The 124,892-nt window shown below is 42.4% G+C and overlaps 3 protein-coding genes and 1 pseudogene across 4 annotated transcripts; 1 reads left to right on the top strand and 3 right to left on the bottom strand.

Moving 5' to 3' along the window:
- Positions 1 to 15,588: 15,588 nt before the first annotated feature.
- On the bottom strand, positions 15,589 to 76,953 carry LOC111980231 (connector enhancer of kinase suppressor of ras 2-like). The gene is made up of 22 exons (XM_024010917.2): positions 76,507 to 76,953; positions 63,808 to 63,971; positions 58,408 to 58,610; positions 46,153 to 46,240; positions 45,142 to 45,183; positions 44,872 to 44,991; positions 41,266 to 41,325; positions 41,013 to 41,081; positions 40,683 to 40,829; positions 38,889 to 39,022; positions 38,412 to 38,617; positions 37,785 to 37,874; positions 33,390 to 33,571; positions 33,191 to 33,239; positions 32,860 to 33,038; positions 32,620 to 32,693; positions 32,156 to 32,227; positions 31,836 to 31,903; positions 31,582 to 31,685; positions 30,907 to 31,396; positions 16,708 to 16,907; positions 15,589 to 16,601 (listed from the first exon to the last, which is right to left on the bottom strand). Exons 1-22 carry the CDS (start codon positions 76,568 to 76,570, stop codon positions 16,554 to 16,556), a joined length of 2,853 nt encoding a protein of 950 aa, XP_023866685.1. The 5' UTR covers positions 76,571 to 76,953; the 3' UTR covers positions 15,589 to 16,553.
- Positions 76,954 to 96,981: 20,028 nt separating this feature from the next.
- LOC111981696 (NLR family CARD domain-containing protein 3-like) lies at positions 96,982 to 100,454 on the top strand (annotated as a pseudogene).
- Positions 100,455 to 100,633: 179 nt separating this feature from the next.
- LOC111980949 (interleukin-1 receptor type 2) lies at positions 100,634 to 102,400 on the bottom strand. Of its 2 annotated transcripts, XM_024012025.2 has the most exons (5): positions 102,286 to 102,400; positions 102,094 to 102,138; positions 101,949 to 102,014; positions 101,624 to 101,747; positions 100,634 to 101,455 (listed from the first exon to the last, which is right to left on the bottom strand). In XM_024012025.2, exons 1-5 carry the CDS (start codon positions 102,308 to 102,310, stop codon positions 101,251 to 101,253), a joined length of 465 nt encoding a protein of 154 aa, XP_023867793.1. In that variant the 5' UTR covers positions 102,311 to 102,400; the 3' UTR covers positions 100,634 to 101,250. The 2 variants fall into 2 exon arrangements, with proteins under 2 accessions (XP_023867793.1, XP_023867794.1); XM_024012026.2 differs by lacking the exon at positions 102,094 to 102,138 and having other exon boundaries at positions 102,286 to 102,397.
- An 858-nt stretch (positions 102,401 to 103,258) lies between these two features.
- LOC111980948 (E3 ubiquitin ligase RNF121) lies at positions 103,259 to 110,945 on the bottom strand. Its single transcript, XM_024012024.2, has 9 exons — positions 110,825 to 110,945; positions 109,879 to 109,916; positions 107,840 to 107,981; positions 107,406 to 107,560; positions 105,750 to 105,857; positions 105,435 to 105,555; positions 105,188 to 105,321; positions 104,483 to 104,584; positions 103,259 to 103,718 (listed from the first exon to the last, which is right to left on the bottom strand). The coding sequence occupies exons 1-9, from the start codon at positions 110,900 to 110,902 to the stop codon at positions 103,598 to 103,600; spliced, it is 999 nt and encodes a 332-aa protein (XP_023867792.1). The 5' UTR covers positions 110,903 to 110,945; the 3' UTR covers positions 103,259 to 103,597.
- Positions 110,946 to 124,892: the final 13,947 nt, after the last annotated feature.

Here is a 124,892-nt window from a genome sequence, read left to right on the forward strand (position 1 = left end):
AGTTAGCAACAGCTGCTACAATCGCAGGTTAGGAAGGACAGTCCGAGTATCCCGTCTACTACACACCAACGTTACTCCAACGTATCCAGTGACTACCAGGGACATTCTCCAAAGGACAGAGGACTCGGGTTGGCGATACGGTCTTCCATCTACCACCAACCTACTGAAGCGCAGCTCAGAGTAAATATTTTTGCATTTTCCTTTTCAAATGGGCGGTAATTTAGAATGCATAAGATACTGTATTTACGATAGCACGCTCGCCTATTGTCCAGTCTCCGCTCTTTCACTAAGACTCAGCCCTTCCCTTTGTGTAACAAGCTGTCATATCTATTCCGCCCGCTAGGGACGTTTTTCTGTATGACGTAATTTGTGATCAAGTTATGATTTAATTGTATATGTGTGATTCTGTGTGATTAGTTAGGTATTTAGTAAATAAATAATTAAACCAATTTTGTATTGCTGATTCAACTTGTTAGCCAGGATTCTTGCAGATAATCAAGGATTTACAACTTTCAGATGAGACTGAATAAACTGACGATTAATGTGACTGCTATGGATGTAAAAGCCGCCCGCTGCCAGAGCCGCCCGCCAGTCAGGAGCTGCCAGAGCCGCCGCTAGTCAGGAGCTGCCAGAGCCGCCGCCAGTCATGAGCCGCCCTCCAGTCATAGCGCCTGCCAGTCATGAGCCGCCTCCAGTCCGGAGCCGCCCCTCAGTCCGGAGCCGCCCCTCAGTCCTGAGTCGCCCCTCAGTCCGGAGTCCCTCAGTCCGGAGTCGCCCCTCAGTCCGGAGTCCGCCCCTCAGTCCGGAGCCGCCCCTCAGTCGGAGTCCGCCCTCAGTACGGAGCCGCCCTCAGTACGGAGCCGCCCCTCAGTCCGGAGCCGCCCTCAGTCCGGGCTGCCCCTCCGTCCAGTGGCGCCCTCTACGATGGTCTTCAGTCCGGGACTCGCTGCAAGGGTCCTCGTTCCTGGAGGCACCTAAGCGGGTATTGACTAGGGTGGAGTGGGGTCCACGTCCCGCACCCGAGCCACCGCCGTAGGAAGGCCCACCCGGACCCTCCCCTTCTGTGTCAGGTTTTGCGGCCGGAGTCCGCACCTTTGGGGGGGGGGGGGGGTACTGTCACCGCTGGCCTTAGTTATCTTTGTTTTCTTTATTATTTTAGTTAGGTCAGGGTGTGACATGGGGATGTTTGTGTGTTTTTGCTCTTCTAGGGTGTTTGTATTGTCTAGGGGGTGTTTGTAGATTATATCATGGGGTTGTGTTCATTGTAGGTGTTTATGTAAGTCTATGGTTGCCTAAATTGGTTCTCAATTAGAGACAGCTGTCTATCGTTGTCTCTGATTGGGAGCCATATTTAGGCAGCCATAGTCATTAGGTAGGTTGTGGGTGATTGTCTATGTGTAAGTTGCCAGTGTCTGCACTTATTTGTTTTGTATAGCTTCACGTTCGTCGGGTTATTGTTGTGTCTAGTTTGTATAGTGTTCGTTTTGTCTTCTTCTAATAAAGAGAAGAATGTATTTATATCACGCTGCGCCTTGGTCCTCTCTTTCACGTAACGACGAGCGTGACAAAGCCAATCACACCACATYCCAAATGTCATTATTGACAGAAAATACATTGAAATGTTGCATCTCGTTGTGTTGTTGTCTTTCGGTGGCTAGCTAGCTAGTTAACTAACATTATCACCCCTTTCCTAAATGTGCCATGAATGGAGATAGGGATTTGGACTTGCTTTTACTCAGTGGTGTAAAGAACTTATGTACAAATACTTGAAAGTGCCACTTAAGTAGATTTTTTGTGTACTTTCCTTGAATATTTATATTTTTAACTATTTTTACTTCACTAAATTCCGAAATATAAATATGTACTTTTTATTCCATACATTTTCCCTGACACACAAAAGTACTTACATTTTGAATGGTTAGCAGGACAGAAAAACTGTCTAATTCATACACTTATCAAGAGAACATCCCTGGTCATCCCTACTGCCTCTGGTCTGGTGAACTCACTAAACACATGCTTTGTTTGAAAATGAGTTTTGGACATGCCCCTAGCTATCAGTAAATTTAAAAAACAAGAAAATGGTGCCTCCTGGTTTGCTTTATATAAGGAATTTGAAAGGATTTATACTTTTACTTTTGATACTTAGGTATATTTTAGCAATGACATTGACTTTCGATACTTAAGTATGTTTAAAACCAAATACTTTTAGACTTTTACTCAAGCAGTATTTTACTAGGTGACTTTCACTTTTACTTAAGTCATTTTCTATTCAGGTATCTTTACTTTTACTCAAGTATGACAATTGGGTACTTTTTCCACCACTGGTTTTACTTAATTCTCCGTACTGGCCAATGATTATAACGGTTTTCTTTGCGACTTGCGGTGTCGTGGAAATATTTGGTCAATCATATTTCACAAATAACGGAGCATGTGAGTTCAAATAGACGTTATATTACTTCATAATAAAAACTCGAGCTGGAATCATGAAAACAACTCCCTTTCAGTATTGGCACAAACTACTTATACATTTGTCCTCCTTACTTCATACTCATAGTAACTTCTCTTAATGGCTTATCACCTCTGTCATATAGCCACAGTTATCATATTGCCTTCATATTAGGACATGCGACCTGTAGAGACACAGAAATAGTTTCAAGCATGTAGGACCATAGCAGCAGACCTTGGCACTCTACAGGAATAACCAATAGATGTTATCCTGCTGACTCCTGAAAGGGAGACCCAAAAGGTGTAACCATAGTTGGCCATAACAGTTACAAGAATAACCACATGCATGTCTAATGGTGTCCAATGACCTAGAGCACATAGAGTGCACCCGTTTTGCTGGCTCCTTCTGAAATAAATAATTGCCACATATGCATTGAAAAATTCACAATAGCGGTAACTCTCTGTGGTTCTAAATCAGTAATTGTTTAGCAGTCRGAAAATATCGGAAACATTACCCTGCTTGACCATGCTGTAGGTCATGTAACTGTTTGTTACATGCAATATGTTTTGTAGACTTCACCGGACAGATGTCTCTCTCCGGTTTTGTAATGAAACAAATGTGTGGTTGAATTTATTCTGCCACTGTGTCTTCTTATTGTCTCGGGTTTAGGCCTATATACTGTATCACGGTGTCAAGGCATATGAGCGAACAGGTTGTACATCAAACAACGCAACACATAGATTGTAATATGGCTTTTTTTCTGGATTGGCTTCCCCAGTGATTTTACCCACGCACCGCTACTGATTGGATGTGACATGGTTAGACATCCTCTTTTGTTTAACATACCGTTAAGTAAGTTGATTTGTGTGTTCAGTGTGTTATTCATGCAATCTGTGTAAGTTGATGTATGTAATGACAAGTGTAATAACTATGCATTGTGGAGCAGACTTATAAACCTCATATGTTAAAGTTTATTGGAATSCAAACTGGATTCAAGACCAGCAGGTTAAGAATATGGTTTTGCATTGAGCTAGGTACACTATTGTTAGGAATTTTGTTAATAATAACTAAAACAATTTCTAGATTTAGATAAAACTATAACTAATTGAACTCTGCACGCCTAGTGAAAAGAGATGTGTGCTGTGGGTTATAAAGTAAGCAGAAAGGGTCGTTAAACTATGGTTGACCTGACCCAACTTAGCCCTGAGATGTTTAGATAAGGCAGTGAGTAACTTTTTAGGTCTTCCATTATCTTGAGTTGTAATAAATTATAGTGAGCCTTCAGGAGAATAGATTATATTGTGTGTCATGTGTGTGCGCTGGGAAGTTGGAATGAACTTTTGAACCTGTTTTATAAAGGTCAGGAGGAGGAGATTTATTCTGTAACCTATGACGTCATATCTTGTATATAAACTGTTGTTTATGGTCAAATGGGAGCGTAAATCCGAGAATAAATACTATTATATAATTTTAATAAGACTGTATCCTGTCTATTTTATGTTAATAAGTGTCTTACAAATTCTTATAAATAGACAGATTGATTTTAATTAATYAGTACATTAGAGGAATTATTTAATTCCCACAACAACTACATTACCAAACGTATGTGGATACCTGCTTGTCGAACATCTCATTCCAAAATCATGGGCATTAATATGGAGTTGGTCCCCCTTTACTGTTATAACAGCCTCCACTCTTTTGGGAAGGCGTTCCACAAGATGTTGCTTTGCTGCAGGGATTTGCTTCCATTTAGCCACAATAGCATTAGTGAGGTTGGTTACTGATGTTGGACAATTAACCCTGGCACGCAGTCAGCATTCCAATTCATCCCAAAGGTGTTCGATGGGGTTGAGGTCAGGGCTCTGTGCAGGCCAGTCAAGTTCTTCTTCACCGATCTCAACAAACCGTTTCTGTATGGATCTCGCTTTGTGCACTGCCATGCTGAAACAGGAAAAGACCTTCCACAAACTGTTMCCACAAAGTTGGAAGCACAGAATCGTCTAGAATGTTCTGTGAGCTTGTGTGGCCTACCACTTCGAATTGTTGTTCCTCCTAGATGTTTCCACTTCACAATAACAGCACTTAAAGGAGCTCTAACAGGGCAGAAATTTGACGAACTGACTTGTTGGAAAGGTGGCATCCTATGACGCTGCCACTTTGAACGTCACTGAGCTCTTCAGTAAGGCCATTCTACTGCCAATGTTTGTCTATGGAGATTGCATGTATGTGTTCTCAATTTTATACACCTGTCAGCAACGGGTGTGGGTGAAATAGCCGAATCCACTAATTTGAAGGGGTGTCCACATACTTTTGTATTGTGTCGATAAGAGTGAGTGTATAATGAGTTGGGGTTGATCTTCATCCCAGATCATGAGATGATCTCCTGTTGATGTTCGTTAGATTTGATCTGTGGTGTCCCATCAGGCTGCTGCTGCTACTACCTCATTCATCAACCTCCTTATAGGCTGACAGCCATGTTGAAGCTTCTCCCTTCTCTTGTCTTTAAATGGATATTATAGAGAATGTTCGGTGCTTTTCAAAAGCGTATCCACATAAGAGTTTACAGGTAAGAGGTATTTATTATGGCTCACTGCTGATATAAAGAAACATCCAACATTGAGGGAGAAACTTTTAGAGGAAATGTTTTATTTATCTTCTACAGTCTGGGACAAGAATTCACCCTGGCATTTTATCAACACCAGCCCACATTCCTGCACGTGCCACAAACTCACTATGCACATTAGTACCTGTCATATTTGTTCCCCTGAATCAACACCTACCCTAAGGGCTCTATTCAATCCATAAAGCTGAAGCATTACAGATTCCGCAATAGAAATTCGAAGGTAATTTACGATTCAGCCGATATATGCAGAGTTTACCGTGAATGTAGTCTCCACTAAAGTAGGAACATTGCCTTTAAATTTCAATGACGTTGTAAATCTGAACTTTCGCAATACAGATTGAATAGAGCCCTAAGTGTTAATTACTATTACAGGGCTCCAGACTAACATTTTCTCCTGGTGTCACTGATGCGACTAGCTTTTACAGTTAGTGGCATCAGCCCATGATTTGGTCAGACCCAAATCATGAATAATCATCATGAACATTAATCTTAAATCATTCATAGTGCTTTATTAAGTGTAATAAATGGACTACTGAGGTATTCAAGAAATACGTTGTTTCATCTAACACGTCAAAGCAGGAATGCACAACTGAAGATATTTTGTGCAATTTAATCACTTGATTGTCATGACATTTGGGTTGACAGTTAGACTATAGTTGCTTTATTTTACTTTCAAAATAGGACTCCAGAGTTTCCAGATTGTTTTTGTTGAATAGCAATTCATTACTTACCTCTTTATGTGCACTAACTAATATCATAGGCTAATTAATTTAGGTTCAACACCTGAGGAAGTGGAAACCCAAAACACATTAACTAGATCGCTAACTATAAATATACTACCCACTGCTAGTAGCCATGTATTCATCCAAKAGTCAATTTAATGTCCTAAACTTTGCATTTGTTGACTTCTACCCATGAGACCTATAGGCCTTCGCAAGGGCGGATATGCCTTTCGTGCACGCCGCTTCATATCTCAAAGCCTTAACAAATATCTTGGTTGTAAAATAGTTGCTATTTATCTGAATATTGAGAGTTGAGAAATATAAATTATATCTACAGAAAGCTGAGGCCCTCCTCTATTCGACAGGGACAAGGGGATGAAGCTTCATTTTGAGATGTTATACGATAAGAACAKATTTTTCTCACAAGCGCATGGCTCGCTCATTGCAGCAGCAGGCCCCAGCAAAACAGGCACTGGGACAGGGCACACACTTTCATTACAAGAATCATGAGGTTAATGCACTGTTGGACCAAATCCTGGTTTTATCCACTCATGAGGTGAGGTGACAATTTAGAATGTGATCTTTCTACTTTTATAGGCACCCTTTCCGTTTTTTTACGATCCATGATCATGGCTGTCTAACTGATGATAGAGTCAGAAGAGCAGGTCTCTTTGCTGATGCCACGTTTTACTTAGAATGTGAGTTTGCATGACCTCAGCTCAGAAAACCGGGCCAGCCGTTTTCCACTGATCAGCCAAAGGCTCATTATAGATCAGTATAACAGAGAAATTGCAAAAAAAAAAGAAAGTAAAAAAATTACAAATTAACAGGCCCATGGGCCGCTGGCCACGTCACCTTTTAAAATGTTCTTTTACACCAAACAAAAAAATGGTCCGGCCCATCTGGCATTTGCAAGAATTGCCTGATGGCCAATCCGTCCTTGTCCCCTCATCAGGGATAGAGCACCAAAGAAAATATTTGAAATCGAGGAATCATCATTAAGGGAGTTCTGGAGATGGACAAGCCTTTGTTTATTATTATTGAATAAAAAAGTAAATTAGCCACAATACGGCAAACATGTGCAACTTCCATATATTTCAAATGGCATGGTATTCTGTTTAAGTTATACAAAGCATGCTCAAACATTGAACAGTTTATAAATACAGTTATTTACCTTTTAGCAGAGATCACTTCAAAAACAAACACTTTCTCCTGTCGCTTTTACTTAAAATGTAAAATATTTCTTTGAAACACAATGTGGACGATGGGTTCACACCAGCAGTTTCCAGATCACACYCACACACACCTCGGAATACAAAACCATTTACAAACATTTGGATAGATAGCATGCATACAAAAATAGACACGTGTTTCTGATCAATGCTTCACAATTTACAGTACTGGTTTATTATTGCCAGTCCTCTTCTCTGTGCACCAGTTTCTGTTTATTATAAGAGAGAAATTCCACCCTGCAGCCATAATCTATGTTCACCCAGTCCTGGAGTGTTAATACTTTCAGAATCTCTGAGGCACAACACTGAAGTTGAAAGATAATCACCTTACATTTTGTGCTGACATACCAGTTGCGCGATATCCAGTTTATGAAAGAAATATATACGCTTAACATACTGTACACTCTCATAACACACAGACATACAGTACATACTCATTTACCATTCACACATGCATAACATAAACATTGTAGACATCAAAAATACAATTGCTTATTATAGTTAATTTAGGATCAAGATTAATTGTAGTGATACTGTGCACAACCCTGGCATAGTCTTCAGAACAGACAGTACTGTACAGAAGCAGAAGGTTCTAACATGGTCATGCAGGTGAGCAGTGAGTTAAAGGGCGCCCCACTAATGCAGTCTTTCAGATGGGTGGAAATATCCAATATCATCAAACCAGAAAAGGCTGTGAATGTCATGGTTGCCTTCTAGAAAAAATAAATCAAACAATACATTCCTCCACAGACAATGTTCTGAYAGRGAGTGGGAGAGTGAGTGAGTGAGTCAATGAGATGGGGTGGACAGAAACCCAGAGTGAGATGTATGTGTGTTGAAGAGCTACTGAAATAGGTGGGGGGAGATGGGCGTAAAGACACATAACGTGACATTTTCCTCACACAAAACAATGAACTGTGCAAAAAAATACCATCAAACTCAAGCCAGGATTCAATCAGATCAGCGCTAACCCCGGTAGTGACAAACGCATAGCTAAATATTGCTTTTGACAGCTCCAACGCAGTTACACCTTCCACCACCTAAACGAAAGCAATATTAAAACCTCTTTGGGCTAGGGGGCAGTATTTTGACGTCTGGATGAAAAGCGTGCCCAAAGTAAGCTGCCTGTTACTCAGGCCCAGAAGCTAGGGTATACATATAATTGGTAGATTTGGATAGAAAGTTTCTAAAACTAAAGTTTCTAAAACTGTTATAATAATGTCTGTGAGTATAACAGAACTGATATGGCAGGCAAAAACACGAGGACAAACGACCCCCCCAAAAAATTCAGCCTACCACTGTTTACAATGGCTGTCATTTTTAATATGAGACGAAAACCTCCCAGATTGCAGTTCCTAGGGCTTCCACTAGATGTCAACCGTCTTTAGAAAGAGTTTCAGGCTTGTTTTTGAAAAAATGAGCTCCCATTTTGCCTGTAGTGTTTTTATGCGCGTGGATTAATTCTTTGTTGTTCATCTCCGGTAAAGACAATAACGATTCTCCYTCTTAAATTTGATCGTTTATTTACGTATTAGGGTACCTGAGGTTTGATTATAAACGTTGTTTGACTTGTTTGGAGAAGTTTATTGGTAACGTTTGGGATTCATTTTGTATGCATTTTGAAGGAGGGAAACCGGTGGATTATTGAATGAAGCAAGTTTTTGGGGATATAAAGAAGGACTTTATTGAACAAAAMGACCATTTGTGATGTAACTGGGACCTTTTGGAGTGCCAACAGAAGAAGATCTTCAAAGGTAAGGTATTTATCRTATCGCTATTTCTGACTTTCGCACCTGCCTGGTTGAAAAATGTTTTTAATACATTGTGTTCTGGGCGCTGTCCTCAGATAATCGCATGGTGTGCTTTTGCCGTAAAGCCTTTTTGAAATCTGACACAGCAGCTGGATTAACAAGAAGTTAACCTTTATTTTGATGTATGACACTTGTATTTTCATGAAAGTTAAATATTACTATTTCTGTAATTTGAATTTTGCGCTCTGCAATTTCACCGGATGTTGTCGAGGTGGGTCGCTAGCGGAAKGCCTGCGCCAGAAAGGTTAAGCTATGCATTTGTCGGTTACCGCGGGTTAACGCTGATCTGATTGAATCCTGGCCTCACTATATTCTCCAGTGCAATTTATGCTGTAACTTTCCTTTAACCTTTTCACACTTGAGTTCCAAATATCTCCAACTSTCGCCCCTGCGTGAGTTTTTTCATGAGCGTGATGTCAGAATGCTCTCACTATTCCAAAATGTGATTGTTACACAACAGGACAGTTACCCGCGCTGCCCTCAAACCAAGACACGCTGCCTGCTAATTATCAATAGGCTATGTTTCAACTTGTCAATTTCAAATTATTTTCTAACAAGTTTTATTTTCTAACAAAAGTTTGGATTGAGGTGTGTTCCGCCTCCTCGTTAATTTGCATAAGAAGTAGCCCATTTCACTCTTGCTGACAATTTATGTTTGAGACTTTACTGAGCAGACAAACTTCTCTCTTCAACTTGAGCCCAAGGCATTGTGCATCTCTCGTCAGAACAGGCCTTGCACAAACGTTTTCCCCCAGCACATTTTCTGGCTGGGGCCCACATTGCCTTCATGGTTCTTTGTCTTACAAATTGGACTTTGGACATGTGTATATTCCTATCAAAGTAAGTGGTTTATTTTCTGTATATCGTGTTATTTATTTTTTATTTAACCTTTATTTAACAAGGCAAGTCAGTTAAACCTGTTAGTGTGTAGGGGGTGCTATTTTCACTTTGGGAAGAAATCGTGCCCAATTTAAACGGCCTCGTACTCTATTCTAGATCGTACAATTTGCATATTATTATTACTATTGGATAGAAAACACTCTCAAGTTTCTAAAACCGTTTGAATTATATCTGTGAGTAAAACAGAACTCATTTTGCAAGCAAAGTCTTCCTGTCCAGGAAGTGAAAAATCTGAAATCGAGGCTCTGTTCCAGAGCCTTTCCAATTCCTTTGCTTGAAATCTATGGATATACATGCACTTCATAACGCCTTCCACTAGATGTCAAACAGGCAGTGGGGAGGTGGAATGGGGTGTCAAGCTTGATCTGAGGTCGAACAAGAGCTCTTGGAATGACGTGACCCTCAATTTCTTTGTCCAGCAAGGCGCGGGAAGGAACCCTGGATTGCCTTCTGAAAAGCCTTTCGGTAATGATGGCTAATATCTCCGGCTTTGATTTTATTGTATACATGTGATAATATCATCGTAAAGTATAGGTTTTTTCAATATAGTTTTTATCAGATTATTGAACGTTTATCGGAAGTTTTGGCATTTTCCGTTCTCTGCGTTTGGTGAAGATGGACAACTTCGCGCCACTTTGGCTAGCTTTGGTTGCTAATTCGACAGGAGAAGAGGACATTCTAAAACCAAACAACGATTTAATTTCTGGACAAAGGACTCCTTGTACAAGATTCTGATGGAAGCTCAGCAAAAGTAGGAACCATTTATGAATGGTTATTTCGTATTTCTGTGGAAAATGTTTAGTACTATTTTCCCGCCCTCATTGCAAGGCGCTGTCTCGCTATAACGTAAGCTGTATGTCGTACTAAGTTATTTTTAGAATTCTAAAACGGCGATTGCATTAAGAACCTAGTGTAATCTTTCATTTGCTGTCAAACATGTATTTTTTTAGTAAAGTTTTATGATGAGTTATTTGATTAGATTAGGTGAGTGTCAGAAATATAATCCGGATAATTTTGTGCAGTTTTGGCTACGTATTCCACATTGTAAAACCCACGATTTGTACCGTCTAGCCGAAATATGCACATTTTCGAACAAAACATATATGTATTGTGTAACATGATGTTATAGGATGTCATCTGATGAAGTTTGTCAAGGTTAGTGAATCATTTTATTATCTTTTGCTGTTTTTTTGCGATCGGTACCTTTCCGCGTGAATGAATGGGGTTGTGTGGTTGGCTATTGTGGTACGCTAATATAATGCTATATTGTGTTGTTTTCGCTGTAAAACACTTAAAAATCTGAAATATTGGCTGGATTCACAAGATGTTTATCTTTCATTTGCTGTACACCATGTTAGTTTTTCATAAATGTTTTATGATGAGTATATTTAGGTATTTCCAACGTTGCTGCTCTGTAGTTGTATTCTTGCTGCTTCGGTGGCTATTTGTGATTGTAGCCTGCAATGTAAAACTATGAATTTATACCTGAAATATGCAACATTTTTCGAACAAAAGCATAGATTTTATTGTATAACAATGTTATAAGACTGTCATTTGATGAAGTTGTTTTCTTGGTTAGTGACCTAAGTTTTTATTATAATATTTTATTATTTTTTTATTATTTTTTTTTATTTTTTTATTTTTTTTCAAATTTTTTATTTAAGGAATGAATTCTTTTTTTTGTTTTATGTATAAAAATTTTGATTAATGATTTTTTTTTTTAATTTATTTTTTTGGTTTATTAATTTATATTTTATAATAATTATTTTATTTTTTGAGTTGTTTTTTTAATATTAAAATTTGATATAATTATTTTAAACATAAAGATTTTTATACATTAATAGTTTATTGTTTTTATATGTTAAGTTTCTAATATTTTTTCTTTTTTATTTTTTTTCTTTTTATAGGGTTTATTTATAATAATATTTTTTTATTTATTTATTTATTTTTTTTTTATGTGAATTTTTTTGTTATTTTAAGAGTTATGTTTGTTGAGTTTTAAAATTTTTTATTTTTATTTTATTATTTATGATTATTATTTTAAATATTTAATTACAGTATTCAAAGTGTTTATTAATTTTGTAGGTATTTATCATGTTTTATAAATATTAATATTATTATGATTTTTTTTTATGTATTATTTTTATATATTTTCAATTTTAATTTATTTAATTTGTTTATTTAATGTTTTGAGTTTATGTATTTTTTGGTTTTAAATTTAATTTTTATTTTAGTAATAAATTTTTTATTTTTTTTGAAATTTTAATAGTTGAATTAGATTATATTTTTTCTATTATTTTCTATATTTGTTAATATTTTTTTTTAATTTTACATTTATTTTTTTTTTTTTTTATAAATTATAATATAGCTTTATAATATTTTTATTTGTATTTATTTTTTGTTTTTTAAATTTTGGAATATTCCTTTGTTCGTATTGTTTTAATTTTAAGTTATTAAGTTAATAATAATTTTTTCTTTAACTGTTTAAAGAGATAATAAGGTTCTTATGATTTTATATTTTTAATTTTTTTTTTTTAATTTATTTTATGTAATTTTTTTTTATTTTTGATTATATGGACTTATATTTTGTGTTGTTTATTTTGGAGTTATATTTTTTGTTTATTGTGTTATTATTTTTGGTTGTTTTTTTTATTTATTAATTCGGTGGTGATAATGTAGTAATAATATTTATTTGATATTTTTTTCTTTTATCTTATAACTTATCCTATCTCTATTTGGGGGTTTGTGCAAGCTACATGTGCTGTGAAAGAAAAATGGTTGTGGCTTTTCTTTGATAATTTGGTGGTTGGAGCTAAACTCATAATATATTCGTGGTGTTTTTCGCGTCTGTAAACAATTTTTATTAAAAGAATCGGACATGTTTGGCTGGATTCACAGATGTTTATCTTTTCATTTGCTGTATTGGACTTGTTAATGTGTGAAAGTTTAAATATTTCTAAAAAATATTTTTTGAATTTCGCGCTGCAATGCACTTTTCAAAGATGGAATGTGGGGGGGTTCCCCCGCTAGGCGGAACCCCGGGGCTAGAAAGGTTAAGAACAAATTCTTATTTACAATGACAGCCTACCAAAAGGCAAAAGGACTACTGCGGGGACGGGGGCTGGGATTAAAAATAAATTAAAATGTAATAAAAATATAGGACAAAACACACATCACGATCCAGATATTTGTWTGGATCATAATGTATTTACTCTTTTATTAACATGTTTTCAAGGTCTGGTGACAAATAATGCATTCCGATTCTTGCATAGATTGTAATGGACACATTTGATGCGTGTAAAATACTGATTATGATGTGCTAATGCTAAGCTATTTGCCGGCTATGTGTGGCGCCATGTTTGTGAACATTTTGTTTTTCACGTTAGCGTCTGTCAGACCAAAGATGTTATCACAACTCGACTGACTTATGATGCTTTCAAGACAACTGTGAACTCTGAAAAATACGAGGTAAAATCATGACATCAATGATCTTTGGGTCAGAAAGTTGGAGCTCTTTCTAGAGGCCCGAGTTCCCGAGTTGGAATTCCGAATTGGATGACCGTTCAAAACTTTTTCCTGAGTTCCCAGTTGTCTTGAATGCGGCATCAGATTGTAACTTTGGTACCTCAGGGTTACSAGCTCCGATCCCTCTTTCCAGGGGGTTTACTTTTATTTAGCGTAWAACCTTCTTGTGTTTGCCCCCCATTTATTGATAAATCCCCCATCATAGTAGTATTTCCTGCATCATATCCCCACAAGATACCTTCCCCCATTTCTACCCTCAATGGATTTGAAAACCCCCCACAAATGAAKGAAACCCCCCCACAAACCCCCCTAAAATGGTTTCATCCCTGTTTAGGTTTTGGACTATGGTTAGGCTAGGCAGTAGGCTTGTATTAATGTGATGATCTGTGAGGTAAAAACCTTTATTTGCTTTGTGATTTGTCAAAAACGGTTAACGACTTGTCAAGTCATGTGCTCCAGTTCTTGTATACACTGTAACAAGTACATCAACAATTTGTAATATGCTGAAAAGTGGCTAAKCTAAGTTAAAACTTCTTATGGCTGGGTGGCAGTATTGAGTAGCTTGGATGAAAAGGTGCCCAGAGTAAACTGCCTGCTACTCAGGCTCAGAGGCTAAGATATGCATATTGTTAGTAGATTTGGATAGAAAACACTCTGAAGTTTCTAAAACTGTTTGAATGATGTCTGTGAGTATAACGGAACTCATATGGCAGGCAAAAACCTGAGAAAAAATCCAACCAGGAAGTGGGAAATCTGAGGTTTGTAGGTTTGCCTATCCAATATACAGTGGGATATTGGTCATTTTGCACTTCATACGGCTTCCAATAGATGTCAACAGTCTTTAGAACCTTGTTTGATGCTTCTACTGTGAAGAATGAGGGAAGGAGAGCTCTTTGAGTCAGGTGTCTGGCACGAGCTGAACATGCGCGGTCACGTGAGAGCGACCTGCTTTCCATCGCATTTCTGAAGACAAAGGAATTCTCCGGTTGAAACATTATTGAAGATRTATGTTAAAAACATCCTAAAGATTGATTCTATACATCGTTTGACATGTTTCTACGAACTGTAATGGAATTGTTTGACTTTTCGTCTGTCCTGCGTGTCATGAAAGTGGATTACTGGACTGAACGCGCGAAACAAAATGAAGGTATTTGGACATAAATGATGGACTATATTGAACAAAACAAACATTTATTGTGGAACTGGGATTCCTGGGAGTGCATTCTGATGAAGATCGTCAAAGGTAAGTGAATATTTATAATGCTATTTCTGACTTCTGTTGACTCCAAAAAATGGTGGATATCTTTATGGCTTATTTGGGCTCTAAGCGCTGTACTCAGATTATAGCATGGTGTGCTTTTTCCGTAAAGTTTTTTGAAATCTGACACAGCGGTTGCATTAAGAACAAGTGTATCTTTAATTCGTTATGTAAAACATGTATCTTTCATCAAAGTTTATGATGAGTATTTCTGTTATTTGATGTGGCTCTCTGCAATTTCTCAGGATATTTTGGAGGCATTTCTGAACATGGCGCAATGTAAACTGAGGTTTTTGGATATAAATATGAACTTTACCAAACAAAACATACATGTATTGTGTAACATGAAGTCCTATGAGTGTCATCTGATGAAGATCATCAAAGGTTAGTGATTAATTTTATCTATATTTCTGCTTTTTGTGACTCACTCTTTGGCTGGAAAAATGGCTGTTGTGTTTTCTGTGACTTGGCTCTGACCTAACATAGTCGTTTGTGGTGTTTGGCCGAAAAGCTATTTGAAATCGGACACTGTGGTGGATTAATTTATTTTGGCTGCAGGGGCGTATTGAGTAGCTTGGATGAAAGGTGCACAGAGGTGCACAGAGGTGCCCGAGTAAACGGCTGCTCTCCTCAGTCATAGTTGCTAATATTTTTGCATATTTTTTTAGTATTGTATAGAAAACAACTGAAGTTTCTAAAACTGTTTGAATTATGTCTGTGAGTATAACAGAACTCATTTGGCAGGCAAAAACCTGAGAAGTTCCACTTCCTGTTTGGATTTTTTCTGAGGTGGGCAGATTTTCAACCAAGCTCTCATTGAAAATCACAGCGAGATATTGATGAGTTTTCACTTCCTACAGCTTCCACTAGATGTCAACAGTCAATATAACTTGTACTGATCTTAATGTGAAGGGGGGCCGAAGGAGACAAGGAATTAAGTCACACTGCGAGGCTGACCATGCTTTGACCACGCGCGTTCACGTTGATAGGGCAGCTCCGTTCCATCGCTCAACTGAAGTCAATCTAATTCTCCGGTTGGAACGTTATTCAAGATGTATGTTAATGATTTTTCAGGCAATAAGCGCAGCAATCTTTGATTTTGTTTATTTGCGTTTTATAGTGAATAGCATTCTGGGATTAGAGAGTTTTCGCTTGTCAAACGTAAACCAATATGGCTGCCATCATAAAGAGTTGAGCTGCTGTTAGCATAGCTGACATGCATTTCTTTTCTAAACAACATTACGTTAGTCTCGTGTTCACCAGAGATYTGGTACATTGTKAACTAGTCTAGCTGTTAGGTCGCWAACTTCAGTTTTATTTTTTGTCAGCGCAAGCTGTTATTTAGACTGGTTTATGGAATGAGTTTGGCTGTGYATGTGTTCTGTGTTCCGTGGATGTGTTCCGTGTGATGAAGTTTGCATTTATCTTTTACAATCAAATATAAAATTGAGGAATAAAGTTTAAGACCTTTATTTTCTATTAGTACAACAKAAATATTTAGATGCTGTTCAGACAACAATTGTGTTTAGACGCGTTTGTTGCATCATACGTTACTAGTGTTCCAATCACGTATTTGAGATTGCACGCTGCAGGGACCACTCAACAATGATCACAAAAATATGTGATTGTACGCGTCAAAGGATTAACAATGTCAATGAGAAGAAGACTATTATTGAACCAGAGTTTAAGTAAATAGTGTGAACATGCATTGCACGCATTTTATGATGCAAACTTGGATAATTAGTCATCCCATCTATTTAATATGTTATGGTTATTTTGCTCACTGAACAAACTATTTTGCATGAGGTAAGGTCATTAGAAGCAGATGTGGGCATGCAGAGAGAGTGAGATTGAGTGAGTGTGTGAGAGAGAGAGAAAGAGAGAGAGAAAGAGAGGAGGGGTGTAACACTGGTTGTTATGGTTGTCTTCCAGGGATGAGGGGATGTCTGGGGTAGGGCAGTAAGGMCACGTCCCTTGGCAGTATGTATGGGGTGACTGTAATGGCGCTGCTGTGTCCATGGTCTGTTCCACATAGGCTATCCTAAAAAACCCAACGATGGTTCAGAGTCCTGAAGAGGGACATTCTGTCGGGAGGAGAGAAGAGTACGATTTAAGAGGTAATACACTGTATACACTACAKACACAGTYCACACACTGTACATACACTATATTCTATAGGTCCTGTCATACCTTCAGAGCACTCTGTAGGATGCGGAGACGGTGCAGCTTTTCACTGAGCAGTGGGTCATTGACGCGGCGGACGAAGGAGCGTTTGTACTCCAGACGGGAGGAGGGCCGGTGATCGCCTATGGAGGACAGGTTGGCCCTCTCCAYGGCCCGGTACAGGTCCCCCAAAGAGTCAGCCTGAGGACGTCCCTCTCGCTCACAGCCTGAGGACAAGCAAATTCACCATACGTGTCATTCATCTGCTGTTTTATTTTGCACCACATAAACAACAACAACAACAACATARATGTGAATCTAGATCTCAGCACAGCATTGCACTTCCTCAAGGGCAGGCAACATACACACAGTAGGCTGCTACTGTGGAATTTCCCATGCTATCCTTTACATACAGTGCATTCGGAAAGTATTCAGACCCCTTCACTTTTTCCACATTTTGATACGTTACAGGTTTATTCTAAAATTGATTAAATTGTTTTTTCCCCTCATCAAAATACACACAATACCCTGTAATTACAAAGCAAAAACAGTTTTTTTGAAATGTTTGCAAATTTATTACAAATAAAAAACTGAAATATCACATTTACACAAGTATTCAGAACCTTTACTCAGTACTTTGTTGAAGAACCTTTGGCAGCGATTACAGCTTCAAATCTTCTTGGGTTTGATGCTACAAGCTTGACACACCTGTATTTGGGGAGTTTCTCCCATTCTCTGCAGACACTCACAGGCTCTGTAAGGTTGGATGGGGATCGTCGCTGCACAATTTTCATTATTTTCAGGTCTCTCCAGAGATGTTAAATCGGGTTCAAGTCCGGGCTCTGGCTGGCCCACTCATGGACATTCTGAGACTTGTTCCGAAGCCACTGCGTTGTCTTGGCTGTGTACTAAGGCTCACTGTCCTGTTGGAAGGCGAAACTTCGCCCCAGTCTGAAGTCCTAAGTGCTCTGGAGCAGGTTTTCATCAAGGATCTCTCTGTACTTTGCTCCGTTCATCTTTCCCTCGATCTTGACTAGTATCCTATTCCCTGCCGCTGAAGGACTTCCCGACAGCATGATGCTGCCACCACCATGCTTCACCGTAGGGATTGTATTGGRCAGGTGCTGTCATGTGCRTTTTACATTTCCTCATCTCCCACCCCTTCTAATACAACTAGCCCCGATGCTCCTCCATCTTTTTTCCCTACTCCACGACAAAGTTTCTCCCTGCAGGCAGTCACTGAGTCCGAGGTGCTAAAGGAGCTCCTTAACCTCTCTTGGGTAGGGGGGCAGTATTTTGATGTCCGGATGAAAAGCGTGCCCAAAGTAAACTGCCTGTTACTCAGGCCCAGAAGCTAGCATATGCATATCATTGGTAGATGTGGATAGAAAACACTCTAAAGTTTCTAAAACTGTTAAAATAATGTCTGTGAGTATAACAGAACTGATATGGCAGGCGAAAACCCGAGGACAAACCCCCCCCCCCAAAGAAAATCAGCCTACAACTGTTTACAATGGCTGTCATTTTTAATGAGGCGAAAACCTCCCATATTGCAGTTACTAGGGCTTCCACTAGATGTCAACAGTCTTTAGAAAGAGTTTCAGGCTGGTTTTTGGAAAAAATTGGCCAGAAATTGTAGTTTTTCTAGGTGGCTCCCATTTTGGCTGTAGTGTTTCCAAGCGCGTTCCAAGCGRGTGGAAGAGAGCGCGTTCTTTGGTATTTTTCTCCGGGAAAAGACAATAACGATTCTCCGTCTTAAATTTTAGCGTTTATTTGCGTATTAGGGTACCTAAGGTTTGATTATAAACGTTGTTTGACTTGTTTGGAAAAGTTTATAAGTAACGTTTGGGTTTAATTTTGTATGCATTTTGATGGAGGGAAACAGGGTGGATTGTTGACTGAAGCGCGCCAGCAAAACTGAGTTTTTATGGATATAAAGAAGGACATTATCGAACAGAAGGACCATTTGTGATGTAACTGAGACCMTTTGGAGTGCCAACAGAAGAAGATCATCAAAGGCATGGCATTTTTTATATCGCTATTATTCGGCATTTTATATCGGCATTTTATTTCGGACTTTCGTGTCGCACCTGCCTTGTTGAAATATGTTTTTCATGTGTTTGTATGCGAGGCGCTGTCCTCAGATAATCGCATGGTTTGCTTTCGCCGTAAAGCCTTTTTGAAATCTGACACTGCGGCTGGATTAACAAGAAGTTAAGCTTTATTTTGATGTATTACACTTGTGATCTTATGAAAGCTAAATATTTATAATACTGTAGTTTGAATTTCGCGCTGAGCAATTTTACCGGATGTTGGCCAGGTGGGACGCTACCATCCCACCTGCCCATAAGAAGTTAAACTTGACCCCCGAAAAACATCTGGGTCAGATGGTTTAGACCCTTTCTTCTTTAAGGTTGCTGGCCCTATAATCGCCAAGCCTATCTCTGACCTTTTTAACCTGTCTCTTCTCTCTGGGGAGGTTCCCATTGCTTGGAAGGCAGCCACGGTTCGTCCTTTATTTAAAGGGGAGATCAAGCTGATCCTAATTGTTACAGGCCTATTTCTATTTTGCCCTGTTTATCAAAAGTGTTGGAAACACTTGTCAATAATCAACTGACTGGCTTTCTTGATGTCTATATTATTCTCTCTGGTATGCAATCTGGTTTCCGCTCAGGTTATGGATGTGTCACCGCAATGTTAAAGTCCTCAATGATGTCACCATTGCCCTTGATTCTAAGTAATGTTGTGCTGTTATTTTTATCGACTTGGCCAAAGCTTTTGATACGGTAGACCAGGTATTCCCAAACCCCCAGGGYTACGAGCAATGCCATCGGGGGTACGCCAAATAAAAATTTGATTCACATAAAAAGTGATTATTATTATTTATAAAAATAAATAAAAATCTTCACATTTTCAAACAGTACATTTATATTTTCCAATGAGGCTATTCTTTTGGGTGAGGTTTTTTTCTCACCTGAGTAGCCTCGTTTCACTGCCAAAAATAAAATGAAACCATCTAGTGTTCAGCGAAATAACATAATGTCAAATACAGGTAGCCTAGTCTAATAATTAACATTAACCGTTACTCTCTCGCGGGAAACCTTCACTCTTGCGCAGACATTTAGAATAGAAACATGACAATTTGAAAAAGAAACCATGGGAGTTTTTTGAGCGAGAATAAAGATGACTTTTGAGTAGTAAGACATGTATAAAAGCAACAGATACCATTTATAAGAAGGCTAGAAGTGTCTTATATGGTGAGCTACCGAGTGGCTAGGACAGGCAAGACCCATACTATTGTGGAGGATTTAATTCTTCCTGCTGCCGCAGATATGGCTGGGACAATTCTGGAGGAAAAGGTCAAAAACTATACAGACAATGCCTTCATCAAACAACACTGTTTCACGACGCATCAGTGACATGGGAGGAGATGTTTTGGAACAATTACTGCTTCGCATACAAGCCAGTGAATTATATGCATTACAGCTGGATGAGTCAACAGACGTGGCAGGCCTGGCACAGCTTCTGGTATATGTCCGTTACGTTTATGGGGGGTCAATTAAGGAAGACATCCTCTTCTGCATACCACTAGAAACCAGGACAACATGAGAGGATATTTTTAAAGAACTGGACAGCTTTGTGACATCAATTGGACTTTGGTGGTCAAGATGTGTTGGTATCTGTACAGATGGCGCAAAAGCCATGACAGGGAGACATAGTGGAGTGGTAACACGCGTGCAAGCAGTTGCTCTCGACACCGCTTAGGTACACTGCAGCATCAACCGAGAGGCTCTTGCTGCCAAGGGAATGCCTGACAGCTTGAAAGATGTTTTGGACACGATAGTGAAAATGGTTAACTTTGTTAATGCAAGGCCCCTAAAAACTCTCGTGTATTTTCTGCATTATGCAATGATATGGGCAGCGACCATAACGCTTTTACAACATACAGAAGTGTGCTGGTTATCAAGGGGCAAAGTATTGACACGTTTTTTTAAAWTGAGAGACGAGCTTAAAGTTCTCTTTACTGACCCTAATATTCACTTGTCTGACCGCTTGCATGATGACGAGTTTCTCACACGACTGGCCTATCTGGGTGATGTTTTTTCTCGCCTGAATGATCTGAATCTAGGATTACAGGGACTCTCCGAAACTATATTCTGTCACAATACAGAGGCGGATGCAAGATGCAAGCAACGATGGTTTAATGAAACAATTTACAGCATCAACAGGACAGACAGAATATACTCAGACGGAATCCAACCCAGGGCCTAGGCGCATCCTCTGATGAATAGCGTGCTGAGAAATCCAAGGGAGTGTGTCCGGCTGGGTAGGAAGGAGCACAGCAGAATAATCCAACACAAGGGCGGCGAGAGAATGAGCACTGACACACGACACAACCTCAGGGAAGAAACAACGATCTGACAACAAAACACAGGTTACAGAAACATATAAAGGGGAAGATAATTAATTCCAGCTGGCGCAGACACATCAGGCCAAGATTGGGAACCACGCCCACACAAACACGAGAGAAGAGAGAGGAGAGAGAGCGAAGAGAGAAGAAAAGAGAGAGTGAGGCAGTGGATTCATGACCGTGACAATACCCCCCCCCCTAGGAACGCCTCTTGGCGTTCCAGGCAAATTACCTGTCGATTGAATCATCGATAAGGGAGTGATCCAGAATGTCCCTAGCGGGTACCCAACTTCTTCTCCTCCGGACCGTAACCCTCCCAGTCTACCAGGTACTGGAATCCGCGTCCCCTCCTTCTCGAGTTCAAAAATCCGATTGACAGAAAAGGTGGTCTCCCCATCAACAAGTCGTGGCGGGGGGAACCGGACCGGCGGGTTAATGCGTGCCTGAAACACCGGTTTTATCTTGGACACATGGAAGGTAGGATGAATTCTCCTATACGCCGGAGGAAGCTTGAGCCGGACCGCCACCGGACTAATGATCCTGGTGACCTTGAACGGCCCGATAAATTTGGGGGCAAGCTTGTTAGAAACGGATCGGAGTGGAATGTTCTTCGTGGAAAGCCACACTCTTTGTCCAACACGTATACCGGAGCGTTTCGACCGGTGGCGATCGGCCTTAGCCTTGGTGCGCGCCCCACCCGGAGGAGAGTCTCTACGGGCTCTGCTCCATGCGTGACGGCACCTCTGGATGAAAGCGTGAGCGGAGGGAACAGTGACCTCGGACTCTGTACTGGGAAAGATAGGTGGCTGGTAACCTAAACTACACTCAAACGGAGAGAGACCCGTGGCTGCCACTGGCAACGAATTGTGAGCGTACTCAACCATAGAGATTGTTGGACTCCAGGAAGAGGGGTTCTTAAGAAACCAAACATCGCAACACTCTCTCCAAATCTTGGTTGGCCCCTCTCCGTTTGACCGTTGCTCTGGGGATGAAACCCTGAAGAAAGACTGACACTCGCTCCCAGTAACCTACAAAACTCCTGCCAAAACTTGGACACAAATTGGGGCCCCCGGTCAGAAACTACGTCCATCGGCAGGCCATGTAAGCGAAAGACATGATCCACGGCCGTTACCGCTGTTTCCTTGGCAGATGGTAATTTAGGCAAGGGAATAAAATGAGCCGCCTTCGAGAAACCGGTCCACCACGGTCAAAAACAACCGTCCTGCCCTGGGAGGGCGGGAGACCGGTAACAAAATCTAGCGCGATGTGGGACCAGGGTCTCGAAGGGACCGACAGCGGTTGGAGTAACCCATCTGGGGGTCGATTAGAACTCTTCCCAGTGGCACAAACCGAGCAAGCCAAGACAAAACTGTGAATGTCACGAGCCATCAGCGCCACCAAAAGCGTTGCTTCACTAAAAAGCTAGTACGGCTGACTCCTGGATGACACGCTACGTTGGAGCAATGCCCCCACCGAATAACATCGGACCGACACCCCTCCGGCACAACAACCGATTAGGCGGAACACGGGCGGAGGCGTTACCCCTTCTAAGGCCGTTCTGACCCTCGATTCAACCACCCATATAAGTGTGGAGACCACTAGGGTCCTGGGTAGGATGCACTCGGGAGTGGATGGGCGTTCGGAATGGTCAAAAATGCGAGAAAGGGAATCGGGTTTGACGTTCTTGGAACCCGGGCGATACGAGAGAGAGAAGTCAAAACGTCCGAAAAAGAGTGCCCACCGCGCCTGCCTGGAGTTGAGTCTCTTGGCTGTTCTGATATATTCCAAATTCTTGTGATGGGTCCAAAACTATAAAAGGTACCCCGCGAACCCTCTAACCAATGGCGCCACTCCTCCAATGCTAACTTTACTGCCAACAACTCTGTTGCCAATGTCGTAGTTGCGTTCCGCAGGTGATAACCGATGGAAAGGAACGCGCAAGGGTGCATCTTGTTGTCAGAAGCGGCACGTTGGGAAGTACGCACCTACCCCCACCTCTGAAGCGTCCACCTCCACCACGAACTGACGCGAGGGTCGGGAGCTATGAGGATGGGGGCCGAAAACAAAGCGGTCTTGAGTTTGACGAATGCAGCCTCGGCTGTATCGGTCCACCTGAACGTCACTCTGGGGGAGGTTAAGCGCGGTAAGGGAAGCGACTTCTGGCTAAAAGTTGCGAACAAAACGCCGGTAGAAATTGGCGAATCCCAGAAACCTCTGTAGGGCCTTACGGGAATCTGGGCTTGCCACTCCACCACAGCCTTAATCTTTGTCAGGATCCATGCGAATACCTTCCAGTCGAGACGGATGTAACCTAGGAATGAACGGATTTGTGCATGAAAAATGCATTTCTCGCCTTGACAAAAAGTCCATTCTCCAACAACTCTGGAGCACTCGTCTGACGTGCTGACCATGTTCCTGGAGAGAGAAGAAGAAAAATCAAGTATGTCATCCAGGTAAACTATATGAACTGATCAATCATATCTCTCAGCACGTCATTGACGAGTGCCTGGAAAACCGCTGGGGAGTTGGATAGCCCGAAAGGCATGACCAAATATTCGAAATGCCGCTCTGGGGGTGTTAAAACGCTGTTTTCCATTCGTCCCCCCTCCTTATGCGAACAAATGATAAGCATTACGTAAATCCAACTTAGTGAACACAGATGCTCCCTGTAACCTTTCAAAGGCTGAGGACATCAACGGTAAGGGATAGGTATTCTTCACTGTGATGTTATTACAACCACGGTAATCAATGCAAGGACGCAGAGATCCGTCCTTCTTCCCCACAAAGAAGAACCCCCGCCCCCGCTGGAGAAAGGAAGGACGAATGAATCCAGATGCCAGAGAATCAGAGATGTTATCTCATAGCCTCCTCTCTCAGGAACAGAGAGAGAATATAACTTACCCTTAGGCGGAGACTCACCTGGCAATAATTCTATTGCACAGTCATAGGGACGATGCGAGAGGAAGAGAAGCAGCACGGGACTTACTGAACACCTCCTTCAGGTCGAGGTATTCCAACGGGCACGTTAAGAACAAATCCATGCCTCCTCTAGAAACACAGAATCAGACACAGATGAACAAGCCGACACTAACAGACTCAAGACACTTGTTACTCCACATGGATATAGAGTTCTGACCCCAGTCAACTCTGGGTTGTGTTGGGTGAGCAAGGGTGGCCGAGAACTAATGGTGCCAGAGGTGAGTCCATGAGTAGAAATGATAATGTCTCAGTGTGATTGCCGGAAAGTGATGAGTGTGATAGGTTCAGTGGTGTGAGAAATGTTGGGGAGTTTTGACCATTGAGAGCGTTGCCGGATATCTTGTGCGTGAGTGAGGTGATAGGAATCTGGGGCTTTGTGAGCGAGCTTGAAGTCCATGAAATTACCCTCTGTCCTGAGTCCCAGTAAGGCTTGGGTGTCGTGCGTGGTGGGTGGCCCATCTTAGTCTTACCGGGAGGAGGGTGGATTGAGGTTCTCTATGGTGACACCACCCGGATAGTAGCCTCCTACTTACTACCGTGGCTTGATCTTTTACCGGGCAGGAGTGGATAAAGTGGTCCGCTCTACCCAAGTAGAGACAGAGTCCCTTGGGATCTCCGCCTCTCCTCTCCTCCCGAGAGAGGCGAGCTCTTCCCCGCTGCATGAGTTCGTGAGCGAAGTCTGAACTGGCCGTGTTCCCCGCTGGCATGCTCCTCCGTGTTGTTATACGTCTGTTAGGGCATGCTCGGCGGCCAATACGACTCAGACGAGCGTCGACCCTCAAGGCTAATTCCACTAGTCCATTTAAACTCCTGGGAAGATCCAGAACATAAATTCTCCTTCTGAACCCGGTCCTCCAGCCCATGCAGGAACATGTCCCACTGCGCCTCCTCGTTCCACTGACACCCTTGCAGCCAGAGTGCGGAATTGAATGGAATATTCCGATACTGAACGGTCTCCTTTGGCGAAGGTCAGCGAGTAGTCTGGCCGCCTCCCTACCTCGCCACGGCCCGATCGAAGACTCTTCTCATCTCCTCGGAGAGTGTCTGGAAAGAGGTGCAGCATGGGTCCTGGTTCGCCCACACCGCCGTTCCCAAAGAGCCGCTTTGCGCGATAGCAGTGTGAGTACGAATGCTACCTTAGACTGTTCCTGGTTGAGAGTCCGTGGCTGCAACGAGAAATGCATGGAACATCTCGTAGAAAAGCTCTACAATAGTCCCGGATCACCTGAATAACCTCTGGTGTCGGTAGCCGCTGGCTCTAGCTGAGAATCCAGCTCTGGGCGGGCGTGTGGAACTGCCGGTGTAGGTGGCGCAGCGAGACCCCTCAGATGTTGTAATTGTTGGGTCAGCTGGGATACCTGCGTCGCCATGGCTTGTACTGCCCGACCTGTGCTGGAGATGTTCTCCTCTTGTTGATCCATTCTCGTGATACTGCGGGAAATGAATTCGGTCAGACTCGTTGAACTCGTCTGCATCCATGATGTGGTCAGATCGTTTCTGTCACATACAGAGGCGGATGCAAGATGCAAGCAACGATGGTTTAATGAAACAATTTACAGCATCAACAGGACAGACAGAAATACTCAGACGGAATCCAACCCGGGCCTAGGGCGCATCCTCTGATGATAGCGTGCTGAGAAATCCAAGGGAGTGTGTCCGGCTGGGTAGGAAGGAGCACGGCAGATAATCCACACAAGGGCGGCGAGAGAATGAGCACTGGACACACGACACACCTCAGGGAAGAAACAACGACTGACAACAAGAAACACAGGTTACAGAACATATAAGGGGGAAATAATTAATTCCAGCTGCGCAGACAATCAGGCCAAGATTGGGAACCACGCCCACACAAACACGAGAGAGAGAGAGAGAGAGCGAGAGAGAGAGAGAGAAAGAGAAGAGAGAGTGAGCGAGTGGGATTCATGAACCGTGACAATATTCAATGTGCGGGACAAATTGAGGCTATGATTAAGAAGTCGGAGTCTTTTCTGTCTGCATTAACAAGGACAACAACACAGGTATTTCTCTCATTGTCTGATTTTTTTGTGTGTGCAAATTATTAACTTAAGCTTACGGACAATGTCAATGTGATATAGCGAAGCACCTGAGTGAGCTGGTTGCGCAATAACGCAGGTACTTTCCCGAAACAAGACGACACAAACAACTGGATCCGTTATCCCTTTCATGCCCTGTCTCCAGTCCATTTACCGATATCTGAACAAGACAGCCTCATCGAAATTGCAACAAGCGGTTCTGTGAAATTTTAATTTAAATCAGAAGCCACTGCCAGATTTCTGGATAGGGCTGCGCTCAGAGTTTCTTGCCTTGGCAAATCGCGCTGTTAAGACACTGATCAAGCCCTTTTCAACCACGTACCTATGTGAGAGTGGATTCTCGGCCCTCACTAGATACAGGCACAGACTGTCACGAATCCCGCTTCCTGAGTCTGTTTTTGCCTGTGTTTTTTCCTGGAGTGTTTTTCCGGTGTCCTGGAACGCACCCTGTCTGGTTGCCGGGCGACGTAGCTAGTTGGGAGATCTCTGATTACCGCCACCTGTATCCCATCAGCTATCTGCACACCTGGTCCTGATCATCACCCCTCCACTTCATAAGCTCTGACCTGACATCCATTCCCTGCCGGATCGTTAGCCATAACAGTATGTTGTGCCAGCGTATCAGCCTCCAGTTTGATAGAGTTTGTTTTGTACGTCTTGCTTGCTTGAACTTCCCTCCGTTTTTTCTGTCTACAGTCATTCACCCGGAACACTCATCCCATCCCTACCTGGTCGTCGTGACTTCAGTTACTTCCTTGGATCTGCTTACTCAATTCCAATCAACTCACCTCCGCTGCCCGCTCCGCTACTTGGATTTTTCTATCACTACATTTACACTTGTAAATAAATACTCACCTTCGTCTTACTCTCCTTGTCCTGGTCTGCTTCTGGGTTCTACTTTAGAGAATCGTGACACAGACTGTGTGTGGAAAATGATTTAAGACTGAGACTCTCTCCAATACAACCCAACATTGCAGAGTTATGTGCATCCTTTCGAGCACATCCTTCTCATTAACCGGTGGTGAGTTATTCATAATTTTTGATGAACAAATAAGGTTTTATATACAAGATGGCTAAATAGAGAGCAAAATTATTGATTATTATTATATTAGTATTTGTGCCCTGGTCCTATAAGAGCTCTTTGTCACTTCCCACAAGCCAGGTTGTGACAAACTCACACTCATTCTTATGTTTAATAAATGCATCGTATAGTGTGTGTGTGGCAGGCTTATAATGATGGCAAAAAACTACATTTGAGAGTGCGCTGACCCTGGTGCTAGAGGGGGTACGCAGCTGGAGATTGAATGTTTGAAGAGGTACAGGACTATAAAAAGGTTGGGAACCACTGCATTAGACCATTCCATTCTTGTGTGCCGGCTAAGGAGTATTGGTGTCTCTGAGGGGTCTTTGGCCTGGTTTGCTAACTACCTCTCTCAAAGAGTGCAGTGTATAAAGTCAGAACATCTGCTGTCTCAGACACTGCCTGTCACCAAGGGTGTACCCCAAGGCTTGATCCTAGGCCCCACGCTCTTCTCAATTTACATCAACAACATAGCTCAGGCAGTAGGAAGCTCTCTCATTAATTTATATGCAGATGATACAGTCTTATACTCAGCTCTGCCCCTCAACGGATGTTGTGTTAAACGCTTTACAACAAAGCTTTCTTAGTGTTCAACAAGTTCTCTGCCCCTAACCTTGTTCTGAACACCTCCGAAACAAAGGAAGAAGAAGAAGAAGAATGCCCCTCTCCCCACAGGTGTGATTACTACCTCTGAGGGTTTAGAGCTTGAGGTAGTCACCTCATACAAGTACTTGGGAGTATGGCTAGATGGTACACTATCCTTCTCTCAGCACATATCAAAGCTGCAGGCTAAAGTTACATCTAGACTTGGTTTCCTCTATTGTAATCGCTCCTCTTTCACCCCAGCTGCCAAACTAACCCTGACTGAGATGACCATCCTACCCATGCTAGATTACGGAGAAGTAATTTATAGATCAGCAGGTAAGGGTGCTCTCGAGCGGCTGGACGTTCTTTACCATTCAGCCATCAGATTTGCCACCAATGCTCCTTATAGGACACATCACTCTTCTGTAAACTGGTTATCTCTGTATACCCGTCGCAAGACCCACTGGTTGATGCTTATTTATAAAACCCTCTTAGGCCTCACTCCCTGCTATCTCAGATGTCTACTGCAGCCCTCATCCTCCACATACAACGCCCGTTCTGCCAGTCACATTCTGTTAAAGGTCCACAAAGCACACACATCCCTGGGTCGCTCGTCCTTTCAGTTCGCTGCAGCTAGCGACTGGAACGAGCTGCAACAAACACTCAAACTGGACAGTTTTATCTCAATCTCTTCATTCAAAGACTCAATCATGGACACTCTTACTGACAGTTGTGCTGCTTTGCGTGATGTATTGTTGTCTCTACCTTCTTGCCCTTTGTGCTGTTTGTGCCCAATAATGTTTGTACCATGTTTTGTGCTGCTGCCATGTTGTGTTGCTACCATGTTGTTGTCATGTTGTGTTGCTACCATGCTGTGTTGTCATGTGTTGCTGCCATGCTATGTTTTTCCTCTTAGGTCTCTCTTTATGTAGTGTTGTGTTGTCTCTTGTCGTGATGTGTGTTTTGTCCTATATATATATATATATATTTTTTTTTTTAAATATTTTTAATCCCAGCACCGGTCCCCGCAGGAGGCATTTTGGCTTTTGGTAGGCCGTCATTGTAAATAAGAATTTGCTCATAACTGACTTGCCTAGTTAAATAAAGGATAAATAAAAAAATAAAAGGAGTGGCTTCCGTCTGGCCACTCTACCTTAATGGCCCGATTGGTGGAGTGCTGCAGTGATGGTTGTCCTTCTGGAAGGTTCTCCCATCTCCACAGAGGAACTCTGGAGCCACCATCTCTGGAGAGACCTGAAAATAGCTGTGCAGCAACACTCCCCATCCAATCTGACAGAGCTTGAGAGGATCTGCAGAGAAGAATGGGAGAAACTCCCAAAAGACAGGTGTACCAAGCTTGTAGCGTCATACCCAAGAAGACTCGAGGCTGTAATCGCTGCCAAAGGTGCTTCAACAAAGTACTGAGTAAAGGATCTGAATACTTATGTAAATGTAGTATTTCAGTTTTTGCTTCGTCATTATGGGGTATTGTGTGTAGATTGATGAGAAAAAAACGATTAAATACATTTTAGAATAAGGCTGTAACGTAACAATGTGGAAAAAGTGAAGAGGTCTGAATACTTTCCCGGATGCACTGTATACTGCCCTCTTATGGTGCTATTGTCACAGCTCTTATCTTATGTTAAGTTATCTGGCAAGCTTTGTGGACTCAAACAGACACAAAGGTTTTGTGTCTGGTGGTTGTCATACTATGTTGTGCATTTGTGAGACGTGCTGTGTGATTCGGGGGTCAGTTGTAAATATGTGCCTCTTGAAGTGTATCATGCAGTGTTTGCTGCATGTTTTGTGTTAGATATAGTCTACAGAGAGAGCAGTAGAGAAATTAGGACAGATAAAAAGTCCCCTTAGGCATGTTTCTTTGTCCTGTTCAAAATTCAACATTAARATGGGCTGAAAGGATTCTTCCTCACCCCCCTCCCCCCCAAAAAACACAAACACGCATGCATTTGTGTGTGTGTATGTGTGTCTATTTGTTATCTTAGGGCAGGCTTGAACATTTAAGTACATTTGTCTGCTTGCCTCTACACATGACAGCGTCCGATTGAATATTTACGATATGGATTTATGGAGGTGTTATATGTATCTTTTAAACTGAATTAATTTCTGTGTTTGTGTTTTATGTACTGTATATGGATGTGTGAACTTGTCAGGATATGGCTGTAAGCTACCTCTCTCTGTCTCTATAGGGCATGTACATCAAATCGACATATGACGGCCTGCATGTCATCACTGGAACTACAGAGGGAGTGAGWATATCTTCAACATGCTCAGTCAGGGCTATGAAGCCATTTGGCATGTAGATCATTCTCCTATGATACAGACGGAGAAGTGTCACTCATGGCTGTGTCACAGTGAATCCCATTAATGACAGTGAACAGCATCAGGCCAATCAGTGTTTATAGCTGTGTGATGTGTCWTCCTCTCCATAAGTCTRTGGCTGACCGCTGTAAGAAAATCCACGCAGGCGATGAAGTCATCCAGGTCAATCATCAGACAGTGGTGCGTCTCTCTCTCTCTTCTTACCTTATATTATCTCTCTGCCCATCCCCTTTATCTTATTCTCATCTTACGTTTACATACTGTTATATGACTACCCTATGATTACTACTATGCTTGTGTGAAAGGTCGCCCTATGTGTTTTTCATTGTGCGTGTGTGTGTGCCTGTGCCTGTAAGACATCGAGGAGGGGGTTGMGCTGCCAGGATGAATTAGTGTCAATTAGGACACTAAGATTTCACTTCACTTTAGAGTAGTGTCCTGGAGGTCTGTAGGGATGGGGGATGGGGCTAGTCTAAATCTCAGACAATCAGCAAAGTCTGTGACACAGACTGTGTCTGCACAATGCCTTTAATTAGCAACGTCACTCACTACTGGTTACCAGGTTATAACCCTACAAGTAAACATTTCCATTTAAGTATATTCAACTATTTATACCCATCAAGTTATATCCTAGAATGTGGCAGAGAGAGTGAGAGTGAGGTTGTTGTCAAATCTCTTTCTTCTCTGCCTCAGTGTCATGTCTCTCCATTTCATGGTGTCATCGTGGCTGCCACATCTTTGTCCTGTGTCTCAGTCATGTCTCAGTAATGTCTCACCTGTGTCTCTGGCCAGCTGGTAGCGGTGGTGGTCCCTGTGGTCAGAGTCGCTGGCCGAGGCTGAGAGAATGGCATGGAGCCCACTGTCTCGGGGAAGGGTGAAGCTACGGGGTTTCCCCCCAGCCTCTACAGGGACACTGGGGCTGAGTTGCAGGGGCAGTGGGCCATAGTGCTCCTGCAGCAGGCTGCGCTGAGCAGGGAGGGTTGACTGGCGGCGGTACTCCACAGAAAGGCCACCTCCTCCAGGGGAACGCAGCAGGGCCTCCTCCAGGGGCAGGGTCTGCAGGTAGTGGAGCCCCGTGCTGCCCAGGGGAGTCTCAATCAAGTCCTGCCACGAACGCCGTTGGCTGGAAGACTTCTGACCAGGGGAGCCGCTCCCGCTGCCCTCCTGTGGCTCGGGGTGGAACTCCTCATGAGAGGAGTGTGACTGGAAGGTTTCAGAGGAGAGGCGGCCGTGTTTGGGCTCCAGGTATGGACTCATCTGGGACACCTAAAGAGAACCAGACAGAGAGGTGTAATGGCATTGTAACGGTTATTAATATAAATACCAGAATGATAAAGAAGGAAGAGACGCAGCTAGAYAGGTATATAATGGCATTGTAACAATAATGTAAATAACATAGTAAAACTACGCACAGAGTTGTTGTCTAACTTTTTAAAGAGAGATTAACTTGCCGAGGGGGGCCTGGGGTAGCTGTCGTAGGGGGGTGGAGGGCTGTCCTGTTTCGGTATGGTTGATGGCATCTCCATGTCCTCATGGTCACTTTCACTCCAGTAGTCTGGTGATGATGACAAGGAAGAAGCAGAAAAGAGGACACGTCACCATCAGAAAGAGACAATGTGGGGGGATTTTCTAAAGTAGGGCAAACAAAGCAGCTATTGTCCTTTATTATTGCCAGCTTTATTAATGTGTATTCATGTATTCTCACCCTGGTCCTGTCGGATCCTCTCCTGCTCCGAGTAACCTGCCACTGCCATGGTCAAACGACTCAGCCACCTGTGAGGGAACAACACTAATGAAACGTGACAGCTACACACCATTCCAGATCTCACACACCACATACCATTCTGTTATCCCCTGTTGTTTTTGCATCTCACATCAGCTCACCTGGTCATCTGCCTGGCCCTATTTTCCTACACTTTCCAGGTTTCTGTCAGTCTGTCTCACCTCCTTGTCTCTTCCGGTCTCCCCCTCTCATATCTCAGCTCTGTGTCAGCTACAGTAATCATCACTGACAGTGACTCTCACCTATTCATGTCATCCACATTGTCTGCTGCAAAGTAGAAACTCTTGATCTTTGGATGGCAGGCCTTGAAAGCACTGGAACACAGAAACATGATGTTAAGGACAGATTCCACCATACTGTAAATATCCTGGGGCACATACACAGACTGCATATTCTGTACTGTACATAGAGACACAAGACACCCATAAACATATATTGCATTTAAAGACACACACACACACACACACACACGTTCTCGACATATTCAAACAAACACATGTCGAGGTTCACAGAGACAAACAGACCACAAGACTCAAYTATGAATTAATCGGTATACAAACACGTCGAGGTTCACAGAGACAAACAGACCACAAGACTCAAATATGAATTAATCGGTATACAAACACGTCGAGGTTCACAGAGACAAACAGACCCCAAGACTCAAATATGAATGAATCGGTAAATAAACACAAATACATGTACTCACTACTTCCTACGGCACTCAGATGCACGATCAATCTTGAATTCAGGGAGACTTACAAAGCCCTCTGCCTTTTCATCCTGAGGGAGGAAAAAACACAATATCATATATTGTTCTAACACCCATTCATTTTCTGACACATACAAAAAATATAAAGGGATGGTTCACATTTTAGATCAGATAATCAGGACAGGAAGCCACGGTACTACAAATCAGCAAGTCTGTCAGTGTCACTCACACACTCACCTCCTCATTCATGTACCAGTACAGGCAGGTATCTTTCAGGATGAACCAGTACTTTTTCCACTTCTGGGAGAAATAACTTTTAGCATCCTTCTTCTTCCACAGCCAGCCCTCACAGTCCCCACGCCCCAGGTCCTTACAGGAGATACGCCTCTTACTGATGGAGGACAGAGAGCCACCTACTGAAGTGAGGAGAGAGTAGGAGAGGGGTAGCAGTGAAGGGACTGTATTGGGTGATCTGCGTCAGCATACATTTATGTATCTCCAGTAGCTGTATGTACTGCATACTTGAGACTGTACATGGGGTATGAACTGTAGGTTTTGACTAACTCACCTTTACTTTTCTTCCTAGACCTTGAGAGCAGCGAGGATCGTTCAAACATCTACAAAATAACACACATGAAATTGAGAGATAGCAATACACATTGATCTGTCTCCACTGTTATCAGTTCTCAAAATAACTTACCATAATCACAACAAACAAACTGTATAAGTCAGTGTTGTCTCAGGGGTCTGGGACCAATGGGACTTACATGGTAGAGGGAGGCAGAGTCAGAGCTGGACATGGACATGGAAACCTCCATCTGGAGGGCTGGGTGGAGGGCGTAGTGGGCAGGGCTGCTTTTGTCACTCTTCTTCCTGCTGCGTCCTGTCAGGTACTCCTCTGGCATGGCCTTGTCCTCACTCTGACTCACATATCGCAGCAGGGAGTTTTCTATGGGAGCAGGAAAGGCCAGCAATTCTATCACTTTGTCTAATGCCATTTGATTCTATAGACCTACAATGTGTACATCATTTCTAGCTACTGAATATTAATTGCGCTGTAACTTAGTTAAAACCTCTACTGGATCAGTGTCCCAGAAATCGGGACAGTTGCTGCTCAATATTTGACTTGAATGGCATTGTAAACAAAAGCCAACTTTCCGTGGCATAGACATGTCTTATATGGTCAGAAAGCTTAAATGTTGTTAATCTAACCACAGTGTACAATTTACAGTAGCTATTACAGCTAAAAAATACCATGCTATTGTTTGAGGATAGTGCAGAACAACATAACACTTTTATCAAGGCAACTGGTTTGATACATTCACCTCTGACGTTATATAATGTACTTACATTCAGTAATCTTGCTCTGATTTGTCATCCTGAGGGTATCAGAGACAAAATGTAGCATAGTTTTGTTTGATAAAATCAATTTCTATATCCTAACACGATCCATGTTTTATACAGCGCTTTGCATGAATTCCAGCTCTTTCAACTTGCAACAAAACAATCTATGAAATCTAACCTGCTAAACCTTGTTTCACCCGGTCAAGTTTGGTTTCTGTGCAATCCTCAGACACTCTAGAAGGCAACCCAAAAATTGTTAATCATTTTACGTTACGTATCGGTTACACAAAATGTCAATTAGCCCATGAAGGACAGCCATCATTATGCACCAATGAGACGGGTGGTGTTCACTTGATTGACCGTCTCTTGCTCCAATGACCACCTATCATTTTGAAACATAGCTAGCTAGATAGCCAATGAGCTGGGCTTTACATGAGTATGTGATGTCCCTTTGTAGGACTAATGGCCATTGTCCTATGGCTGCGCGCAACACGATTCATTCCCCATTGAAAATCCACAAAGTTTTCTCAAAACTGAAAAAGTACAACATGGCTGCTAAGAGTATAAATGCTAAATCAAACTTCAAGTATGCACATTTGGATGATATTATTGCAGAAATTGACCGTGAGAGTGACACGAGGAGTCCTGCGAGAAAGAAAGATTGGAAGGAGAAGGTAACGTTACTTTTATATCTGTAAGTAAAATACGTTTTTTTCTTCTCGTGCTAATCCAGTTGTTTAAATGGATGCATATTCATTTAAGATATTTGTCTTTGATTTCTATATATGTACAGTATATAAAATATATAGACCTAAGGCATACAATATATTAGTATAGTCTGTGTATGTTATGTTGGCTATGATATGCTGTGGTTTTTGAGCGTCTTATAGGCTATTGGTCCTCGTATTTCATTATAGTGATTGTGTTCCCCATACTCTATGTAATATCTATATAGATACACTACCGGTCAACATTTTTAGAACACTTACTCATTCAAGGGTTTTTCTTTATTTTTTACTATTTTCTACATTGTAGAATAACAGTGAAGACATCACAACTATGAAATAACACATAACACATCCCAAACCATCTCAATTTGGTTGAGGTCAGGGGGATTGTGGAGGCCAGGTCATCTGATGCAGCACTCCATCACTCTCCTTCTTGGTCAAATATCCCTTACACAGCTTGGAGGTGTGTTGGGTCATTGTCCTGTTGAAAAACAAATGATAGTCCCACTAAGCCCAACCCAGATGGGATGGCGTATCGATGCTGAATGCTGTGGTAGCCATGCTGGTTAAGTGTGCCTTGAATTCGAAATAAATCACAGACAGTGTCACCAGCAAAGCACCCCCACACCATAAAACCTCCTCATCAATGCTTTACGATGGGAAATGCACATGCGGAGATCATCCGTTCACCCACAACGCGTCTCACAAAGACACGGCAGTTGGAACCAAAAATCTACAATTTGGACTCCAGACCAAATTACAAATTTCCACCGGTCTAATGTCCATTGCTCGTGTTTCTTAGCCCAAGCAAGTCTCTTCTTATTGGTGTCCTTTAGTAGTGGTTTCTTTGCAGCAATTCGACCATGAAGGCCTGATTCACGCAGTCTCCTCTGAACAGTTGATGTTGAGATGTGTCTGTTTATTTTTCATTTATTTTGGCTGCAATTTCTGAGGCTGGTAACTCTAATGAACTTATCCTCTGCAGCAGAGGTAACTCTGGGTCTTCCATTCCTGTGTCGGTCCTCATGAGAGCCAGTTTCATCATAGCGCTTGATGGTTTTTGCGACTGCAGTTGAAGAAACTTTCAAAGTTCTTGAAATGTTCCGTATTGACTGACCTTCATGTCTTAAAGTAATGATAGACTGTTGTTTCTCTTTGCTTATTTTTCTTCACATAATATGGACTTGGTATTTTACCAAATAGGGCTATCTTCTGTATATCAACCCTACCTTGTCACAACACAACTGATTCTCAAATGCATTAAGAAGGAAAGAAATCCACAAATGAACTTTTAAGAAGGCACACCTGTTAATTGAAATGTATTCCAGGTGACTACCTCATGAAGCTGGTTGAGAGAATGCCAAGAGTGTGCAAAGCTGTTATCAAGGCAAAGCTTTTGACCGGTAGTGTATGTGTGGTGTATAGAGACTCCTCCATCCCCCACTCATTCAAACGTAGGACCTGAATCCTCCAGTCTGACCCCCTGCTGTGTCTTGCTACACACCCTACCCCCGCCCGGCAATCTAGAGGTGTGAAGGTTAGTACCTTTTATGTATGGAAGCTAATGATCCATCATGTATGACATTCCTCGGAGTGTGTAAACTTACATATTTTATTACCATAGCATTTTTGTATGTTCCGAATTTGGCCACTTGGGTACATTTGGGTATACTCGGGACACCTGGGAGACTTGATACAAAATATTATGTAGATCTCTCATTCTTGAATGTATCAGTCTGAAACTTTGCACACACACTGCTTCCCTCTTGTGGGAAACATCTAAATTACACCCAGCTTCCTATGTCAATGTATGGCCTTTCTTTTGCATTTCAAAGATGATGCAATAAAAATAGAGAATGCATGTTTTTTTGTTTGTTTTGTCTTTTACCAGATCTAATGTGTTATATTCTCCTACATTAATTTCACATCTCCACAAACTTCAAAGTGTTTCCTGTCAAATAGTATCAATAATATGCATATCCCTGCTAAAGGTCCTGAGTATGGTCATTTTGGGCGGAAATTGAGCTGAAGGGTCRGATCCTTAAGAGATTTTAATGCCAACTTAAACAACAGCGGAAAAACAAGCCAAGCCAAAATCCAATTCTAGAGATTGTGTAATGATTGCTTGGATGAAAGTGGACAGTTGTGTGACTTGTGAGCATTAGGGCCTTAAGACTGGAGCAAGGCCCATTGACAAATGTCCTCCATCTGACTTATGGGCTAGTTTTGTGGGTCATATCATTGGGAAGTGTAATTGATGTTTTGTGTAATCCTGTGGTGTGTCCAGGCATTCGACTTTAGGGCTCTAAGGCTTTACTCTGCCTTGTCATTCAGACAAACATCTAGACTTCACTCAAACTCCATTACTGCACTGAAACAACATAGCTATTCCTAAAGGACTGTCATTATTTTGATATTTGCAGGGCATTTCCCTCAAAAATAGAAATAAATGTTGCATTCAGGAAGAAATTCAATATGTCAAAGATACTGCCTCTTGCCAAAAAGGCAGATAAATATAGCACCCTCACTGATGCTGGAGAGCCACAGGAACAATAGACTGACTGCCACCACCCCCTTCAGGAATCATAAACACAACATCACAATGTCTGCCTCTCAGACTGAAACAAGGCCATTCGCTCTCTTCCTACTCTGTTTGCCACTGGGCTTGGCAGCAACCAATGAAAGGCACGAATCTTGGGAAGATCCTGGCTACAGTTGCCAAGGCAACGACATACAGTACTTTCAAGACCCAAAAGCAGAGAAAGAGACCGAGAGAAAGAGGTGAGAGAGGAAGAGAGAGAGCAGGAAGGACTAATTAAGATACACAGAAAGAAGATACCGGAAAAGAGGGACAGATAAAGAGGAGGATAGCTAATTCAGTATCATATCTATCATGCACAGAGCCCTGCCTCACATGGGTGCTCAGCCTCCTGGTCCCTTGGCTAAGACATCTGAGATGGGGAGGTAGAAAACCCGTCCCTGGCCCAATTATGAGAGATATCCACCCACACCTCTGCTGCTTTATCTCTCTCTTTCTGTCTCCCCTCTATCTTTATCTTTCCCCTCTCTCCATCCCAGCCTCCCACTCACCTCTCCTGCTCTCTCTTTTCAGCTTGGACGAGTCTTCATAGTCTCCCACCCAGTTATATTCCACTGGCATGGAGATGGGTCTAAGCCTGCCTGGAGCACACAGCACAGATAACATACAACATTACAGACCTACCCAGGAACATCAAAGAGCTACAAACAGCCTATATTAACACCACAGTGACACAAACACTAACATTACAAACACAGAAGGGATTGCATAGGAACAAGTGCACCACAGGCATCCTTCATCCAAACACACAGCCTTGGACTGGGTCATGCCATATGTGGGAGATTGACATCCCACATCCAAACACACATTCTTGGACTGGGTTAATGCCATATTTGGGGGATTGACATCCCACAACCAAAAACATAGCCTTGGACTGGGTCATACCATATGTGGGAGATTGACATCCCACATCCAAACACACAGCCTTGGACTGGGTCATACCATATGTGGGYYATTGACATCCCACATCCAAACACACAGCCTTGGACTGGGTCATACCATATGTGGGGGATTGACATCCCTCATACAAACACACAGGCTTGGACTTGATCTRACCATACAGTATGTAGGGGGCTGACATCCCTCATACAAATATGCAGGCTTGGACTGGGTCATACCATAAGTGGGAGTGCTGTCCCTGCGTGCAAGTGGAGGTCCATGGTTCTGGTCGTACTCGTAGCAGTAGAGAACGGCATCCTCCTCCACCAGAGGAAAACGTCGGCGACACTCCTGGTCCAGGAAGGAGTTGGGGGACTCAGAGCCCTTMGCTACCGGGACTTCAGCTTGGAGGTCGTCGTCACCTGGTAGATTRCCCTTGTCATCTCTGCAGCACAGATCATGGAGAGAGTCTGTTTGCCTATGGAGCATCGACTGCGTAGGTAAACCTAAACAAACTCATATACTACAAGGCACATATATCACCCCTCAAAAGGGAACAAACTGACTAAGTACACAGACTATCGTAATTACACAGGTAAACCATTGTACAATATTTCACTGCAGTTAGCTTACTCACAACATATGAACAGTGACTACACTGTAATCCCTAAGGTAAGGCATACAGTATGTCATAGTGAGGCAGCTTGTGTGTGTACCTGGGGGTGTATGGTTCATCAGGGGGCGGGGGGATGAAGAGGTCCTGCAGGGCACAGCTGTCTCTCCTGGACGGGGTGCTCAGGGTACTGGTGGGCGTGGCCACACTGCTGCTGGGGCTCTGAGGGATGATGGGCTGTGAGGAGAGAGATAAAGAGGGGGGGAAGAAGAGGAAGAGAGAGAGAGAGAGAGAGAGAGAGGGGGTTAGTTTTCTGACATACTGCAGTGATGTGTAGTCTCGTAAACAGTTTAAGACTACGCTTAATCAAACCATTAGAGATTCAATATGTGGGAATTGCTTGTTTCTCAGTTGGAGAATGGCTAGAGGCAGGGTTAGGAAATGGAAAATATATTTGATCCTTTGCATGAACTATAATGAACTATAAATTCAAAGCATAAGACAATAACTGAATCTGGATGCATGATGAAACAAGAGGGAGAGGAAGGTYGGGAGAGGAGAAGAGAGGTAGCAGAGAAGAGGTAAAGGAAAAGGGGAGATGGGTAAGATGGGTGGGATCAGGAGGCGGCAGAGCTCTGATGCGCTCCAGTTGGTCAGGGACCCAYGGGAGAGGGAGGAAAACAGCACTTAGCCCAGCATGGGACTCAGAGGGGGGGCAGGGATGAAGTCACAAATGCCCCTCACACACACGCTTCCTCCACGCACCAGTTCAGATACAACACCTATATTACACAACGTTTTGGGGCAGAATATGGCACACAGACAGACACAGTCACAAAAACTCACTGCTTTACCGAGACCCACTAACATACAAATGCACTCTCCTGATTGCATACTCACCAACACCATGCACAGACAGTCACATACTATGCACATGCAAAAGTTCACACACCATCTCAGTTATTAACCTACTGATAAGATAGAGGTATACCGTATATAAATCACKTCTCACTAACACACAGGCTGTGTCTGAAATACCACCCTATTCCATATATGCTATAAAGTAAGCACTATAAAGGGAATAGTGTGTTATTTCAGATTCGGCCACACATACACTACCCACCACTGCGACCTGTATGCTCTCATTGGCTGGCCCTCGCTTCATACTCGCCAAACCCACTGGCTCCAGGTCATCTACAAGTCTTTGCTAGGTAAAGCACCGCCTTATCTCAGCTCACTAGTCACCATAGCAGCACCCACCCACAGCACGCACTCCAGCAGGTATATTTCAATGGTCACCCCCAAAGCCAATTCCTCCCTTGGCCGCCTTTCCTTCCAGTTCTCTGCTGCCAATGACTGGAACGAACTGCAAAAATCTCTGAAGCTGGAGACTCTTATCTCCCTCACTAACTTCAAGCACCAGATATCAGAGCAGCTCACAGATCATTGCAACCGTACATAGCTCATCTGTAAATAGCCCATCCAACTACCTCATCCCCATACTGTATTTATTTATTTATTTTGCTCCTTTGCACCCCAGTATATCTACTTGCACATTCATCTTCTGCACATCTATCACTCCAGTGTTTAATTGCTATATCGTAATTACCTCGCCACTATGGCCTATTTTATTGCCTTACCTCCCTTATCTTACCTCATTTGCACACACTGTATATATACTTTTTTTCTACTGTATTATTGACTGTATGTTTGTTTGTTCCATGTGTAACTCTGTGTTGTTGTATGTGTCAAACTGCTTTGCTTTATCTTGGCCCGGTCGCAGTTGTAAATGAGAACTTGTTCTCAACTAGCCTACCTGGTTAAATAAATGTGGAAAAAWWTTWAAAATWAAAATAAACATTCATCAGTTGTGTGGAGGTTGAAAGTGTTGTCATACTTGCAGGGCTAAGGGTTTCCATCTCATGTTCTTCAGTAGTGCTGGGGTGGATGTGAGTGTGCTCTGTGGGCGCTTCTTCAGAGTCAGCATAACACCCCCGGGATCCCCGCGCAAAGAATTCACCAAGTTCTTTAACTGCCAGCCCACCTAGCGCCACATGCCAACAAACACACACAAACACACAATGAAAAACACATAAGGTGACCTTTCACACAAGCATAGTAGTAATCATAGGGTAGTCATATACCAGTATGTAAACGTAAGATGAGAATAAGATAAAGGGGATGGGCAGAGAGATAATATAAGGTAAGAAGAGAGAGAGAGACGCACCACTGTCTGATGATTGACCTGGATGACTTCATCGCCTGCGTGGATTTTCTTACAGCGGTCAGCCAYAGACTTATGGAGAGGAWGACACATCACACAGCTATAAACACTGATTGGCCTGATGCTGTTCACTGTCATTAATGGGATTCACTGTGACACAGCCATGAGTGACACTTCTCCGTCTGTATCATAGGAYAATGATCTACATGCCAAATGGCTTCATAGCCCTGACTGAGCATGTTGAAGATATACTCACTCCCTCTGTAGTTCCAGTGATGACATGCAGGCCGTCATATGTCGATTTGATGTACATGCCCTATAGAGAGACAGAGAGAGGTAGCTTACAGCCATATCCTGACAAGTTCACACATCCATATACAGTACATAACAAACACAGAAATTAATTCAGTTTAAAAGATACATATAACATCTCCATAAATCCATATTGTAAATATTAAATCGGTCCCTGTCAATCGTAGAGGCAAACAGACAAACGTACTAAAATGCTCAAGCCTGCCCTTCGATGGGCTGTAAGTGCATAACAAATAGACACACACACACACAAACACACACACTCAGTGCATTTCAGTCTGAGTGAGATGAGAGTAAGAGGTTTATTTTTGTCCCATTCGGCCCACTCCTCTGTGCAGGTTATATTGACTGTACTGTATGTGAAAAGCTCTGTGGCCCTCTGTGTGGTCTGTGCATATGTTTGTGTGTGGGGGTGGGAGCTTACAGCCCCAAGCAGGACAGTCATATCTAAGTGCAAGTCAGAGCAAACATGGAGGCTTTAGATAACAGTTTGTGTCCACATATTGTACAGGAGAAATCTACTAAGTAAATACAGTGTATTCGGAAAGTATTCAGACGCCTTCACTTTTTCTACATTTTGTTACCTTACAGACTTATTCTAAAATTGATTAAATTGTTCCTCCCCATCAATCTACACACAATACCCCATAATAACAAAGCAAAAACAGCTTTTTAGAATTGAAAAAAACAACAGAAATATCACATTTACATAAATATTCAAACCCTTTACTCAGTACTTTGTTGAAGCACCTTTGGCAGCGATTACAGCCTCGATTCTTCTTGGGTATGATACTACAAGCTTGGCACACCTGTTTTTGGGGAGTTTCTCACATTCTTCTCTGCAGATCCTCTCAAGCTCTGTCAGGTTGGCACAGCTATTTTCACAGCTATTTACACAGCTATTTTCAGGTCTCTCCAGAGATGTTCGATCAGGTTAACTTCTTATGGCTGCAGGGGCAGTATTGAGTAGCTTGGATGAAAGGTGCACAGAGGTGCCCAGAGTAAACGGCCTGCTCCTCAGTCATAGTTGCTAATATATGCATATTATTATTAGTATTGGATAGGAAACACTCTGAAGTTTCTAAAACTGTTTGAATTGTGTCTGTGAGTATAACAGAATTCAAAAATCCAAACCGGAAGTGGAAATTCTGAGGCTGGTCGATTTTCAACCAAGATCCTATTGAAATCACAGCGAGATATGGATGAGTTTGCACTTCCTACGGCTTCCACTAGATGTCAACAGTCTGTAGAACCTTGTCTGATGCCTCTACTGTGAAGGGGGGCCGAATGAGAGGGGAATTAGTCAGGTCTGCCATTCTTTGACCATGTGCGTTCACATGAGAGGGAGCTCTGTTCCATCGCTCATCTGAAGTCAATGTAATTCTCCAGTTGGAACGTTATTCAAGATTTATGTTAAAAACATTTGTTTACCAAACATGCTACAAAAATAGCTATTTGGACATAAAAAATGGACATTACCGAACAAAACGAACATTTCTTGTGGAAGTGGGAGTCCTGGGAGTGCATTCCGACGAAGATCAGCAAAGTGAAGATTTATAATGCTTTTTATGAGTTTGTTGACTGCACAATTTGGCGGGTAACTGTATGGCTTGCTTTTGTGGCTGAACGCTGTTTTCAGATTATTGAATATTGTGTTTTGCCGTAAAGCTTTTTGAAATCTGACACAGCGGTTGCATTAAGAACAAGTGTATCTTTAATTCTATGTAAAACATTATCTTTCATCAAAGTTTATGATGAGTATTTCTGTTATTTGACGTGGCTCTCTGCAATTTCTACGGATATTTTGGAGGCATTTCTGAACATGGCGCCAATGTAAACTGAGGTTTTTGGATATAAATATGAACTTAATCAAACAAGACATATATGTATRGTGTAACATGAAGTTCTATGAGTGTCATCTGATGAAGATCATCAAAGGTTAGTGATGAATTTTATCTCTATTTGTGCTTTTTGTGACTCCTCTCTTTGGCTGGAAAAATGGCTGAATTTTTCTGTGAGTTGGTGGTAACCTAACATAATCGTTTGTGGTGCTTTCGATGAAAAGCCTATTTGAAATCGGACACTTTGGTGCGATTAACAACAAGATTACCTTTAAAATGGTATAAGATACATGTATGTTTGAGGAATTTTAATTATGAGATTTCTGTTGTTTGAATTTGGCGCCCTGCACTTTCACTGGCTGTTGTCATATCATCCCGTTAACGGGATTGCAGCCATAAGAAGTTAAATTCCGGGCTCTGGCTGGACCACTCAAGGACATTCAGAGACTTGTCCCGAAGCCACTCCTGTGTCGTCTGGCTGTGTGCTTAGGGTCGTTGTCCTGTTGGAAGTTGAACCTATGCCCCAGTCTGAGGTCCTCAGTGCTGTGGAGCAGGTTTTCATCAAGGATCTCTGTACTTCGCTCTATTCATCTTTCCCTCGATCCTGACTAGTCTCCCAGTCCGTGCTGCTGAAAAACATCCCCACAGCATGATGCTGCCACCACCATGCTACACCTTGGGGATAATGCCAGGTTTCCTCCAGATGTGACGCTTGGCATTCAGATCAAAGAGTTCAATCTTGGTTTCATCAGACCTGAGAATCTTGTTTCTCATGGTCTGAGAGTCCTTTAGGTGCCTTTTGGCAAACTCCAAGCGGGCTGTCATGTGCCTTTTACTGAGGAGTGGCTTCCGTCTGGAATAAAGGCCTGATTGGTGGAGTGCTGCAGAGACGGTTGTCCCTCTCGAAGGTTCTCCCATCTCCACAGAGGAACTCTGGAGCTCTGTCAGAGTGACCATTGGGTTCTTGATCACCTCCATGGCCAAGGCCCTTCTCCCCCGATGGCTCAGTTTGGCCAGGCGGCCAGCTCTAGGAAGAGTCTTGGTGGTTCCAAACTTCTTCCATTTAAGAATGATGAAGGCCACTGTGTTCTTGGGGACCTTCAATGCAGCAGAAATGTGTTGGTACCCTTCCCCAGATATGTGTCTTGACACAATCCTGTCTCGGATTTTCCTTCAACCTCATGGCTTGGTTTTTGCTCTGACATGCAGTGTCAACTGTGGGACCTTATATAGACCGGTATGTGACTTTCCAAATCATGTCCAATCAATTGAATTTACCACAGGTCGACTCCAATTAAGTTGTAGAAACATCTCAAGGATGATCAATGCAAACAGGATGCACCTGAGCTCAATTTCGAGTCTCATAGCAAAGGGTCTGAATACTTATGTAAATAAGGTATTTCTGTTTGTTTGTTTTTTTTGCAAACATTTCTAAAAACCTGTTTTAGCTTTGTTATGGTGTATTGTGTGTAGATTGATGAAGAAAAAAAGTAATTTAATACATTTTACAATAAGGCTGTAACGTAACAAAATGTGGAAAAAGTCAAGGGGTCTGAATACTATCCGAATGCACTGGTTATAGGAGTTACCCATAATATTGATCTATTACCCAGAAAGAGTGCCTGTTTTGTATTTGTGTGAGATAGAGAAAGTAAGTGCAAGGCACAATACCTTCTATTATGTATGCCTGAGTAACTGGGGAGTCTTACCAGTCCCTCAGTAGACTTGATGTTGGCCAGCTGAACTACCTCCAAATGGGCTGACTGAGACACCATCGGGTCAGAGGACAGAGAGATGATGTGATCACACACTCCAGATAGAGTCTTACACTGGAAAAGGGAAGGATGGTGCGAAGGGGAAAAGAGTGAACAGTGATTTTAGATCGATTAGGGATGAGTCGCCAGCCAGTAACTAAATTATGGCGATTCTAATTCTGTTTGGATGTGTTGAAGGGAATTGAAATAAGTGTGCCCACTCACCACATGCAGAATCTTATTTTCTGTCTCATACACAGAACAGTCCTGAAAAACAGAGTCAGATGGAGAGGCAGAGGTTACCACAGGACAATGTGTCAGAGAAGTGACTATTATTCCAGTTATAACAAAGTGGCTATTTGCAAAGAACAGAGAGGTTCAGCACCAATGTCACCAATTTTGGAGCACCTCCCCAGTCTTGGACCAGACCCTCTCCTAAGTGGCATAGCACAGTTTCGCGAGGTCCCCCGCAAGGTCTAAGCAAGCCCCCCCCTATCTAATCTCATGCAATTCTATACATTTTGCCATAAGGCTGAGAGAAAAATGTGCAGTTTCATAGCTAACCTTATGCTATCCTAAAAGAAATCCATGAGGCTGAGAGAAAATGTTGCAGTTTTAAAGCTATCTTCCTGTAATTCTAAACATTTTGTTATGGCTTATGATGTGTTCATATGCTATCTGGGGGGCCCTGAGCTTTTGGGTGGACTGCGGGGGTGCGTCCTACACCACTGCCTCTCGTATGTGCCTGCCTGTCCTTGTGCCAATCCCTGCAGGACCCAGCGCTGAACTAACACTCCCTCCCTCCCTGCAGCACTTCCCCAACAGTATCATGTCCTGCTCTAGTGAAGACGGATGCCTCTACACAGTCACAGCCTTCCCCTATTTATATCTATTGGAACAGCTCAGCACTGCTCCCGCAGTATGAATTAGAGCAACACAGAGAGACACATCCTCCCAGCGTGCACACATACTGTATGGTAGGCACGCAGACCGTCATGCTCTTTACAAAAGGCAAGGCTACATTTGAGTAGCCAGAGGCTGTCCTCTCTCCATGGGCATGATGACACATATAGTCATTTCCCATAGCAGAGCAGAGCACACAGCTCCTGTGTTGACTAACTTAATTGAAAAAAGGCCTTTGAGAAATGTTTGTTATAACCCAGTTTTGGGAAACAGTAACAGTGGTAATGCTAGCTCGTGGTACAGCTGTATATGGGACTGTGTTTGATGGCTTACCTGCTGTACAATCGTGGTGAGCTCTAGACACAGCTGAATCACATTGTTTCTTGTCATGGAGTAGTCTGCCACTGCTGCGAACGGAGACCTGAAAAAGAAGTAGCACCTGGAATTAACCATTAGATCATTCTTCATTCTAATCCCTTTGACTGGACAATACATGTGGGTGAGTATGAAGTGTGTATCGTGTGCCATATTATATATGACAATGACAGTTATCTACAGTGCCCTCCCTAATTATTTTCTTCTTTTGGCTCTATACTCCAAAGGTTTGGAATTTAAATAAAACAATGAAAAAGTGCATACTGTCAGCTTTAATATGAGGGTATTTTCATCCATATCGTGTGAACCGTTTATAAATTACAGCACTTTCAGTGCATAGTTCCATTTTAGGGGACCAAAAGTTTTGGGACAAATTCACACTTTAAAAACATTTATTTAACGCGTCAAGTCAGTTAAGAACAAATATGTTTCTAAACATTTCTACTTTAATGTGGATGCTACCATAATTATGGATAATCCTGAATGATGGGTGAGAAAGTTACAGATGCACAAATATCATACCCCCCAAAAATGGTGAGAGGTTAGCATGTCTTGAGGGTATGATATTTGTGCGTCTGTAACTTTGTCACTCATCATTATTCAGGATTAATTCAGGATTATCCGTAATCATGGTAGCATCACATTATGTAGACGTGTTTAGAAACATTCTATTCTTATTTACAATAAAAGTGACTCCAAAATAACACAATACATTATTTACCATTTACTTCTATTGGGCACAAAATAATCTGAAACACAAACAAAACAAACAGCAAATGCATCCAAGAAATGTGTAGTCAGAAGCTTGATGTAGTCATTGTGTGGTATGAATATGGGACCAAAAACGTAACTTTTTATTACTTTAATACACATATACTGTAATTAAATTTGTCCCAAAACCTTTGGTGTCCTAAAATGTGGGGACTATGTACAAAAAGTGCTGTAATTTCGAAACGGTTCACCCGATATGGATGAAAATACACTCAAATTTAAGCTGACATTTGGCACTTTAACTGTATAGTCATTGTTTTAGTTTAAATCCAAACCTTTGGAGTATACAGGCAAAAGAAGAAAAAAATGCACTGTCCCAATATATACTGAACAAAAATATAAACACAACATGCAACAATTTCAAAGATTTTACTGAGTTACAGTTCATATAAGGAAATCAGTCAATTGAAAMAAWRTCATTAGGCCCTAATCTATGGATTTCACATGACTGGTAATACAGATATGCATCTGTTGGTCACAGATACTTAAAAAAATAGGAAGGGGCATGGATCAGAAAAACAGTCAGTATTTGGCGTGACCATCATTTGCATCATGCAACGCAACACATCTCCCTTTGTATATAGTTGATCAGGCTGTTTATTCTGGCCTGTGGAATGTTGTCCCACTCCTCTTCAATGGCTGTGCAAAGTTGCTGGTTATTGGCGGGAACTGGAATACACTGTCGTACACGTCGATCCAGAGCATCCCAAACATGCTCTATTCACAACGTTGACATCAGCAAACCACTCGCATACACGTGTTCTGCGGTTGTGAGGCCGGTTGAACGTACTGCCACTCTCTAAAACGACGTTGGAGGTGGCTTATGGTAGAGAAATGCACATTAAATTCTCTGGCAACAACTCTCGTGGACATTCCTGCAGTTAGCATGCCAATTGCACGCTCCCTGAAAACTTGAGACATCTGTGGCATTATTGTGTGACAAAACCGAAKATTTTAGTGGCCTTTTATTGTCCACGTCACAAGGTGCACCTGTGTAATGATCATYCTGTTTAATCAGCTTCTRYATATGCTACACCTGTCAGGTGGATGGATTATCTTGGAAATGGAGAAATGCACACTAACAGGGATGTAAACAAATTTGTGCACAAAATTTGAGAGAAATAAGCTTTTTGTGCGTACGGAACATTTCTGGGATCTTTTATTTCAGCTCATAAAACATAGGAKGAACACTTTACATGTTGCGTTTATGTTTTTGTTCAGTGTAGTATATGACGCTGGAATTGTTCAGTTCTTAAATTGCAGTGCAAGTCGAGGGAATCAAACTAGTTATGCAGAAAAAAAACATGTTTGTTAACTGCATATCTTAATACATCCACCCACACACCCGTACACACACACACATACACACACACTGTCTGGCAGCATCTCACAGAGGACCTGAGGAGGATAAACAGCAGCACCTAACAGACACACTCTCTCATGGCCAACCTCTCAAAAACAACACTTACATAAAAGCRTACTCATCTTTTGTTTGTCAGCTGATAGCTAATGGAAATTATGTAAGGACATCAACTTAGTCATGTTTGAGTGGTCAAAAACAAATCAAATGTTATTTGTCACATGCTCAAAATACAACAGGTGTAGACTTTACAATGAATTGCTTACTTACAAGCCGTTAACCAACAATGCAGTGTTAAGAAAAATAAGTGTTAAGTAAAAAATAGATAAGTAAAAGATAACAAATAATTAAAGAGCAGTTGTAAAATAACAGTGGCGAGGCTATATACAGGGAGTATCGGTACAGAGTCAATGTGCGGGGCACAGGTTAGTCGAGGTAATTGAGGTAATATGTACATGTAGGTAGAGTTAAAGTGACTATGCGGAGATAATAAACAGAGTAGCAGCAGCGTATAAAGGGGGGGGGGGGAAAGCAAATAGTCTGGGTAGCCTTTTGATTAGCTGTTAAGGAGTCTTATGGCTTGGGGGTAGAAGCTGTTAAGAAGCCTTTTGGACCTAGAATAGGCACTCCGGTACCGCTTGCTGTGTGGTAGCAGAGAGAACAGTCTATGACTAGGGTGGCTGGAGTCTAACAATTATTAGGGCCTTCCTCTGACACCGCCTGGTATAGAGGTCCTGGGTGGCAGGAAGCTTGGCCCRYGTGATGTACTGGGCTGTACGCACTACCCTCTGTAGTGCCTTGCGGTCGGAGGCCGAGCAGTTGCCATACCAGGCAGTGATGCAACCAGTCAGGATGCTCTCGATGGTGCAGCTGTAGAACTTTTTGAGGATCTAGGACCCATGCCAAATCTTTTCAGTCTCGAGGGAATTAGGCTTTTGTCGTGCCCTCTTCACAACTGTCTGGTGTGTGGATCATGCATAGTTTGTTTGGTTGACGTGGACACCAAGGAACTTTAAGCTCCAACCTACTCCACTACAGCCCTGTCATTGAGAATGGGGGCGCTGCTCATCCTCCTTTCCTGTAGTCCACAAATATCTCCTTTGTCTGATCACATTGAGGGGAGAGTTGTTATCCTGGCACCACACGGCCAGGTCTCTGACCTCCTTCCTATAGGCTGTCTCATCGTTGTCGCTGATCAGGCCTTCAACTTTTGTGTCGTCGGCAAACTTAATGATGGTGTTGGAATCATATCTGGCCATGCAGTCATGGGTYAACAGGGAGTACAGGAGGGGACTGAGCACGCACCCCTGAGAGGCCCCCGTGTTGAAGATCAGGAAGGCAGATGTGTTGTTACCTACCCGTAGCACCTGGGGGTGGCCCGTCAGGAAGTCCAGGATCCAGTTGCAGAGGGAGGTGTTAAGTTCTAGGGTCCTTAGCTTAGTGATGAGCGTTGAGGGCACTATGGTGTTGAATGCTGAGCTGTAGTCAATGAATAGCACTCTCACGTAAGTGTTCCTTTTGTCCAGCTGGGAAAGGGCAGTGTGGATTGCAATAAAGATTGCATCATCTGTGGATCTGTTGGGGCGGTATACAAATTGGAGTGGGTCTAGGGTTTCTGGGACAAAGGTGTTGATGTGAGCCATGAAGAGCCTTTCAAAGCACTTCATGGCTACAGACATGAGTGCTACGGGTTGATAGTCATTTAGGCAGGTTACCTTAATGTTCTTGGGCACAGGGACTATGGTGGTCTGCTTAAAACATGTTGGTATTACAGACTCGGCCAGGGACACGTTGAAAATGTCAGTGAAGACACTTGCCATTTGGTCAGCGCATGCTCAGAGTACACGTCCCTGCGGCCTTCTGAATGTTGACCTGTTTAAAGGTCTTACTCACATCAGCTACGGAGAGCGTGATCACTCAGTCGTCCGGAAAAGCTGATGCTCTCATGCATGCTTCAGTGTTGCTTGCCTCGAAGCGAGCGTAGTAATTTAGCTCATCTGGTAGGCTCGTGTCACTGGGCAGCTTGCGACTGTGCTTCCGTTTGTAGTCTGTTATGGTTTGCAAGCCCTGCCTCATCCGACGAGCGTCAGAGCCGGTGTAGTACGATTCAATCTTAGTCCTGTATTGATGCTTTGCCTGTTTGATGGTTTGTCTGCGGGCATAGCGGGATTTCTTATAAGTGTCCGGGTTAGAGTCCCGCTCCTTGAAAGCGGCAGCTCTACCCTTTAGCTCAGTGTGGATGTTGTCTGTAATCTGTGGCTTCTGGTTGGGGTATGTACGTACGGTCAGTGTGGGGATGAAGTCATCGATCCACTTATTGAGGAAGCTAGTGACTGATGTGGTGTACTCCTCAATGCCATCGGAAGAATCCCGGAAAATATCCAGTCTGTGCTAGCAAAACAGTCCTGAAGCTTAGCATCTGCGTCATCTGACCACTTCTTTATTGTGAGAGTCACTGGTGCTTCCTGCTTTAGTTTTTGTTTGTAAGCAGGAATCAGGAGGATAGAATTATGGTCAGATTTGCCAAATGGAGGGCGAGGGAGAGCTTTGTACGCGTCTCTGTGTGTGGAGTAAAGGTGGTCCAAAAAATGGTTTCCTCTGGTTGCACATTTTTAACATGCTGGTAGAAATGAGGTAAAACGGGTTTAAGTTTCCRTGCATTAAAGTTCCCGGCCATTAGGAGTGCCGCCTCTGGATGAGCGTTTTCCTGTTAGCTTATGGCCTTATACAGCTCATTTAGTGCTTGTCTTAGTGCCAGCATCGGTTTGTGGTGGTAAATAGACAGCTACGAAAAATATATACCGGCCTTCTAGCCATCGCCGATCCACTTTTCATTTTCCATTTGTTTTGTCTTTGTCTTACACATCTGGTTTCAATCCCCCAATTACCTGTTCATTATTTAACCCTCTGTTCCCCCATGTTTGTTTGTGAGTGATTGTTTCTATGTAGGAAGGTCCGTTATTGTGGGCTCTGTTTTTGTATTACATTTATTATATGTTGACTAAATACGTTTATTTACTCATATCTGCAGTCCTGCGCCTGACTCCTATACACCAGCTACACATAGACCTCCTAACATTATGAAAACTCTCTTGGTAAATAGTGTGATCTATAGCTTATCATAAGATACTCTACCTCAAGCGAGCAAAACCTTGAGACTTCCTTAATATTAGATTTTGTGCACCAGCTGTTGTTTACAAATATACTCTGACCGCCACCCCTTGTCTTACCGGAGGCAGCTGTTCTATCTTGCCGATGCAGCGTAAACTCCGCCAGCTGTATGTTATCCATGTCGTCATTCAGCCACGACTCGGTGAAACATAAGATATTACAGTTTTTAATGTCCGGTTGGTAGGATATTCATGATCGTAGCTTGTCTATTTTGTTTAGCTTGTCTATTTTGTAGCTTGTCTATCAAATAGTTGTACGTCGGTTAATAAGACTGATTGTAGAGGCAGACTGCCCACTCGCCATCAGATCCTTACAAGGCACCCGGACCTACGTCCCCGATATCTCTGTGTCTTTCTCATCCGAATGACAGGGATTTGGGCCTTGTCGGGTGTCTGAAGTAAATCCTTTGCGTCCGACTCGTTTAAGAAAAAATCTTCTTCCAGTATGAGGTGAGTAATTGCTGTCCTGATATCCAGAAGCTCTTTTCGGGCATAAGAGATGGTGGCAGAAACATTATGTACAAAAAAAGTTACAAATAATGCAAAAAAACACACACAACAGACCATAATATCTGTAATATCTTAGTTATATTCCAAYATGGCGTAGCAGTCAGACGTCTTTGTCTTCATCTTGTCATGTCCCGTGTATATATATTTTTATATCTTTGTTCTTCGCATATATTTTTTATATTTTTCTTAACCTCAACTTCAACATACGCTCCTGCAATCCGCCTCACCCAATGTGGTATGGATCTGCTATTTTCTTTACTTAGAACCGGATCCCCCAACAGAAGCTAGCCAGCTAACTAGCTACTAGCTAGTAGTCAGCTAGCCACTGCTAGCGGCCATCAGCTAAACTTTAGCCTGGACAACTCTTGCCAGTCTGCATAGCGCGATTCAAACCAGAGCATATCGGACTTCTTTTTCTCCATATCTCCGGATTCCTACCGCAAGCTCTGAACCTTTTCACCTGGATCATCGTAGCTAGCTAGCTGCTATCCGAGTGGCCACTCCTGGCTAACGTCTCTGACCTGAAGCAGGCCAACAGGCTCCTCCATCGCGACGTCCCCTGAATGCCCATCTGCTAGCCTGCTAGCCGCGGCCCGCTAGCTGTCTAGAGCATATCGGACTGTTAGCTGAAGAGGCCCATTGGCTAATTTCTTGGGCCACTATACCTATTTTGCATGCTTTTACAACACGGAGCCCTGCTGATCCATCACGACTGGTCTGCCGAAGTAACTGCACGAGGGGGCTACAACAAACTTCTTCCGTCGCGACGTCCCTCTAAGGCCCCTCTGCTAGCTTGCTAGCCCTATCCCACTTGCTAGCCCTAGCTGTCTGAATCGCCGTGTCTCCAGCCCGCCTAGCTACTCACTGGACCCCTATGATCACACGGCTACGCATGCCTCTCCCTAATGTCAATATGCCTTGTCCATTGCTTTTTTGGTTAGTGATTATTGTCTTATTTCACTGTAGGGCCTCTAGCCCTGCTCAATATGCCTTAGCTAACCCTTTAGTTCCACCTCCCACACATGCGGTGACCTCACCTGGTTTAAATTATGTTTCTAGGGACAATATCTCTCTCATCGTCACTCAATGCCTAGGTTTACCTCCACTGTATTCACATCCTACCATACATTTGCTTGTACATTATGACTTAATGGGGTGGAGTTGTAATCTACTGCAGAGATAGCCTGCAGAGTTCTGTCTTACCATCCAGGTCAGTAACCAAACAATTCGAGCTTCTACTTTTAAAAATCCACCTTCCCAGAAACAAGTCTCTCACCGTTGCCGCTTGCTATAGACCACCCTCTGCCCCCAGCTGTGCCCTGGACACCATATGTGAATTGATTGCCCCCCATCTATCTTCAGAGCTAGGTGACCTAAACTAGGACATGCTTAACACCCCGGCCATCCTACAATCTAAGCTTGATGCCCTCAAACGTCACACAAATTATCAATGAACCTACCAGGTACAACCCCAAATCCGTAAACACGGGCACCCTCATAGATATCATCCTAACCAACTTGCCCCCCAAATACACCTCTGCTGTCTTCAACCAAGATCTCAGCGATCACTGCCTCATTGCCTGCATCCGTAATGGGTCTGCGGTCAAACGACCACCCCTCGTCACTGTCAAACGCTCCCTAAAACACTTCAGCGAGCAGGCCTTTCTAATCAACCTGGCCCGGGTATCCTGGAAGGATATTGACCTCATCCCGTCGGTAGAGGATGCCTGGTTATTCTTTAAAAGTGCCTTCCTCACCATCTTAAATAAGCATGCCCCATTCAAAAAATGTAGAACCAGGAACAGATATAGCCCTTGGTTCACTCCAGACCTGACTGCCCTTGACCAGCACAAAAATATCCTGTGGTGTACTGCATTAGCATCGAATAGCCCCTGTGATATGCAACTTTTCAGGGAAGTTAGGAACCAATATACACAGGCAGTTAGGGAAGACAAGGCTAGCTTTTTCAAACAGAAATTTGCATCCTGTAGCACAAAACTCCAAAAAGTTCTGGGACACTGTAAAGTCCATGGAGAATAAGAGCACCTCCTCCCAGCTGCCCACTGCACTGAGGCTAGGGAAACACTGTCACCACTGATAATCCACAATAATTGAGAATTTCAATAAGCATTTCTCTACGGCTGGCCATGCTTTCCACCTGGCTACCCCTACCCGGTCAACAGCCCTGCACCCCACAGCAACTTGCCCAAGCCACCCCATTTCTCCTTCACCCAAATCCAGATAGCTGATGTTCTGAAAGAGCTGCACAAATCTGGACCCCTACAAATCAGCCGGCTAGACAATCTGGACCCTCTCATTCTAAAATTATCTGCCGAAATTGTTGCAACCCCTATTACTAGCCTGTTTCAACCTCTCTTTCTATCATCTGAGATCCCAAAGATTGGAAAGCTGCCGCGTTCATCCCCCCCTTCAAAGGGGGAGACACTCTAGACCCAAACTGCTACAGACCTATATCTATCCTACCCTGCCTTTCTAAGGTCTTCGAAAGCCAAGTTAACAAACAGAATCACTGACCATTTCGAATCCCACCATACCTTCTCCGCTATGACATTCTGGTAATCAGAGTGGTCATGGGTGCACCTCAGCCACGCTCAAGGTCCTAAACGATATCATAACCGCCATCGATAAGAGACAATACCGTGCAGCTGTATTCATCTAACTGGTCAAGGCTTTCGACTCTGTCAATCACCACATTCTTATCGGCAGACTCAACAGCCTTTGTTTCTCAAATGACTGCCTCGCCTGGTTCACCAACTACTTCTCAGACAGAGTTCAGTGTGTCAAATCGGAGGGCCTGTTGTCCGGACCTCTATGGGGGTGCCACAGGATTCAATTCTCGGGCCGGCTCTCTTCTCTGTATACATCAATGATGTCGCTTTTGCTGCTGGTGATTATCTGATCCACCTCTACGCAGACGATACCATTCTGTATATTTCTGGCCCTTCTTTGGACACTGTTAACTAACCTCCAGACGAGCTTCAATGCCATACAACTCTCCATCTGTGGCCTCCAACTGCTCTTAAATACAAGTAAAACTAAATGCATGCTCTTCAACCGATCGCTGCCCGCACCTGCCTGCCCGTCCAGCATCACTACTCTGGATGGTTCTGACTTAGAATATGTGGACAACTACAAATACCTAGGTGTCTGGTTAGACTGTTGGATGCAATCTATCACAGTGCCATCCGTTTTGTCACCAAAGCCCCATATACTACCCACCACTGCGACCTGTATGCTCTCGTTGGCTGGCCCTCGCTTCATATTCGTCGACTAACCCACTGGCTCCAGGTCATCTATAAGTCTTTGCTAGGTAAAGCCCCGCCTTATCTCAGCTCACTGGTCAACATAGCAGCAGCCACCCGTAGCACACGATCCAGCAGGTATATTTCACTGGTCACCCCCAAAGCCAATTCCTCTTTGGCCGCCTTTCCTTCCAGTTCTCTGCTGCCAATGACTGGAACAAACTGCAAAAATCACTGAAGCTGGAGACTCATATCTCCCTCACGGCTTTAGACATAGTTTCAAGCTTTTATTTTGAAAAATMAGCGAGATTTATCAAAACGCGTCAGGTGTCCTTTGATTATTTCATGCGCACGAGAGTTCTGCTCGATATTTTCTTTCTCTGTAGTATTGAATAGTTTACCGTCCGGTTGAAATATTATCAATTATGTATTGTCACGACCGTTATATGACGAATGAGTGGACCAAGGCGCAGCGTGAAAGAAAGCCATCTTCTTTTAATGAAGAAAAACAAACACTTACTAAACGAACAAAAAACAAACGATCGTGAAGCTAAAACGAACTAAGTGCACACATGCAACATAGAACATAGACAATTACCCACAATCACCTAAAGCCTATGGCTGCCTTAAATATGGCTCCCAATCAGAGACAACAATAAACAGCTGTCTCTGATTGAGAACCAAACCAGGCAACCATAGACTTTCCTAAACCTCTCTACTGAACACAACCCCATACACTATACAAAACCCCCTAAACAATACACACACCCTAAACTAGAAAAAACACACAAACATCCCATGTCACACCCTGACCTAACTAAACTAATAAAGAAAATCAATATAACAGAGGCCAGGGTGTGACATGTATGTTAAAAACAACCTGAGGATTGATTATAAAAAACGTTTGACATGTTTCTACGAACATTACGGATACTTTTTGGAATTTTCGTCTGCCCTTCAGGACCGGCACGAGCCTGTGGTTTTCTGAACATAACGCGCAAACCAAATGGAGGTTTTTGGTTATAAAAATAATCTTTATCGAACAAAAATAACATTTATTGTGTAACTGAGAGTCTCATGAGTGCAAACATCCGAAGATCATCAAAGGTAAGTGATTCATTTTATTGCTTTTCTGACTTTCGTGACCAAGCTAATTTGRGGCTAGCTGTTCTTACTGTTTTGTCTAGTGATTGATAAACTCACAAACGCTTGGATTGCTTTCGCTGTAAAGCATATTTTCAAAATCTGACATGATAGGTGGATTAACAACAAGCTAAGCTGTGTTTTGGTATATTTCACTTATGATTTCATGAAAATAAATATTTGTAGTATTTTTTTTTWATTTGGCGCTCGTGTGCCAAGAGGTTAAATAAAGGTGAAATAAAAAAAATAAAAAATGTCTGTCTGCTACCCAGTGAACCGTTTCTGATCCTTAACCTCTGAATTATCTATGGGTAAACTCTCATATGACACCTGTCATTACGCTAGCCCTTTCAGTGAATTGGCTAGCAGAGACGTGAACAACCCCCCTCTCCTGTTAGGAGAGGAGGGGGGGGCAGTTTAACGACTTTACAACCACGTCATAAATTCCTTGCAAAGACTCTTGTCTCCCTGACCATGCAATATGGTAGAGAGAGGGTAACAGGAGAACAAAGGAACTCTCCCGCCAAATTCTATTACATCCCAGAATTTGAGAATTGAACAATATTCCTATTCTGGAGAATGTGGAAACGGTCGGTGGAGAAGCCAGCTACGACCCGGTCCATTTTGTTTCATGTTGGTGACCTCATGAAAGACAATACAGCCACATTACCCTAACTCTGTTTATACAGGTTCCTCAGTTATGAGGCTTGCATCTAATTATTGTATAAAATGAATGAGTAAAGATGAAACTATTTGTGAAATGATGTAATGTGATATTTTGTCTTCTAAATGAGAGAATTGTTTTCATAAGTAAACTGATGCTCACTCAGCGGCCACGCCCAAGTGAATATACATTGGTTGGAAATGTTGAACCAACCCCTTTTGTACATTTCTATAAAAGCCCCCGTGACGAAAAGTCACCTTAGTTCCAAATAACGGGAGGTCTTGTCCTCCACGTTGAAAAGGACTAATTTCAACTACAGTATACAGACCAGGAAACGAGAGAGCTTGCTCCACACGTGAAATGGTATGAACTCTGAACTATTGATCACTCAAGAAGAAGTGAGTCCTAGATTACAGCCTTACAGACTGTAGCTGGAAAGGTAGCAAATCTAATACGAGAACACCGACCGACGCGGAAGAATCTCAACAGTGAGATGAACCTTWCAGATCATGTGAACCTCTCACACGACAACCCGGAAGAATCTACAAAGGATAATGGCGACATCGACTGGGCAAACCAGAGCCTCACCAGCTCAACTATCGAAGCCAGCTTCACATAAATACAATGCATTTCTTTCCCGAATGAGCAATCGTTAGTGGCATATGTATTTATGTGAGAATAGCTTTCCAGGTCCGATAGAGACTCATGTTCCTTAGTCTTCCTTCCAAAACTCCCTTCTCTTCTCTCTGAATCTATCATGTTATAACCAAACTGTTTTTGTTTAGTCCACTTGGGACGGAATTTACTGTTTAATGTTATTATGTATTGTATATTCTGTAATTGTTGAATTAGTTAGTAAGTAAATAATTGAGCCAATTTGTGTATGGATGATTTATAAGTAAAGGCTGGGTTCGTGCAGATAACCAAGAATTTTACGACGTTCAGATGAGACTGATATTAGGTCAAGAATAATTAATGACTGATTGACTGCTATTGATATAAAAGATCTTTAAGAGTGGATTCGGGAGATAGCCACTCTATATAAACTAATACTTCCGTGGTGCCCCAGGTTATCAATGAGTTAATTGTTGCATGATTTAATTCAATCACGTAATCAATTAAATGTTAGGTAATCGATTTGATAAAATAGCATGTCATATTAAAGAATTCAGAGACATGACACACCCTATGGGTTGAGGCAAAAGTAGTGCACTACATAGAGAAGTGTGTGATTTGAAAAGCAACCTATGAAAATAGTCTGGGTAGAATAGAGTGTGCCTGAGCATGTATGCGTGTGATTGTGTGTGTACTGTAGCTCATTGCAAATCTCACCTATCCAGCCATGCCAGCAGGCTCTTGGCTGCAGCAATGAGGTCCACCACAGAGGTGAGGAAGTCATTGGGCAGCTTGCGGGCGGCACGGCCGTCATAGTGACCACTGCGACGCCGCCCTGTGATGAAGTTCTGCAGGTTCTTGGCTGAGGCATTCAGCTTGTGGGATAGAGTCTTCAGATTCTCTGTCTCCAAACCGTAGTTCTGAGTAAGAAAGAGAGAGAGGAGAGGGAACATGATTTGTTTTGTTTTGGTCTATTCTTGTTGTCGTTATAATTTACTACGGGATGCTATTGTTATTGTACATGGGATTGTTGATGCTTTCTGTTGTTTTATGTTTCTACAGAACCCTCAGAGAGAGGTGATGTTGTGTCTCAATGGGTCTCAAGGGGTTTTACCCTGTAGATCTAAATTCCAAACAAACAACAGCAATGTCACAGCCAATATTATACACAATTACAGGAAGTCGACTGCCACAGCTTCATTTCACCAAAGGAGATCTTCACTATAGTGTGTGAAGAACGAGTGCACACTAACCAGTGAGTCACATCCTGTACATATGAAGGCAACTAAAAGAGAAAATTAAAGGCTACTCAAATCAAATCAAAGTTTATTTGTCACGTGCTCCGAATACAACAGGTAGACCTTACAGTGAAATGCTTACTTACAGGCTCTAACCAATAGTGCAAAAAAGGTATTAGGTCTTACCTTCCCCAAGAGCTGTAAATATACTGTATGATAATGTTGTTGAGATAAACAAGTCTACGGTAATTATAAAAACACTCCCTAAACTCCCTTGTGCGTAAGCACCATTCACACTGCCGTTCAAAGTAAATGAATGTGGCATAAACAAATAATTCACTGTAACGTTTCTTTCCATGCAGGCAATGAAAGTACAGGGATTAAAAATGTGGTAAATAAAAAGTCAGTCGTACTGGCACGGGCTCATAGGGATTACTGTCCGCCTGCTTACGCCTGCCTCGCTGTGTGACAAACATGTGAGGATCTAACAGAACCAGTGATCCATCAGACACACCCCCACTCTCCCTCCAGCTGTCACCTCGCATGTGTGGGGAAACCAGAACACTCATTATGCACTACCCACAATGCCCCCTATGTACGTGGAGGTCTGTGGGCATCTGTCATGCCAGTGTCATGACTGTCCTGTGAGGATCCAAATAGGTCAGATCAGCTTTGCAATAAATAACTTAAAGCAGACCCCCTCTCACCRGTAAGTGGGGGTTAACACCTCACGTCCTGTTGTAAATCAAGGACAGAACACTCAGACATCCCTCTCCAAATTCACCCAAGGAAAGACTTTTCTAGCCGAAACTCTAACACGTTCAAAAGTAACTACTGGAACAATATTTCTAACATTGAACGTGGGGAATGGTCAGAAGCGACCTAAAAGAACACTAATGTCATTTGTGATGTCATTAAAAATGTTAGAAAGGAAATACTGTAACTTGAAAAGTATAGACACTACATGAATGAAGTTTCCATCCTCTGCCTTGTGTATGCTGTATGAAAAATAATGAAAGTATTTTTGCTAAGAGCGGGATGTGATTTTAGAAACTGTAAGAGAAAATTGTTTCTATAACTGTGCACAGTAAGTAGTCACCTCCTCCTTGAGTGAGGTCAGAGAGCATGTCAGCCTGACGGAACCGCCCCTTTTGAATGAACTCACGTTTAAAGTGGTTTGAACTCTGAATCTCAACACGAGGAGGAGACGATGAAGTTACCTCCCGGACAATCACTGCTAGCTGTCCTAAGTAAAGTATCTAGAAAAGTGAATTTAAGTGGGACCACTCTACTACTCTTTTCAAGCCATCGTAGTACGCTACTCCCATTACTCCACTGGGAACCATCAACACAGCTGGCTAGCCTATCTTCAAAGAAGCTTCTTCCAGAGCGAATGGAAGGACTTTCAGGACTAAGCGACAAGTCACCGGATACTGGACGACAAGCAGAGGAGAACAACAGAGAAAACCCTTTTGGACAATCAGAGCCTTACAAGCGTGCCGCGAAAAGGTCCAACCCCCTTTCCAAAGCGGCCCGGTTAGGAAAGATACACGGCGAACCAAGGTATTTTCACGTAAATACATTCATGATTTCTTACTCCAAGCGGGCGGCGGTTCGTCTGCAAAGTATAAGTGATAGTAGTTTCTACATTTACCAACGTTAAGTGTCTGTCTCTCTTTCTCACCCTCTCCATGTCTTTTGTAGCAAGCAGCCATATTGTTGTCAGTCGCTAGGGACCTGTTTCTAATGTATTGTGTATGTTTATCCTGTGTTACCATTTAGTTAGCTAGGAAATAAATAATTAAACCAATTTGTGTAGTACTGAATCATAAGTAAGGCCCGGGTTTTTGCAGATGCAAGGAGGTTATGACTGTTCAGAATGATGATATGATACGAGGTTATGATTAATAAGTTGATTATTTATGTATGTGACAGGTAAAGACCTTAAGAGTTGAATTTGGGAGATGGTTACTCTTTAAAGAACCGCTCTCGTGGTGCCCCAAATCCTAATTAGTTCATTGTTACATAGTTAGTTGATTAGATAAATAACAGTCATCAGATTAATGAAAGTAAAGTCGCAACACCAGGGTTTCTTGGATGGGGGCTGGCCGATGAGTAATCATATTTAATACAGCATGCCTGACGGACTGATTTAACCAAATCGCAGTTACATAAGGGGCTTTGGGAGTGAAGGCAAGGCTTACCCATATGGCTATGGAGGATGAGTGGGCTTCAGATAACATCTGTGACCTCTGTCTCCTAACTCTCCGTCCCCTCCTCTCTATCTCCTCTCTCTCTACATCACTCCTTCCCACTCTCCATCCCACCTCCTCTTTACGCGTCACTCGTTTCCCTTTAGTCCCATTAATCTCACCCACTCAATCTCTGCTCGCACTTTCTATCCTCTCTTTCTTCCTCTCTCAGCCCCWCTTTCTCTCTATCTGTTCTATTCTCTTGGTCATCACTCTCTATCATCCACGTGTCACACCCACCCAAACCACCCTAGAAGCTGATGTGTATTGTTTTGCGTCTGTGTGTGGGGTGGTGTGATTGTACAGTGTGTGTGTGTGTGTTTATTTTCTCTGGAWTCAATTACAGTGAGTGACTATCCCTCCATCATACAGAAGGACCAGTGGAAGTTAACTGACAAACAGGGCAATTACCTGGTCTAACACAACACTATCAGCCTAAATCAGAAGTTTACCCAGCTGTGAAGGTGGCAACTACTAATTATCAATAATCAGAAAGAAAATGCTACCTAAGGGGATTATAAAATGATATGTCCTAAGATTGACACAGACGTCAGGCAAAATAAAACGTATAAGATTGAACAAGAGTCTGAAATGCTGTCAGAGCAAAAATGCTTCAACATATCCTAGCACTGCACTCCTAAGCTGTAAAGACTCTTACAGTTAAGCACTATCCCCGCCAGCTGCCTGTCTGACCTCTATAAAAGGGGTCTTCACTATGTCCCAAAAATTCAAAGCAAAACAGATTAAACACCAAAGCCTGACTTCCCAGACACAGATTAAGCCTAGGCTTGGACTAAAAAGCTACTTCAGTTGGTGAGTCTCTGGATGGTTCTCTGATTTTCTGACTTGATTCACACTCTTTGGGGGGTTCATGGATCCTCTGGATGAGTCATTGAATCTCTGTTTAAAACTTCTTATGGCTGCATTGGCAGTATTGAGTAGCTTGGATGAAAAGGTGCCCAGAGGTGCCCAGAGTAAACTGCCTGCTCCTCAGTCCCAGTTGCTAATATATGCATATTATTACTATTATTGGATAGAAAACACTCTGAAGTTTCTAAAACTGTTTGAATGATGTCTGTGAGTATAACAGAACTCATATGGCAGGCAAAAAACCTGAGAAAAAATCCAACCAGGAAGTGGGAAATCTGAGGTTTGTAGGTTTTCAACTCATCGCCTATCGAATACACAGTGGGATATGGGTCATTTTGCACTTCCTAAGGCTTCCACTAGATGTCAAAAGTCTTTAGAACCTTGTATGATTGTTCTACTGTGAAAGGGACCGAATGAGAGGGGATTGAGTAAGGTCTACCATGACCTGAACATGCGCTGACCATGCGTGTTCATGTGAGAGCGAGCTCTGTTCCATCGCACTTCTGAAGACAAAGGAATTCTCCGGGTGGAACATTATTGAAGATTTATGTTAAAAACATCCTAAAGATTGATTCAATACATCGTTTGACATGTTTCTACTGACTGTTACAGAACTTTTTGACATTTCGTCTGCTTTTAGTGAACGCGCTTCGTGACTTTGGATTTGTTTACCAAACGCGCTAACAAAAGTAGCTATTTGGACATAAATGATGGACATTACCGAACAAATCAAACATTTATTGTGGAATTGGGATTCCTGGGAGTGCATTCTGATGAAGATCATCAAAGGTAAGTGAATATTTATAATGTTATTTCTGACTTCTGTTGACTGCACAATATGGCGGATATATTTTTGTCTTGATTGGGCTCTGAGTGCCGACCTCAGATTATTGCATGGTTTGCTTTTTCCGTAAAGCTTTTTTGAAATCTGACACAGCGGTTGCATTAAGGAGAAGTGGATCTAAAATTCCATGTATAACACTTGATCTTTGATCAACGTTTATTATAAGTATTTCTGGAAATTGATGTGGCTCTCTGCAAAATCACCGGATGTTTTTGGAACTACTGAACATAACGCGCCAATGTATACTGAGATTTTTTGATATATACTGTAAGTAGGATTTTTTGATATATACTGTATATTGTAAGTAGGAAAACCTGCAAAATCGGCAGTGTATCAAATACTTGTTCTCCCCACTGTATATGAACTTTACCGAACAAAACATACATGTATTGTGTAACATGAAGTCCTATGAGTGTCATCTGATGAAGATCATCAAAGGTTAGTGATTCATTTTATCTCTATTTCTGCTTTTGTGACTCCTGTCTTTGGCTGGAAAAATGGCTGTGTTTTTCTGTGATTTGGCGGTGACCTAACATAATCCTTTGTGGTGCTTTCGCTGTAAAGCCTTTTTGAAACCGGACACTGTGGTGGGATTAACAACAACAAGATTACCTTTAAAATGGTATAAAATATTTGTATGTTTGAGGAATTTTAATTATGAGATTTCTGTTGTTTGAATTTGGCGTCTTGCACTTTCACTGGCTGTTGTCATATCGATCCCGTTAACGGGATTGCAGCCCTAAAAAGTTAAATCATAGATTCTCTGTATGATTCATGACTGGTGGTGACTCTAGAGAGGAATACATGACTGAATGAATTGGATGGAGGACTCACCAGGGCACAGCCTCCAGGATAAACTCTAGCTAGCCCTAACCCCTGACCAGCATCCCCTGACTCCATCATGGCTACTCACCAGAGCACAGAGTAGATCCACAGCCTCCAGGATGAGCTCCTGGTGTCCGATACGGGACACTCCCAGGTCCTCCAGCTCCTGGTGGGTGATACGAAGCAGCTGATCTCCCCCCACCTTCTCCCTCTCAAACGTCTTAATGTACTGCTGCAGACAGTCATCCAGCCCTGGAGAGAGAGGAGACGAGATGACGCTGTGAAAACTAATTACAAAGGGAAATATTCATTCGATAAATGGGTTTGTTCTGGCTCACTCCTCTTTGCTCCTGTCTGCTACTACCTCATATACATGTCTTGATATTTCATTGAAAAATATTTCTGGTAAGGAACTGTAATAGCATATAACTTTGAGAAACAATATAATATTATTCAAGTTACAATAGTCTTTGTATCAACTCCATCCATCCATCCATCCAGGTTATTATGACCAACTAAGGCCAACGCAGGCAGTGTGTTGCAGATGTAAGCCCCAACAACCTCAGTCCCTTCCAGACAAATCAGTCTAAATATGGTGTGTGAAGATGTTATGTAATCTGGTCAGGGCTGTGTGAAGAAACTCCCTCTTATCAGTTCAGCTCTGCAGTCCTGAGGGGTTTACATTGACTCAATCGCTTCATCTTGTCTCTCTCTCTCTCTCTTTCTCACTCTCCCCTCTTTCACTCTCTCTCTCTCTCTAAGTGTGTGTGTGTGTGTGTGTGTGTGCGTGTGCGTGTGTGTGTGTGTGTGTGTGTGGGCGTGCGTCTGTGTGTGAGTGTGTGTGTGCGTGCATCTGCATGTGAGTGTGTGTGTACGTGCGTCTGTGTGTGTGTGAGTGTCTCCGCGTCTCTCATTTCTGGGCTTTGAAACTGTAGCCTTTGAGTGTGTGCCAGTGCTTGGTTTAATACAAACTGACACACAGAGATCGCAAAGATGAACACACGTGGCAGAGCTGAACATAGTGCTGTTCTGGGCACAGCTGAACAGACATACATACACAGCCTTAGCCAGCCATAGACAAGCTTTAATCACCCACGTTACACAGACCTCCACGGATGTCCAACAAATTACAATGGTACATACAACCCACACACAATCAACCCTTTCCCCCTACGCATACCATTACATACAACCTTCCTCCAATTATTAACAGAACTGACACACGTCATATATTTATTAAGACCATGACATATTCAAACACTCACAGCATTTACTACACACATACAACCCACTCATAACCAACAGTTGACAGCCCACTCATAACCAACAGTTGACAGCCCACTCATAACCAACAGTTGACAGAGGCCTGTCATGAGTAAACATTTAGTCCCACATTAAACCCAATTGACACACAGCATCATCCTTCCATTCTTCCATCCTTCCCTCCCTGGGGGAGGAATAGAGGAGCTTTTCAAATTGATCCTCCCATCCCCCTGGCATACAAAAACAGAGATGGCACCATCTCAGTGATCCTCTCTGAAAGCTTTAATTCACAGCTGTACAAACACCATCAGTCACTGTCTATCTAAGTGTGGACTCAACACTCACACACAATTTCTCCAGCACTGACACACACTGCTTACAGACACACAGTGCTGTTACACACACACACATACACACTTAACCAGCATGATGTGTGTGTGTGTGTATGTGTGTGTGTGTAACAGCACTGTGTGTCTGTAAGCAGTGTGTGTCAGCCTTGAATTCGAAATAAATCACAGACAGTATCACCAGCAAAGCACCCCCACACCATAACACCTCCTCTTCCATGCTTTACGATGGGAAATACACATGCGGAGATCATCCGTTCACCAACACCGCATCTCACAAAGACACGGCCGTTGGAACCAAAAATCTACAATTTGGACTCCAGACCAAATYACAAATGTCCACTAGTCTAATGTCCATTGCTCGTGTTTCTTGGCCCAAGCAAGTCTCTTCTTCTAATTGGTGTCCTTTAGTAGTGGTTTCTTTGCAGCAATTTGACCATGAAGGCCTAATTCACAAAGTCTCCTCTGAACAGTTGATGTTGAGATGTGTATGTTACTTGAACTCTGTGTAACATTTATTTGCGCAGCAATTTCTGAGGCTGGTAACTCTAATGAACTTATCCTCTGCAGCAGAAGTAACTCTGTGTCTTCCATTCCTGAGGTGTTCCTCATGAGAGCCCGTTTCATCATAGAGCTTGATGGTTTTTGCGACTGCACTGAAACTTTCAAAGATCTTAAAATGAGCCGTATTGACTGAACGTCAAGTCTTAAAGTAATGATGGACTGTCGTTTCTCTTAGCTTATTTGAGCTGTTCTTGCCATAATACGGACTTGGTATTTTACCAAATAGGGCTATCTTCTGTATAGCCCCCCTACCTTGTCACAACACAACTGATTGGCTCGAACGCATTAAGAAGGAAAGAAATTTCACAAATTAAAAAAGGCACATCAGTTAATTGAAATGCATTCCAGGTGACTGCCTCATGAAGCAGGTTGAGAGAATGCCAGAGTGTGCAAAGTTGTCATCAAGGCAAAGGGTGGCTATTTGAAGAATCTCAAATATAAAATATKTTTTGATTTGTTCAACAGTTTTTTGGTCACTACATGATTCCATGTGTTATTTCATCGTTTTGATGTCTTCACTATTATTCTACAATGTAGAAAATAGCACACAGAAAAAAACTTGAATGAGTAGGTGTTCTAAAACTTTTGATCGGTAGTGTACATGTAGGTAGAGGCAAAGTGACTATGCAGAGATAATAAACAGAGAGTAGCAGCAGCGTAAAAATGTGTGTGTGGGGGGGGGGGGGGGGTCAATGCAAATTGTCCGGGTAGCCATTTGGTTAGCTGTTCAGGAGTCTTATGGCTTGGGGGTAGAAGCTGTTAAGAAGCCTTTTGGATCTAGACTTGGGGCTTTGGTACCACTTGCCGTGAGGTAGCAGAGAGTACAGTCTATGACTAGGGTGGACGGAGTCTTTGGCAATTTTTTGGGCCTTCCTCTGACACCAGACGGTGATGCAACCAGTCAGGATGCTCTCGATGGTGCAGCTGTAGAACTTTTTGAGGATCTGAGGACCCATGCCAAATCTTTTCCGTCTCCTGAGGGGGAATAGGCGTTGTCATGCCCTCTTCACGACTGTCTTGGTGTGTTTGGACCATGGTAGTTTGTTGGTGATGTGGACCCCAAGGAACMTGAAGCTCTCAACCTGCTCCACTACAGCCCCATCGATGAGAATGGGGGTGTGCTCGGCCCTCCTTTTCCTGTAGTCAACGATCATCTCCTTTGTCTTGATCACGTTGAGGGAGAGGTTGTTATCCTGGCACCACACTGTCAGGTCTCTGACCTCCTCCCTATAGGCTGTCTCATCATTGTTGGTGATCAGGCCTACCATTGTTGTGTCGTCGGCAAACTTAATGATGGTGTTGGAGTCGTGCCTGGCCATGCAGTCATGGGTGAACAGGGAGTACAGGAGGGGACTGAGCACGCACCCCTGAGGGGCCCCTGTGTTGAGAATCAGCAGGGCAGATGTGTTGTTACCTACCCGTAGCACCTGGGGCGGCCCGTCAGGAAGTCCAGGATCCAGTTGTAGAGGGAGGTGTTTAGTCCCAGGGTCCTTGGCTTAGTGATGAGCTTTGAGGCCACTATGGTGTTGAATGCTGAGCTTTAGTCAAAGAATAGCATTCTCACGTAGGTGTTCCTTTTGTCTAGGTGGGAAAGAGCAGTGTGGAATGCAATAGAGAATACATAGTCTGTGGATCTGTTGGGGCGGTATGTAAATTGGAGTGGGTCTAGGGTTTCTGGGATAATGGTGTTGATGTGAGCCATGACCAGCCTTTCAAAGCACGTCATGAATACAGACGTGAGTACTATGGGTCAGTAGTCATTTAGGCAGGTTATCTTGGTGTTATTGGGCACAGGGACTGTAATACCAACATGCTGGAAACATGTTAGTATTACAGACTCAGTCAGGGACACATTGAAAATGTCAGTGAAGACACTTGCCAGTTGGTCAGCGCATGCTCGGAGTACACGTCCTGGTAATCTGTCTGGCCCTGCGGCCTTGTGAATGTTGACCTGTTTAAAGGTCTTACTCACATCGGCTACGGAGAGCGTGATCACACAGTCGTCCAGAAGAGCTGGTGCTCTCATGCATGCTTCGGTGTTGCTTGCCTCGAAGCGCGCATAGAATAATTTAGCTRGTCTGGTAGGCTCGTGTCACTGGGCAGCTCATGGCTGTGCTTCCCTTTTATAGTCCGTAATAGTTTGCAAGCCCTGCCACATCCGACGAGCATCGGAGCCGGTGTAGTACGATTCAATCTTAGTCCTGTATTGATGCTTTGCCTGTTTGATGGTTGGTCGGAGGGCATAGAGGGATTTCTTATAAGCGTCCGGGATAGAGTCCCGCTCCTTGAAAGCGGCAGCTCTACCCTTTAGCTCAGTGCGGATGTTGCCTGTAATCCACGGCTTCTGGTTGGGGTATGTACGTACAGTCACTGTGGGGACGACGTCATCAATGCACTTATTGATGAAGCCAGTGACTGATGTGGTGTACTCCTCAATGCCATCAGAAGAATCCCGGAACATATTCCAGTCTGTGCTAGCAAAACAGTCCTGTAGCTTAGCATCTGTGTCATCTGACCACTTCCGTATTGAGAGAGTCACTGGTACTTAATCTCAAGGACAGTTGTGTCAAATAGGGACAGACCTACTTAGCTTACACACACTACTTTCACACACACAGACACACTGTTGATACACACACACACACACACACACATCATCGATCTCATCTCAAGAACTAACTAGGGGCAGACCTACTTGGCACAGCCTGATGTTGTCATGGATAGGGCTGTTGCGGTGAACATATTACCACCACACCAGTGGTCACGAGTCATGAAGGCAGTCAAATTCCACATTAAGTTTTTGTCACAGTAATTAGGCTTCTCCAAGTTCTGATACTGTTGCCGGTCATTGGTAGCCAACCAAACTTGCTAAAGGCCTGGCACTCTATTGTCCCTCTAATCACTCTGACATCAATGAAAATGTTATTGAAAATCTAATCAAACACTTCATTTGAGCCCATGTTGTGCAACATTTSTATAGGCTATGCAATTACGGGAGAAACATAGTGATGGCCGCTAATAAAAAGATGGGGGGCCCATCAGCTTTCTATAGGCTAGGCCTACTYTATTTATTTCTCAATTTTCCTAATATTATTGCTTATATTTACCACATGACTATAGCCTACCTGGCTGGCATGAAAATAATGAAATAAATAATAAAATAATCCACGGGGAAAAGCTTCCTCCATTCGCTATTTACATGTATAAATTACATTTATTTTTTCCACTGCCCGTTTTGATACAGGTGCATGATAATAGTCCATTCTAAATCAAAACAAATGTCACACATATATTATTTAGCATGTGTAAAAACAAGATTAAATCAAGAATAGTCTGATTGGTGATAATTCTAGCCTTTCACTTGAATTATATATCATCACTTGTGAATGATGCCCAGCATAAGAACCAATGCCTTTTTTTTGTGCAACTTTTTAAAATTATAGTCACACACCTCTTGTAGCCTAGCCCATAGGCTTACATGTTTCAGGCCTATGGGCTAGGCCACTAGTGGCCAAATAACTTCTAAAATTAAGAACAGTCATTTGCTTTACAGGGGGTGTAGAGCCTAACTGGCATACATAAGCAGCGCGTGAGTTTCAAGTTTGGGGAAAATACTTTTCTCCATAAAAAAATGCACCTTTATAATAAAAGCATTACATGCATAATTGCATTTGTGGTCACTTTTGATAATGGTGTTTTCCCTAATGGCACATTCAGGTTATAGCCTACTACCATGTGAGATTTGCTGCGTTTATAATGCGAAAAAATAGACGAATAGTTTATCAACATTTTAAGCTAAACGTTCTGATCTGTTTCGTCAGCCACATTGCACACAAAACGTTTTTGATGCTAGTGGTTATATTAATGTGTGATCTATTGCATCCCACAACTGTCCCAGACTATGTTAAGAATATTTATTTCTCACACAGAATATAATAGGTCGACTTTTGTACTAGGGAGGATAGTAGATTGACATAGGCTATTGGTTTCGCTGTTCGTTAGGCCTACTCATCTTTTTGGCTGACGAAAAGTAAATGTGAACAGTTATTCCAATATCTTCAATATGCACCTCGGAATTGGATAAGGACGCGCGCAGTTGCGTCCCGGATGTGTCTGACTTGTAGCCTGTGAGAAAGACCCGATCAGGTGACGGAGAGCCATGCGAGTGAGAGACGCTTCGYATTGTGCAGCACACTCAGGGAGAACGGCACAACACCGCACAACACAGCACTCCGGGCCGCAAAAGGCATGGATTTGTTTAGGGTCCAMTACAGCCACAAAGGGGATGCCGCCGTGAAATTCTAGGCATTATCAAGTGCTTGTCAAATTGTGAATGAGAGACTATTGGAGTGCGTACAGCCTGCGCAAAAAAACAAAGCAGAGCTCATGCCTTTCAAGCGACTTTTTTCAAATCATCATTAGAATCTCATTATTATGTTCTGTTAATTACTGATGTCCCCTTTAAGAATGGAGCACCCTTGGTCATGCGCAGTGTTGTTCTATGTTATTCTGGTACTAACTCATTTGAGTAAATGTGAAGCTCCAGTTCCATTTCTTGTATTCAGAGTCTTTCTTATTATATAAATAAGTAATAAGAGCTAAGACACTACACTCATCATGCAGCCTTACAATGTATTAAAAATCAAAACATATAGCCCAACGTTTGTAGAACAACTAAAGTTACAATAATAACTCTAAATTAAGAATATAGGAGTACCTATTTCTTTGTTAACCGCTCTACACAGAATAGCCGCTTATGCGCACTTTGTTCAATTGTTTTCTTCATACTATAAAATAATATAAAATAATGCCATGGAATTATAAGCAAATGTTGTCTGCTAAATGAACTAGTGTTGCCCACAGCTATTTGTCATAGCCACATCAGGACCTAACATGGATAACTCAGAGTATGCTATTCTTTTCTTCTGAAATAGACTACATTTATTTCATATCATGCTTCTTTAGAACTATCTAAAATAAATAATGGATTTATTGTGAAGGTGTAGGCTATATCACATGGATTTATTAGACTTTATAAAATGGCTTGTAGGCTATGTGTGGAAGCCAGGGGATGGTAAATGTGTTTATGTTCATTAACGGTCAATTACCATGAGACCGACTGTTATTTGCTTGACAATCACCGGCTGACAAAATTTCATGACCCCCACAGCCCTAGTTATGGAAGCCATTATTCCTTACATTGGCTAAAATACAGATAAACATATAAACACACAAACATCCATGTAAACACACTCATACACACCTTTGCATAGAACATACAAGAAGGAAGTGGAGAGAAAGCAGAACCAGTCAGGTTGTCTGTGTTTTGGTCCAGAGCACAGCAGCTCCATTTCCCTCATCTCTCTCTCTCAGTGTTTCTTCATCTCTCTCTCATCCACTCTCCCACACTCTTTCTATCCTTTCTCCTCCCTTGGTCAGCCTCCCACAAAGAAGGCTGTGGAGCCCTCATCTCCTCCTTTTGATGTAATCTCAATGTCTTCTTGGGCCTAGACCTAATGAAGGATTCAGCTCAAGTTCAGCTGTCAGCTAAATGATGGAGAAGCTGCAAGAAGAGTTCCATGGCTTTGTACGCAATTTAAGGGCTTAACAAATCAGCCTCTTTACCAAGTTAATGGAGACCCACTTGTCAATGAAAAAATCCCCATGTTGCTATAGAAACCATGCAGTGGGGTTTGGAGTAGTCTGCTGCAAGACGACAATACTGTAAGTAAACATGCAATTGAAACGTTATGGATATAGAAAAAAAACCTCTAACTTCTGCCCACCAAAACAAGCAGGGACATTGTCTAAAGTATGAATGCTCTCTCCAGATAACAGAGCTATCCCCATATTACACGTACGGCTGATGAACCAATCGCGTATACCAGAGATTAATCAGATTCTGCTCCTGAGCCGATAAATAATTGCAGGTTTTACTATCTTACAAAGCATGTTAGAGGTCTGTAATTTTTATCATAGGTACACTTCAACTATGAGAGACGGAATCTAAAACAAAAATCCAGAAAATCACATTTGTATGATTTTTTAAGTAATTAATTTGCATTTTATTGCATGACATAAGTATTTGATACATCAGAAAAAGCAGAACTTAATATTTGGTACAGAACCTTTGTTTGCAATTACAGAGATCATACGTTTCGTAGTTCTTGACTAGGTTTGCACACACTGCAGCAGGGATTTTGGCCCACTCCTCCCTACAGATCTTCTCCAGATCTTCAGGTTTCGGGGCTGTCGCTGGGCAATACGGACTTTTCAGCTCCCTCCAAAGATTTTTCTATTGGGTTCAGGTCTGGAGACTGGCTAGGCAGCACTCCAGGACCTGAATGCTTCTTACGGAGCCACTCCTTAGTTGCCATGGCTGTGTGCTTCGTGTCGTTGTCATGCTGGAAGACCCAGCCACGCCCCATCTTCAATGCTCTTACTGAGGGAAGGAGTTGTTGGCCAAGATCTCGCGATACATGGCCCCATCCATCCTCCCCTCAATACGGTGCAGTCGTCCTGTCCCTTTGCAGAAAAGCATCCCCAAAGAATGATGTTTCCACCTCCATGCTTCACGGTTGGGATGGTGTTCTTGGGGTTGTACTCATACTTCTTCTCCTCCAAACACGGCGGTGGAGTTAGACCAAAAAGCTCTATTTTTGTCTCATCAGACCACATGACCTCTTCCCATTCCTCCTCTGGATCATCCAGATGGTCATTGGCAAACTTCAGACAGGCCTGGACATGCACTGGCTTAAGCAGGGGGACCTTGCGTGCGTGCAGGATTTTAATCCATGACGGCGTAGTGTGTTACTAATGGTTTTCTTTGAGACTGTGGTCCCAGCTCTCTTCAGGTCATGGACCAGGTCCTGCCGTGTAGTTTGTGGCTGATCCTCACCTTCCTCATGATCATTGATGCCCCACGAGGTGAAAATCTTGCATTGGAGCCCAGACCGAGGGTGATTGACCGTCACTCTTGAACTTCTTCCATTTTCTAATAATTGCGCCAACAGTTGTTTCCTTCTCACCAAGCTGCTTGCCTATTGTCCTGTAGCCCATCCCAGCCTTGTGCAGGTCTACAATTTTATCCCTGATGTCCTAACACAGCTCTCTGTCTTGGCCATTGTGGAGAGGTTGGAATCTGTTTGATTGAGTGTGTGGACAGGTGTCTTTTATACAGGTAAACGAGTTCAAACAGGTGCAGTTTATAAACAGGTAATGAGTGGAGAACAGGAGGGCTTCTTAAAGAAAAACTAACAGGTCTGTGAGAGCCGGAATTCTTACTGGTTGGTAGGTGATCAAATACTTATGTCATGCATAAAATGCAAATTAATTATTTAAAAATCATACAATGTGATTTTCTGGATTTTTGTTTTAGATTCCGTCTCTCACAGTTGAAGTGTACCTATGATAAAAAATTACAGACCTCTACATGCTTTGTAAGTAGGAAAACCTGCAAAATCGGCAGTGTATCAAATACTTTTGTTCTCTCCCACTGTATAAACACACAGATAATCCATTCTAAAGGACAAACACGTATTTGTCCTTTAAACATCTATATTACACTCAATTCAGAAGATGGGCTTTTGTCCATCTAAATGGCAGAGCAACCCCTCCATAACAAACTAGCCTATAGCTTTCCCCCCAGAAACCCCCTCATCTAATCACGGGCGGCCTCCTGTTAATTAACAAACAAAGCTATTTTTGTGATGAGATCAATGGAGGAGACAGACAGCCACCCAGACTGGGAAGAGCACACAAAGAGACACAGAGAGAGATGAAATGAGAGATCTGATTAAGAGACTATTAATAGTAATTGAGGCTGCGGTGAGTAATTCTGTTTAGTAAATTCTGTTCATCGGAGCCTCCGATGACGTGTCACGAGAGCGGAATGGGTATTCGCCGCACCGGAGTCGCCCCCGACGGTAGATGCTCACCCGGACCCTCCCCTATTGAGTCAGGTTTTGCGGCCGGAGTCGCACCTTTGGGGGGGATACTGTCACGCCCTGACCATAGAGAGATTTTATTCTCTGTGTTGGTTAGGTCGGGTGTGATTTAGGGTGGGTCATCTAGGCGTTTATATGTCGATGTTGGCCTGTTATGGTTCCCAATCAGAGGCAGCTGTTTTAATTAATCGTTGTCTCTGATTGGGGATCATATTTAGGCAGCCATTTCCCCTTTGTGCTTTGTGGGATCTTGTGTTTGTGTAGCTGCCTGTGAGCAGTCCAGAACGTCACGTTTCGTTTGTGGTTGTTTGTTTTTGTTTGGTGAGTTTCGATTTATTAAAATATGCGGAACTCTACACACGCTGCACCCTGGTCCATTCCTTATGACGATCGTGACAGAACCGAGTATTTGCAGCTGTTTAAACTGCAATATATGTGTAAATAAGCACAGTTCGCCCTTAATTTAAAGGCTCCATATATTTTCCATAAGTGGAGGGGTTTCTCTGTGGAGAGGCCTTTGTTGGTGCTGAGGGAGTAGAGAGGCTTGGACACAGGTAACACCAGGAGGACGGAGAGAGTGSCATTATGGGAAGGTCACTGGGTGCTCCTATTTGGCCTCAGGACATCACTGAGCTGTATGCTAATAATGGAACCTCTGAATGGTAATGATGAGACGGAGATGCTGTGGGCCCTTGGGACTGGGAGTATAAGAATGGATTTGAGACAAGATTACACAAACTCCATTTCCTTTCATTCTCTCTGTGACTGTGGTTCCCTCCATTCCTCCATCCCTCACTTTACATCAACATTACTATAGGCTTTGCGCCTAGAACCTGTCTCAGCTCTAGTCATCAGATGTGGCTCGGCTACCATAGGGCCCTCCCTCTGAAATGTCTTCCCTTTCTCATCTCCTCTCCATCTCTTCCAATATGCAATCTCTTTCTCTTCTCTCCATCAGCTCTGAATCTCCTCATTATTATCACTTTACTCTCTCCTCTGCCATTCCCACTTACTCTTCCATTACATCCCTATAATCCTCCTATTCCACTAGTCTTTCCAAGCAAAGACTCTCTCACACACACACACACATATGCACACACACACACACAGACACCTAGACTAATATGTACTCTTTTACAGAACTTGTAAACTGCTTTGTGTCTAATCCCAGTAGCCAGTCAGTAGTATGTCTGAGTCAGCCAGCCAGCCAAGCTCCTGTGTATGTTTGGAGTGTGACTGCATCTGTGAATGAGCGTGTGTTGAGGCAGTGTGGAGGCATGATTAAGTAAATTAACACATTAGTTTGAGCATCACTGTGAGGGTATACTCATCCACATGAGTACCTTGCTCAGCACAGACAACCAACACATTACACAGTAATAATGATACATATCAACACAGAGGTACACAGGCATGAGATACACATAACAGTAACACACAATCTATGTAAACAATAACCATAGAATGAACAGAAAACATATTCTCTCTCTCAAATGGAAAGTGTGTGTGTGTGTGTGTGTGTGTGTGTGTGTGTGTGTGTGTGTGTGTGTGTGTGTGTGTGTGTGTGTGTGTGTGTGTGTGTGTGTGTGTGTGTGTGTGTGTGTGTGTGTGCGTGCGTGCGTGCGTGCGTGCGTGCGTGCGTGCGCGCGCGCGCGCGTGCGTGTTAAAGATAGTCTTATCAACTGCTGTTCCATCAATCCACAGTGGCTCAGCAGCACATGGGGATTTACCACCATCTGGTTAAGCATCTCTCCAAAACAACATGGGCATACCTCCAGCCTTGATCCATGACCTCACACACACTACATCTCTCATATGAATCACCTGAACTAGCACCACATACTGTAAGAATCATCTGTCTTTTCTTCCTTATTCAAGATATAATTATTACTGCATTATCACACYCTTTATTGCAGATGTGAAATAATATTTTGGGATGTAGTTAATAAATAATCGATATATTTAGCATATGCACTTGATCCACTCCAGAGGAATGTAATAGCTATTAGTAATATATTCTCTACAAAGTCCATCTTTTACATTCCCTATAACTAACCTCCACAGAAATCAAAGTCATTTTACATTTATTAGTGTCTAACATGCTACACTTCAAATACCTACAGGTCTACATTACTAAAAATATTTTTTTTAACTTCAGAGTCAAATTCATCCCAATGCCTTAATTTCAGTGGATCATTATTCCCATAATGGAAATATTCAGACCCTTCTGATCGGCCATTTAAAAGGCAAAGACTGTACTGAACCAACTGAACTGAACCAACTGAACCACTGAACCAACTCATCCTCCAGTGCTTTGAGATTCTCTCAGGTCCAAATCTATATCACTGCCAATTCCACACCCCACATTTCTACTGAAAATGTAATTCCATTTGTGGTATAGAGATACCACATAGAATAGAATAATAGAATATAATAAAATATCATTATTTTTTCCATTATATAATTGACTACATATACTGAGGTTCAGCAGGTGTTTTTGTTTCCCCCAATCACCAGTGATGGCTCTAGCCTCGCACTGTTTATTGATCGGAGTGGGCGCATTTAGTGCCGTTATACTTGAGTCCAGAGAATATATATTTCACAGCATTTTGTGTGCAGGTTGGTTGCCAACAGCTCATGTACATCTATCTTAAAACCGTGGCGTACCTTTCATCCAGTCCACCACTTGACTCGAACTCCACTTGCTCACAGGCTCCATGACCAGAGCCATTGTGGAAGTTTTTCAGGTCTCGCCTGACAAAATAAACGCTTTAACACTTCAATCTATTACATTCACCAAATTCACCAATGTTTGATTCTATAATCCGTTTGCGTGTTTTCTAACAACGGCGAGGGAGGTCCATCGGATCCGAGGCGACGTTATGCGTGGCTTGATTCAAGTCCGATATATTTCTACACAATCCTCTGCGCTTGGCGCTTGTGTTGTTCGCTCGAATATCGCGAATATCTCCTTTATTTGTCATTCATGTCGGCTGCTGCCAACACTGCATGATTCTGGTGGAACCGTCTGCGACCCTCTCGCCAATTAATCTCTAGTATCAACTGATCAGTACAGCAAGCCTCCAGCCATCCAATAGAGAACGCATTCACTGGCATCTGTGGGTGTATTTCCCAGTCGCACTGTGCAGTCCAACCCACTGAGTCACACTAGCGTTTGCAGGCTTTTTTAATCCTCATCAGATGCACGTTCACTGTATCTCCCTCGCCTCTTTGTCGCTGTTCACGCCTCCATCATACAAGCGCTGTATGGCGGAAAATACGGTCGTAACAGAGGCTGAGGATGCTGTAATGTCCCGCTCTCTTATTATCATTCTTTACGAAGCAAGTTGAGATGTAGCCCCATTCAATATACCATGAATTGGTCTGTCTAATTGAGAGTATGAAAGAGAAGAATGAATGGGCTTAGGGCATTGCAATATATATTTTGTTCTTTGAAATAACCGATCAATCATCCATTACACGTTTGTAACTCAGAATTTCTAATGTTTTATGCCCAATAGTTTCACTATGCATTATGAGTTTCTATTGAAGGCATATGATACTGTAGGCCTATTTATATTAAAGATGACTGTATCAGCAAACACCATGCATTACAGGACTAAGCTGGTTATGAAAGAGTGGGCGCTTTTTTCCATTAACAGAAAATAATTTGCCTTTCTTAAAGATAAAACCCTTAATTGAAACAATTACAAAGCTGACACCTCGCCTGTTTTGGTAAAAAGCTTAGTGATAGGCCTGGAAAACGAAACGTGAAGCTAATGTAGTGCTCGCAGGCAACTATACATAGACAAGATCCCACAAAGCACAATGGGTCAATGGCTGCCTAAATATGATCCCCAATCAGAGACAAAGATAAACAGCTGCCTCTGATTGGGAACCATACCAGGCCAACATAGATATATAATCACCTAGATAACCCACCCTAGTCACACCCCGACCTAACCAACATAGAGAATAAAAAGCTCTCTATGGTCAGGGCGTGACACCTTCCACGATATCAAAATTATAGTTTTAACCATGTTTTGAGGCATTACAGTGTTTGTGTACATTTACAGGAAAATAAGCTTATATTTTGGGTTCTGATGGGGTATGACAGATTAACTAAGTTCATGCGGCATTTATTTATAAGTTATATTCTTCAAGAATCAATGGGTATATATCAATCAATCAATCAATCAAATGTATTTATAAAGCCCTTTTTACATCAGTCAATGTCACAAAGTGCTATACAGAAACCCAGCCTGAAACCCCAGACAGCAAGCAATGCAGATGTAGAAGAATATATCATTCATTTATAAATCCAAAAATGAATGTAGCAATTAAGGATTCTAACTATAAATCACACATATCAATTGAAGGCCTTGGTGATGTTGCTGCCTGTCAGCCTAGCCTGGGTCAATCAAGGCACACCCAGTTCACTGGGGCTGGAGAGCGCCAGGGGCTGACCGTCACATCAATTACACCCCCTATTAAATAAATCCACCAACAGACTCAAGACTCAGTCACGACTACAATGAATCTCTTTGACATAACAAACATCCCACTCACTCAGGTGAAAGCAATAGAAGACTAGCATGAATGCATCCCACTACCGCAACACGAATAGGCCCACCATAGGTTGACATGCTGCCTCATAAAGTAGGCTCATGGAAACAACAAGCTCAGATTAATTGATGTGATTTTGCTTTACTGGTTTGACATAATGTGCATATGTGGCTTTCATGGCCTTAACCAGATGTGATGTAATGTATCTGCACACTGAACTATTCTGAATCGTATTCTGTAAATAATAATCTAACCTAAAGCACGGACACAGCCACTTCAAACCCCTCAGTATTGGTAGTTAGACTGTTGCACACTAGCCCAGAATGCACAATAACTCTATGAGAGAGCCTATAGAGCATAGAAAAAGAGACTATGGAGTGTAGAAAGATGTGTCATCAGAACAAAGAACCACTCTTTTTCCATGACCCCTGACCTGTGCAACAATATTGTTCAGGCTTTGCACAGTTAATTTTTTGTGTAAAATTAGTCACCATCATGTTATTGACGTAAGAGGGATGGTTGTTCTTCCTAGYATCATGGTACAACAAAGAGTCAGCCTCTAATTTTCTAAAATGCCTCGAAGACTAATTCTCAGTGATATCAATCAAGATGTATTTCAAAAAATGAGTGTTTGAAGTCTAAGGATATACAGGAAGCGATACACAAGATAAGAATATATTATATAGGCTTATCTCATAGGACAATAGCTGTTAACCACCAAGTCTTGCTTTGTTAAATCAAAGCATCTTGGCTTGTCCTTTGTTTTATTTATGTAAGATTAGCAATGGCTCTTGCCCCTCTGCCCCACCCCTATGGGTATGTGAATACATTTGCTCTGTGTGGAGGTATCGTTGTCAGCATCTCTGACTAATTTAAACAGAAGAATGTGTAATCTGCTTTGCAAGACGAGCATGTGAAATACAAGAGCCTTAAGTTACAACTGTTTAGTTCATTTTCTCCTTGCAAGTTATGAATGGAACTTTTATGTCGCTATTAATTTCCCCATTATCTGTGAATAATTTATATCTTTGGGGAAGCTCTCTCCTCTCTCCTGCTATTATTACTCTACCCTTGTAGACTCGTATCTGTCCCTGTGCTCTGAGTGTGTGTGAGCAGCTAATGGGTCAGTCTACATCCAAAGAGTCTGTCTGGTTTCTCAGAAAAATGTGTGAATTAAGTTGCAATTCATAATATTGCTAGTGTTTTAAGAATTATGCCCATAAACTGTTGTATACAATATTATAGAGTAGGTGTCAGATGTGTGCGTAGTGGTAGCGAAGTCAGGTGCAGGAGAGCAGAGATTTGTGAACAGGCGCACACTTTATTTGGCAAAAGTGCAAAATGCGCAAAACAGTCACAAGAATTATGTTTAACAATAAACATCTCCTTGAAAAATAACACGGGAAAAACAAGCCAGTCTGGCGCATCAACAATACACACAATACACAGAATACACAAACAATCTTACACAAAGACATGATGGGGAACAGAGGAATAAATACATGTAGATTGATTGGGAACAAGACATAACAAATGGATACATGAAAAATGGAGCGGCGATGGCTAGAAAGCCAGTGACGTCGACCGCCGAACGCCGCCCGAACAAGGAGAGGAGCCGACTTCGGCGGAAGTCGTGACAGTAGGTCTATTTTGAGAACGTATAGGCCTATGATAGAGCTACTTTTAAAACAAAGTAAGCCAATTGACCATTAATTGACTTTGAGTCATAGAGAAATTCTAGTGATCACATTTTTCACAGTAGACTATAGCCTATCTTTGTTTCAGTTAATCAAACATTGCAGTTAATTTCACATTTTCTAAAATGAGAAGGAGCAAAGCAAAGATATGATAGCACTCAAATCCAGATGTTCATCAACAGTCAGGTGCTTCAGGACCTTCAACCGATCACTGCCCGCACCTCCCTGCCCGTCCAGCATCACTACTCTGGACGATTCTGACTTAGAATGTGTATACAACTACAAATGCCTAGGTGTCTGGTTAGACTGTAAACTCTCCTTCCAGACTCACATTAAGCATCTCCAATCCAAAATGAAATCTAGAATCGGCTTCCTATTTCGCAACAAAGCATCCTTCACTCATGCTGCCAAACATACCCTCGTAAAACTGACCATCCTACTGATCCTCGACTTCGGCGATGTCATTTATAAAATAGCCTCCAACACCCTACTCAAAACATTGGATGCACTCTATCACAGTGCCATCCGTTTTGTCACCAAAGCCCCATATATCACCCACCACTGCGACCTGTATGCTCTCGTTGGCTGGCACTCGCTTCATACTCGTTGCCAAACCCACTGGCTCCAGGTCATCTACAAGTCTCTGCTAGGTAAAGCCCCGCCTTATCTCAGCTCACTGGTCACCATAGCAGCACCCACTCGTAGCACGCGCTCCAGCAGGTTTATCTCTCTGGTCATCCCCAAAGCCAATCCCTCCTTTGGCCGCCTTTCCTTCCAGTTCTCTGCAGCCAATGACTGGAACGAACTGCAAAAATCACTGAAGCTGGAGACTCATATCTCCCTCACTAGCTTTAAGCACCTGCTGTCAGAGCAGCTCACAGATCACTGCACCTGTACATAGCCCATCTGTAAACAGCCCATCCAACTACCTCATCCCCATACTGTATTTATTTATCTTGCTCCTTTGCACCCCAGTATCTCTATTTGCACATACAGTACATCTTCTGCACATCTACCATTCCAGTGTTTAATTGCTATATTGTAATTACTTCGCCACTGTGGCCTATTTACTGCCTTACCTCCCTTATCTTACCTCATTTGCACTCACTGTATATAGACTTTTTTAGTTTTCTTTTTCTACTGTATTATTGACTGTAAGTTTTGTTTATTTAATGTGTAACTCTGTGTTGTTGTATGTGTCGAACTGCTGTGCTTTATCTTGGCCAGGTCGCAGTTGTAAATGAGAACTTGTTCTCAACTAGCCTACCTGGTTTAATAAAAGTGAAATAAAAAATGACGTTTCAGGTAAGAACCAAGTGCAGACTATGTTAAAGTAACAATGTTTATTACAGCAACCGGGGCAGGGAAACGACAGGTCAAGGCAGGCAGGGGTCGATAACCCAGAGTGGTGGGGCAAAGGTACAGGATGACAGGCAGGCTCAGGGTCAGGTCAGGCAGAGTGGTCAGGCAGGCGGGCTCAGAGTCCGGACAGGCAAGGGTTAAAACCAGGAGGGCGAGAAAAAGAGCAACTGGGGAAAGGCAGGCACTGAGAAAAACGCTGGTTGACTTGACAAACAAGATGAACTGGTGACAGACAAACAGAGAACACAGGTATAAATACACAGGGGAAAATGGGGAAAATGGGCTATACCTGGAGGGGGGTGGAGACAATCACAAGGACAGGTGAAACAGATCAGGGTGTGACAGACAGGTGAGACCAATTATCTCATGGCTGCCCATAGACTCAGTCTGGCTAGGAGGGGCAGCCATGGGGTCAGGTGCTCCTCGATCTCTGATGAGGATAGCACTGTGGCTGTGCGCCTTGCAGTCCTTTTGTCAACTGGAAAATGTTATTACACCTTGGGACTATGTAAGAATACATTTCACAGACGTATTTAACCATTGCAAAATTTGTGAAGCTGAGTGAGCGACATACTGTAGGTATACTAATCTCYGAAATCTCAGACCTAGTGGGAGGTAACCCGTCTGCCTAGGAAGACTGTGTAGCCGATAGGCGTAGCCTAGGGAGACTCGCCTTACATTTTACTGCTTTATTAAAAACGGATAAAAAAATGTATCTCTAAACAAGTGGATTATTTATACTTAGGCTCCCTGCATGGTATGTATATAAAACATTTATAGATAGAACTTCACTAGATCATATAACTTTTTCTAAATGACAAAATATAAGACACATTTACCTCGAAATTGTTTTGTTGGAGTGACTTAAAAAATGAAGATGAGACAGATAAAATGTATACAGTAGTTGAGCAAGAGTAGTGGCAGCCAGGGGAAAAAACTGTGACATAAAGCGCCAGGCAGCTACTGGATTTCTGTGGCTTTACACCACACAGTGCTACTCAATTCCTCATGCACTATATCCTGTCTTTCTCTCTTTCTCCTCTCTCTTCCTAACAAACCCCCAAATTTGTGAGCTAACTTGGAACAAATAAAATAGTACAGGCTAATTTAACATGGTACATACTGTACATAAGCATGAATAAGAATGATATAGACAATGATATTTTTTCAAATAGAGAAYGTTTCTATTAGATGTGTGAGCACTATTTCTCAAAACAAATTATAATTGGTCAAGTATATACTGGCTAAATTGTTTTAGTTCAAAGACAGCTTTGGTACTATTATAAACCTTAACATATCTGTTTTTTAATAGGCTACAGAATTAGAGGAGGGCTGTTTCCATGAACCTCAGGCAGTAGGCTGAAGCAAACCGGTTTCTCTCCCTAGTCAGAGGATGCATGCCTATTTCCCAGAATCTGATCACCAGCAGCAACCTATTCTCCTTCTTTATGTTTAGAAAACAGATTTGAAGGCCACAATTGTGGGGGTAAAGAACTTATCATGTTTACGCAACCTATAATAATCACCCTTAGAATACTTCCAGAAGCATCTTTATTTCTTATTTAAATTTGAGAAAATCTACAATAGAAATTGGCCCACCCCAGTCTTCATTCATAGGGATGCATGTGATATTGCACAGCAATAAGCTGGTTTATATCTCTGTTATACATTTGTACTTCTTGATTTCAATATGGAAGGGAAACCAGGTACTGGTGTTTGTATATACTGTTTCCTTCATTGTCATATGTCTGGTGGTGTCACTCCTATGCGACGCTCATCCCTAATCTGAGTATGTGCAGGCAGAATTGTTGCCCTATCTGATGTAAGTCAATGGGAAAGGAGATACCTAGACAGTTGTACAACTGAATGCCTTCAACTGAAATGTGTCTTCCGCATTTAACCCAACCCCTCTGAATCAGAGAGGTGCGGGGGGGCTGCCTTAATCGACATCCATGTCTTTGGCGCCCGGGGAACAGTGGGTTAACTGCCTTGCTCATGGGCAGAACGACAGATTTTTACCTTGTCAGCTCGGGGATTCGATCCAGCAACCTTTCGGGTTACTGGCCCAACTCTCTAACCACTAGGCTACCTGCCGCCCCCAATGCTGTTTCCCGATGTGTAAAAGGCAAATTTATTAACTATATTTGAAAAATTGTGTTATTCTTATACTATATTTTTGTGTAACAATTGTGTAAGTTCATTCAATTGGGGGAGGTGAGGGGGCATGGGGGTGGATAGGATGGTCCCCCACGATGAAAGGGGGGCATGACTGAAAAAGAAGCACTGATCTAGCTAATGATTAGCACAAATACATATGGGCAACTCCATGCTTCAGCCTATTTTGTTATTGCCACTATGCTGCATCAGTTGCGCTACAGGCAGGGGTCGAGACTTTAGTCGCGTTTTGTGACCCTTTGACTTGGCTGTGCGAGTTATATTTTTAATTGGTTGCGGCATTGCGAGTTGTAAATTCTATTTTTTGGGTGGGCTAAAAACCACGATTTGGTCAAACAGTAGCCTACGTCTTCAGGAAAGTGCTTTGATTTCTCAATGAAGCCATGTGAATGACCTTATAAGATGATTAGTAATTTATTCTATTGCATTACGCCGCAACCAAAATGTTGGTGCGACCAAATCATGGGCTGGTGCGAACCAAATGAAAAGTTGGGAAAACGCTAGTCTGGAGCCCTGGCACACGCTAAATAACACACAGCCTGATAATATMGACCAATATGTTGTTAGGCACTGTAACTACGGTTAATGTAATAACACTGGTTAATGTAATAACTTTTCTATTTGTAATAACTTTTAGATTTTGTATGTAATAAAACCAGTTACTTGCCGGTTAACGTAATAAAATGTTGAATGGTTTACGTAATAACTTTTTTTAATGAATAATGTAATAACTTCAACCAGTCATGTAATAACATACCAACATCAATGTTTTGATGTACTACTACCCTCAATTTGATGCACATACCACCACCCACTACCAATTACAACACAAACAAACTCATGCACATCATACAGGAATACATGGAGACACATACAGGCACACATTGAAATGCACACACATGCAGTCATAGACAAACACACACACACACCAAAGTAACTGACTACTCATACATAGAGGCACACTAATCAGCACACATTGAAATATACACACACACACACACACACACACACACACACACACACACACACCACAACACACACACCCGCACACACATCCAGTGGTTATCCTGTGGTTATTATCATCACTACAGGAATACTCATACATGGATACTCACAAGCACACATTAAAATGTACAAACATGCACAGTCAGACACACACACACAACAAAGTAACTGAATACTCATACACAAGAGACACACTCACAAGCACATATTGAAATATATACACAATTTCAGGTGAGTAGACAATTTTTTGATGAATAACGTAATAACTTCAACCAATCATGTATTAATATACCAAAATCAATGTATTTACGTATTATTTCCCTTGTTTTGATGGACATGGAATAGTCCCAAAAGTGCAAAACTCATCAATCTGGCACTCCAGGCAGGCTCAAGCAAACGCTCAAAGTATTTGAACGATTTCAAATACTATTTGAACCCAGATCTGAATGGCATCAGGGCAGTTGGTGTCATTTTAACATGTTGAATAACCTTGCCTGAAACCTGAAGACTTACATTAGCTCCACAAGCTAACTCCTTGGGTTAATCTCAGCATAGGCGATCAGTCTTGTGCTGCGCAAAAGTAACCCAGTCAGTAACACCAGCAACCATCCAGCTCAATCCCAAAATATATTTTTTATAAAAAATAACTTGTAATACTGTTATGAAAACTTTTGTTTTGAAGATGACATATAATTGATGTTGTATTAATGTGGTATGAAGGTTATTATGAATGATCCTGCAACATTCATGAAGGCGTTATTAATGATTTCATAAAGGTGTTATGAATTCATTACGCCTTTGGAGTTGCCAAAACATACATACTGGTATATCCCCGCACATACAAACTTAACATGTATTCAAAACACATGCATGTACACACACTCACAGTAACACATAGGCATGTGACAAAATAACACACTCACACACATACTCAGGCAACATTTTATTTCAAAATAAAGGTATATTGTATAATGGTAACTGTTTTTTGTTGTCACTGTACCAAACCCTATGACACACTAAACACAGAACAGTATTGGAGCAGAACAGGGTCAGCCTTGCCCTTGTAGCAGTTTACGGGCAAAGTGCCTTACTCATGGCCACCAAGGCAGTAGGCTATAGCACCTGAAAAGTATTGTAGGTGTAATTAAACTTGTCTGAGACCTAATGCTTACACTTAAGCTTAGCAGGGTAACACAGTTTTGTGGCCTGCAGTAGACCTAGGTTAAACACCATTCTGTCCCATTGGTTCTGTGACTTGGGGGGGTTTAAGAGTTTGAGGTTTTTGAAAGATGGGCAGGGACTCCGCTGTCCTAGCTTCAGGGGGAAACTGATTCCACCATTGGGGTGCCAGAACAGAGAAGTCCTTAGACTGGCCAAGAGACGAGAGGTGGTAAAACGGAGTGCTAGGGTTGGGGTGTAGGGTTTGAGCATAGCCTAAAGGTACGGAGAGGCAGTTCCTCTTGCTGCTCCGTAGGCAAGTACCATGGTCTTTGAATGGATGCGAGCTTCGACTGGAAGCCAGTGGAGTGTGCAGAGGAGCGGGGTGACATGGGAGAACTTGGGAAGGTTGAACACCAGACGGGCTGCAGCATTCTGGATAAGTTGCAGGGGTTTGATGGCACAAGCGGTGAGGCCAGCCAGTAGCGAGTTGCAGTAGGCCAGATGGGAGATGACAATGACAAGTGCCTGGATTAGAACCTGAACCACTCCCTGTGTGAGGTAGGGTCGTACTCTAAGGATGTTTTAGAGCATGAACCTGCAGGAGTGAGTCACTGCTTTAATGTTTGAATGACAGGGTGTTGCCCAGGTTGACACCCCCAAAAATGTTGCACTCTGGGAGGGGACACCTTGGAGTTGTCAAACGTAATGGAGAGGTCTTGGAGCGGGCAGGGCTTCCCTGGGACAAAGCAGCTCTGTCTTGTCGAGGTTGAGCTTGAGGTAGTGGGCTGACATCCAAGCTGAGATATCTGCCAGGCATGCAGAGATGCATGTCACCACCTGGGTGTCAGAAGGCGGGAAGGAGAAAACTAATTGAGTGTCATCTGCATAGCAATGATAGGAGAGACCATGTGAGGATATGACAGAGCCAAGTGACTTGGTGTATAGAAGGGGAGAGGGCCTAGATAAGATGCAGGGATTTGCATTTAAATCTTGGTGAGGCAAAACAAAATAATGGGATGCATGCCATCAAAGCCACTACACAACACAACACTAAACAATACATGAATTGCACTATAACGGTGACAAACGGTGTCCACAAATTGTTAGGGCCTAAATAAAGCTGTCCCAACAGCAGTCCCAACATCTTACCAATTCTACACCTGGCTATCAGCGGAGCCTTGTCTGGCAGCAAAACAGTTCATTCAGCCACATTTACTACCGTTTTCAAAAACATAGCTGATATGGCTGACTTGCTTAAACAAATGTGGTGTCTAATGGCAATTGAGATGTACAAACTATGGCATAAGGGGACGACAAGTGGATAAGAGGCCATCCGTAATTTCTAGGATGGACGTAGTCAATATAACTATTTGTTTAGCACTTTTGAAATGTACAGCGACAGAATTCAGAACATGGGCTGTTCTTACAGTGATCTCCCTGTACACCAAGTCAGAACCGTAGATACATAAAGGGGGCAGACAATGAAATATCTTACAAAATGTTATGATTACATTGCTCTAAAACAGGTTATAGGCTACATGTGCACCACCAAGTCAGAACAGTAGGTGAAATTAAGAGGGGTAAATTGACCAAATTTTTAGGGTGAGGCACATGGGCTACTAACAGCTTACTACACAAAATACACTTAGTATTACTTTCTTAGCTATAGTATACATATCTCCCTGGCATATTACATAATTTATGCAGCAGCATACAATACATTTTTTGGACACCTGTGCTCACTTGAACAGGAAGGTGACACGGTGGTCCTTCGTGGGCAAATATTGTCATCAAAGTCTGGCATTCTCTGGATTTATGGTGCTAACAAGACAACAAGGAACTCAAGGTTGAATCATGATGATGTAATTGATCTTCAGGTCGTAGCTCTAGAAAGAGTCCAGAGTTCCGATTTACAATTCCGAGTTGGATGACCGTTCAAAACGTATTTCCCGGTCGGAGCTCGTTTTTTCCGGAATTCTCAGTTGTCTTGAACTCACTGAAGTCAAGTTTGCGCAGTTCCGAGTTAACAGTTGTTTTGAGGGTGGCACAAATCAAGCTTCATTGACTGCATGGCTAATGTTGAATGTGTATCATTTTAAACTTGGAAAACAGACACTTAATACCAGATTTGGGACCACACAGCCATGCCACTGAATAGCAGGCTAGTGATTGCTTTGCAATGCTTGCAGATAGCCACTGTCACTGATTCCTTCCAAACCACTCATTGTTGAATTTGCGATTTCCAACTCATTGTGTAATGTTTATGTCCAAGGGCCAATGAGCACCGAAACATTTTATCTATCATTTCTCTTCATTATTTATCTTCATATGACATGGCTTAAAAAGGATTTGCCAGTAGATTGTCGACTTGATTCATGATGATGAATGCTAGCTAAGATTTTGAAAGTATGATGTTGACATGATCAGTCCAATCAAAGCTACTGTAGATATAACGTGAATTGATGTCATTTTTTCTGTGGCCAATGACCATGAGCCTTCTTGGATGGGCACTTCTAATGTAACTCTATGGCAGCACCCAAGGGGCTTGAATTTTCTAGGTCTACCCTTAGACTTGGCGGTGACGTACTGTCCCCACGAGTGACTGAAAACTGAGCTAATCATGGCGCAACTAGAGAACATTACTAACACCTACGCTCTGTATTTTCGGCTGGCTGCCCCACCACCACAGAGAGCACTGAGCTAGGCTGAAACACCTACATTTTGGAGCTGCCTTACTCAAGAAAGCAAAAAAGAGACCACGTTTGTATGCGGCTTTATTAACTCAGTGATTTTTTTTTTTTTTTTTACATTGTTTGCAACTTGATATGTGACACGTATTAATGTCAAAATAACATGCAAAACAGGTAAGCCCCCACCTGCCCTGAATGACGGGTCGCCACTGATGTGTGTACATTTCAATGTGTGCTTGTGAGTGTCTCATGTTTGAGTATTCCTGTATGATGTGCATGAGTTTGCTTGTGTTGTAATTGGCAGTGGGTGGTGGTATGTGCATCAAATTGAGGAAAGTAGTACATCAAAATATAGATTTTGGTATGTTATTACATGATTGGTTGAAGTTATAACAATATTCATCAAAAAAAGTTGTTACTCACCAGTTCATGTAATAACCACCCATTAATGTAATATTACATTTAGCAGAAAACGTTATTACGTTAAKCGTTCAACATTTTATTACGTTAAGCCGGCATGCTATTACATGTTTTATTTATTTATTTAACCTTTATTTAACTAGGCAAGTCAGTTAAGAACAAATTCTGATTTACAATGACGGCCTACCCCGGCCAAACCCTKACCCGGACGACGCTGGGCCAATTGTGTGCTGCCCTACCGGTTTTATTACATAACAAATCTAAAGGTTAATACAAAGATAAAAGTTATTACAGAAACTGGTGTTATTACATTAACCGTTGTTACAGGCTCATGTCTGGAGGGGGAAATCATATTTTTGCTGGTGTCAGCATTCTTTTATTTTCATTCATTCATTTTTATAAATTTTTGGGGAGTAGAAAAATGACCAGAACAGACTTTATGAGAGTATACAAAATTAGCACATACAAGGTTATGACATTTACATTTTTAGTTAAAGCAGGGTTTTGGTGAACTGTTAGAGTTGACAAACAGTCTAAAGTAATACAGAATTTCACGCCCGGATCTGTTTCACCTGTCTTTGTTATTGTCTACACCCACCTCCAGGTGTCACCCGTTTTCCCCATTAGTCCCTGAGTATTTATTCCGGTGTTCCCTGTTTGTCTGTTTCCAGTTTGTCTTGTCAAGTCAACCAGTGTGTTTTTCCGTGTGCCTGCTTTTTCTTATCTCTCTTTTGCTAGTCCTCCCGTTTTTGATCCTTTCCTGCCTTGACTCTGAACCTGCCTGCCTGACCATTCTGCCTMCCCATTCTGCCTMCCCATTCTGCCTGCCCTGACCTACAGTCTGCCTGCCATTCTGTACCTCCTGGACTGCATCTGGGTCTCGCCCTGTGCCCTTATACAGATATTATTGGTATTTCAGTTGGTTGGGATACATTGACCAAATTATCAGGAAAGCTTTGGATGCATTTCCCTTCAGAATTCACCAGAAACAACCATTCCACACCCATTATTTTTTTTGTATAAAAAAACCTCACAGGGGCATGCCCCTGGACCTCCCTAGGTATTGAACCCCCATTCTGCATTATAAAGTTAACCCCTTGCCTGCGGTTTACACTAGTTACCACAGCCACAAAGTCAACATGGGCTATATCGTAAAAGATCATGAAAACAAAAATGTGCTTTTTGATCTTGATTTAAGGTTAGGGTTAGGCATTAGGTTAGCAGTGTGGTTAAGGTAAGGGATTATGTTAGGGTTAGGTTTAAATCCGATTTTAAGAAATTGGGGTGTATGACTTTGTGGCTGTGGTAACTAGTGACGACCCTAGGCTACAGTTGATAGGCCACCGATTGTGTCACCTTCCTCTGTTCTTCAATCTTCAGTGATGCGCGTGGAGGAGTCTGTGCGGCTCGCAGTCGCAAACGTGTCTTCGGATAGGTCCAGTCTTCGCTGGTAAACTATGAAATTGATTCAGACTACATTTTGTATGTCGAATGTCTAACCAAAAACAGTACAGTATGAAGATAGGCTAAAATTGCTTCTCCAATAGATCCCAGATCATACTTGTCGACGACGTCATGYCAACGTTGGTTAGAAAGCTCATGTGTAGAATCACGTCATCGGGTCGTCTCGCGCCAAACTGCGCATGTCGTCAAATCAAAGGCACTCCTTTGATATAAAGTTGTTTTTAACGAAAATGAAAACGTGTCAGTTTGTCACTTTCACAAGGTTGACTTAATAGCATGTTCAACTACTTAAGACATTGACTCGAATATAGATTCTGCCTTTAGCTTTCGAGAAAATTAACAACTAATTCATAATTTTTCACTTTTCTCATTGACTTCTCAAACCCCAAACCCCGGCCTGGTCTGTTTCGCAAGCGTTCCCGGAAGTCTCGCGATGTTGCGTCTCTGGGTTTAGAAACGCTGTGGTCTAACCTTCGGTGGTCTCTTTAAACTACGACCAGTGAGAACATGGAAGTAGGAGCAGGGTTGCCATGTCGCCGTTTTCCCGAAATTGGGCTACTTTGAAAACGATGCCGCGGGTGAAAACATTTGTCGCGGGTTGTTGGTTTTTGGCCTACTTAGCCAACTTATGCTTGATCCGAAAATGTGGTCGTAGGCGCTTATTTTGTAAAAGTGTGGAGGGCTCCCTATAGCTCTGCGTTGGCATGATTGGTTGATATAGGAGGGGTTCGGGAGGTCCTGTATGAAAACAATGTGACTTCCTTAATTAACAACTTCCTTCACAATAGCTCTGCACTACTCCTTTTAAGAACAGGAGGTATGAATGCCCTGCCTTCTACAGAGGCCGTATCACCGTAAATGCTGCACGGCCGATGCAGACGGAAGATTGACCATGTAGCGCCTTTAAGTTGCACCGCGGCCACCATGGCATTTCTCTTAAATACATCTAAGTTATTCACTGTGACCTGCTGCTGCTGACTATCAGGCAGTGAGCAGGCTGTTACCGAGGGAGTGGTGGGAAGGGGGGGGCCGGGAGTTTATGCGTGTGTCTTGAGAGCGTCCTGCAGCAGGCAGCTGAGTCTCGGAGACAGAGCAGCCAGCGCACAAGTCGTGACAATTTGTTACCAGTTGTATGTAGGCTATTTAACGTTATATTGTTCATTATGGAGACATATTACCAACCCTTTTTCTTTAAAACATATTAACGTGCTAGAACTGATATAAAGGCGACACAGCACTGGAAAACGACATTCCGCACACTAGAGCGCTTTAAGATACATTCGCTCAGAGGTAGCTTAATAAAGTACACCATAGGCGGAAATCCCAGGGGGGACGGGGGGGACACGACCCCCCCATCCTGGGAAAAATATGATTTGTCCCCCCCAATATATCACTGTAAACATAACTATGTAATTTCAATAATATTAATAATACGCAATGAAAGCACTTGTGCTGATTATAGACACTTAATAGCGCGTTTTTAAGTTTCACAAGATTGCGACCCCCCCGCCCTTTGCCCCACAATGATTTGATCCACTGKCAGTTCTTTAGCTTGCAAGGTAATAGAGGGTTCGTATCTACTGTCCGAAAGGCACTCAGTGTACGTAACTGACGTGAGGTAATCCAGTCAATCGCGCAATGTATATATTTTTTTAATGTTGCAGGGTTCACACACTAGCTGAATTTGCAGAGCTAGCGCGCAAACTAAAGCAAACATTAACTATCAAGCTAGCTAGTACCTATTCCATTTATGTGGCGTCGTCAAAGATGGAATATTTGCTATCGTGAGTTTATTCCAAGATTAGCATGCAGCTGRAGTGCTTCAAAGTCCCCGTGATAAGGTTAGCGATAAACTGAAGTCCAAACTGAACAGAACTACACTCTCTTATACCATTGTCTTAAATATATTAAATGGTCTCGTTGCAAAAGCAAAATTGTCGCTAGTGAATTTTTTTTTTTTTTCCACCTTTAACCAGGTAGCAAAGATTATAGCAAACACCACAGAAACGGAATTGGTGCTCGCTAGCTTTGCAAATTCAGCTATTGTTGGAAGCCTGCCAATATGAAACAAACTAGGTTAAAATTTCATAACGTTGCAGCATGTGTTGTGTAAATGTGTGTGTGTGCAGCTAGACCGGTCAGCCAGCCAGGTAGAAAAATGTCAGAAAAAAGACGGACATCAGAGTATTTTTCAGGACACCAAAACGCAAAGTAAGAACTCTAGTAGCCTAATATCTCAAAGACCAGTTGATAAAATGTTCATAAGAAAGAAGTGAAATGCTAATGGAATGTTTCACAATGATGTCATTAGGCAGAGCAGGCAACAGATGGCACACAGACAGCAGAGCTGTGGACAGATAGGCAGGGACAGACTGGCAGAGACAGGGAGTCTCAGGTAAGTTTGTTGAGTCTTTGTTTGGCAACATTATGAAAGGTTCTCCATTTTTTTTACTTGTAAAATAGGGACATAATTGGAAAATGCCATGGATACCCCAGCTCTCAACTTAAACTGGTGACTAAACTAAGATTTGTTTAAGGCAATGGTATTGCTGTTGTGATTAATTGTGTAGTTTTGGGTACCGGTAGTTAGGAGTACAGCAAACACCTTATTTCTTTTCTAGGAGACAGACTGAGTCAGTGAGGGTGGTGAAAGGGAAAGAGCCAAGGAGAGAGACTTCAGAGGACAGTGTCACAGCCACGGCAGGACCAGGTGTCACCCTTGTTGCCAGCAGCACCAGTATAGGGGACAGTGGCACAGCATCGTCCAGTTACCTCAGTGATGACACAGAACCATATCAGCCACACCCACAATTTATAGAACCGCAAACTCTTGCAAACAGAGTGTTGACGTTTCAAGAGAGAGGAACACTGCACTGATAAGGAACACTGCTATAACTATTATTATTAGTAGTATTATAATGATTTAAACAAGTTGGGACAACCCTTCAGTTAACTACTGTACCTAACAATTATCCAGTAGTAGTGATTATGGTCCCTCAATATACATTTAACATATTACAACATAGTCTATGTGTTACAGCACTACTTTTGGTGTCCCCCTCAGGAATTGCTCCTGAGAAAATGTCATGTAATTGTCCCCTCCAAGGTTGATATCAGATTTTCGCCCCTGAAGTACACTGCATTCTAATGTCGATTTGCCTATTGAAATAACAAGTCAATCTCGCAAATAGGCCATTTAGAACAGGTTGTACTCTTAAGGATCCACCCATTTTGTTCAATTTTCGCCTAAAATGACATCTGAAATGACACCAAAATCTGACTGCCTGTAGCTCAGGCCCTGAAGCAAGGATATACATATTCTTGGTACCATTTGAAAGGAAAGTTTTTTTCAGTTTGTGGAAATGTATACGAAATGAAGGACAATATAACACAATAGATATGGTAAAAGATAATACAAAGAAAAAAACAACCGTTCTTTTGTATTTTTTGGTACCATCATTTTGAAATGCAAGAGAAAGGCCATAATGTATTATTCCAGCCCTGGTGCAATTTAGATTTTGGCCACTAGACGGCAGCAGTGTATGTGCAAAGTTTAAGACTGATCCAATGAACCATTGTAATTCTGTTAAACATTTTGAATCAAGACTGCCCAAAGGTGCCTAATTTGTTTATTAATAACTTTTCCTGTTCACAATTGTGCACTTTCCTCAAACAATAGCACGGTATTTTTTCACCGTAATAGCTWCTGTAAATTGGACAGTGCAGTTAGATTAACAAGAATTTAAGCTTTCTGCCAATATCAGATATGTCTATGTCCTGGGAAATGTTCTTGCTACTTACAACTTCATGCAAATCGCATTAGGCTACGTTAGCTCAACCGTCCCGTGGAAGGGACACTGATCCCGAAGAAGTAAAACATTAACATCTGGCACATGATAATGGCACAAATTGCCAGAAAATAACTTAGTATTTGTTTTTTGAAGTGTTTCTTGCACAGAGATTTCGAGATTCTCTGTCCAACTTTCAAAACATGTATTTTTACTGTTCCAATTACATTGGTAACCCATTTATAATGTCAATAAGGCACCTCAGGAGTTTGTGGTAGGCCTATATGGCCAATATATAGTGCATTCAGAATATTTTCAGACCTTGTCTTTTTCCACATTTTGTTACATTACAGCCTTATTCAAAAATGTATTTAAAAAAAATCCCTCATCAATCTACACACAATACCCCATAATGACAAAGCAAAAACAGGTTTTTAGAAATGTTTGCAAATGTATATATTTTTTTAAACTAAAATATATTTACATAAGTATTCAGACCCTTTACTCAGTACTTTGTTGAAGCATCTTTGGCAGCGATTACAGCCTTGAGTCTTCTTGGGTATGACGCTACAAGCTTGGCACACCTGTATTTGGGGCGTTTCTCCCATTCTTCTCTGCAGGTCCTCTCAAGCTCTGTCAGGTTGGATGGGGAACTATTATCAGGTCTCTCCAGAGATGTTCGATCGGGTTCAATTCCGGGCTCTGGTTGGGCCACTCAAGGACATTCAGAGACTAGTCCAGAAGCCACTCCTGCATTGTCTTGGTCATTGTCCTGTTGGAAGGTGAACTTTCGCCCCAGTCTGGTCCTGAACYCTCTGAAGCAGGTTTTCATCAAGGATTTCTCTGTACTTTGCTCTGTTCATCCTTCCCTCGATCCTGACTAGTCTCTCAGTCCCTGGTGCTGAAAAACATCTCCACAGCATGATGCTGCCACCACCATGCTTCACCGTAGGGATGGTGCCAGGTTTCCTCCAGATGTTACGCTTGGCATTCAGGCCAAAGAGTTCAATCTTGGTTTTATCAGACCAGATAATCTTGTTTCTCATGGTCTGATTCCTTTAGGTGATGTCGCGCTTTTTACTGAGGAGTGGCTTCCGTCTGGCCATTCTACCATAAAGGCCTGATTGGTGGAGTGCTGCAGAGATGGTTGTCCTTCTGGAAGTTTCTCCCATCTCCACAGAGGAACTCTGGAGCCCTGTCAGAGTGACCATCGGGCTCTTGGTCACCTCCCTGAGCAAGGCCCTTCTCCCCCGATTGCTCAGTTTTGCCAGGTGGCCAGCTCTAGGAAGAGTCTTGGTGGTTCCAACTTTCTTCCATTTAAGTGTGATGGAGACCAGTGTGTTCTTGGGGACCTTCAAAGCTGCAGACATTTTTTGGTACCCTTCCCCAGATCTGTGCCTCGACACAATCCTGTCTCGGGGCTCAATTTCTTCGACCTCGTGGCTTGGTTTTTGCTCTGTAACGTAGCAAAATGTGGGGAAGGGGTCTGAATACTTTCCAAATGCACTGTACCACGGCTAAGGGCTGTGTCCTAAGAACAACACTTAGCCATGGTATATTGGCCATATACCACACCTCGTCAGGCCTTGTTGCTTAATCATAGCAGTCAAAACAAGTTAACTCGACATCCATTGATGGAAAATTATCTGGCGAGTTAAGGGCAAATTATATTTTCTCTTGCAACATATTTTTAAGCTCACAATCGTTACTATTTTGATGGAAAACAAAATTTAGCTTCTTAGCCTATGTCGTTATAAATTACTTTGATTTCCTTCTTAAAATGCTTGACAACCTTATGGAAAAAGGGTTCATGAAATAAATGTGGCAGCTCCTCTCTTGCTGCGAAAACAAAATGTTGGACTAGTTTTCAGGCTTCGTGAGCGGGTTTTGATAGATCATTGGGCTAGAAATTTCAACTAGACCTGGCAACCCTAAGTAGGAGGTATCTTTGAAAGTGAACTTAACCTATTACAGTTTCGTCTTTGTCGGACCTAAATCTTTCTACGGCCTTGTCTCTAGTCTAGACAAATATGTAGAATTTGAACTGTGACATTTCAGTTATTATTTTTGTCCCTAGTGTTGTGTATTTTGAATTAATAAATATGATGTTTTAGTCAATTGAATCGGCTTAAGTGAGACAAAAAGTGCATTTAGTAGCAGAGTGGTTTCCAAACAAGCTCACCTGAAACAGAAAACGTCGGTATTTCTGAATTTCTTCATGGTAAGAGAGGCCTACTCGCAAGTGGCAACAAGTCTGTCATTTACATGCATTTCATCTATCGTCAATATTTAACCTTCATCCACAGGTGTGTGTTTATTTTTTATTACATCCACAGGTGTGTGCTGTCTGGCACTGGTCAAGTAGCCATTGACTTCAGACTTTGAACTGTGACCCTGAACCTGTACCCCTGAGGTTCTCCAGGATGGCAGGGTGAGGGGCTGACATGATGGAGGGGACACAATATCAGATGTCAGTTTTCCATTTGGAGAGGGGGTGTCTGGCTGAGGAAGAAATAGTATCTCTGTGTCTGATGAGGGAGAGGAGGCTTTCTATGTGCCTGAAAGGAGACCCTCCCTGGGCCTGGGCAATGGCCTGAGACCCATGTACACGGCGCATGTCACGTGTCAACAGTAATGTTTCCTGTTTGTCCAAGTCTTGATCCTTTCACCATCCATCCTCAATCATTGATATTTGGTGTGTGTTTAGTAGGCATGATGTGAAAAGGGCTCGATCATTGTCCATGTGATGTTCTATGTACAGAGTCCAGCAGCAAAGAACAGAGTCTTACTCCAGCTGCTACTCTGTGGACAGTGATGACTGTGAGATCAGAACCAGGAAGTAAGAACAGCCCTCCATGTTTGATCAGTCACAGACAGGATGCAAACTATGTTCAAGTCTGTTTTTATGGTATAATTATGTATATGTTTGTGTGAGTATTTGTTCCTGGGTTTAGTGGGAATATAATGTGGGTGTTTGTGGATGTATGTCCATCTGTTTACAAAACGGTCATATCTTTGTTTAGGCTCATGCGCCAGTATGTGTAGTAGTTTCATCTCCCACCACCTCTCCAGGTCTCAAAGTTTCCTGCAGTGGAACTTCCTCCAAGACCAGAGCTGATCAAAAACCCAGATGAGAAGAGGCACCCTGCCCTGACTGTAGACTTCACCTTCAAGGTGGGCTGATGTACTGTATGTTCAGCCACAAATGTCAACATGTTCCCAAAGTTGAGAGTTGAGTTGATGAGTTAGAGAATTGCTCTTCTCTTCTTTTCTCTTCTTTTTATTTAATTKTGTGGTTCCCAGGCCATCAGGAAGACAGTGGAGAAGCTGGGGAAGGATGATCTGAGGAAGTTTAAGATCACGCTGTGGAAGCGTTACCCAGAGTCGTTCAGTGCTCCTCCCCAGGGCATGGACATGGTGACTTGGTGGACAGGCTGCTGGAGTGTTATGACCTAGAGGTGGTCCTGCAGCTCACCAAGGCCCTGTCGAAGGACATGGGCCTCAAGCGCCTGACTGACTTCCTCAGGGACATTTGCAAAAYAAGTATGCACATCATCTTTATTTCATTTGATGAATGTAATATACACTGAGCAAAAATATCAACGCAACATGTAAAGTGTTGGTGTTATGTTTCATAAGCTGAAATAAAAGATCCCAGAAATGTTCCATATGTAAAAAAAGCTTATTTCTCTCAAATATTGTACACAAATTGGTTTACATCCCTGTCAGTGAGCATTTTGCCTTAATCCATCCACCTGACAGGTGTGGCATATCAAGAAGCTGAATGAACAGCATGATCATTACACAGGTGCACTTTGTGCTGTGGACCATAAAAGGTACAACATAATGCCACAGATGTCTCAAGTTGAGGGAGTGGGCAATTAGCATGCTGACATGTTTATTTATTTACCATAAACCGCCTCCAACGTCATTTTGGAGAATTTGGTTGTAGGTCCAACCGGCCTCACAACCGCAGACACCTTGTATGGCATCCTGTGGGCGAGCAGTTTGTGGATGTCAACATTCTGAACAGAGTGCCCCATGGTGGCGGTGGGGTTGTGGTATGGTCAGGCATAAGCTACGGACAACGAACACAATTACATTTTATCGATGGCAATTTGAATGAGCAGAGATACCGTGATGAGACCCTGAAGCCCATTGTTGTGCCATTCATCCGCCGCCATCACCTCATGTTTGAGCATGATAATGCACGGCCCCATGTCATAAGGATCTGTACACAATTCCTGGAAGCTGAAAATGTCCCAGTTCTTTCATGGCCTGCATACTCACCAGACATGTCACCTATTGCGCATGTTTGGGATGCTCTGGATTGACATGTGTTCCAGTTCCCGCTAATATCCAGCAACTTCGCACAGCCATTGAAGAGGAGAGGGACAACATTCCACAGGCCACAATCAACAGCCTGATCAGCTCTATGCAAAGGAGATGTGTCGCGCTGCATAAGGAAAATGGTGGTCACACCAGATACTGACTGGTTTTCTGATCCACGCCTCTACCTTTTTATTTAAGGTAGCTGTGACCAACAGATGCATGCATATCTGTATTTGAAATGGCCATTGAACAGGAGGAAATATACTAGATTGTGCCTTTAATGTCTCCTTTTCCCCTATTTTCTCTGTGCAGATGAGGTGCGTAATCAGCTGAGACGCACTCTGCTGAGGAAGTATAGCAGTATGCACGAGGGTTTGCCCAGCAGGGAGAGCATAAGGCCTTTGACAGTATCTTATATGATCTCTACATAACAGACAAAGGCAACGCTGGGCCTAATATCCAGCACGAGGTCAGAAAGATTGAAAAGCTGTCCACCAATCGCAAGGAGAAGCTGATCACCTGCAGGCAAATATTTGACCCCAATATGATCTATGAGAAGCATGTCAGGTCTATAGTCACCAACGGCATCGCCAGGGTGGGGAAGTCTGTGGCTGTGCAGAAGTTCATTATGGACTGGGCTGAGGACCGGAAGCACAAGCGTGTCTACTTCCGGTTCCCACTGCCCTTCAAAGAGCTCAACCTCATGCTGSACCTAAAGACCTGCCTCCTGGAGATCATTCACGCCCTCTACCCTGAGACCAAGGTGCTGCCCAACTTCAAGTGCTGCGACGGCAAGGTCATGTTCGTCTGTGACGGGCTGGACGAGTATGCACGTCCCTGGACTTTCACCGCACTGAGACTTGGTGTGATAGCACCGAGCTGGCCATGATGCATGTGGTGCTGACCAACCTGGATCATCTCCCGCCCACTCACCTACAGTTGGCTGCCCCTAGAAGCTGTGTACCAGGTGTTGGAGGTGCGCGGCTTCACTGACGAACAGGAGTACTTCAGGAGGAGATTTGAGGACCCGGCGCAGGCCGATAAGGTGATCGCCCACCTGACCTCTTGCAAGACCCTCCACATCATGTGTCATCTGCCCATGTTCTGCTGGGTGGTGTGCGGACTGTTCCAGCGCACGTTCTGGGAGAAGGGGCCAGATGTAGAGCTCCCCAAGGGGCTGACCCTGATGTACATCCACTTGCTCTTGGTGCACCTGCGTGTGCATGGCGCCAGGGGCTCGGCCTCTCACACCCCAGAAGAGGAGAGGGACTTTCTGATGAAGCTGGGCAAGCTGGCCTTCACAATGCTTGAGAAGAACCAGATGGTCATTGGCAAGGCCACCTGGAAAGACTGTGGGGTGGAGGTCGCTGAGGCTGTCACTAAGAGTGGCCTGTGCAATGAGTTCCTGATCGAGCAGTTTGTCATGTACCAGGAGAAGGTCCAGACCTTCATTCACCCCACCATCCAGGAATACCTGGCTGCCCTCTACGTGTTCCTCACCTGGAGGTGCACAGGGAAGAACATCCTGGAGCAGCCGCTGAAAAGCAAGTTCTCACTCATGTTCAAGAACCCCAGTCTGCTGGACATGCACCGCAGCGTCATAGAGAGGAGCCTGCAGAGCCCCGATGGAAACCTGGACGTCTACCTGCGCTTCCTCTTGAGCATGGCCCAGAATGCCAATCAGGAGCAGCTGCAACGCTTCCTACCCAATAAGAGCAAGTGCTCGTCTGTCTCTGAGGAGAGCCTCCATCATCAAGAAGAAGATCAAAGAAAACCACCACACTGAAAGGAACGCCAACCTGCAGTGCTGTCTAAAATTGCTAGGGGTTGGTGCTGAAGCTCCCAGCCACAGCCGCTCTAACTTTGTGAATAACCACTGACTGGTAATACTCTGATGACAGTATTTATAAAGACAAAGAGAGTGTTGTTAGGTTAAGGGAATTGGGGAAGAAACATATGGATACTTCAGGGTTGCTTTGTAACAAAAAAGTAATATCTGTGGACAAGTACAAATCTGTAATGCGAAAAGCAGCCACAAGGTAGCAGTACACTATACTACTAAGAGAGGCAGTGAGGTCATCAGGCTACAGTGAGGGGTTGTCAAAATAAGAGTCAAAGGGATGTGTGAAACCAATTAAGCCATTGAAAATGTATATTTATAGGCCATTACACATGTATTGACTATACACAAAATATAACATTGTCATTATGATGCTTTACATAAATAGTGAGCTAATGTAAACGCACTCTTATCAATGCTTGGTATATGTTTACAAGGTTTACACAAATGACATGATGCAATCTTATTTGCAATGGCTGCCTACTTCCAGGACATGTATGGTGTTGCTTTGTCATGATAAAACACAACTTAATCAATTTCTAACAGAGATGTGAAAGAATAACAGCAGATTAAGAGAAGTTCCCTTGAACTAAATGATCTTTAACCTAGGTTACAGTTCATTAAACAAATACAGTCAGTTCATTAAACAAATGTGTATGGTCACAATTTTAATGTATTCTTTTTCATCCATCCTTTCTTAGTCGTCAGTTTCTTTTGAGTCCTCAAGYTTATTGCATTAGAATCCATACTTGACTATTGCCACTAGATAGAGCAATAGAAGGGCTTTTTGTCAGTACGTGTTCATTGTCTTTTTCACTGAACTATGGATGATGCATGAGTGGACTAAGTCCATCCGTCATCTCATTTCTTGCTAGCGTGTTTTTCTTTGGTCCTTTTTCCTATGTCTTTTCTCATTGTTCTCTCCTCGGTTTGGTGTTGGGAGTGGGTGAAGGAGGGGGAAATATAGCCTTGTGATTGGTCATCAGTGTGACAGTCCTTTGGTCAAGCCCAGCCGGGCTGTTTATCACACAGGTAAAGGTGGACCTGAAGTCCTCTGCAGTCACACTCTTAAACACCAGACTCCTCTGCAACACCCTGCCGTCCTCAGAAACTGATCTGAAACAAACACATTTATAACACTTAGCCAGCACTCCTTCCACATATTATATAGTACAAGAGCTGAACAGAACACTATGCCTACTCTACGCACGTAAGAGTCATGGTTTGGCATAGGTTTCAAAGCTTCCAATAATGTCTGCATGTGATGCAAACCCCAGTACTTACTCTTCTGTTTCTGATACTCTGCCATCAGCTACCTCTGGGAATGTGCCGTTGACCAGCCAGTAGACAAGGGCAAAGTCATCAGGAAGGCCTGGGTCTGCCTTACATTCAATAACCAACCGCTTTCCTGTGTATGACAAGCACATCCTGTTTGCCAAAAACTGGTCCTTATCTACACCAGAATATAAATATCAGACCATACACCCAGAACCCAAGTTCTAAATCACAGTGAAGACTAGGGGTTCTGTGATTATAAACACTTCAGAGTATCCATGGCCATGATTGATATTACCATTTTAATAAATACTGAGATAGCAGAATTCCTTACCTAGAACAGCTACTATTTTGGACCTTATGGGCTGGATAATTCTGGGAGATGGCACCTCTGTGTTATCTAGACAATAACAATTGACATTAGAGACATTTTGAAATGTTGAAAAATCATGTAGGCAGGCAGATAGACAGACACACACCTGTAGAGACCTCTGAGGGCAGGACCCAGAAAAATCCCATGAAAGCTGTAGTGAAGAGAGCACACCCTAAGCCATTGCGTAACAGGCACACAGACACATAGAAATGTAGATACATATGAGGCAGAAAGTAATCATATACCCATAGTCAACATACATCAGTGAAGGTGTGTGTGAGAATGTTAGATCGCTTACCTGTGAGAGAAATTGTTAACTTCATACTGGGCTTCTGTCTGACTGCTGTGAGATGGTCAACAAATGCTGGTTCTAACAACACTTCCTCATGTACTTACTATATATACACAATCACTTCCTCTTCAACCACCCACCCTAAATAAACATGCACCCTGGCACACACACAGAGGGAATTCCCTGTGCGCAAGTTATGCTTATTTATGGCAGACTCAATAGGGTGGCTTTTGACACAATCAAGTCATATTTATCATGCGTCCTATATCTACAAAGCATAATATGACGTGTGATTCATTTAACACATGAACATGAATCATTTAACAAATGTGAAATACTGGGGTTGAATACAGATTAATATTTTTTTAACATGCTGTATTTTCTCACAGAACTGACAACACAATATTTCAGTGGGCGACCCCAAATCCTGATCCAGTGGTTTAGGTCTGGTAAGTTTCTTTCCCAGAAATAGACATACAGGAAGGTATATACAAAATCCCCCAGGTCATGAGCTATTCTAGTAAATCGGGTCTAAATTAAGTAAATGTCTATACCTGATCTTGACTGTGTCACGTTTATTAACAGAACAAAAACATGACAAGAAAGTAAACACAACCGAAATGATCTAATGTTATTCACCTTCTTGCACACAGTGTCTTTTACAGTATCTGTTCCTGGAGAGCCACCTGGGCTGAATACAGACAGGAGAGGCCATCTGAGGGAGGTGTGAGGAGGGTATATTGGAGAAAGCAGTGCCCTTCTTAAAAATATGACTCTAGTAGGATAGGATACACTGTCGGAGACTAGTGCTCCTGAGGAACCAGAAACTCTCCCCCCAGCAGCCACATTCAACCAGGACCTTCACTAACAAAAGGCGCAGATTTAACACACAAAACGACTGTCACTCTGCAATGGTCCACTCATTCATCTGAGCAGTGTTAACCACTCATTGCCATAGAATCCAACAAATATCAACAAGAAAAGTTAAGACAAATTATTTTGGGAAAAAGCATCTCCATGAAAAAACAGAGAACCCTTTTACTAAGCTATGAAATGTACACTGCATTTGTTTTAGTTGTGACTGACTTAACAAAAATGAAACCGACATCTAAACCCAGATTACTTGTAAAATTCAAATAAATCTTAAATACAGATACTATGTGCCTATAAATCTATACAAATAGTACAGGTATAGACACAGTTTATAATAGATGTTCGTAGAGTCCATGGTGAGGCCTCCAAGTCTCCCTCAGTCAGACCAGTGCAGTATCTTCCATCTCCATACGGCTTGTGTGTCCCTCTCCTCCACTTTCCCAGATCACTCCAGGCCCAGGATATAGTTGATGCCTTGCACAAGTCCAATGATTACAGGTTGCCAAGCAACAAGGTAGCGGAGCCAGTCCAGGAGTTGTCCATACATGACATGTGGCTTCTCCCAGCTTCATATTATGGGTCAAGGAGATATAAACAAGTGACGACCCCCACCCCCGAACCCTTACAAACCAATTCACATATCCAGTCTGTGATAACATATTGTGATATCTTTCAGGACCTTACTAGAATCAGGCTTGATAGTGGAGAATGGACAATAACATCTTCCAATAACTATATCCTACACTTTTTAAAACCATAGGAACATCTCTTCACCCTAGGGTGTTGTTTTAATTAAAAGTGTGTGAAATTAAATAGGTATGCTATGGTGTCAAGAAAGGCTTTGGGAGGTGTATTGAGTGGTTTCCCGTGGTAACGTGATGTGTAACCTCTAAAGCAGAAGAGGCGGCAGCTACTAATGTTGACAGTTTCTACAGCCGCTAACAGGAACTAGGTTATAACTCAATGTGTCTCCATGGAAACAAAGCCACCCTTCCCATAATGTTCTGTTCCAGTTTGTGTTTACATGTAAATGTAGGTCAAAGTTCCCATGAACAACATCAGCGTAAACTTCCTGCTTGTAACTTCTCCTGCAGCATTTATAGGTAACACAACCTATTCCCATCATGGACAAGCAGAGTGAAACTAACGACCTCTGTACTGTGTGACCCTCTGTACTGTGTGACCCCCTGTCATGCTAACCAACAGAAATAATGAGTCACAATGACTGAGACAAATTGCAACATGAAAGCAAAAGACAGAGACATACACAATACAAAAGAGGAACATATTAGACATCAAACCCTCATGAGAGCAGAAGAGTAAAGGATACGGGTTACTGAACATTCTCTTCAGGTCCACCTTCTCTTTACAGTACGGGCATATCTGCTTCTTTCCCACGATGCACCATCCTCGTATGCAGAACTCATGGAATCTGAGGCAGAGAGAGTTAAGGAGCCAGGTAGAAGGTGGAGGGGTGGTGTTACATGTGTGTGCATTCAACCCTAAAAAAAACATGAGAATAACTGCAAAATATGGCCAAATGTGAAACTTTAGGTAAAATCTGGTCAAATGCTGTAGGCAGAGCTCACTGCTTGTTAAAATACTGGACGTTTCTTTCCTACTTCCCTGTGGCACACTGTAATAACCATATCAGTAAGCTCAGACCAGTAAGCTATTCAAATATGATGTCCTCAATGTGAACATAGAAACCACAAATGCCATAAAACATGTGACAATTCACCTCATGGAAGACTAGTACAGGGAGTCATCACAGGAGACGACATAGGGCACCATTATTATTAGAAACAGGAAGTGAGATGGGTACATGGTACAGTGTTACTGATGTTCCACAGTCAGATCTCATGCGCATGTTTGCTCAGTCAATTTCCCTTTGGCTTTTGTGTTCGTACACCACGTTTTCCATGACAGACTGACAGTTACAGCTTTTATGCAACAGACAAACCAGTTCTACCACAACATCACGCTCCAACATGCATATTTATCTAGAGAATATTTCTTAGATGATAAAGGATACACATGGTTGCAGGATAGTCTGTAAGTGTTCTCGATGATTCCCTCCTCGCTGACGTCGACCAGAATGGGCTGGCCACACACAGCGCAGATACTGTCAGAGAGGTGCTTGGTGGGCATTCCAGACGCACTGTAGTACTAGAGAAGACAGAGACAGACAGAGATACAATGTAATGTTGCTGGACAGATTCACAGCTTTTACAACAAATAATGTTATACAACTAGCAACTTGACAGGCCCTGGATACTTACCCCCACTGTCGATGCCATTACGTCTGCACACATTTCAGCAAAGTCCCTACCCAGGACACCATAGTACAGACCATAGAACAGCAAGGACACACCAAAATCCATTGCGTCCTCTGGCTTTATTCTGAAAATAAACATCAATATCAACATGATTAAAACGTTACAACTTCTCAAAGAAAGCTCCGGCGCCACTTCTATAAATCAAAATGTATTTAAAGGATTCTGAGATAAAATGACTAACTACACCAGGATGATCCTTGTTAACCTCTGGTATTGTCCATAAATACACAATTGTTCCAAGAAATAACTAGAACTTACCTAAATATCAAGTTAATGCCAAACAGTGTAAACATGACGACAGAGTAGCCCACTATCCCTGTGGCATAGCTGATCTTGTAGAGGAGGAGGAACCATTTGTAGACCAGCCTGTCCACAAAAACAAAWGAACATTCAGACATATTTCAGCTGAGGTGAATGTGAAGAAACATAGATCCGTTCTTTGACTAAAGTAGCACTTACTGCAAGACAGGTTGGGTTTGAGGCTTTTGACCTCTTACRATGACCATTTCATCATGCATCACCTAGGCATTCTGTATATTATGAGGTATCCAGACCTGCCAACCCTGTCCAACTTTTTAGAGTACTAGACACAATTGGGAAATTGGAGATTCAACTCGCGCGCATAGCCCTCGCCGAATTGGGGTTCTCTTTCCCCCGCACGATTTGTACCAAATCAAGTCTTCCAGGTTGGAATACTTTCTTGACAGCATTCCATTTACACATATGGTAAAAGTCACTAACATGATCTAATCACAAAGGGGCTTTATTCTTGGAGATTACATGTACAGTGTAGAATGGAGATAATATTATTATAATGTTTTTCTTAGCACATGCCCCCAAGTTTAGTCTCTATAGTAGAGGAACGCTTGTCACCTCTCAAACAGGGCCAATCACTAGGGCCACCTCAATCACTAGGGCCAGCTCAATCACTAGGGCCAGCTCAATCACTAGGGCCAGCTCAATCACTAGGGCCAGCTCACAAGTATTGGCTTTTTAGACATGGTTCCTAATCAACACTAAAAGCAAAATAATTTGAAAACATAAYAACAAAAACAAACAATTGCATCGACACAGACCGCAAACTGGCTACACAAAGCTTAAGTAGGCTACCTCAAAGAGAATCTGAACCTGTTCACTAGAAGAGTCCGGTGTTTCAGACGAGGTAAAGGTGCCTATTGGATTTCTTTGCAGCGCATACATCCTTTCAGATTTTAGAAATTGATCAAATCTCAAATCTAGTGGAAAGGCATTTCAGAAGCATTTTAGAAGTGTTCGGTACCTAATACCGAACACTCATTCACTCTTCATCTTCTAAACTCCAGACTCCATTCAATGTCAAGATGTTTATATTTATTTTGGATTATACTTTTGTAATGCTTTTTGTGACGTGGATCATAATTACAGTTACAGTCTATCAGGTTGCGTGATCCTCATAATGTTACGTGGAAAATACAACGAACGGGACGCAGAATTAAATGTATATCACACTCGCACAAATGCGACCAGTTATTTTTCGTATTTGTATTTAATTTCTTTCACTAGCACATGTGATTAGTGTTTACCTTTCCGCAACACACAGAGTCGAACATGGATTTGTCCATGTGTTTACGTACAGTTGACAGTCGGCAAACTCAGCACCACAACAAACAGGAGGGGCAGACACGGGGTAGCTACGTCGAATAATGTATTAATCTCCATATCCGTTGACACAAACTCCGTACATGTCTGTGTTAGATTTACTCAGTGGATTCTAAAACGTTTTTAAAAAATAAGGCCCTATTCATTTCTGCATACTTTTAACTCCGATCTCGTACATGAACAGAGAATTGCGTAGTTGGTACGCAAAATGCGTGCATGTTGGCAGGTCATATGGGTGTGTGTAGACACTACCTGGCCTTGTGTATGGGGCCTTACCTAGGCGTAGTGCACTCCAGTGGCTTACGTGTTGCCCGGTAGGTAACGTATGCAGTGACCACAGAGAAGATGAACCACGTGACAAGGAACCTCCACCAGTGAAGCTTGGTGGTGAAGTACAGAGGAACCACCCACATCTGGAACAGAGTCACCAGCTAGAAGAGAACACACATTTTAAAATACAGATGCACACAGACACTCATAGTTCAATTTGAGGCTGAATAACCCCAAGAACCAGACTGAAAACAGTTGAAGAAGCTGGTCTGTGGATGTTTTGTCTGTACAGTACGTGAACTGTGATTTGTATGATTTGCCTGCAGGTGTGTGCAGGGCATGCTGTGTATTTCCTCTTCTGCACGCAAGTCAGTGTGTGTTTGTGTATCTGAGTGAGCATGACTGTGCAGTGTGTGGGAGAGATTGTCTGTGTGTCTTACATTGTAGGACTTGGGGTGCCTCTGTTTCCATTGCACAAGGACCAGCTGGGCGATGACCAGGGTGACAATGAGGATCAGCACCATCTCAGCGTGCATGGCCTCATGGCCCTTGTGTTTTGCATGCATCCTGGCATGCTCCAACCTATGAAGACACACACACACATATACTACAATCAACCTAGTGCTCAGGCCTGGGTATCCAATATGATCAATCACTAAGTATCTGGATAGATTCTTATAATAGTTACATTCATACTAGTTTCCATTGGTAGAAAACATTGATACACTAAGGGCTCTACAGTATATCAATAATCAGACTGCATCAAAACAAGATAATGTTGAACCTGACTTAATTTTTGTGACGAACAGTTGAAGTCGGAAATGTACATACACTTAGGTTGGAGWGATTAAAACTTGTTTCTCAACCACTCCACACATTTCTTGTTAAACTATAGTTTTGGAAAATTGGTTAGGACATCTACTTTGTGCATGACAAGTAATTTTTCCAACAATTGTTTACAGACAGATTATTTCACTTATAACTCACTGTATCACAATTCCAGTGGGTCAGAAGTTTACATACACTAAGTTGACTTTGCCTTCAAACAGGTTGGAAAATTACAGAAAATTGTGTCATGGCTTTAGAAGCTTCTGATAGGCTAATTGACATCATTTGAGTCAATTGGAGGTGTACCTGTGGATGTATTTCAAGGCCTACCTTCAAACTCAGTGCCTTTTTGCTTGACATCATAGGGAAATCAAAAGAAATCAGCCAAGACCTCAGAAAAAGAATTGTAGACCACAAGTCTGGTTCATCCTTGGGAGCAATTTCCAAATGCCTGAAGGTACCACACATTCATCTGTACAAACAATAGTACACAAGTATAAACACCATGGGACCACGCAGCCGTCATACCGCTTAGGAAGGAGACGCATTCTGTCTCCTAGAGATGAACGTACTTTGGTGCGAAATGTGCAAATCAATCCCAGAACAACACAAAAGGACCTTGAGAAGATGCTGGAGGAAACAGGTACAAAAGTATCTATATTCACAGTAAAACAAGTCCTATATCGACATAATCTGAAAGGCCTCTCAGCAAGGAAGAAGCCACTGCTCCAAAACCGCCATAAAAAAGCCAGACTACGGTTTACAACTGCACATGGGGACAAAGATCGTACTTTTTGGAGAAATGTCCTCTGGTCTGATGAAACAAAAATAGAACTGTTTGGCCATAATGACCATCGTTATGTTTGGAGGAAAAAGGGGGAGGCTTGCTAGCCGAAGAACACCATCCCAACCACGAAGCACGAGGGTGGCAGAATCATGTTGTGGGGGTGCTTTGCTGCAGGAGGAACTGGTGCACTTCACAAAATAGATGGCATCATGAGGGAGGATAATGATGTGGATATATTGAAGTAACATCTCAAGACATCAGTCAGGAAGTTAAAGCTTGGTCGCAAATGGGTCTTCCAAATAGACAATGACCCCAAGCATACTTCCAAAGTTGTGGCAAAATGGCTTAAGGACAACAAAGTCACGGTATTGGAGTGGCCATCGCAAACCCCTGACCTCAATCCTATAGAAAATGTGTGATGCAGAACTGAAAAAGCGTGTGCAAGAAAGGAGGCCTACAAACCTGACTCAGTTACACCAGCTCTGTCAGGAGGAATGGGCCAAAAATCACCCAACTTATTGTGGGAAGCTAGTTGAAGGCTACCCGAAACATTTGACCCAAGTTAAACAATTTAAAGGCAATGCTACCAAATACTAATTGAGTGTATGCAAACTTGTGACCCACTGGGAATGTGATGAATTAAATKAAATCTGTAATAAAATCACTCTATTATTCTGACATTTCACATTCTTAAAATTAAGTGGTGATCCTAACTGACCTAAGACAAGGAATTTTTACTTGAATTAAATGTCAGGAATTGTGAAAAACAGAGTTTAAATGTATTTGGCTAAGGTGTATGTAAACTTCCGACTTCAACTGTAAATCTAATTTGCAGTCAGAATGAATAATTGTTAAGAGACTGACCTCCACTTCTCCTCCGGTGACAGATGGGACAAGTCGACCTAAAGTGAAAACAAACCAAACAGACATTCACAATTATTCCAAATGCTTCTAAATCAATTAGTAAGAAATCTACATATAAATACATTGACATAGAACCTCAATTAAACAGTGACAATATATCTACAAACTACAATTATTGCATCAAAAATGTTCATTTTAAATCAGTCTGTATTCTGATCATGTGGGTTGGGAGGATGTTGGTAGTGGACAGACATGTGAATACTAAAAGGGAAGAACCCTGCTGGCCAACAAAGAGAATAGGCACAGTTTCTGTCCATTATAGCTAAATGGTGAGAACACTAGCCTTTGGTCCAAAACAGTTTTTAGAGAGCTCGAGCTACCAGGACAGAGGATGGATTATGCGTCAACTAGATGACCTTTGACTCTGTCTGCCACATCAGCAATTACATGGCGTGACATGTAATGAGTACTAGTTACTGCTACATCATTGATGCTATTGCAATAGGAAACGGGTTGTCAAGCAAAGGCAGCAAATTGGGGGCAGCTAAACCAGAATGATCAATTTTGTTAGCTATCTGTGGCTACTTATATAGCAACCTAGCTAAATAGTTAGCTAACGTTAGCTATCAGCTACCACGTACAAGACAAGGGCGTGATGATGATGGCCCTTGAAGTTGTACGTTTTTGTTTTAGCTGGCTGCACTATAATATACTTGGTTTCCTAATGCACTCAATAGAGAAATGCACTCAATGATATCCTACCTATCTAGCTAAAAGGGAAGAGAACTGGGAAGTTAACTAGCAAAGCTAACATCGTGTGACGTTTACTAGCCGGTGCAAGAGGCAGGTCTTGTCCATATTGGCTGCAACGCAATGTGAGCACCTTACAAGTCACGCTATTCGTTGTTTTCGGATTCTACAACGGTAACACATGTGGTACCCTAACCTGATTTGGTTCATCGTGATGTCCGAGTCCATGATCGTGTTCTACACCATCAACCTCCACCTCAAACACCCCCGCCATCTTCGGGAGTGCTGTCAATTCCGAACGGATGCCATTTCCGGTTTGGAAAACATGAGGGCCAATCAAAACACTGCACGCGAGTTCTTTTCCGTTTGTAAACAGGTTAGACAAAGATTTTTTATAACTAACCCAAGATGAATGAATCATAGTGGGAATAAACGGGAATTGAGATGGGCAGAGCCAAGCACAAACTAGTCAGATCCTATTGGCGTGTTCTAGCATTTGTTTGCCTATTTCCGTTAGGGAACTCTGAGAAGCGCGTGTGTGGAATAACCAGTGGTGTAAAGTACTTAACATCCCTGGTCATCATGCGTTGTTTGTAAATGATTTCTGCGTGTGACCCTGGATATCCATAAATTTTAAAAACAAGACGTCTGGTTTGCTTAATATAAGGATTTTTAAAAGTATTTGTACTTTTACTTTTGATACTTAAGTATATTTTAGTACCTACATTTACTTTTGATACTTAAGTATATTTAAAACCAAATACTTTTAGACTTTCACTAAAGGAGTATTTTAGTGGTTGACTTTTACTTGAGTCATTTTCTATTTAAGTATTTTTACTTTTACTCAAGTATGAGTATTGGGTACTTTTTCCACCACTGGGAATAACTCTATTCACCCTTGCACCACCTGGTAAAAATTGCCATTTTTAGAAACTGTAAAAGTCTACAAAATGCAGTCCATTCTGTTACAGATTCTAGTTTTGGAAACAGAAAACTGCATGGAGATCAAATCTTTCATCGATGAGAAAATGTGCAAAAATCCATCTCGCTTCATCTTCTTCAACTGCCGGCCACTGGGCTTCAGCTCATCACCATATTACCATATTTGGAAGTGACTGGAAACACCAACCGGATGCTTCACGTGTATACATCTGGTGAAATATCTGTCTCGTTGTTCTTTTATTTATATTTTGGAGAAAACCATACAAGAAGTATACAAACAGACAATGATAACATATGCTAGGGGGTACAAATTACAGATTATACAAAGACCTTAAAAGATACACACATATTGATTGTTTTAACAGCTTTCTTATTAGAAGAATGTAGAATAGTCTTAATGTACTGCTCGAATTCCTCATAGAAAACATGGAAGAGTGTTTTTTTATTAGTTAATTTACATTTYTGAATATGACATTTTGCCATTAGCACAAATAGATTTGAGGTAAAATTGTTTTTCTTTATCCTTACTATAGTTAAGGAAACCAATTAGCACATTCTCCCATAAAAACAAAAGTCATTAAGAATATTAACAWTGATAAAACTATGAATATCTTTCCATCATTTCTTTACATCTAGACAGTGCCAAAATAAATGCAAAACTGTTCTGTCTCATTGTTCTATCTGTGGTATTGCTAGCAATCTGGCTATCCAGAATCACAATAACACGCTGACTTCTGCCCCATGGAAGGGCGCACATCGTTAGCTGACGTTATCACGAAACGATGTGCGCGCTTCCATGGGGCAGAAGTCAGCGTGTTATTGTGATTCTGGATAGCCAGATTGCTAGCAAGAATGACAAGAATGTGCCATGTGGAGAATCGTAAGTGGCTGGTTTAAACTTGTTTCATCATGTTCTAAGTTTGACTGATTTCATGTCAATTGCTAATATGGCTAACTAGCTAGCCAACAACTGTAAGGATGTATTTGAGAGACAACAAGTACTCATTACCTAAATGTATTTATGTTTTCAATAAACATTGGAGACTAAATATAGCTTACCCACCAGATAATTTTCCATCAATGGATGTCGATTTAACTCGTCTGACTGCTGATTAAGCACTAAGGCACGAGGGGATATTGTATATCGCCAATATACCACGGCTAACGGCTGTTCTTAAGCATGACGCAAAGCGAAGGCCGTTAGCTGTGGTATATTGGTCAAATATCACAAACCCCCAGGGTGCCTTATTGCTATTATAAACAACGTAAAAACAACATAAAAATATTTTTTTGTCATACCTATGATAAATGATCTGATATACCACAGCTTTCAGTCAATCAGCATTCAGGGCTTGAACCCGGTTTTTAATTAAGCAATAAGGCACGGGGGTGTGGTATATGGCCAATATACCATGGCTTAGGCATGACGCATTGCGGTGGTTCGAGCCCTGAATGCTGATTGGCTGACTGCCGTGGTCTATCAGACCGTATACCACTGTATGACAAAACATTGTTTTACTGCTCTAATTACATTGGTAACCCGTTTAGAATTTGCCTAGTTAAATAAAGGTTCAATAAAAAAGTATAATAATAGCAGTGGGTTTGTGATATATGGCCAATATACCACAGTTAAGGGCTGGAGTTTGAGTCATGAAAGTTGGACAGAGGATCTCAAAATCTCTGAGCAACAAGCACTTGAACAAACTTTTTTTTAAACAATGTTAGGCTATTTTCTGGCAATTGTGCCGTTATGTGCCAAATTTTAAGACCACAAACAGTTATCAAATGGCCTATTTCCCGAGGTTGACTTGTCATTTCAATAGGCATAGGCAGGCTACAGACTAAAATCTGGGTTTATGATTGTAATTCAACTTTGCCATGGTTTGCTTAGATAGATGGAGGTAGCTTGTAGCCTCTTATAGGCCTACTGTACATCTTCAGATAGTCTACAGTAGCCTAGGCAAAATGTACGTAAGATGTAAACTGAATGATTTGCTTAGTTCAAATTAACAGACTAATTTATTCAACATMAATATTTTGGCGATTTCGAGGTAAAAAGTGCTTATGTTTCCCAGTAGCCTGCTGGAATAGGCTACTGAGGATGGGGTCGTAATTTTAATCACTGAATTAAATATTAATATGTATATGTACTGAATATGCTTGTCAACAACAGCCAGTGTTTATTGATTTTTATTTATCTAAAGCCTAATCTGACTGACTGTTACCGTCAATCTAATACGTTCTAACAACTGATCGGCAATTGCAATAGAGCTTTGATAACTTCCAATTGAATTAACTAAACATGGCCATTAACAGCCTGCCTCACTGCCTGATAGTCAACAGCAGCAGGTCATAGTGAAATATAATATTTTTTAAAGAGAAATGCCATGGTGGCCACAGTGCAACTTACTATAGAAGTAGGCCAAAAACCCACAACCCATGACCAATACATTTTCACCCACGACATCAATTTCAAAGTAACCCAATTTTCAGGAAAACCGCAAACATGGCAACCCTGTTTTTGCCCCATAGTTGTACATGCCTCAGTTTTGTTGCTAAACAACCAACCCGAAGACTCTGTGGTATGTATTTGTTTTCAGGTGGAGYGAAAACTGTACAAGTATGAAACTGTTCAGCTAAAGGTGTCTGACATTTTAGATAAACAGACAGCTAATTCATTTGACCTTACTATGGCCCAAGTGAAAATTAAATATTTGGTTTCATTCACTTCACAGGTAAATTCTTGAATTTAACTGTCAACTAGCCAGCAGATCCAACCCGCTTGCTTACAGTTGCACTAGGGTCGGACAGGCTTCCTGTTTAGATTAAGACACTGCGGAGCCGGGGGCAAGGTATGGCTTGGAAAACTTACCTCAATCCAGGGATGAGACATGCGTTGTACTCCGAATTGTCCCATTATGCCAACTGTTAGATCGAGAAGATTGAACGACTGGTAGTGCAAATTAACCTGCTCAATCTTCTCTGTCGAGGAAGGGGGCAAAATGGAGGATTATGCCAAAAAAGGAGAAAGTGGGGGACAATAAACAAGAACACACCCCTTCAACTGTAAATAATGCATAACTAAGTAGCCATGTGTTATGTTGCTGTGACACAGCCCTAGGAACTGTAAATTACAACTTACATTTAGATTAAGCTGTAAATTACTAGTTGAGTTTAAATTAAGCTTGAACCCCGCCATGGCTGCTTACAGCTATATTGTTTAAATGGTTTTGTATTATGATGTACAACAGGTGACTAAATTAGTGACAGTTGTCTTGTGATTGAAAACTGGACACAAATGTAATTAATTAAACACCAATTTATTGAAGTCTGTTTACACAACCCTAGCTTGAACCCCACCATGACTGCTTGCAGCTTTGTGTTTAAATGTTTTTTTCATTATGTTGTTCAACAGGGGGCCACTGTAAATGAGTGACGGGTTCTTTGTGACCGAAAACTGGCCACAAATGTAATTAATTAAACACCAATTTATTAAAGTATGCAAAGATAAATAATACTGCACATTTTCACATGAGGGGAACATTGAACATCAGGTCACACTAGATGCCATATCTGTACAAAATGTGGAAAACAACACAGTGAAAGAAATGACAGGATAATGTGTGCCCCATTTCTCTCATTTTGTGCACAAATTTGTTTACATTCTTGTTAGTGAGCATTTCTCCTTTGCCAAGATAATCCATCCACCTGACAGGTGTGGCATATCAAGAAGCTGATTAAACATCATGATCATTACACAGGTGCACCTTGTGCTGGAGAAAATAAAACACCACTCTAAAATGTGCAGTGTTGTCACACAACACAATGCCACAGATGTCTCAAGTTGAGGGAGTGTGCAGTTGGCATGCTAACTGCATGAATGTCCACCAGAGCTGTTGCATGATAATTGAATGTGCATTTCTCTACCATAAGCATTTCTCTACCAGAATTTGGCAGTACTTCGAACCGGCCTCACAACCGCAGACCACGTGTATGGCATCCTGTGGGCGAGCGGTTTGCAGATGTCAACGTTGTGAACCGAATGCCCAATGGTTGCGGTGGGGTTATGGTATGGGCAGGCATAAGCTACAGACAACGAACACAATTGCATATTATCAATAGTAATTTGAATGCACAGAGATACAGTGACGAGATCCTGAGGCCCGTTGTCGTGCCATTCATCCACCGCCATCACCTCATGTTTCAGCATGATAATGCGCAGCCCCATGTCGCAAGGATCTGTACACAATTCCTGGAAGCTGAAAATGTCCCAGTTCTGCCATGGCCTGCATACTCACCAGACATGTCACCCATTGAGCATGTTTGGGATGCTCTGGATTGACATATACAACAGCGTGTTCCAGTTCCTGCCAATATCCAGGAACTTCGCACAGCCATTTAAGAGGAGTGGGACAACATTCCACAGGCCACTATGCGAAGGAGATGTTGCGCTGCATGAGGAAAATGGTGGTCACACCAGATACTTAATGGTTTTCTGATCCAAGCACCTACTTTCTTTTTTTAAGGTATCTTGTGACCAACAGATGCATATCTGTATTCCCAGTCATGTGAAATCCATATATTAGGGCCTAATGAATTTATTTAAATTGACTGATTTCCTAATATGGACTGCAACTCAGAAAAATCTTAGAAATCGTTGCGTTTATGTTTTCATTCAGTGTAGTTGTTTTCATTAACTTGCCCAGTGATGAAAAAATTTTTACATTTAGAATGTTCGCATAGAAGATAATGTGACAATTGTCTGCTAGAGTACGTTTCCATTTAAGTATCTTGTGTCGATTAAAAACAGATGGACGTAATGACGTTAGTGTCGAATAAATATGTAGCGGTTGAAGTGTTTCCATTACCCATTTAGGCAAATTGCGACAGCCTGTGTGCCCTCCCACCTACAGTGCACTTGGAAAGTATTCAGACCCTTAGACTTTTTCCACATTTTGGAACGTTACAGCCTTATTAAAAAATCCCTCAATCTACACACAATACCCCATAATGAGTAAGCAAATACAGTTTTTTATACATTTTTGCAAATGTATAAAAAATATAAAACTGCAATATCACATTTACATAAGTATGCAGACCCTTTACTCAGTACTTTGTTGAAGCACCTTTGGCAGCGATTACAGTCTCGAGTTTTCTTGGGTATGACGCTACAAGCTTGGCACACCTGRATTTGGGGAGTTTCTCCCATTCTTCTCTGCAGATCCTCTCAAACTCTGTCAGGTTGGATGGGGAGTGTCGCTGCACAGCTATTTCCAGATCTCTCCAGAAAACATATTGCCATGGTGAAACTTGCACTCCTGTAGATCGGAAAAAAATTGGATGGTAAAACTTGCCAGCCAACCAGAACAGCAAGGCGAAGCAATTCAGGCATTCTTGAAAGTCAGAACAATCCTTATCCTGCAAAGAAAAATTATTTTAAAAGTAATTTTTATTTATTTTGCAAGCAGTAGGCATTTAGCGTTGTGAAATATGGTCTCTGATTTTGCGCTAGCAGATATATGGAGAGTGCATAATCCACAGCTGAAAGAATATACTTTTTACTCCACTATGCACCAATTATTTTCAAAGATAAATTACATATTACTTTCATCACAGTTAGTGCATTTAATTCAGAAGGTGGAAGTCGTCTATGTCTGATCATCATGCAAATTTATAGAAATGATCAAAATGTATAACTAATGTTCCAAATCATGCAACAAGGTGGAGATTTAATCTCACTCTTTTAAGCCCATTTTTTTCAATTTTGCCTAAAATGACCCAAATCTAACTGCCTGTAGCTCAGGCCCTGAAACAAGGATATGCATATTCTTGGTACAATTTGAAAGAAAACAATTTGAAGTTTGTGGAAATGTGAAAGGAATGTAGGAAAATATAATACACTAGATCTGGTAAAAGATAATACAAAGAAAAAAATAACTTTTTTTGTACCATCATCTTTGAAATGCAAGAAAGGCCATAATGTATTATTCCAGCCCAGGTGCAATTTCGATTTGGCCACTAGATGGCAGCAGTGTATGTGCAACGTTTTAGACTGATCCAATGAACCATTGTATTTCTGTTCAAACTGTTTTATCAAGACTGCCCAAATGTGGCTAATTTGTTTATTAATAACTTTTCATGTTCAAAACAGTGCACCCTCCTCAAACAATAGCATGGTATTATTTCACTGTAATAGCTACTGTAAATTGGACAATGCAGGTAGATTAACAAGAATTTAAGCTTTCTGCCAATATCAGATATGTCTATGTCCTGGGAAATGTTCTTGTTACTTGCAACCTCATGCTAATCGCATTAGCCTACATTAGCTCAACCTTCTCGCAGGGGACCCACCAATCCTGAAGAAGTTTTAATGTTGATTTCTGTAAGCAATTCAGGTCTGATTTACATTCATTTATCCTCCTCAACAGTCTTAACTAAAAAAAATATTACCGAACTGGAGTCCACTTTATCCTTACTAATTTGTCAACAGCATAACAGTTTCTCTGCCGAGAAGGAGACAGAATTATTAATTATCAGATCAATGTTACATTCCTCTATGAATTTCTAATTCATAGAGTCAGCCAAACTGATTATCTGGACGGTAATAGACCTAGCCTCCTCTTAGCTAGTAAATTACGCAATAATGATAGCCTTGCTGACATTATTTCCATTCAGTCTGATGATGGTGTTCTCTTTTAAGATTCACCATCAATCAATTTACAATTTGAAAAAATTATATGAAAAATAATACAGTTCTGAAGTACAAAATACCTCAGACAGCATTACACCCTTTTTCAAGGGCTTGAATATACTGCAACTCTCCTCGGATGATGCACCTATAATGCTCAATGAACCGCACAATGCATTAAAAGACATGAACCAAGGTAAATCCACTAGATGGGATGGTATCCCACAGGAATTATATTTAACCTTTTGGTCTGAACTTTGCCCGATTTTATTAGAAATGGTACAAACATCTATTAAAATGGTTTTTTTCAATAGATATTAATACTGCAATTATCTCTCTGTTACATAAAAAGGTAAAGACCCAACTCTCTGTTCAAGTCATAGGACTCTCTCCCTCAGATTCTAGCCAAACGTCTTGAAAACATTTTTATCTAAAATAGTTCATCCTGATCAAACAGGTTGTCAAACATACTGTAGATTGGCGTCAGGCAATCTGAGACATCTCCTACATACATTATATATTCAAAAGTATGTGGACACCCCTTCAAATGAGTGGATTCCGCTAAAACAGCCACACCCGTTGCTGACAGGTGTATAAAATCAAAAACACAACCATGCAAACTCCATAGACAAATATTGGCAGTAGAATGGCCTTAGTGAAGAGCTCAGTGACTTGATGCCACCTTTCCATCAAGTCAGTTCATCAAGTTTCTGCCCTGCTAGAGCTGCCCCGGAAAACTGTAAGTGCTGTTATTGTGAAGTGGAAACGTCTAGAGCAACAACGGCTAAGCTGCGAAGTGGTAGGCCACACAAGCTCACAGAACGGGACCGGCGAGTGCTGAAGGGCGTAGCACGTAAAAATCGTCTGTCCTCAGTTGCAACACTCACTACCAAGTTCCAAACTGCCTCTGGAAGCAACGTCAGCACAATAACTGTTTGTCGGGAGCTTCATGAAATTAGTTTCCATGGCCGAGCAGCCACAAGCCTAAGATCGCCATGCACAATGCCAAGCGTCGACTCAAATGGTGTAAAGCTCGCCACCATTGGACTTTGGAGCAGTGGAAACTGGGAACTCTGTCACACCCTGATCTGTTTCACCTGTCCATGTGATTGTCTCCACCCACCTCCAGGTGTCGCCCATCTTCCCCATTATATTTATACCTGTGTTCTCTGTCTGTTGCCAGTTCGTCTCGTTTGTCAAGTCAACCAGTGTTTTTGTTCTCAGCTCCTGCTTTTCCAAGTCTCTTTTTTCTCGCCCTCCTGGTTTTGACCCTTGCCTGTCCTGACTCTGAGCCACCTGCCTGACCACTCTGCCTGCCCCTGAGCCTGCCTGCCGACCTGTACCTTTGCCCCACCTCTGGATTGTTGACCTCTGCCTACCCTGAGCCTGCCTGCTGTCCGGTACCGTTGCCCCACCTCTAGTTTACTGACCCTGCCTGCCTTGACCTGTCTATTCCCTGCCCCTGTTGGAATATTAAAACATTGTTGAGTCGACGTGTCTTCATCTGGTTCTTACCTTGATTCCTGATGAACTCGTCAAGGCCGTCCAACGTCCAGCCTCCTATTTGCCGTATCCCTGGAGCCTTTAGCTCCAAAAATACATCAATACCAAGATATAGGACAAACAGTAAGGACACGGGCCACCAAATCTCATTATATGCAGATTACAAATTGTTGTACCTTGACAATGTACAACAATCCCTCCCTAARGTGTTAAGTATATTCAGACAATTCAGCAGTATATCAAGTTATAAGATCAACCTCACTAAATAATCTCTGCTCACACTTAACAAAGCATTGTTAAATCTCAAAATAAACTCAGCAAAAAAAGAAACGTCCCTTTTTCAGGACCCTGTCTTTCAAAGATAATTCGTAAAAATCAAAATAACTTCACAGATCTTCATTGTAAAGGGTTTAAACACTGTTTCCCATGCTTGTTCAATAAACCATAAACAATTACTGAAAACTGCACCTGTGGAATGGTCGTTAAGACACTAACAGCTTACAGACGGTAGGCAATTAAGGTAACAGTTATGAAAACTTAGGACACTAAAGAGGCCTTTCTACTGACTCTGAAAAACACAMAAAGAAAGATGCCCAGGGTCCCTGCTCATCTGCGTGAACGTGCCTTAGGCATGCTGCAAGGAGGCATGAGGACTGCAGATGTGGCCAGGGCAATGAATTGCAATGTCCGTACTGTGAGATGCTTAAGACAGTGCTACAGGGAGACAGGATGGACAGCTGATCGTCCTCACAGTGGCAGACCACGTGTAACAACACCTGCACAGGATCCGTACATCCGAACATCACACCTGCGGGACAGGTACAGGATGGCAACAACTGCCCGAGTTACACCAGGAACGCACAATCCCTCCATCAGTGCTCAGACTATCCTCAATAGGCTGAGAGAGGCTGGACTGAGGGCTTGTAGGCCTGTAGTAAGGCAGGTCCTCAACAGACATCACCGGCAACAACGTTGCCTATGGGCACAAACCCACCGTCGCTGGACCAGACAGGACTGGCAAAAAGTGCTCTTCACTGACGAGTCGCGGTTTTGTCTCACCAGAGGTGATGGTCGGATTCGCGTTTATCGTCGAAGAAATGAGCGTTGCACCAAGGCCACGGCACCAAGGCCTGTACTCTGGAGCGGGATTGATTTGGAGGTGGAGGGTCCGTCATGGTCTGGGGCGGTGTGTCACAGCATCATCGGACTGAGCTTGTTGTCATTTTTTTATTTTTCCGTTATTTTACCAGGTAAGTTGACTGAGAACACGTTCTCATTTGCAGCAACGACCTGGGGAATAGTTACAGGGAGAGGAGGGGGATGAATGAGCCAATTGTAAACTGGGGATTATTAGGTGACCGTGATGGTTGAGGGCCAGATTGGAATTTAGCCAGGACACCGGGGTTAACACCCCTACTCTTACGATAAGTGCCATGGGATCTTTAATGACCTCAGAGAGTCAGGACACCCGTTTAACGTCCCATCCGAAAGACGGCACCCTACACAGAGCAGTGTCCCCAATCACTGCCCTGGGGCATTGGGATCTTTGTTTAGACCAGAGAAAAGAGTGCCTCCTACTGGCCCTCCAACACCACTTCCAGCAGCACCTGGTCTCCCATCCAGGGACTGACCAGGACCAACCCTGCTTAGCTTCAGAAGCAAGCCAGCAGTGGTATGCAGGGTGGTATGCTGCTGGCGATTGCAGGCAATCTCAACGGTGTGCTTTACAGGGAAGACATCCTCCTCCCTCATGTGGTACCTTCCTGCAGGCTCATCCTGACATGACCCTCCAGCATGACAATGTCACCAGCCATATTGCTCGTTCTGTGCATGATTTCCTGCAAGACAGGAATCTCAGTGTTCTGCCATGGCCAGCGAAGAACCTGGATCTCAATCCATTGAGCACGTCTGGGACCTGTTGGATCGGAGGGTGAGGGCTAGTGCCATTCCCCAAAAATGTCCGGGAACTTGCAGGTGCCTTGGTGGAAGAGTGGGGCAACATCTCACAGCAAGAACTAGCAAGTCTGGTGCAGTCCATGAGGAGTGCACTGCAGTACTTAATGCAGCTGGTGGCCACACCAGATACCGACTGTTACTTTTGATTTTGCCCCCCCCCCCCCCTTTGTTCAGTGACACATTATTCCATTTCTGTTAGTCACATGTCTGTGGAACTTGTTCAGTTTGTCTCAGTTGTTGAATCTTGTTAAGTTTGCTGAAAATAAACGCAGTTGACAGTGAGAGGACGTTTCTTTTTTTGCTGAGTTTAGAACCGAAGATACCAATTATGACCAATTTTAAATACCTGGCCATTGACATTGTTCACTCTCTAAATAAACATTTTCGAAGAACTACAAACAAGTCACAACTGAAATTACAGCAGATCCTGACAGATGGTTTAATCTAACATTGAACTTTTATCAGGTCAAATTTCAATAGTTAAAATGAATGTCTTTGTTTGTTAGCATTTTATTTTATTTTATTTATCCGTTATTTTACCAGGTAAGTTGACTGAGAACACATTCTCATTTGCAGCAACGACCTGGGGAATAGTTACAGGGGAGAGGAGGGGGATGAAAGAGCCAATTGTAAACTTGTTTCCTTTGCCCACGCCATTTTGCCCACGCCATTAGGGTACTGGGAAAAGATTAAAAGTTCAGTCTTTGAATTTTTTTATGGAAAGGGAAACGTCCCAGAATTAAAATGACTACACTCCAGCAACCTAAAGGTTTTGGGGTCTAGGTTTAGCTAACTTCAAATCAAATGCTTTGTCTCTAGTGCTCTGCCCACTTAAGAAATGGTTTGATTTAAGGAGTCCCATTGAGTCAACCACTCTCATTCCATCCACTTACTGAGTTTTTAGGTAGCCAAAACAGTGGAGGTTTTGCATCCAATCTATATTAGAAGCCCTCTGTAAACCAATAGGAATAGTTACTGTATGGAATGCAGATTTTAAAGACTACAAACAAAATATAGATTGGAAAAGAGTCTGGAACAATATCCCAAAGTCCTCCTGAACTACAAATTAATTCATAGATTTGATTTGACTACGCAGAAACGCTACCAATTTAAATGTGCTCCTATTCAAAATTGTCTGTTGTATTCTCAAATAAATATTGGAACCTATATATATGCACATGACTGCCCCAGCATGAAGACCTTTTGGTCACAGGTTGCCAGGTCTGTGTCAAACATAGTTGGTCCTGCCATTCCCTATCTCCCCAATATATTATTGTTGAACAATGACTCTTCACTGACTACCTCAAACTACTGTGGTTGTCGGGACTGACTGTGGCAAAAATAATGTTAGTGACCAAATGGAAGCCTCCATATAAACTCAGCATAACTCAATGGCTACAAAACATCCTTGACGTCCTTTCACTAGAGATTTCCATAGCTAGTTTGAACAGCGCCAAGGAAACAAAATTAGATACATTCAATAGATGAGTTAATCAAATTCAAATTAAATTTTACTTGTCACATGTGCGAATACAACAGGTGTAGACCTTACCGTGAAATGCTTACTTACAAGCCCTTAACCAACAATGCAGATCAAGAAATACATTTAAGAAAATATTTACTAAATACACTAAAGTAAAAAATAAAATAAAGTAACACAATAAAATAACAATAACGAGGTGATATACAGGGGTAGGGGTACTGAGTTAATGTGCGTGGGTACAGGTTAGTCCCTTAAAAAAAAAAAAAACTTTTCAGTTTTATTTTTGTTTTACTTATTTAATAGAATTATATTTGTTTTTATATTTCTTAATAATTTTGTCCAATATTTTAATTGCATTTTCTTTATCCCAGCCCCCTCCCCGCAGGAGGCCTTTGGCCTTCCGGTAGGCCGTTATTGTAAATAAGAAATTACTCAAATAAAGGTTCAATAAATAAATAAAAATAGTAGAGGTAATTTGTACATGTAGGTAMGGGTAAAGTGACTATGCATAGACAACAAACAGCGAGTAGCAGCAGTGTAAAAACAAGGGGGGGTGTCAATGTAAATAGTCCGGGTGGCCATTTGATTAATTGTTCAGCAGTCTTATGGCTTGGGGGTAGAAGCTGTTAAGGAGCCCTTTGGACCTGGACTTGGCGCTCCAGTACTGCTTGGTGTGTGGTAGCAGAGAGAACAGTCTATGACCTGGTTGACTGGAGTCTTTGACATATTTTGGGCCTTCATCATTGCCGCAGGGAGTGTGCAAATGGATCCCGAGAAGGTGAGAGTGGTGGTGGATTGACACCGCCTAATATATAGGTCTGGGATGGCAGGAAGCTTGGCCCCAGTGATCTACTGGGCTGTACGGACTACCCTCTGTAGTGCCTTATGGTCGGATGCCGAGCAGTTGCCATACCAGGAGGTGATGCAACCGGTTAGGATGCTCTCGGTGGTGCAGCTGTAGAACTTTGAGGATTTGGGGACCCATGCTAAATCTTTTCAGTCTCCAGAGGGGGAAAAGGCATTTTCGTGCCCTCTACACAACTTTCTTGGTGTGTTTGGACCATCAGTCAATCAATCAAATGTATTTATAAAGCCCTTCTTACATCAGCTGATGTCACAAAGTGCTATACAGAAACCCAGCCTAAAACCTCAAACAGCAGTGATGCAGGTGTAGAAGCACAGTGGCTAGGAAAAACATACTTAAATTCACACAGGGCACCGGATAAGACAGGAGAAATACTCCAGATATAACAGACTGACCCTAGGCCCCCCCGACACAAACAATTGCAGCATAAATACTGGAGGCTGAGACAGGAGGGGTCGAGAGACACTGTGGCCCCGTCGGACGATACCCCCGGACAGGGCCAAACAGGAAGGATATAACCCAACCCACTTTGCCAATGCACAGCGCCCACACCACTAGAGGGATATCTTCAACCACCAACTTACTATCCTGAGACAAGGCCAAGTATAGCCCACGAAGATCTCCCCCAAGGCACAAACCCAATTGGGGGCGCCAACCCGGACAGGAAGATCACGTCAGTGACTCAACCCACTCATGTGACGCACCCCTCCTAGGGACAGCATGGAAGAGCACCAGTAAGCCAGTGACTCAGCCCCTGTAATAGGGTTAGAGGCAGAGAATCCCAGTGGAGAGAGGGGAACCGGCCAGGCAGAGACAGCAAGAGACAG

This window comes from Salvelinus sp. IW2-2015, linkage group LG20 (genome assembly GCF_002910315.2).
Source record: "Salvelinus sp. IW2-2015 linkage group LG20, ASM291031v2, whole genome shotgun sequence".
Taxonomy (NCBI): Eukaryota; Metazoa; Chordata; class Actinopteri; order Salmoniformes; family Salmonidae; genus Salvelinus; species Salvelinus sp. IW2-2015.

Bases quoted from the DNA above. Each gene is read 5' to 3' on its own strand.
- LOC111980949 (XM_024012025.2), bottom strand. From the start codon at position 102,310: ATGAAGTTAACAATTTCTCTCACAG. The intron at 102,139-102,285 runs GTAAGCGATCTA...TCTTCACTACAG, and splicing joins GTTAACAATTTCTCTCACAG to CTTTCATGGGATTTTTCTGG. The intron at 102,015-102,093 runs GTGTGTGTCTGT...GTTATTGTCTAG, and splicing joins GCCCTCAGAGGTCTCTACAG to ATAACACAGAGGTGCCATCT.
- LOC111980948 (XM_024012024.2), bottom strand. From the start codon at position 110,902: ATGGCGGGGGTGTTTGAGGTGGAGGTTGATGGTGTAGAACACGATCAT. The intron at 105,556-105,749 runs GTAAGTTCTAGT...GTTTATTTTCAG, and splicing joins GGCATTAACTTGATATTTAG to AATAAAGCCAGAGGACGCAA. The intron at 105,322-105,434 runs GTAAGTATCCAG...TGTCTTCTCTAG, and splicing joins TAATGGCATCGACAGTGGGG to TACTACAGTGCGTCTGGAAT.